This window comes from Excalfactoria chinensis, chromosome 1 (genome assembly GCF_039878825.1).
Source record: "Excalfactoria chinensis isolate bCotChi1 chromosome 1, bCotChi1.hap2, whole genome shotgun sequence".
Lineage (NCBI taxonomy): Eukaryota > Metazoa > Chordata > Aves > Galliformes > Phasianidae > Excalfactoria > Excalfactoria chinensis.
The window spans coordinates 94,608,840-94,753,018 of NC_092825.1; the positions used below are offsets into that span (position 1 = coordinate 94,608,840).

Consider the following 144,179-nt stretch of genomic DNA (forward strand, 5'->3'; position numbering starts at 1 on the left):
TCAACCTCTCTGCTCCTCAGTTAGCATTTTGCATATGATTTGAAAATTGAGCTAAATTAACTTTAATTCTACTGATTATTCTGATCTAAAACCAAGAAATATTAATAAATTGTGACAGCAGCCATGAAGATTTTGCTGAATATTTAGCTTTAATGGAATTTTAAGGAGAAAAAAAAAAAAAGTTACTTTAATAGATACAAGATATCACAGTTTAAGAATGCTTAAAAAATCTATGAATTAGCAAGTTTTGTGCTAGCACATAAAAAACATCCTATAGTGTCACAGATTATCTAGATTTACCTGTATCCGTGACAGGGCAGCTGCCCCGTAGGGCCTCCCCTCCCCTCCCGGGGCCCCGGAAAGGAAGGGAAAATAAAACAGTGGCAGCAATCTAAGGAGGAAAACTTATTTTACTAAATATGATATCGGAATACAATGATTGAGGCTAATTAATTGAACAAAACAAAGAGAGAGAGTCCCCGAAAACCGAGAGGCCTACTGTGAAGTCTGGGCGACACGGCAGGAATGCTTCTCACTCCCTGAGAGTCCGAGAGAGAGAGAGAGTTCCAGCCTGGGAGCGAGATTATAAATGTCCTCCTCCCGTGACTTATCTCTGGCCGCGGCGTCCTCTGGGATGTGTAGTTCTTCTCCGAGAGCTGAGCACCTGGGATGCTACCATTCTACGGAACTGGAGTATGGATGATCCATACTGCACATGATGTTATAATGTGGAATATTGACAGCAGCACCACAAAACTATGACATTCCACCCCTTATTCTACATTATTACATCATGGTTAATATATATATACATATATACACGTATATAAAACTATGATAGCTAAATAGTACATTTAAATGTAACATAATTAAATGTATAATTATAATAACTAAAACACACTACACATGCAAATATATACATAGATACATAGAATTATTGACTGCACTCCCCCAGCATCAAATTCCCTTGTGGTACACATTGAACATCCCCATCCTTCTGCATTACCCACCAAGTGCACCCAGGTCCCTGGGCAAAAACAGTTCCACGGACAGGTTTTCCTTTTCCGGAGGCTGGAAGGACCCAAACAGCTTTTCCCAACATGTTCCTTACATGTACAACAGGGACCTTATCTCCTTCTATTGTGTGTAGGGGGCTAGATTGGCTAGGACCATCACGATTAACAGATCCTCTTGTATTGACCAACCAAGTGGCTTCTGCCAGGTGCTTTTCCCAGTGCTTAAATGTTCCACCACCCATTGCTTTCAACATTGTTTTCAACAACCCATTATATCGTTCAATTTTACCAGAAGCTGGTGCATGGTAGGGAATATGATAAATCCATTCAATGCCATGATCTTTGGCCCAAGTATTTATAAGGGAATTTTTGAAATGTGTCCCATTATCAGATTCAATTCTTTCTGGGGTGCCATGCCGCCACAGGACTTGTTTCTCAAGACCCAGTATGGTGTTTCGGGCGGTAGCATGGGGTACTGCGTATGTTTCAAGCCACCCAGTAGTTGCCTCCACCATGGTAAGCACATAGCATTTACCACTGCGAGATCGTGGCAAGGTGATATAATCAACCTGCCACGCTTCCCCATATTTGTACTTTTGCCATCGCCCTTCCTCCCAGAGAGGTTTCATCCTCTTGGCTTGTTTAATTATGGCACATGTTTCACAGTCATGAATAACCTGTGCAATAGCGCCCATAGTTAAGTCCACCCCTCGGTCTCTGGCCCACTTATATGTTGCATCTCTTCCTTGATGGCCCGAGGTCTCATGGGCCCATCAAGCCAGAAATAGTTCACCTTTATTTTGCCAGTCCAAGTCGATTTGAGCCACCTCAATTCTGGCAGCTTTATCTACCTGAAGGTTGTTTTGTTGTTCTTCAGTAGCCCGACTCTTGGGCACGTGTGCATCCACGTGACGCACCTTTACAACCATACGTTTTGTTCGGGCAGCAATGTCTTTCCAAAGTTCAGCAGCCCAAACAGGTTTACCCCTCCGCTGCCAGTTCTTCTGTTCCCACTGCTGTAACCACCCCCATAAGGCATTTGCCACCATCCATGAGTCAGTATAAAGATAAAGCATTGGCCACTTCTCCCGTTCAGCAACATCTAAGGCCAGCTGGACAGCTTTTACCTCTGCAAACTGACTTGATTCTCCCTTACCTTCAGTGGCCTCCGCGACCTGTCGTGTGGGGCTCCACACAGCAGCCTTCCATTTGCGATGCTTTCCTACAATACGACATGATCCATCAGTGAACAGGGCATATTTCTTTTCATTTTCTGGTAGCTCGTTGTATGGTGGGGCTTCTTTAGCACGTGACACCTCTTCTGTTGGTGATGTTCCAAACTTTTTACCTTCAGGCCAGTCCATGATCACCTCTAAAATTCCTGGACGATTGAGGTTCCCCATCCGCGCTCGTTGTGTAATCAGCGTAATCCACTTGCTCCAGGTGACATCGGTAGCATGATGGGTGGAGGGAACCTGTCCTTTGAACATCCAGTTCAGCACTGGTAGCCGAGGTGCCAGGAGGAGTTGCGTTTCAGTACCAACTACTTCGGAAGCAGCCCGAACCCCCTCATATGCGGCTAAGATCTCCTTCTCAGTTGGAGTGTAGCACTCTTCAGACCCCTTATATGCTCGACTCCAAAATCCCAGGGGTCGGCCTCGGGTCTCTCCTGAGGCCCTTTGCCACAAACTCCAAGTGGGACCTTTTTCTCCAGCAGCAGTGTAGAGGATGTTCTTTACATCCTGTCCCGTTCGTACTGGCCCCAAGGCCACGGCACGGGCTATCTCTTGTTTTATCTGCTCAAAAGCCTGCTGCTGCTCAGGGCCCCATGCAAATTCATTCTTCTTCCGCGTTACATGATAAAGGGGGCTTACAATGAGGCTATAGTTTGGAATGTGCATCCTCCAAAAGCCCACTACACCCAGGAATGACTGTGTCTCTTTCTTGTTAGTTGGTGGAGACATGGCAGTGATTTTGTCAATCACATCTGTTGGGATGTGACGACGTCCATCCTGCCACTTTATACCTAGAAACTGAATTTCTTGGGCAGGCCCTTTTACTTTGCTTTGCTTAATAGCAAAACCAGCTTGTAGCAGAATTTGGATAATCTTCTCTCCTTTTGTGAAAACTTCCTCTGCTGTATCACCCCACACAACAATGTCATCAATGTACTGCAGGTGCTCAGGAGCACCACCCTGTTCCAATACAGTTTGGACCAACCCATGGCAAATGGTTGGGCTGTGTTTCCACCCCTGGGGCAAACGGTTCCAGGTATACTGAATGCCCCTCCAGGTGAAGGCAAACTGTGGCCTACATTCTGCGGCCAGAGGGATGGAGAAGAAAGCATTAGCAATGTCAATGGTGGCATACCATTTGGCTGCTTTTGACTCCAGCTCATACTGGAGTTCCAACATGTCCGGCACAGCAGCACTCAGTGGGGGTGTTACCTCATTCAGGCCACGGTAGTCTACTGTTAGCCTCCATTCTCCACTGGCTTTACGCACTGGCCATATAGGGCTATTAAAAGGTGAGTGAGTTTTACTGATCACTCCCTGATTTTCCAGCTGGCGAATCAAATCATGAATGGGGAGCAAGGAATCCCTGTTGGTGCGGTACTGCCGCCTGTGCACTGTCTTTGTAGCAATCGGTACTTGCTGCTCTTTTACTCGTAGCAGCCCCACAACAGACGGGTCCTTTGACAGGCCAGGCAGAACAGACAGCTGCTTAATGTTGTCTACAGCAGCTATTCCAAAGGCCCATCGATACCCCTTAGGATCCTTGAAATGTCCCCTTTTGAGATAATCAATACCCAGTATACATGGAGCCCCTGGGCCAGTCACAATAGGATGCTTTTGCCAGTCTTTACCAGTGAGGCTTATTTCGGCCTCTAATACAGTCAATTCTTGAGAGCCCCCAGTCACTCCAGAAATATGGATTGATTCTGTCCCTTCATGACTAGAGGGCATCAGAGTGCACTGTGCACCGGTATCCACCAGTGCCTTATATTCCTGTGGTTCTGATGTGCCAGGCCATCGAATCCACACAGTCCAATAAACTCTATTATCCCTCTCCCTCCCCTGACTGAGGGCAGGGCCCCTCTATTGGTTACCTGTGATGACTGGAGCAACGGTGCTGGTGGTTGGGATGTTTTGTAGTTCTCTCACCCGTGCTCGTAGTACAGAAGTAGGCTGGTCGTGCCACTTCCTCATGTCTTCTCCGCGGTCACGTAGGTAGCGCCACATGGAAACACGTGGTGGAATTGTACTGTTGTTCCTTGCTCGAACTGGAAAACGTGTGCGTCTAATAGCTGAGACTTTTGATGATACAGGGCAGGAGTAGGACTGGAATACTTTGATCAGATCCTTCACTAAACCTGGTGGCTCATACGGGAATTGACCTTCGTCAGTCGTTTCTGATACTACCACGGGATCATTATGATTCGTTGATGGAAACAGTTTCTTGCACATTTCATCTAGTCGGTCTTCTACCCGTGAGATGGCAGAAACTGCGGCACGCAGTGGGGGGAGCTGCTGTTCGATGTTTTGAAGTGTGATAATCAGTTCAACAACTTGAGGCCTTCTCTGTTGGTCCTCGTATCCTCCAAAAGTTGTTACCAGTGACTGTGCGTATCTCTCTGGTGCTGTACTTGTGAGTTTCTGCCACATGTCAGGACCGGTCCTCACTTTCTCAGGATCACGTTCGTTTGGACCAGGGTTGTACAACATTTCCATCATGGCCATTTCCCTCAGGTACTGGATACCTTTCTGGATGGTATCCCACCTAATAATTTTAGGCTTCAAAGCATCCTTGTAGGGGTACCTTTCTCTCACGGCTGCTAACAGTCGCTCCCAGAGAGTGGCATCTCCATCCGAACTTCTGCTAATTCCTCTGTCGACACCTGGGTCTTGGGCAATACTTCCTAGTTGGCGAGCTTCGTTTCCATCTAGGGACAAGCTGTTGGCCCCACTGTCCCAGCAGCGAAGCAACCAGGCAAGGACACCTTCATTTTGACGCCGTGTAAACTCCTTTCTTGAGCCTTGGATTTCAGTCAGCTTTAGAGGTCGACGATAAGTAATTTCCTCCTCATCATCAGTCTCTTCTTCATGCCTCTTGGTTTTTCTTTTTGCCTTTTTCGGTGCCGATCCAGACGAGGGGCCTGGTTCTTCTGCTGCCTCCTCTGCTTCCCCTTCTCTTCGTTCTAGACGCGTGGACACCTGTTTCCATTTCTTGCCTTCCACAGGGGCAACTGACATTGTTACTGGTGCCTCCTGTGACTGATCAGAGTTGACTTGGGATTTTCCTTTTTTGGCTTGAATCTCAGATCGGAAACTCTCTCTCTCCAGAATAGTATTATACAGAGCACGGTATGCATAAGCCAAACCCCAAATAATGTTTACCTCCTTAGATTTCTGACCCAAGTACTCACTTAATTTCTCAGGGTCCCTCAGGTGTTCAAGAGTGAAATCCCACGACACTACGGGTCCCCACGCTTCTAAGATTTTTCCTAAACCTTTCCATATTCCCTGCCAGTCAGCATTCTCTGGTTTTGGAGGAGACTTCCGTATAGAACGAATGCATAGGATTACATTCATTGATATTGATAACATGAACAGGAGTATGAGCACTAACTCGGCTATTGAAAAATGTGCGGCAATCTGAGAGTACAGCCTGTACACTGGATTGAGAATCTTGGTGTCCGTAAAATTGTCTATTCCATCTGGGAAGCAAGTGCTTGAAAAATTGACCATTCCATCTGGAATGTAAGTGCCAACATTCAAATTATACCATATCACATATAAATACCAGGCAGGTGTCTCCATCAGTGCCCTTATTAGGTTATATATATACATAATTCCACAACAAAAAATCATGGGATGGACAAATGGCCAATATGTTGAGAAGATCATAATTGCTTTGAATCCCTTAAACAGAGCAGCTGGAATGGAAAGTAGATTCATAGCTGGTAGTGGCTAGCAGACACTGTGAAAGTCAGAGCCAGCTAGCTGTGCTCTAAGAGAGCAAGAGAATCTCTTTGTTTTCTTTACAAAAGCAAGATAGCAATGCTCAGAGTGTACAGCTACTCCTGAATGTTGACAGTTCGCCTGGAATTTCAAGGTCAAGCTCCCAGGCGCAGAAACGTAAACTTTAGATAGCTCCTTAAAGGAAAAAAAAACTCGTAGCTCTGTAAAAAACTAAAAGGACAGCAGGAAAAACAGCAGCTTTTGCAGTTTTTGCCCACTTTTGCCCAAATTATGCCCACTTTTGCTGGCAATCTGCCCGCATTCTCCACCAATAATCTGTCACAGATTATCTAGATTTACCTGTATCCGTGACAGGGCAGCTGCCCCGTAGGGCCTCCCCTCCCCTCCCGGGGCCCCGGAAAGGAAGGGAAAATAAAACAGTGGCAGCAATCTAAGGAGGAAAACTTATTTTACTAAATATGATATCGGAATACAATGATTGAGGCTAATTAATTGAACAAAACAAAGAGAGAGAGTCCCCGAAAACCGAGAGGCCTACTGTGAAGTCTGGGCGACACGGCAGGAATGCTTCTCACTCCCTGAGAGTCCGAGAGAGAGAGAGAGTTCCAGCCTGGGAGCGAGATTATAAATGTCCTCCTCCCGTGACTTATCTCTGGCCGCGGCGTCCTCTGGGATGTGTAGTTCTTCTCCGAGAGCTGAGCACCTGGGATGCTACCATTCTACGGAACTGGAGTATGGATGATCCATACTGCACATGATGTTATAATGTGGAATATTGACAGCAGCACCACAAAACTATGACATATAGTTTTTAAGAGAGCCTGTTTATCTAAAAGGTTTTTTTTTCCTTTTCATTTTTTTTTTCTCTTTTCTGCTATATGTTATATCTAAATGGATTATAATTGAAGGAAATTAAATTACTTTGGTCCTCGTTGGCAGAGCTTGTGGTAACTGTCAGTCGTGCTGCATTGCATGTACAGTCACAATGGCATTTTACACAGTGCAGTGCAGCACTATGCAGAAATACCTGAGTTAGCACCAAATTATCTGGCTTCAGAACTGGGTAGATTAATGTGGGAACAGTGCCCCTCAAACTGAGCATGGGGTATCGCAGCTCAAGCTTCTCGCTGTCCCCAGCTGTACAAAATGCTGCTTACAGGCATTGAGGAATTTCCAAGTGGCACTGCACTGTGAAAGACAGATGAATGTTTTTAGACACCTGAATAGCAAATGAAGTACATATTCTTATTTCTCCTCTTTTCTGCTCCTGTTTTCCTTTTGACTCGCATCAACTGTAAGGCAGGATGGTACCTTACATGATACTGAAGGGGGGTGAATAAAAGGGGGGTGAAAAAATCCCTTCCCTCCTCTGGTACATCTGACAACTTCTCAAATGTTTTTAGGACCTGAAGTACTGAATATCTGTAGCTAAGGAATAATAAAATGAATAATAATAATAATAATAATAAAAGACCTGTAAAAATATAATGCTATTACAGTACCAAGTGAATTGGCAGGAGAAGCTAAGTAGCTTAAACTGTTTTTGGAAGCCAGTAGGATATGAAATTGATAGAGCTCTAGCAACGTTATTTAATAAATTATCTGTATGCAAGTGATTGAACAAAACTTTTTTCTCCTACTTTCAATTGCACAATGGGCATCTATAGAAACTACATCATCTGGGGTCATGGGCAAATGACAGAAAAATTTTAGGTAGTAGTGGGAAAATAAGAAAGAAAATGAAAATAATCACTGATGAGAAATGAACAGAGTACATAGCTTTAACTCATATTTTAAACAGTACCTGAAGGGATAACTATTCCAATATGCCTTCCTTTCCCCCCACCCTTTCTAGGATTGTTTTAAAACTGAACAGTGCTAGTATATAGTACACTTTTTTAAAGACTGGCTAAATCTGTTCTTTAAAGTGTTGAGAAAGAAGAAAAAGGACCACCACATAAAGATCATATTTATTCACAACTTCATAGAACAAATACCACCACTACCCAAGGATGTAAACAGCTTTTGGAATACAAGCATACAAGCTTACCCATCTTCTTTTGCGATAAGACATTTACTTATCTTTAGTCTAGTTTGTCTCAGACTTTTTATCTGTACTTTTAGTCTAAATTATCTTAGAGTAAAATTTACTTCAGAAAGATGCCTACCTCTGATTCAAAGATAGTAATATTTTGAAAGCTTTATCTTCAGCTAAGCTATCCTCTTATTCAGTTTTCCCTAGATTAGGAAATAAAACCTTGCAACGCAGCAAAATAGTGACTCTGGACAAAAAACAGTCTATCTTTCAAAGAGTTGTTTCATGGATGAAAAGATATTAGGATGTTGCAATCATCTTTATAAATCTTATCCTAACTTTTAATGAACTAGAGTCACGTATGACCTGGATATCAGGCACTTGAAATACACATTGTTGTTTTGTTTTATTTTTAATTAATATTTGTGTGTGTGTGTGTTGCAATACAATTATCACAATTTGTTAAGACTCCAGGCTGGTCAAGCCTTACAGTTGCGCACAGTTCTGAGATGGGACATATACTAAGCATAAAATCAGAGTATTAATAGAATGAGCGTTTAATAAAGCCTATAAACCTGGTCCCAGCAGCAAGCAACCAATTAGTTCCTCTTTTCCTCATTTAAAAGACCCAGGTGACCAAGTGCAAATTATATGGTTGCCAGGTCTGGGAATCGGATATTTTTAAGTGAAATTTGACTTATCCTCCCCTGAAAAGAGAAATATACTTCAACTAGGAAAGAGATAGGAAGACAGATCAGTAGGTACCTCCTCAGCTGGTGTGAATGGGTACTCCTCTGTGTCTTACAGCAGTGCTCAGTGCTCTCTTTCCACAGAAGGGAAAGGAGCAAGTGGCTGCAGGTAAGACAAAGAGCCTGGAAAGTTTCCACAGACAAAAACTACAAAAATGCAGTTTCACAACACAACCATCCATATGCTTATTTGTTATTTTTTTTTTTAATTTCATTTTTTTTCCCCAGGATGAAAAGTGCAGCAAAGATGAGAAGAATGCCAGGAACTGTCACTGCATCTTGGCTAGTAAACCCACATAAAGCAAGCTGGAAAAAAAAAAAAAAAAAAAAAAAAAAAAAAAAAGCAAAAAGCCTTGTAATTTACTAAAGGGAGAAATTGTTTTATGCTTGCTCTTAATTGTGCTGGAAAAGAGATGGTGGTGTGTGTGCCTGGAGAGTTTCTTTAGCTGTGGAAATATATTTCATTTCAGCCTTGCTTTAGAACTGATCATTAAACAAATTTTTGAAAAGTCTTAAGGAAAAGGAGGACGATATTTCTGGTGCCTATGGCAGGTATTCAGTATAAGATTTCCACCAATATGGGTGAGAAATTCATTTCTTACTATCTGAATGTCATTTCTGAGACAGTAAGGAGACGACACTTTGGAAAATGTTTAACATTTTTCTTATTTTCCCACTTCTTTTGGTTGGATATCACTTGGGATTCAAATGCAGTGAAACTTTGAACTCTCTCCTGTGTAAGACTGAAGTAGGTTACAAGCAGCTGAGGCTAAAAGGCTGTGACACAACACTTTCCCCCCCCAGCCCCAGCCCCCAGTACTCATTATATATGTTACAGTTTTTTTGGCCATGCTCTTCTCTTTCTATATACCATCAGCCTTACATGAGGAAATGCTTGAATCTCAGATACCAGGGAGACCATGAAATCATTAAGGTTAGAAAAGTCCTCCAAGGTTACCTAGTCCAACCACCAATGCATCCCCACTGTGCCCACTAACCATGTATGTCAGTGTCATATCTATACATTTCTTGAAATCTCCAGGGACAGTGACTCCATCACTTCCCTTCCTGGGCAGCCTATGCCAGTGCCTCACCACTCTTTCCGAGAGATCAAACCTGAACCTCCTCTAGTGCAAATTGAGGTCATTACCTGTTGTCCTATAACTGTTGCCTGTTGCCACCTCACCACAACCTCCTTTCAGGTGATCGTAGAGTGCTACGAAGTCTCCCCTGAGCTTCCTCTTCTCCAGACTAAACAATTCCAGCTCCCTCAGCCACTCCTCATAAGACTTGTGCTCCAGACCTCTCACAGCTTCATTGCCCTTCTCTGGACATGCTCCAGAGCCTCAGTATCTTTCTCATAATGAAGAGCCCAAAACTGAACATAGTAATGGAGGTAACAGCCTCACCAGAGCTGAGGACAGGGTTCCAGTCACCTCCCTGCTTCTGCAGGCTCCACTGTTTCTCATCTTATTTAACTTTATTCCAGAACATTTTGTTCAGTATGACCATCTTGAGATTATTGCTCAGTGTACTTATAGATTTAGAAAATAATTGTTATTGGCTTGGAACCCTAAAATTCACATGGAAGACCAAGTCTCATCAGTCAAACAAATAAATATCTCTGTTATTAAGAAAAAGTTTGTGGCAAAACATGGCAGAACTGGAAATAATTTTCCATTACAATTCATACACTTCATGTGGGTTTTTCAGTAGTAAACTGATCTCAGGTAGCAACTTGATGGAAATCCATCAAGTATTTTAAAATCCATAGTAATCTGAGATGTATTGACTTCACAACCTGGCTATAAACATCTAGAGGGAAAATAACTTACAAATATGACACACATATATATGGTCTCTAGCTGCGTTTTGAGAAAGATGAAGTTGACTGGCAAACCATCAAATCATTTGCATGCAAGATGTCCATTAAACTCGATGGTAATCTATCTAAGCCATTTGCTGAAACCCAAGTAAAAGATTGTTGCCTGGAAAGAGTATTTGTCTTTAGAAATCTACAGATATATATTTACAGAAGAAGCCCTTGACAACATGGCTCTGGAGGTCTTTGAAGCAGTCCTATGAACAGGTCCAGAAGACTTACTGTTGCATGTTTTAAGAGTGATGGTAATGTGAATTTGATGCCAGTATGTTCTAGCGCAGTGAGAAAAGGAGACTTTGAAGCTTATGCACTTAATATACATGTAGATGTACATATTTAAATTGGAAACAGCCTATTTCTATCCCTGTCAGGGAAAATACAGATCAGACGATCTACAAAGAGACAAAATGCTGCAGAACGTGCACGGGTCAGGCTCTCGCTCTCAGCACGGCCACCTGCCCCGAACGCCCCGACAGCGCAGCATCCACGCACGACTGGAGCCGCTGGCACCGTGCGACTCCCGGGACAGGGGGGCGGCGGGGGGCGGCGGGGGGCGGTGCTGGCCTCCCGCCCGGCCCGGCCCCCGCCTCTAAATGTATATAGCGGTGGGGAGGCGGCGGCCGGCAGCGTTGCGAAGCGAGGAGCTAGCGGGCCGCTTTTCCCCGGCATGTGTGCGGGGCTTGGTCTGCCCTGAGCGGGGCCTCTGGGCACGGAGCCTTCGCCATGGGGCTGGGACTGGGGCTGGCCGCGGTACTGGTGGCCGCCGCGCTGTGCGGGAGCGGAGCGCTCGGCGGGCGCGTCCTCAGCGGTGAGTAGCGGGAACGGGGGGAGCAGGGGGAAGTGGGAGCCAACAGAGGGGAGAGGTGGGGACAAAGCGATCGAGAAGTAACCCCGCCGGCCAGCGTCGCTGTGCCGGCATTTCGGAGCGACTTGGCGTACGTCTAAGCGCATCTGCGGGCGCTCTCACCGCAGCGTTGGAGTTAGCGAACATCCGCTGTCCGAGGGAGGTTGTGCGCAGCTCTGATTGCGGGTCTTGGGAGACGGAAAGTTCCGCTGCCAAACTTCTGCGGTAGCAGTAAGGCAGTTCCTGCCATCGCGGTGTTTTCCAGCGCAGGCAGATTTTTTGAGCTGACCGAGTGCCTGCGTAACTCAGCTCCGTTCTGTCCACGGGACAAGAGAGCACGGACACATTGCAGCATCTCTGAGAAACAGCAGTGCCTTGAGATGTTTGTGGCCACGCGGGAATGTTTCTTCTCTTTATAACACAGGTGGGAGGAAGAAGCAAACTGTTAAGTACACGACACAAGTAGTTTTGTGGGTGCATCCAGAGCTCTCATAAGAGAAGACACTACTTTGGAAACATGTATCCAAAGCGTGAGATTAGGTTTAGTTAAAAGCTGTGGGATCCCATTGTGTGTTTCCAGCACACAGGTTCATATGCAGAGAAGCTGCAAAGTGTAACGAAGAGGCTGTTTTTAACTGGGCTTCGGATCAGATCCTCCAAGCTAAAGCTAACAGGCTGCTAGAGGCATGCTGAGTGCACAAGCAGATCCTTGCATCTATCTGAAACAAAGATTTAGACACCTGAATACACTTGTTAATGAGTAGTTTGCAAATCTCTGTATGTTCAGGTAAAAAAACATCTTCATAAACCTATTGCAGAACAGTGCAAGTTATTTTTATGAGATCTCACAGAGACTGCGGTGGCATCTGGTCAAGGAAAGTTTGTTGCAGGGCTTTTGGTATCCAGCATTAGGTTTCTGATTCCAGATAGTTTTCTTTGTAGCTGCCTATGGAGTACAGTCACCAACCGTTCCAATGATGTCTTGTTTGAAGCAAGCTCATGTGCACAACAGATGTATTGTGTGTGTATGCGAAACTATCCTTCAGGAGAAAATAGTTAAGTAGAAACACTGCAAACATTTAGGAAAAGCTTTCCTGCCTATGGTGTACCCAGAAGTATTTCATCCACCTCTGTTATAATGTAAATTGTGTAGTCATTTACAATACAGAAAAGCTCTTAGTTTAACAATTTATGTTAATACTATACTGCACTTTGTTATTGTAAGGAACAGTGAATACTGCTCATATGTGAGACTTCATTTTGCATTAGCATTCTCACTGTAAGAGTCCATGTGTGTCTGAGGAAAGCCCATCCCATATCTTCTACCTGGATCTTCTACACTTCAGTGACATGCACAGCAAACTGAATAGAAGTCCAGCTTATAAAAGAGTGCATATGACACATATACTGTCTGTTCTAGATGTGTTTAAGACTTCAGGTTTTGGACAGAATACAGACTGCAGTATTCAAAGCATGCAATCAGTCTCATGCCACTCTATTATTCTAGCTAATGCTTGGTTAATCTAATACAGGAGAGGATTTAAAGCCACTTACAGAAGGAACCATTTGTGTCCTATTAGATATATTAGCTGAATTTGTATTCATTAGGTAAAGAGGATCCATACTAGGCAGTAACAGTTGAAGATACTCAGTGTGTTCTGCAACACTGGAGGAGGACTCATTGTTTCTCACATGAGCCCCACCCTCTCCTGCCACATGCACATGGATGTACAATGATTAATATGCACTTTTCAAGAAAGAAATTATACTGCTGAATTACTGGACAGTGTGTGCTGCCCACCTCTCTCTAATCTGGCTTGTTTTTTTTTGGCTTAAACAGGCTTACATTTAAAATTACAAACCTTCATTTTAAACAGACCTGTTTCTGAAAAAAAAACATGTTAACTTATGCTTCAATCTTCACAATATGTAGGAGATGGAAATATCTTGCTTTTCCAAACATGTTAAAAAAAACAAACCAACAATAATCCCTATCACATTAAAAAAGAAAAAAGGAAAAAAAAAAAAGGAAATGTTCCTGACCTAAACTTGTGTAAACATTCCCATTAACTGTGGTAAGTTTGCAGCAGTCTGAGCAGCAATTGCACAAATTGCAGCCATTTTGCCCTCAGCATCAAGAGGGCACAGAAGGAAGAGTCTACCTTTTGAAAATGACACTTCCTCAGCTAAAAGTTTCCTGTTTCTTTTTCAAAGTATGTGCATTTTTTTTTTCTTTTTTAATTCTTTTTTCCTAGGCCATCACCAAGTTGATTGTTTGCATCAAGACACTCACATTTAGGTGCTATTCTGCCATCTCTAGTTTGACAGTTGTTAAAGAGAAGTAATACAAGTGGTTTGAAATTGTTAATGCATCTAGAGAGATGCTTTGCAAGGAGTGCTCAATACTCTGTGTCAGAGTATTTGGTGTTGCCAGAGAATTGATGGTCGGAGAAAAGAATTAAAGCAGCTCTGGAGAAACTGCTGAGTGTGCCTTGCTGCCCCATGACATCATGAGGAACGTGAAGTGATGACAATGCAGTTTGCAAAATGCAATTACTTTAAGTATCTATTGGGCAGGAAAGATGCAAGCTAATCTTATTACTAATCATTTAACAGCCTATGTATTAATCATAGACATTACACTTTAATGGCTGGCATTTGCTTTATTTCTATGGCTTTTAACATTTTTTCTCTTCACTGTGGCAGTGTATCAGTAGCAGATTAAGTGATACAGTACTTTGGTATAAAAATAATTGGATATATGAAATCCTAAATAAAGTAAAACATTTCTTGGATCACAAAACAACTAGAGTTGCCACTAAATTATACGCTTGTTTGCTTCGCATGCCCTTAAGGATGTAGATGTTTTAATTCACACAGCTCATAATCACGTTTGAGAAAGTCATAAATATTTTGAAGCATTTTCCTGGGTATTGAATCACATATCCATGAACTGATAAGAAATCCTTTTTCAAAAGGCAAAATTCAATTCAGGTCACTTGGCTTTCATAGAATCATAGAATAGGCTCTGCCTACTTGTTACAACTGAATTTTGTCTGTGAAGTATTTTTGGTTGATGAAACTTTTTATGTGCTTAGTAACGTGGATTGTTATTGTTAAACTACATTGATAGCTCAGAACTTGAAGAAGTATTATTAGAAAGAACACTGCCTTTCTTACCTATAAAAGGTATACATGTGGTTGCTCTGTAATGAACATGGAGTTGAATGCTCAGCATTTGGTTCCATAATAGAAATAGTTTTAATGGAAATGCATATCTACGTGGTACAGGATCTTTTTGTCAGTCAGTATGTTTTAAACATATTCTTTTGGGTAATTGCTATTGCTGAGACTTTAAGGACTGCAAGGGAAGTTGGGTACTTTGTGCCCATAAACTCCTTTAGCAATTCTTTCTTTACACACCTATTTTGACCATTGTCTTCTTGGTAATTAGTCAGTGATCTGGGTTCTTAAATGGAAATGTAACTACGATTTTTGTTTATAGATACATGTACCTGTTAAACACTTTATGTTCCTAAGAAGGAAGTAACATAATATGAAATGACCACATCTAGGCCTTGGGCTTCTAGCACAGGAACAATCCAGAGCTGTTGGAGAGAGTTCAGAGGGCCACAAAGTTATTCAGAGGGTTGAATTCCTCTGCTACGAAGGAAGGCTGAGGGAGCTGGATCTGATCAACCTGTAGAAGAGGAGGATCTAGGAACATCTATCTCACTGGGGCCTAGATGAAAGATGGGGAGAGAGTCTTTATCATGCAGTGTTGTGATAGGACAAAGAGTAATAGTTTTAAGCTACAAGAGGGTGGATTTAAATTAGATATGAGCAATAAGTCTTTACTAAGAGAGCGATGAGCTGCTAGAACAACTTATCAAGAGAAGCTGTGGACGCCCCATGCCTGGATACCAAGCCCATACCAAGGCCAGGTTGGATAGGGCTATGGGCAGCCTGAGATAAACTGCCATGTGTGTGCATAGTTTTGATGACTTGAGATGCATGACAGTGGAAGAGATCTTCCACAGCAGAGTAGTTATACAAGTGTACTTAAAACAGTTCCAGGAATGGGACTTCTATGTCAGAGTCAGTCCCCCTGTATTTCAACCTGATATAAGGCTTACCTTGCCTTTGGGGAGAGTTATGCAGGCTGGATAGGCTGCAGCTCTTTTCATGGTATAAGAAAGAGTGATGTAAAATTCTAGCGTTTTATCTCAGATGAACATGTCACTTTTCCAGGAATAGAGATTCCCCACTTCAGTAAAGAAAGACAAGTGAAGGCACTGATGCTCATGATTGCCAAGCCCCAGCATCCCACTTGATGAACAGGCTTAAGAGAACGCACCACAGAGGGAGCTGTAGTATATAGACTGGGACAGGGTGGATGTTCTACCTGTCTTTCAAAGCTTCTCTTGCTCCTGGTGAAACAAGGCAAATGTGTTGTCTCAGTGCAGCAGCTTGGTACAAAATAATCTCTTGCCTTGTTGAAGTTATTTTCTGTACCTTGAGTTTATTTCTCTGTAGTTCAGACCTGATTATGTGAAGGTGAAACTTTGGATTTATAAACTGTTTGCAGGGAAACATGCTTTGTTTTTTAAGGTGTTCTGTAAATTTACAGCACTGAGTATTAAGACTAATTCTCATAATAACTTTCTCTTCTTCAATAACTCATGGATCTTAAAAGAATGTACTATACTATATATGAAATAAGAAACAACAGTGACTTGATAGTCACTTCTACATGGTATTCCCATGTTCATACTAGGCACTCAGTAGTCCAAAATGATTGGAGCCTCTTGATGAAGAAGTCCCCATCACTGACAAAAGGCAGGACTTTCAGCTCCAAGTGGTCTGAAGAAATAATGAATTCTATCTAAAAAGTTGGCATAACTTTGTAATTAGCATCTAAATGTAGCTGCAATACACAACTAATGATTCTAGGATTGCTTTACAAACAGTGAAGGAAAAAAAAAAAAAAGGTATTTTTAGAGTGTGATTATATCATTTTAATGTAGGTCTTGAAAATACTGCCAGTGCACCCTAGGAACACTTGTCATTTTCAGTTGTCTGCACAGTGAGGTTAGGGAGGCAGCTCAGATACTGACATCTACTTTGTGAATTAGTAAAGTTAGGTGAGACAAATTGCACTGGATGTATCAACAATTTGTTTCCATGTGGTGTTGCACACATATGATGTGAAATAGCCAGTTATGCTTTGCCTCCATTTCATTGTATAATAAATGATATTTCACCCTAAAAGTAAAAACATTTGTTTTTTTCCCTCCTTATGAAGCTCCTTTCTATGTTTATCCAAAGTGAACTGTAATCAGTTCTAAGTTCCCATATGGAAAGGTTTTTTCCTATGTTTTTGAACAGAAGATGAATAGCAAGAATTTGTCCATTGTTAACTCTTTTCATTGCTAGACTATGGTAAAAAGATCAGCACTCTATTGCACTCTTTTACAGAGATTATTGTGAGGTGATCCACCAAGGAAACCTTAAGTCCATGAAACAAGGAAATGAATATGATTTCACATTCATGTTTAAATCTTATGTACATAAATACAGGTCTCTTTGTAAAAAATACATGAAAATACACTAACATGATAAAAAAAATTCACTGAAAATGAATAGGAGGAGAGATGCTTGCCGTGGATACTGATTGATGAAGAGTAATTTTAATGATTTTAATGATTAAAGATTTATGAACAGTTCCCTTCTAGAGACCAAAATAAGAAATGAGCAATGGGCAGAAACTCACAGAAGTGCTTAAATTTCTGCTTATGAGATATCTGGTTGAAGCAATCTACTGATGTATATATGGAAATGTCTGCTGGACTGAGGTAGGGGAATCAGTATACTCTCTGCTCTCCTAAGCAGGCAGACATGAAGCTTGAGCTACTCAGACCATATATTTTCTGTCAGGTGTATTTCACAGAAGGCTAAGAACAACTTAGTAGCTGCCATGTTATGCCTGTCATAAGATGATCTAGAAAATTTTCTCTGTTTTTCAGCCACACTGAAAACTATTGATGGAGAGACTTACTCTGGCAAGAGAACTGGCGAATTGATTCTGTCAGTACTTTGGATTTTTTGTTAAATAGCTGAAATGTTTGAAATAGATGGAGTTTTCTTAGTGTCTTCAGGCTTTGATATATACATCTCATTGCTCTCTACAACTACCTGAAAGTAGATTGCAGGTAGGAGGGTGTTAAGCTCTTTTGCTCAAGTGATCTCTTTTAACAACTAGTTGAATGCCAGGAAATGTTCTCAAATTGTGACAAAGGAGGTTTAGATTGAACAGTGGAACGAATTGCTTTATGGAGAATGTTGAGCATTGGCACATGCTGCTCAAGGAAATCCCGTTCCCTGGATCTATCTTTATGGATATGGCACTATGGGACATGAATTAGTGACAGGACTTGATAGGTCAGGTTGATGGCTGGACTTGATTCCTGAAGTTCTTCTCCAACTTAGATGATTCTATATAAAAATACATGATTTATGCATTTATGGAAGACTTCAGAAAAATAAAAAAATCAAGCCAAACAAAGCACTGCTAACAGTTCAGCAGTTTTTTAAGTCTTGGCTAAATAATTTACATCCTGGAGCAGACTTCTAGATGTGTAGGTCTTTCTAACATGCTGTATTTCCTCTTACTCTGAACAGGCTCGAATAGACCTCATTGACATCTGAGTGTCGTCATTGGTCTCCCTGCGTGAATCTGTGGAAGTTAACATGGTTGATTAATACTTCTCGTGAATTATATTTTGACAAGCATTGCAGATATTTAACAAGCTCTTTCTTATTATCAGTTGAGATGATGCACATAGTGTCATGTTGAAATGAATGCCTATTATTGAGTTTACCTCTGTGGATGCTGATGTTCAGTTGGCATTGTCCTCAACATGCATAGTGGGGCCAAGAAGCCAGTTGCTTGCAGTGACAATATTGCTAGACCTATCTAAGATAGAAAGGGAGAAAATTAGATCTGATACCTGTCTCTTCCTTCTTAACATGGAAAAAAGAGAAGTCAAGTTGAAAATTTTAGGGGCTTGTCTTGGCAGCTACACTGGCACTTTGCACACATGATGAACCCCTGAATATTGTGATGTTGTATGCTGTCTCCTTATACAAGGAAGTGGCTGTCTGCTGTGATCAGTTCTGTGATAGATACTCATGAAGTTCACATGATCAGAAGAAAGAAAAAAGTTATTACAGGAAAAGCTAAATACATCTTGAGCTTTTAATTTATGATGTGAAAGTGAATTGATGCCAAGAAGTAGGTATTTTTCACTTAAACGAGAGGGAAACTTTCAGAGCTTCAGTGATTTGACTGGGGTGTAAAAAAGAAGTATTCAGGAAATAATACTCACCTTACAAACAGAGCTGTCCCCTTTCTGATTGCTCGGTTTTATGAAAGCGTAGGTGTTATGGATCTGAGAGCATTTGTTATTCAGAAATAATCAAGAAAAATCCCTGTCCCCCAAAGCACTTGGCAACTCAACAGCATAAATAGTAAAGGCTGGCATGTAGGTGAAAACTCCACTTCCCATGGCAAAATAAGAAAATGAAGAATCCCCAAACTCGACTAGGTGAAGTGTGTCTTATGTTGCTTTGTATTCTGTTTAGGTGCACTAAATGTAAGTATGAACAGTATGATACAGTACTTTTTACTTGTAACTTCCATTTTCCCCATTTTCTTTCTGTGCAGGAGTTGCATTAATTCTAGACATTGGTTTGGCAGGTGTCTGAGTGCCTCTGTCATCACCTTTTCTGATTCATGTGATATGGGATAGTTAATAGCTGAAGACAGATTACTTGGCCAATGTTTGAGAGAGAACAGAAAGCACGTTTAAAATGATAGATAGAGGCAAATTCTATTCTATGCCTTTATTGTTTTCATATGGTAATACCTAAGAATTTGTCACTTACTGTGAAAAGTGTAAAAATTCTGTCTCATAGACAAGTGTTGCTTAAGAGAGGCTGTTCCTCTCAAGAAACGTTGCCTATGCGTGATTGTCAGTTTGAGAGGCACATAGAATATCTGCCTGTACAAAAACCCAAAAGCACACCTACTTAATAGACTCATGTGAAGTGGTGTTGTTTTTTTTTTTTGTTTGTTTGTTTGTTTGTTTTTCATATAGATCACTTTAGAGAAACTGTTATTATGGCAGCTAGGTATAAACCTTAACCCATTAAAAAGTTATGAATCAATAAGAAGTTATTCTTCTCTCTGCAGACTTTGATATTAAGAGATTGGGAGAAAAAGTATCAACCAGGGTACAAAAGATAAAGCTGTGAAGATAATAATACAGAGATAGATGATCTTCATAGCAGTATGTATGGCAAATTTGGTAGCAAACTGTATTTCTTAAACTGCTTTGGAGCTTGAGCTGGGCAACATATGTGAGCTGAGTACTGAGTAAACTAGAGAACAGTGTGCCATGTGAGAGAAGATAGTAATTTGCTCTTACAATAAATACAGACAGCATAATTATGAAATCTTATCACAGTAACAGTTCTTTAAAAAAAAAAAAAAAAAGATGCCTCATCAAAAATACAAATTAAGTACAGTAGTCTAGATGAACACAAGCATGATGCAGTAAAACATCAAGAACAGTGACATGAAAGATTGAAACATGACCAGCACCTGAGCTCCATCAAAATCAGACTAAATGATACAAGGGTCAGTTGAGATGATACACAATCTTTGAATCAAAATGTGTTCAGGAAATTGTAGTACCTCTTAGCCCCTATTGACTACATTCTGAAGTGCATTTTTAGGGTTTGTTGTGGAACAGCCTGTGTCCTGTGTTCTGGCTACACAGCCTCTGAAGTCAGTATGCTCACATAAGCTCAGGACCAAACTCTGTCATAACACAAGCAGGAAAGAATTAAACAGTAGAATATTTTGATTAATTTACAGAGACTTATGTCATGCTATATTTCTTTAAGTCTTCGTGTCTTTATTTCTTTACTTTCAGAGGCCTCTGTTAGCCTCATTCTAGTCTTCAGGACTCTGGTTAGTGTTGAATATTCCACATTTGTTTGCTCCGGATGCTCCTCTGTGTTTTCTGCTGAATTTGTTATAAGTCACCATATGAAAAGATACTGGATTTCCTACAGCAGGCTCTGTGCATACGCTTGTTCTCTTTACATATGCTGTACACATTCAGCTACTGTTACCACAAATATAGATGAGTGCTAATTGTAGCTGAAGTGAGCCTTGGATTCTAGGTTAGTCAATAAGGTTCAAGAGGGAGCAGGGATTTACAAGTAGAGTGTTTGTCTTTTATCTGGGATTTCCAAGACTTCAAGCCAAGTCACGTTCATGACTCAGGATAAACCCTGTGACCCTCATGGCTCATAGCGGTGTAGTTGGCACTCAGGGAGATGGCTGTTTGAGAGGGGTACTGTTGGTAACCTTTGTTCTCAGTGACACTGCTATAAATTCTATCATGATAAACCTAATGGAATCAGTTGTTTCTTTTAAATGAGGAACTGTTATTAAAACATAACAGAGATATTCCCGATTGAAGTACCGAATATTTGTTTACTTCTCCTTTTCTTAAAGGAGATCTTTCTTACAAAATTATCTGCAGAAACGTTTCAACTAGGTATCAAGTATTTTGACTAAAAGCTAGATTTATTTCAATGCTGTCATCAATATATTTTATTAGGGAGCTGCTGTGTGACACCTAGAGATGAAAAAATAACATGATTGGGATAGTGCTTGATGTTTCTTAGAGTAGATATTGTGCCCTTGCTTTCTTCAGCTGCAGGAATGGTGAGAATAAAGGAAAGAAAGGGATTTTAAATCAAGTTCGCCACAGTAGGCAAATAGAACTGCTAAGGCCAAGAGGGCTGAGAAACCAGGGGCAGAGTTGTGGCTGATTGATGTGCACAGGACTGGGAGAAAAATAAAAACTTCTCCAGGTTTGTTCCCTGATAAGAAGACTGGGGAAACCTAACCTTGTAGTTCTGCAGTGCAATAGTGGAAGAACAGTTTTTCTTTCTGTCAGTTCAATGAAGCACTCTTCCCTCAGCAGACTTACTGATGCTCTGGTGATGATGAGAAGGTAATGTGAGTGTTAATGGCAACAATTCAAGTACCTGTCTCTAACCCTACTTTTGTACAAGGTCTGAGGGCAGCTGCTTGGGTGAGGCTCAAGGTGCTGACTGACTCCATGCAGAGAAGGATTTAAGCACTCCACCTTCACATCTACAGGGAGTTAGATAGGGTTGTGTGAAATACCAATTTGAGCATTTGAAAAAGATAACAGTGACAATGAATTATTAAATTTTATTAATTTCATTAGTTAGATCTTTGGTGTCATGCTCAAGGGAGGACTGAATGCATTCACATCCTTTTTTCTTTCTGGATGTGCTGTGGTGACACAATGTTTTCTTTCAAGGCTTTTTCAACTAAAGCAGCCTAGGGTAGACTTTATGGAAAGGTTGCAAAGGCCTAACTTACCTGTGCTTTTTCATGTTGAGCAGTATCCAAGCCTGATTAATTCCAACTCACAAAACTAGTTTCTATTTAGTTGCAATAGGAAAATTGGGATTAAATTTATAAAGTAGAAATATCAAATGGTGCTTTAGAATTATCAGTAGGGTGTTGACTGCTATAAAGATGTTTGATAAAGATGTTTGAAAAACCCTATAGTTAATGTTTCCTTACTTATCTGCTGTACAGTGTGGTCCGTTCTCTCATTTTCACTAGTGAATTATTTTTGCTTTGTAGTTCATAAATTAGTAGGGAGACAAAGCTGTAAAAAATGCTGCTTTAATGCTTGACATCTCAGCATGCTCTTAAAGAACACTAAAATGTCAGCTGATTTGCCAGCTATTAAAGTATAACTGCAGATTTCCATTAACACATTGAACTAGATCTGCAACAGCAGATAAAAGTCCCCTTTGAAAGAAGAAAGAAAAAATTCAGTGAGGGTCATTGCCTAAACAGAGGAACTAAATTAACTGGAACAAAAAAAATTTCCGAGTTTCTTCCAGAAAGCGTACTACTCTGCATCACGTGCTTCATTCTCAAAGGCTAAGTCTTAAACCCAGATATTTCTTAGTTGCTTGCTGTTTTCTCTATTTTTGTTTTGACATGTATTCTTGCACAAATAATCAGCCTGTAGGGGGCAACCATTTCTTTTGTTTAGAGAGTAACAAATGTGAAAGGACACTGGAGCAGAGCAGTGGTCACAGCACTGATCCTGCTGGAGTTCAAGAAGTGTTTAAACAATACTCTCAGATAGATATAGGGTTGATTTTCAGGTGGTCCTGTGTGGAGCCAGGAGTTGGACTTGAGTTAAACTTCAAGGTTTTAACTCACTAACCATTTCATATGATTGGTCCTTTGTTTCTGTATTCGGGACCGCCCATGAAGGCACCTTACTCAGAGTACTTAATGGAGCCAATCTGTTACCAGGCTGCACAAAACAGGTACATACCAAGTGCTACAGTAGCACTAATTGTACAGTTCTGCTACCACTGTGCATCACAAATACCTGGCCGTCTCCCCACTTCATGCAGTATTACATGTTTTCCTCAGTTTGGATGGAGATGTTGACGCTAGTCCGGTATTGAAGTTACATGAGTATGTAGTGCAGCTTACAGCTCATGGACACAAGCTTTGTAGCAGCTCAGAAACATCACATGTCATTTGGTAATTTGAGTCTCCTTTCAGCATCTGACTGATAACAACACACTAACTGGAAGATAAGCACACTGAAGAAACTTTGTCAGTTGGCCAGTGAAGACCTATTTCTCCTGTTGGAGAGGTCCTTCTGTTCAGATTGTAGGGCAGTAACAGAAGGACAGAGAATGTGCATGAGAATGGAACATTAGAGGGCATTTCAGGCACATGGGGAGGCTGAAAGTATGATGCTATGGAGGGAAAGATGGTTAGTTTACCAGAAAAGGGAGCTACAGTAAAGGCATTGACATCTGGCCAAACCAGTCAACCTGGTGGTTTGAACACTTCTACTTGAATGAAACCATGATAGAGATATTTTGTTACCTGAATTTGCTCATAAGTTACTACTTATTGTCAAAGAGAAATATATGCACAAAAGAAGAATTGTAAAAGATATTTTTTGAAAGCTGTCTGGGAAGTAAAAGAAACAAGACAATGGACCAAGGAATCTCCATAAATCTGCTTCTACTTCATGAATTAAAGTTCTGAATTCAATCTTTAGTAACAGAGAGAGTCCAATCTCCATATAAATGATTATTAGTGTCTTGCATAATTTAGTGCTAGCCTTTGGATGTTTGTACTCCTATGTGTACTCTGGCAATAAGCCGTAGTCACTCACTTACACAGGGATGAGTCAGAATTCTCCTTTGCTGTGCACTCCATCTTGTCAGCAAGATGAAGGTCCTGAGGAAAACAAGGTTTGTGATCACACCAGCAAAACCTGAATTACAGCACCACAGAATAAGGAGTTGAGCTGTTTATTCATATGCAGCTTTCAGTCTTGCATTCTTCTGTGCACTCAAAAATCACTTTTTTTTGTTTGTTTTGTTTTTTTCCCCAAAGAAGTGATATAAAGAAACCCCATATTTTATGTGCATCTGTAATAAAGGGTCTTCCCCTTGGTTCTTCAGCAGCCTTGCCCAGATAGACATTGTCTCTTTGTGGATTCACTGATATCAAGGCTCTTCACTTATCTGAATGAAGGAAAATGTCAGTGAAGGATTAAGGACAAACTGTAGAGTTGTCAGGACATTACTGGAGGCAGTCCAAGGAGGTAGACTCTTACTGGTCACTGAACCTTATTGATGGCTTGAGATTGTCCTTACCTTAGATTTTTCTTGTTCCTGCACTGTTTTGTCAGGATAACAACTGATAAACAGACAGCTTCAGAAGTCTGTCTGCTAAGCCTAAGTAAAAATGATACAAGGACACTTTGTACTGAGGGTATTTCCTCTAGATGATCTGTAATAGGCTGTCATAAAAGAAAAAAAAAGAAAAGGTTTCAGATTTTTTGAGGAAGGTTCACAAGAATCACAGTAAACACTATATATATATATATATGTATATACATACATACACACACATATATATGTGTGTATATATATATATATATGTATGTATATACATACATATATATATATTTGTGGTAATATTCCTACTGTACTTTGAGAATAAAAAAGATTCCAGAAATAGAAGTTACTTTCAGATTTAACTAAAAGTCACAAGGAGATCACGTCTTTATGTTCACTTTTTAGAACCTTTCCTCTGTCCACCAAGTTCAGTTGTAGTTCAGTAGCATCTGCTATGTACGTCTGCTCATTCCACATTTTGTGCATGTTGAATAAGCTCTAGAGAATCTCTCTAGTTGAAGATAATTGTTTTTCCTTTTCAGGAAAAAGATATCTTTCTCTGCCAAAGAACTGGAAGGGAAAAACATTATTTTGTCATTGTCTTCTGATATTTTTCCACAGTTCTAACTAAGAAGGGAAGGGAAAACCTCTGAGAATGCAGTAGATCCAGTGCTTTCTGAAAGCATCATAGGGATTCTTCAGTATCTTGATAGTATTGAGGTATCTGCTAATGTCTGGAGCTTCTATTGCTGTGTTAAGGGATCTCTGTCTGGACCTGGAGGACATGGCTGCCATTTCCCTATGTGCAGGTTCATTCAGTCTGAGAGACATGCAGACAAGGCTGACCACACAGACAGCTGTAGACAAGGTGCTGCCTTCAACAGCATCTGCTTGTGGGATCAACTCTCCAGGCTGACACGTGCATGCATGTCTGTGGGTCCTTTGAGTACTGGCAGAGCCCCACTGTCCACCCAGATCCCAGACTCCTTATCTACTTCATGAGTCACCTACTCTCAGGCTGAGCTTGAAGTTTGCTGCACACATGCAGCACTCCCACACTCACCTCTCTTGCATACTGCATTTACTAATGCCCTGAGGCTCCCTGCCTGCTTGATACCCTAGATGAGACCCGAGACCTCACCAGTCATTGGTGCTCCAACTTAAAGTTTGCTGGCAAATACGAAGATTACTCTGCTATTTTATCACATTGGCCTGTAACTTCAGAGGTGTACATTGGTGGTATGGCAGTAGAGGTTGAACAATCAATTCAGTTTTGTTGCTATGTGACACATAGCAACAGAGGGGCAGTCTGACATGGAATGGCATCTGACATGGAAACATGTGTGAAGCAAAGTTGTGAAACTGAATTCCTCCATGTGGAAAAAATTGCACCTATTGACATTCATCTATGAATGTTTCTGGAGTCTGAACTGTGAATGTGAGCACAGTGAGGGTGATACATTCCAGCAGTGACAACAGAGGTATACAGAGAAGAATATCAGCTTTAGTGCGTTGGAAACAATGGTGGCAACATTGAAATATCAGATTTTGTACCTGGTGAGTCGCACAGATGCTCACACAGGAAAAGAAAGAACACCATATGCAAGTTTGTTGAGACCTATTGAATCAATATGAGGTTGAAGGTCCTGAACTGTGTCATTACTGGAAACAAGATGTGAAGTCACTGCTGTGAGCAAGAGTCAAAATGGCAGTCCATGAAATGAGTAAATAATAATTTCCTGTTGAAGAAAATGTTCAAGACACAGCCCCCAGTGGGTACAGTGATATGCACTGCCTTTTGGGATAGGAAAGGGGTAATCTTGATGGATTTCCTGGAACTCAGACAAACCATCACCTGTGACTGCTATATTGCAATGCTGACTAAGTGAAAGGCTCAAACTTCTGGAGTCAGCCCAAAGGAGAAGACAACCTTTTTCTTACAGCACAATAACACGATGCCCCATCCCAGTTTGAAGACTGTGGAGTACATTTCCAGACTTGGCTGGACTGTCCTGCCACACCCACCATATAATCCTGATCTGGTGCCTTCTGACTTCCATCTCTGTGGGCCAATGAAAGAGGGGCTGCATAGGCAGCATTTTCCTAGCAATGACACCATCATAGCAGCTGTGAAACAGTGGATTACCTCTGCTGGTGCAAATTTTTATAAACACGGCAAGCAACCTCTTCTTCATTATTGGTGAAAATGCATAGCTGATGGTGGTGGCTATGTTGACAAATAGTGTTTTACAGCCAAGAATTTGCTGTATCAAATAGTATCATTGTGCTCTTTGTATCTATTTGTTTCTATGAAAACTACAACAGGAGGCATTTCTTTTAGAGCAATTTACACATATACCTCATGCACACTGAGTTAAGTTACAGACACTCAGCCCCTCAGTAGCTGGCACCTGGGCTGTGATCTACAGCCCAGCTCCAGCCACTGATGTGGAGCTTGCCCTTATTTCATGCTGGTGTCTTCCCAGAACTCATTTTTAGGACTGGCACCACTCCTGCTGCTGGTGTTAAGAGAGGCCTGGCTTCAGTGGAAACCCTGCCTGCTCCAGGAACTGGTGCTGAGAACATCCCTACACTTGCGTTGAAATGTGATAATACACAGAGAAATAGTTAAGAAAAAATTTGTCAGGCTGTGGTGACTATCTGAAGGGCTATGTCAGCCAAGTGTACAGGCTCCATTTTATGTGACTGTTTTTTATCTCTTTCTGACTTTCCCTTCCTGTTCCTCCCCAGTTATTAACCTTGCCCAGTTCATTACCAGTGTACACAGTTCTGCAAATCCCCAACATCTTGAGCCCCCAGGTTTGCATCCTTATCAGTTGCAAAACCTACTTTACATGTATTACATGGTTGCGGGGTGACCTCATTGCAGCCTTTCAATACCTGAAGGGAACTTACTCCCAGGAGGGGAGCAAACTCTTCGAAAGGGCTGATAATAGCAGGACTAGGGGAAATGGTTTTAAGTTAAAAGAGGGAAGATTTAGGTTGGATGTTAGGGGGAAGTTCTTTACTAGGAGAGTGGTTAGGTCCTGGAACAGGCTGCCCAGGGAGGTTGTGGATGCCCCGTCCTTGGAGGTGTTCAAGACCAGGTTGGACGGGGCTCTGGGCAACCTGATCTAGTAAAGGCGTATGTTTGGTGGCCCTGCTAGGCAGGGGGGTTGGAACTACATGATCCTTGAGGTCCCTTCCAACTCGGGTCATTCTGTGATTCTGTGATTCTGTGTATTTTCTTGATTGCCTTCCAGGTGGTGTCAGACAAATGTTTTACTCCTAGTTTACTCCATGACACTAGCCTGTCAGACTTATGCCTATATGTTTATGACTTCCTCTTGATTTTACTATCCCTTTTTGCACTGAAGGAGTCATTGACTGGATACTCTTAAAAGAGAGTTCTCCTTCTGCATGGACGTAGAGACTGCATTTGTAGATGCCATAGCAGGGAGTAGCCATGAGGTTTTTGTGAAAGCAGCCTCTCAAGGTTAGGTGGCAGAACTTAACAATGAGAAATGGAGTTGGCCCATTAATTACAAAAACACCCTCCAAATTCTATCTTTAACAGTAGGACTTGATGGTACAGTCATTAAAAGCAGAGAAACATTTCTAGAAGTCAGTGGGAGTCTTCAGTGTCTCAGGAAGTTTAATGAACGTGGGAAGAAAGCATAGATTCCAGTGACTGTACAATATGAGCCATGTTGAATTGAAGCTAAAGTTTTTAGCAGTGCCACTGTGTTACTTTCAGGAAGGGGCACAGTAAGTGCTGGCTCACCTACATCACTGTGTTCGTGATGTGCTGTATTTTTTATTTATTTTTTTCTTTTTCACATTTGTCATATATCTACTGTTTTGTTGTGTTGTTTTTTTTTTTGTTTGTTTTTTTTTGTTTTTTTGTTTTGTTTTGTTTTTTTGTTTTGTTTTGTTTGTTTTTTTTTCAGGTCAAAAGGTATGCTATGGTGGCTTCAAGCGTTCCTGCTACAAGATAGCTTATTTCCAGGACTTGTCCAGACGCGTGGGCTTTCAGGAGGCCCGCCAAGCTTGTGAAATGGATGGCGGGGCTTTACTGAGCTTGGAAAGTGAAGCTGAGCAGCAACTTATAGAAAACATGTTACAGAACCTCACTAGGTCAGGCTCTGGGATTTCTGACGGTGATTTCTGGATTGGGTTGTGGAGAAGTGGTGATGGACTGGCAACCTCCAGTGCTTGCCCTGACCTCTACCATTGGGCTGATGGAAGTATTTCACCCTTCAGGTAAGTCTCTAAAGCTGCTTATTGAGAAGGTGTAAGGGAAATAAATGGACAGTGAAATGCCTGGTTAAAAATAAATAAATAAATAAATAAATAAATAAATAAATAAATTAAAAATATATATATATATATCTTATCATAGAATCATAAAATCACAGAACGGTTTGGGTTGGAAGGGGGCCACTTGCTGCCCTATGAAGTTAATAGCATAACTCCTTAACTTCTTCAGCCAAATCTGGGATCTGGATCTGGGAGTGAGGGTTTTGAATTTTGATCTGTGAAGCAGTGGCATAGGAGATGGCAGCCTACAATTTTCTTTGCTCCCATTTCAAATAAATTCTGCAAGACTGGCCACCGCAAGTCAGGCAGCCAGCCAGCAAGTAAATTAATGCAGGTTGCTTAATGCAAACTGTTCTGTTTCTACTCTGTCTTTTGGGAAAGCTTTAATTTCTTGGTTAAGCATAAGGCTAGAAAAACAGCAGCTCACAGGCCTCAGGACAAATGAGTCTGATGAGAGTCAAATAAAAATGAAAATGGGTAAAACAGCAGTGTTGTTTCTAACAGAATATTGTTTCTACAATGATGGTTTTGATCAGAACTTTTAAGATCCAAAGATTTGGAGTCCAAGCTCTAAATGCCTTTTATAGAGGTCAACAGAAACGCTGTTAATCATTGAAGAAGATGAAGTCACATTTTTAAATTGATATTAAATGTTCTTGATATTCGGATTAATTTTATTGTCAAAATTTGAAAGTTTATTTATTTATTACTGCTAGAAATTGGTATACAGATGAGCCTTCCTGTGGAAGCGAAGCCTGTGTTGTCATGTATCATCAGCCAACTGCAAACCCTGGTCTGGGAGGGCCATATCTTTATCAATGGAATGATGATAGGTGCAACATGAAGCACAATTTTATCTGCAAGTATGGCCCAGGTAGGTAAAAAGTCATCTCACAGATGGGACACCTCCTTAGAAAAACAATTGCCTCTTGTTTTGTGAAGGAAGCTGACAATTACTGAATTAGACTTGCGAATGCTATGGATTCCTTTGGAGTGTGAGTGACAGAGCTGACATTAATTGGAGATGCAATTTATCAAAGTTATCCATCTGTGTTCAAGAAAAATGGTTTTTCAAAGTTAGCTTCCCTTTCTTTTCTTCTCAGGATTGCATTGGTTTAACATATGCTCTAGTTTATTCTTCAAAAAGTTATATTAAATGGCCATTTTCTCCTTCCCCTACTTGCTATCATATAGAATGGCCAAAGCATCTCTTGATTCTACCACAAAAATGTAAGCCATCCTTGTAGTTTCATCCCTCTGAAATTTTATATCAACTTACATATGATAACTATTTCTAACAGTATTGTCTTAAAGAAAGAAAACAGTAAGTCCAGAACAGAAAGAAAAAAAGTCTGCATTTGCAGATGGTGACAGAAAAAAAAAACAATCCTTATTCAATTTAGCTGTACTTCAAGCATGGTACAGGTTCAGCAGAGGAAATATGAACTAAGATTATAATACTGTGCAATCAGAACAAAGACATGAAAAGCAGGTTTTGAAGTTGAGCCTGTAACAGCTTTTGCTGGAACCTACAGAAAATCAAACTGTGTTTTTCAATAGGATCATGCACATATTTTCAAATAATGTATAGTGTGTCCACTTTTCAAAAACTAAGCTGCAAGTCAGAATTAATATGAAATCCTACTTTTAGCGGCTGTTTAACCTACCAAATGCTGTAGAATTTCCTACCTGCTTTTTCTGCATTCATGATTTAGTAATGATCACAATCATTGGAAATTATACATTTGTCTGTAGAGATCCAGACTATATTTTCTACCAACAGCTTTGGTGGATAGACAATTCTCTCACTGGCTATTGCCAAAACAACATTATTAATAGCAATTAATATTGTAAGCAAATATTAAATACTTGGAAGGCTTGATATATTCACACATTTAACAACTCTACCCTCCAAAATCTGTCTTGCGGCGATCAGTGATCATCTTAGTCATAGGATCCATTCAAGGAAGTGTGACATAACGCTTACCACTTTTACAGCTGATCACAACAGGTTTGAAATAAGAGAATAAAACATTTCTTGTCATTAAATCAACAATATTTTGTGTTAGAAAATGCAGATTGGATTAAAATAGTGCAGTTTTGAGAATATTTCACGACTTTAAAAACACAGAAATGTAAATGAAATCATCATTCCACAGTAGCAAACTACTTACCATTCTAGCCGTGGTGCGATAAAGATTTATTAACTTCAGTTCCTTTCTCCATTAAAAAAAATGCTGGGTATTTTGGGTTGGCAGAAAGCACAGTGGTAACAATGAAAATGAATTAATATTTCTTTCACCATATAGAAGTAGGTTACTCCAGTATAATAAAGAATGTTACATCAATAAGGCAAACAATGTATAGATTATTATTAAGATAGGCATTGTTATGTAGCTAAATACAGTACTGCAAAATTGTAGCTATTTACCTTCCAAGCTGCTGGAATTGTGCTTGCTAGCAAAACAGATTATTCTCCTGAAATGTATTTTTGTATCACATGGAAGAAAAGAATAGATGTATAAATTCATATAAATTGGTATATAACATTTCTCTCACTACCTAAAGGAAATACCATGGTGTAAGAAAACTACATGTGCTACCTAAAACCCACACATAAGAGTTATGAAAAAACTTACCTTCATTTCCAAATAACTGTAATAACTTCACCTTCAGCTATTTATAATACCAAGCACAGCCTATTTACTAGTAGTATTAAAGTGGCACACAAATACCAAGTTTCACTTTGTTATCTGAATGTATTGTTTTTCACAACATTCTCATCTGTTTTGAGTATATGGTGTAGATCAAAATGGAAAGGTTGTGGGTGGTCACAACAAAGTTTTTCCGAATTTAGCAGTAGTAAGTTCAGGGCAGTCCTTCATTCACACTCAAGCATACTCAAGTCATACATTCATTTTTTAAACATTTGCTGTTGCAGTGTTTGGTTTGCTTTTAAATCAAACTGATCATTCACCGATCTTAAATTTCATTATAGGTTGATAATAGCAACTGCATTTTTTTCCTGGCCATCTTCTGTAGGATTGATTATGCTATCAAATTAAAAACTCATCTCCTTGTCTGCTGTCTAGAGTGAGCAATTCAGTTTTTAGTAGTATTTTGATATCTTTCTTTATGTATGGCCAAACATAACCTTTTGCTCTAGTAGGTGTTTATGCCTCTTTGATTTCTCTCAGCATTTTATTATAATGAGGACACTTGGAACTGCAAGCTAGTAGCACTATTATATTGACATAATGTTAATTATTTTATTCTACCAATTTTGCAGATTCCACTCCTTTTCTCATCCTTTCAATATGAGACTATTATTTCTGTAATCTTCATAAAATTTTAGCTGTAATAATCACCATAAGTAAACCTGCAAACCTCTGCAGTGCAGCTCAAAGTCATGAATATTGCTCCTTTGGTTTCTTATGCATTACAAGAAATGTAATACTATCATTTGTCTCTTGGTAATTTCACTTCCCTATGTGAAACATTAGAATTCACTGCCCATTACTGTTTGTTGTTGTTGTTGTTGTTGTTTTCTTTTAAGTCTGACATTCTTTGATTATTATTATTAAAAAGTGAATAGATTTAAGTATTAATCAAGAACATTTCCTCTCTTATATTGTCTTAGTATAATCTATGTAAATGAAACTTTGGATATGTTAAGAATTTTATTCAGCACAAGAAATTAAAGGATTCAGTGATTTTGCAATAACTTAGATGCCATCAAGAATTGGAACTAGAATGAACAGTAGCCCTTTTCTTGGGTGAGGAAAATGTATAAAGTAGAAGTAAATTGACTCTAGTTTGCAAAAAATGTTTGGTAAGGCTGCTGAAAAATTAAGTGACTGTTGTTTTGGAGGATAAATCTATTTCTGTGATGCTGCATACAAAATAATGGAAGTATCTGTTTTATTACACACATTCTTTCTTCAGTGATTGATTTCAAATATTGATTTAACAGACAATGTCTTAGAAAAAGAATTAGGAGACAGAGCAGAGCCAGATTACGGTAAGAAATTTTGAAACATTTAATTGAATTGCAGTAATAAATGTGTAATGATAAGGATAACTTACAGGAACCTCCGAAATTATATGTTTATCAGGCATAGGCTAGTACTGGAATATATGAAAAATATATCTTAGAGACTAATAGCTAATATACCTCTGGTCATAAATCTTGTTCCAGATGAAATCCCAATTTTGCAACAAAATCTTATTTACATATTGATTTCAATCATTTAATCCTGAAAAAGTTCATTTTTCTTAATATAAATTAAATTTAATTATGGTTAAATTTTTAAACAGTGTAACAGCTCTATTTTATGTGTGTTGATATCCTAGAAGGTCTGATATTCTTTTTAGGTATTTTTCCAACCGTGCCAGCAGGAAATCCATATGACACAAACAAACCAGAAGATCAGTATCATGTTATAGCTACTGAAACAGGTAATGAGAATTTTATGGTATACTAAAAACATTAACAGTGGGCTCATTTAAATTATTAACAATTTCGGTTATTGTCAGTGGGAAGGAGCAATCTATTGCCTCATGAAGTGCTCTGAAGAATACTTTGAATAACATCTCGAGAGTTCTATTTTGTCCTGTTTGTAGCTCTGGAAATAAAATATTTCCACGTATCCCCAAATTTTGATCCAAATCTGCAGTTCAGCAGTCCTTAAAATCTGCAGTGATGCTGTGACCTCAGTGATCTCTATAAAGATACAAGATTTCACCAACATTTCAGGAGCATCTCCTTCTAGAGCTATGATTGCTTTGGTTCTTTATCTCCTATCCCCTTCTCCTACAAGTCAAACTAACATGTGGTAGATATCTTTTATATCTAATACCTGGGAATCATGAAGAAGGCACTAAGGAATTTTTCTTAACAGATAGGGTACAGATTTTTCACTTATCTGTAGAATAAGCACTGTGTCATGCATCCCCCAAGTACCTCGTGTTTTAAGGAATGCCTAAATGCTGAGTGGGAGCTTGCTCTAATGCTCTTGGATGTTCACTTATGTCCTGAACAGAGTCCTGCTGTTCTTGAAGGGTTGTAGCATGGCCTTAATTCAAGGAGTTGCACATCTCTGAGGAGCAACTCAGGTTATTACACAGCGTGGTATTACAGAAAGTTGGCATCCCCGTTCTGCACTTACTGTCTGGATTTGAGCCAGTTCCCTAACTGACTGTACATCTGGGTAAAAATGATATACTGATGAACTCTATTTTGAAAATGATACTAGTATTTTTTACAAGCCATACAAAAACTTATACAAATAAAGAAACCTAGCATGAGCATTCACATTTATTCTCGTACGTACAAATATTTTCAAAAGAGCACAATGGATAATAAAGTCTCCACAGTGTGTACCTTAGGTGTATACTGATATAAACCATTGGTATATGGTTACTGAAAAACATAGTCTTCCTGGAAGCTGTAAGCCCCATATTCTATTCTAGGCAGATAATAGAGTTAAAGCTTGTAGCAATTCCCACTCCTTTTGCTCAGGGATCTGCAGGGAAGCACTTTTAGCTTTTATTTGTCTTCATATTAGCTGAGGACATTTAATATTTGTCTTTGAGGGGGAATGGGGAGAAAGAGCAGGGGTTGTTTCTTTAGCAGTTTTGAGTAATCGGAATCCAGTATGTAAGAGTAAATAACTCAGAAGGTTGTATGCATCATAGAAATAATAAACTAGAAATGTACTCTTTTAAATACTTAAATTTTCAATCACAAGATTGGAAATCTTGCACTGACACACAATGAAAATGTAAAAATTTTAAACCTTAAGGCATGTTTTGCACTTCACTGGGTAAACTATTTTATTATTGATTTTATTGAGTCATCTTTTCATAGCTTTTCCTATAGAAGGAATGCATAAAAATTATTTTGTGTAAGATAATGTATTTCTGATAGTTTATTCCAGACTTTTACTCACATGGTCAAGCGTATTTCAACATGAGAGGCATTAATGAGAACTTCTTGTCTTGTAGGTATAATTCCAAATCTAATTTATGTCGTAATACCCACTATACCACTACTACTGTTAATACTGGTGGCTTTTGGGACTTGCTGTTTCCAGATGCTTCATAAAAGGTAAAATACACTAATTGAAACTGGTCTGACAATGCAGAATTCATGTTTCCATTGGCAAACTATTCATACTGAAGGACTGCTTACATCTATCTCCAAGTATGCAAATAAGCATATTATCATCTGTTAAAATCCAAGCAGTTTACAGCTGGTAGAGCTGAACATTCACCTTCAGGCTTTTCCACAATAAGCTGAAATAACTCCATATCTCTCAAAATTATTAATATTATTAAAATTGCCCCTAGTACTTCACTTGTTTTGAAGAAGGTATCTTTGCTGACTATTTGATCTGCTGAGCCCCTGTCAGCAGTTTCGCTTCTCATCTTCCATCATGATTTACCCCCTACATAGCTACTGGACTTTAGGGAATATAGTGGTATCCTCACTGATACAGGGCAGACCTGTATCAGGGGGGTTGGAACTAGATGATTGTAAGGGTCCCTTTCAACTCAAAACATTCTATGATTCTACTTTTTAATGGATAAAAAACTATTTTGGTAAAATAACAGGAAGAGCTATGAATAGATTCATAGGCTCTGTCATCCCTCTTGAAGTGCAGTGATATGGGTAAATTTGACATCACAGTTTTAGGAAATTATAAAAAAATAATAATTTTTCCTCCTTACTTTTTATTTCTTTCTTCCTACTTCTCATTTAGTACTTCCTACAAATAGTTGAAATACCTTATTTCAAGTGAGAAAATACTCCAAATGTAAAAGTCTGCTCATATCTGTATTAATGTACACTGATGATCACAGTGATCCTTAGTTATATGTCTTCTTGAGAGGACCGAGCATTTGGTAAAAGTATTACAAGGTCTGCCATATAAAACAGATTATTATTAAAAATAAAATAGATATCAACTCAAAGGAAAAAGAGTAAAAAAAGTGAAAAAAATGAACTTTATGCATAATACTAGCAATTACACAGACAACTTAAATCTGGAGTTTTACAGAGGACCTGAATTGCTTGGTAAGTGTAATGACAAGCATGTTCACATCTTTTTCAGCAGCAGTTTCTCCCTTTAGTACTGAAAAAAAAAAAAAGGGGGGTTGTGGAAGCTGAAGCTCTCAAATAGTTCTAGGAGGACAATGAATGATTCACAGCCCACTGAAATCAATAGATTGTAGTGTTTACTTCAGTGGGCTTTGATCAGGCCTTTGATGCTACAGAAGTTCATCCAGAAGTAATTAATCTGAACTTTCAAGAAGTAAAAATCACAAAGATATAGGAAATCCAGATTGAAAAATAAACAAATGTTTTTTTGTTGTTTTTTTTTTTTCCAGATGGGCTTGCACCAGAGTTTTTAATGACAATAAACTTTTTCTTTTTTCATTAAAACTCATTAAAACTCCTCTAAATCAGAAGCAAATATTTCAGTATAACCAAAAATGAAGCATTTTGATTCATTGAGATAAATCTTTTTTTAAAAAATGTTTCCTTGTTTATTTATTTTTAACTGCATATGACTTACCTTGCAAATTACTTTGATTCCTAAAAAATACACAGTTCTTGAGCAGAAGAAAATCAAAGAAAGTGCCAACCACTTAAACTAATCAACTGGTCAGTGTGGAGTTTTTGAAAAGGGATACTGTCCTGCTGAGGAAGGAGGGATCCCCAACTTTCCAAATGAACTTGACCTCTCATTCTTTTTTAGGCTTCCACAACATGGTGACCTTTCCTCTGAAAGCCACAATCCATGGCCAACCAGGACATGCCTAGCTTGAAAGGTCATGACTAATTTTGCCTGGTGTTGGGCTCTTAAAGGGTAGTAATAAGGCAAAGCAAAACATCTTCCCTGTAGCCAGCACAAATTATCAGCTTGTTCATGCTTAGATACTCTCCCTTTCATTTCTTCCAGGGAAGCAAGGAGAAACTGCTTCAAAGACCCATCTCCATTATCATCTGAATGCCTTGCAGAAAGTTTAAATTCCAACCTGGTATATTTCTCAGTTTCTACAATTGCATTTGATGATCAAAACAGCAATGTGCTATTTATTGCACCTTCTATACTAAAACCTGTTTCTTTAAATAGATCTGTAGCTTTTGAAAAACAATTTAGGTTAACAGAAGATTAGTTTGTATCTGGCCCAAGGTATTTAGAAATTCTTCCTGCTGTGTAGCAAAGGCACAATTCAAAGCATTTCATCAGAAATTTACAAAATATGCTTGATCTTGCTCTGTTAATCTGGAAATCAGTAGTGAATCAGTTTGTTAAAGAAAGAAGTACTTAAACTGCTTGATTCATTGCAATTGCTTTGTTTATAGCATTGTGGCCTGATCTAAAGTCCACTGAAATCATAGGAGTCTTTTCAATTATTCCAATGGGCTCAGGTAAATAATGCATTACTTGTAGGGCTTCAGAGGTAAGTCTGGAGGGACTGAAAACTACTATCCCATTCAGCTCCCTGAAAGTGCATTTTAAATCATTCCAGACTTGCTTACATTTACACACCAGTAATAACCGAGTAAAACTGAATGTATAGTACTGTTGGGATCTTGAGTCTCAGGCTTCCAACATACAGTATTATGTGGTGCCACAAAGGCTGCTTTTCCTTCTCTAATTTTCACTAAATCATACAGTATATCAGTATGATATATTCTGGCCTGAGACTAAAATATTTTTATCAAAATGCAGCAGCAGTGGCTCATGACATTCCTATTCTTTTCGTTAGTCTGCAGTTATTTGTCATCTAAACGAGGAATGATGGCACACTGTGGCAGTCATACGAGAAAAGATGCTAGCCACGTGGAAAAACTGCCTTCAGCCTACAGGGTACCTCAGAGTACCCTGTAAATATTAGCGTGACTGGTTTTGCAGTGTTCCAGAGCAAGTACTTTTAGATGAGTTTTATATTTTTTACTAAAAGAAACCCTACAGAACAAAACCAAACTCACAAAAACTACTGTCAATGGCACTGAATGAAAACTAGGCCTCAGGAAGCTTTCTACTGGACATTCATTGCTAGGAGTCTGATTCATACCCCATTGCTTCATTAGAAATTAGGTTAAGCCCTGGAGGGCAGAGGCTTTCTGGCTAAGTTGGCACCTGTTAACGTGTCGTGATCACGGGGGTGCAGCCTCCAGATGCACATGGGCAGGGTTGTGGAAGCCCGTTTGATTGGGTGGGCTGGACCTTAAGCACATGGATATAGGCTTGGGGACATGTATACTCCTGTCCCTTGTGTATCCTCTTATTCAAGGGAACTGCACTGGTGAAACAGTGTCCACACACTGTTCATGCTTATTCATAGAGCACAGTTGCCTTCTGAGTGGTCTTAATCTGTGGCCAAAGATGGAAAAGAGTATGCTGTATGAGTAAGTGTGGATGAATGTGAACTGAAAAATGAAAAATAAATACTGTCCAAGTCACATCACTGCATGGAAGGAGCTCTCCTAAACAGGGTGGTCCTGTAACATTGGTAGCAATTGCTTACCTTGACCCACCACTGTGGCACTAAGTTTGGTCCAGCATGGGCATGATTCTGGTGTGGAGGGGATATCTATGCCAACAAAGACAGCCTTCAAATAGGGCTGAAATATCTGGGTCTGCTCACAAATATGAATCGGGACTGTAAAGATATATGTGCACTGAGAATGGTTTATATTTTTATTTTTCAGTAAAGGAAGAACAAAAACAAGTCCAAACCAGTCCACACTGTGGATTTCAAAGACCCCTAGGAAGGACAGTAGCATGGAGGTGTAATGATTTACTGACTGAAAACAAAGCAAAAATAACATTTTGCAGTTGGGCTGTATTATAATGTCGTCTGAGAACATTAGCTTGGAATGGCTTGAAAATGCAAAGGATCTACAAGAATGAACTGTAAGCTCCCCCTTGAGGCAAATGTTCAGATCATTTTTATATAACGTTTGATTATTAATTCAGTAACAAAATATGCCATGCTAAATAAAGGATATGTGTTTATTTTGCTAAGAGATGTAAGTCAGCTAGTTGTGAGTAATGAAATGAAAGCGCATTTGAAATTTTTATGAGGACATATCTACAATGTATATCAATTTTAAGATAGATTGTTTGTAGTTAAAAAAAACCTTCTTGTTTTCTTTAATCTCCTATGCATTGTAACCTAGTTGATGTATTGTACATGGAACTGACAATTTTGCAGTGTAACAATTATTTATCTTTGCATAAATGTTTGATACAAAAAATTTGTTTAGTATTTATTTGCGCACTTAAAAACACTTTTTGATCCTCAGGCACAAATTACATTGGTATACATAAATTATGCTTGCTGGCAGAGTCTGCTGCCATTTTCAACATTCATCTGCTGTGACAAAATTCAAGGATTCAAAAGTGGTTTGATCTTATGTAATGAATCCACTTTATCAAGGAATGACCACCATTTCTTTTTTACTTATTGTTCCAAGGTCAACATAAATCATTTGGCAAATGTTAAAACATTAATGAGGTACCTTTGAATACAGTTCTTTGTAATTAAGCAAAATATTTTTTACTTTTTCTGAGAGAATAAGAATTTCAGTATCACAATGGGGAAGAGTATAAGAATAGCATTAGTTGTTTCAGTAAATCTAAGACTTTAGAGATTATTTAAATATAGTAGTTTTTCAGGAATATGGATAAAAAGGAAGACAAATGGCTTTTCTTGGAAACAGCACTAAGAGATTGATCCCAGCGTTAATGAGGTTTAGCTAGAAGAGTGTTAATTATGTTAATTGGTAGATCTAGAGGTAACCCTGATGCATTTAAAGTCCTTTATAAAAAAATATTACTAATATCATTAATGTTCATTCTCTTTGATTCCTTAAGAGCTTTCTGTGCTATTAGGATGGAGTCTCGGGGTGCTAGCAAAAGCACTTTAGCTGATTTGTTGGTGACAGTCTGGTGCTGTATAAGAAAGGCTAACTGGTTTTTCATCAGTTTGCAACAAGAGTTCAAAAGCACAAGTTCAAGTTTGTCAGGCTTTCCATTAATACAAATGCAGAATTGCTGCTGGATGGAAGCTGGGGGAAGCTGGATAGAAGTCACAGCATATTATGGTTTGTGAAGCTTGCACTGTGCTTTCTGATGTTGACTATAGCTTCTGAAATTCAGAGACAAATGTTTATCAGTTTTTTCTGGAAAAAAAAGAAGAAGTTCTGAGGCACTAGTACTAATTGTGCAGCGCTATCACTACAACTCTTTTGTTGTAGTGAAAAAGTTAAAGTTGAAGTTATGCCATGTTTTTACTTCCTCTTTGAAGAATCCACCTTCAGGTCAAGCATTACCATTCCTACTTTCACTATTCTGTAGATTTTCTGTTAACCACAACTTTCTTTGCTCAGCCCCTTACTTCAACTTCCCTTATAGTGATTAAAAATAAAACAAAAATACTATGACCTTGCATGGTCATCACAGCCAGGATTGTTTTTCTCTTCATGACCTAAATGATGCTTAACTCACCTGAGGGCAAGTGCTTCATCATCCATGGGAATGTTTGAGGCAATCAGAACTTGATCTTTATGGATTAACTCCTTCAAGAAAATAGGGGAGGAAAGAGTGATATTTAACCTAATACTACAGAGCCACCATTTCTTCATATTTTGTACTTCCAAATGGCATGTAGAAGTCAATATTGTGATTGGTGCAGCAGAAGTGACAGGAGTCATTTCCATGCTGCAGTTGGGAGAATGCAAACACTTTCAGATGTCTTTCCAGAAGGGCAAAGGTGAATACTGGGCATTTATCAGTGTGGGCCAATCTTAAATTGTGTGAAGGAGGAATGGAAAACGGCATGCTATGGTTAAATTATAATGAACTTAGATTTCACATATCAGTAATTCGGACAAAATATTTCTATATTATTTCACCAACCTAAGAGGAAGGAATATGTTTCCTTGCATATATTTCTTTTGCCTAGTACAGAGTTCCTAGATATCAGGTAAAATTAAAACAGTCTTAAAGAGTCCTCTGTAAAAAAGAGTGCACACAAAAAACTATGCAGCCTTACACCAGTTAGTCCCACCTTTAAGGTGGTGATTATTTTTCATGCACAACTTATAAATCCCATATGTACACAAATTCTCTGATCTATATTTCCTTAGTTTTGCATTCCAAAGGGAGAAAGGTGTATTAGTAAGAGAAAAGGAGAAAAAAAAAAAAAAAAAAAAAAGTAAAAAAAAAAAGTGCTTCACACTTCACACTTGCAGAAAGAATACGTAGAACTATATGGTGTTACTTCCTTTGGATTTCTGGTGGGCTTAGAGAATCCAGGAAAGCAGATTTTTATGTGACATAGTACATTAGTGAAAACAGAATTGCTGTTAAAAAAAACACACAAACAACACACACAAAAAATCTAAAAAAATTACCCTCTTTGTCCTTCATATTCACTTTGAATTCTACAAACTGGTGGAAGAAACAATTTCATTTGACAGATTTCATCAACTAGAGCCACTTCAATGCAGTTTGATATTTACATAGAGCTGTAGGTCAGCTCATGCTAACCACATTCTCACTACCTTCCTTGGTATCACAAATAGCTGCAGGAGGTGTGAGGCAGGAGGTGCAGGAGGTGCAAGGAACTGTTGAAGAAGAGTAAAGATATTACTAGGTCTCTAATGGACATCATTACTTCAATTTGGCATACTAAAAAACATTGTACTTCCTGCCTCCACTCCACATTTCCCTCAAGAAATGTAAATTTTCTTTTATCCATTGTGATTCTGGCCTTTTGCAAGCAAATAGTATTGCAGATAGAAAGCTCTTCTTGCCTCCTTCAGTCTTTTAATCTATTTAGGTGCGAGTGTAAATTAGCATCAAGTTTCCATACCCTATTTTAAAATATCTCGGACCTTTAACTCAAATAAAAATTTATCCATGCTGCCCACATGTACTAACATATTAACGACTGGTTTCACCACAAGCTAATATGGGATAGGCATGCTAAGGTAATGGATGCTGAATGAAGGCTACAGGGTGCTTGGAAAAGGTTATTCTGATATAAATTAGTTGCAACAAAATATTTATTTTTAATTATACTATCTGGTGTATATTACATATATGCTTCTGTATAGAAGTTTATAATGGGAAATTTTTGAGTCTTGTGTGGTAGTTTATTAATGTAAACGTCAAAATCTATGATTTGCATTTTGGGAAGCAAAAAATGCTCATAAATAAAAGGATATTACTGTATTTCTGGGAAGCAGATCCTCTAGTAACTGGATCTGCTTTGATATGGCTTTTGTCTTTCATTAGCAGAATGAACTGCCATTTACAACAGTGATGTAAATATTACTGAATTCATGTCACATTTTAATTAAGTATTTTAATGTAATTGCTTCATCCCTATCAATTTATACTTGATAGCAGAATGCACTTTATTTTCATTGGCTATTTTCCAATGAAGGAGATGAACAGGAGAAAAAAGATTACTACTGAAGATAAGGTTAGCAGCTCTGAAGTGTTATCTCAACCAAATAGTTTAGAAACAAAGTCACAATAAAATGAATATCTTTAGTTAATTCGCAAAGATGGCACTGTGTATTTTGTATGAAAGAGTCTAAAATACTTTTTGTCTGCTCTCTGGCTTAATTACATCTGTCTGACTTACAGTCACAGATATATTGATGGAACTGCACATTTTGTCTGGACCTAGTTCCCTAACATTTGTGATGACCAAAGGACATTTTTTCTCAATGATCATCAACCTGTGTTTATAAGCTTACCTTGTATTCCAGGAATTTCATATCTGCATTTAGCATTGTAAATAACAAGTATGTAAGCTCCTTACAAAAATCATACATCTATGAGTACACATGTAGATACATATGTGCACTAAATTAAAATGCATTTTGTGTTTTCATGTGATACCATAGAACGAAAAAGACATAAAATTACAATCTGTAAGCAGAAATAAAGGTCATATATTACACTAACATTAAAAAAACATTGAATTTAAGGTATTTCAATAAGAATGATTTTAATAGAACTGCTTTTCTTTTGTTTGTTTTTCCATACTTTATACTATTTGGACTGCTGTTAATGGGAATCAGGATAGAGCCTATACAAAACACAAAATCATTATTAAAAGCTCCCAGTAAAGAGAAAGCATAAAATATCAAATGAGCCCTATTACATTGTATTCACCATAAATGGATGATCCTCATTATTGTCAGTTGCTGTTAAAACATAAATATGAGGGGAAGTTGCAGTATTGCACGTTTCTGCAAAGCTTCATGCAAGCCTAAATCTATAATTACTTGAAGAACTGTCAGAAGACTTGCAAGAAAGAAAAACTGAAAAGCAAACAAATTACACCAGAGATAACTTTTATGTTACATTCAGTTTGCTTGTTATAAAGCAGCATGATACATGATCAACCATTCTTCATAATCTACAAACTTCATTTTAGAGCTTTTTGTAACAGGCAAAATAGGAGAGCTCTCATGAACTCAGTTTCAACAGATAACATATACCTTCATTTTGATATGTGACAGTTACTGAAAAGAATTGACTATGCATTGAAATGAGGATGTACATTGGGAAATGTACTGTAAAATCATAAAAATAGTTCATGTTTATCTTGAAATTAACAATTTTGTGACAATTTATCCCGAAATTAACAATTTAGACCATTTTTTCGATAAAGCATCTGTGGTTTGAAAAACCCTTCCTCCCTCCCTCTCTTTCTTTTTTTCTTCTTTTTGTCCTTCCTTCTTTCCTTCCTCCCTGCCATATTTTACAAAACCCCCACTAGACACTTAATACAGTGATGCTCAAATAGGCTGTTTTCCCACACCACGGACTGATGGCAGATTTACCTCATATATAAAGCAAACAGGAAACTGCTAAAACTCTTAACAAAGCATAAAATCCATCTCATTTGAAGTGTTACTCTCAATTAATAAAGAAGGGAACTTTTAGTTATCAGTGTTTCACTTTCCTAAATTTGAAACCAGACTGCACTTTGAATCACATTTTTTTTTAGATTCTCTGGTTGTGAGTTTTGAATGCCAGTCTGTACTGTTACTCTGCAGTAGCTTACTTGCAGTCTTTAGCTTCTGTTTCTGTTGTTAAGGAATATCAAGGTCATAGATGATTTTTTGGATCCAGTCCACAAACATAGTCACCCGGACGTACACTCCTGGTCGTTGGGCAAGTGCACACTTATAGCCAAATGATGTTACCCCTACCAAAACCCATTGGTTACCATCTTCAGACATCAGAGGGCCTCCTGAATCTCCCTGCAATATGCAATTCAAAAGTTAGAAGAGTAAACAATTGTAAAGCCTGGAGCAGAGTTTGTTTATGATATTTTTCGTAATTGATCATTAATAATAAAAATTGTGTCATATACTTTGGACATCAGAAACATAATCAATATGGATTCTTCTATATAGAAAAAAGTCTTGAAATAATCGATTTACTTTCTTTTCCTTTCAAGACTGCAATTTTCAGCTCTCATCAGTAATCTAGATACAGGACTAAGTTTCAAAGGATTATAATATGAGGAATGCTCTGAAAGTAATGCCTGCTATTTTATTATGCTGGCTCAGGTTGACATCAGAAACAGATGTTGGTGATATGGTAGTAAAGGCTGAACATTCCCACTAGTGTCCTGTTGCACGTGACAGATGGCAGCAGCGGAGCATTCTGACAGAATGGTGTCTAATGTGGAGGTGTGGATGAAGCAAAGGAGTGTCACTGAGTTTCTCATTGCAGAAAAAATGTCACCCACCAACATTCATCGATGGTTGCTGAACATTTATGGAGACCAAATAGGAGTGTTAGCACAGTGAAAGTTGGACTGTGTGGGCAATATTTTCCTATCAGTGACACATAGCTGCTGTGAAAAAATGGGCCACTTCTGCCGATGCAGATTTTTATGAGCATGGCATGCAGAATCTTATTCAACACTGGTGAAAATGCAGAGCTGATGCTGGTGACTGTGTTGAAAACAGTATTTTGTAGCTGAACATTTGCTCTATCAAATACTTTAATTGTGTCTATTGTAGTTTCTGTGGAAATATATAGGAGACATTGCTTTCAGAGTATTCTAAGTACATTTAACCCTTCACCTTTCACAACGCCTGGGTAAGTGTGTAGCATTATTTTTTAGCTGAATCTATTTAGCTAAGAGGCAGTTCCATTTTCTGTTCTTCCAGAATTTTGATAATTTCAAATTTAGTGGAAATTATTACAAGATTGCCAGAAGATGAAGTTTTTCTGCCACCTCTTTCTCAATAATTTAGACGTTAAAGAATTACAGAAGTCTGCAGGCATGTCCAGTGCTCAGCCCATGGGCTGCACGTGATCTGGGACAGCTTGTAATGGAGCAGGTCCTTCTGCCATACCATTGTGGCAGAGCTTCAGCGCTGCCAAGTGGCCTAACCGAGCCCTGGGACCCAGGGAGGGCACAGTGCAGTGCTGACAAATAATATGGCACTATACTTAGTTAGCAAGGAGATCATATCAGCTTTCAAAGATTAGAATTTGAAGACAGTATAGGCAGAAATGTGCTTCCAAATTCAATATATATCAAGGAATGCTTCATAAAGACTCAATAGTGAAACAGAAAAAAAGGTCTGTTATCTCAATAATGTATTTAAAAAAACCTGAAAGCTCAAATGAATTCTGTTATAAAAGCTAGTTCTGTGGTAGCAAATCTGATTGATTGTAAAAAAATCCATAGCTTTTATTAATGGTGAGTTTATTAAACAGTGTATGGAACGCATGGCAGATATAATGTGTCCTGTTAAAAAAAAAAATAAAAAAATTCTAAAATCAATTTATGTCATCAGACCGTAGTCAGGCAATCTGAAGAGAAGTATCTACTGAATGGAATTTGGAGAGTAAAGCTGCTAATTTCCTTTTCTTTTCTCTTTCTTTCTCTCTCTCTTTCTTTCTTTCTTTCTTTCTTTCTTTCTTTCTTTCTTTCTTTCTTTCTTTCTTTCTTTCTTTCTTTCTTTCTTTCTTTCTTTCTTTCTTTCTTTCTTTCTTTCTCTCTTTCTTTCTTTCTCTCTTTCTTTCTCTCTTTCTTTCTTTCTCTCTTTCTCTCTTTCTTTCTTTCTTTTCAACTCAAAGTGAAATGTGGTCATGTCTCTTTATCAGGTTTTTGTAAGACCTGTTTTATCCAATAGAAATATCTCTCACTTCACAGTCACAGTTTCTTCATGTTGTTGTTTGTTGGTAAGTACATTTGTGAACAACTGTTATCCAGGATGTAGCACAGGAAGCACAATATTTCATCAAAAGTCCCTGATGATCAGCTTGAGAACTCACTAGGAATGCCAATCACTGCCCTTGAATCAGACTGATGCATTAGTTTCACAAAAACAAGGGCAAACATCCTATAAGTTTTATGTTTTTGTAGTTGTTTTTTAATGTTTTAGTGAAAACAACAACAACAACAACAACAACAACACATTCAAAATATGTCTTGTTACTTATTTACATCAACATTATTATATATTTTATGCATGGCCCACGACAATTCCTTTTTGCTTAGTGTGGCCCAGGCAAGTCAGAAGGCTGGACTCCCATGAAATAGAGTGTGGGAGACCAAATTTGATTCATACTACAGACTGAGTAGCTTTGAATGTCTTGCTCTGATGAGAAGGAAAACGATAGTTTTTTATTGTCTGGTTTGAAGCCAGTTAATTCAACTAGTATTATTGGTGTCTTCTCATGGCCCTATGAAGGGAACTTTAAGGGAGACTTCTGTGGAGACTCAGTCATTAAAATACTTCAGCCTATAACTGTAGGGCATCTACAAAAGTTCAAAGGCTGTGACAGCAGCCTAGAGGACAAAGCAGTATCAGGACTCACTTGTTCCTCTATGTTTATGGTTGAATGGTCATTGATCACAATGCTGGTCACTTGTGCTCTGTATCAAATTACGGTGCTATAATTTTTCATTTATTTATTTTTTTAAGTTTGAAGGATGAAACACATGAAGAGAATAGGAAAGTCAGAGACACTGAGGAAAAGGCAAATTAAATAGGTTTGTATATACTCCTGCTTGACTAAAGTAGCCAAACTCACTGTGCATGATAAAGATTTAGGGTCGTGATAATAAAGCAAAAGCAATTATGTGAGGATGCTCCTTATCAGACTTGAGAAGAACCAGGCAGTCTCCATGCCATGGACTCCATATTGCTGGAAGAAAAATTAAGTGTTGGCCAACACTGTGCTCTCAAGGAGAAGCGGTACATAAAAAGCAGAGCTAGAATGGACAGGAAAGCCTCAGGAAGCAGTCTATAAGATAAATGCAGAAAGGCAGCTTCTCCAAAATACTGTGGTGTCCACTTATAAAATGTTTCTAGAGCCTACATATTCTGGGGAAAGATATCATTGCTCTTCTCCTTTCACTGTAAGAAGCATTTTTGAGATTTTTTACCTACTTATTATTCATTTCTCTGTATGCTACGTTTTTGCTGAAAGTCTTCCTCTTTCCTCCATGGGATTACTCAGCAGTAATTATTCAAAGCTCAGTATATAAATGTCCAGTCCACACATTTATCTCCACTTTTGTTTGTGTTGAGATTGTACAAAATAGTCTTTTATCTTTACAACGTGTATTCTGATAAAGAGCTAAATACTGTGCATAGAAATAATATTCCTATACATTGATCATCCTGGTTTTAATGACTGGAGTATCAAAGAGCACTTTACTACATAATTAGATATGTTGTTTGCTAGCAGTGAGAATTAGTCATTTATTCTTACCTGACAGGAATCTACTCCTCCCATGTCGTAGCCTGCACAGATCATATTCTCAGTAATACTATATTCTGGCAACCACTCCTGGCATTTTTCATTTAAAATGAGAGGGACCTCTGCTTCTTGCAATATATTTGAAGTGGGACCTGATGAAAATACAGAGTACATTTACTCGATGCATTAAATATGTATAACACATTCAGAACACTGATAGCTTTGTTCTTGTTCCAATATGTGGGCATGTTACTGAACAGCAGGAAGCCCTGTCAGACTACTGTATTATTCAGGTTTATGCCCCTGTAACACAATCACTGATTAAATGGTGCTCATTAACTGAATCCTGTCTTTCATTTGCGTAATGGGACTGAATTTGGTTGTAATTAAATGAAAGTTACTCAAATCAATGACTATGAACTTACTGTAGAGAGATCTAAGAGCTAATTAAAGACTTAGAAGCCTTTCCATTGTTTCCACACTATTCATTGTGTATCTTTGATTCCATATTTCTAGTTTTTACAAGCATTTCTATTACTAGTTCTTACTTGAAACTTAAATGCATTTCTACATGCAAACATGTACAAGCAACCATGGAAGTGAAATTGAATCTTTACTATTTTACAGAGACTCCAAATTTGGAGGATGTGATATACAAATAGAACGTACATATCACTACACTCAGTATGCTTGGCTTCTGGGGAAAATCACTGACACACTGTCAAAAGCATGAGTCTTCCTTCTTTCTGATCCCTTCACACCCCCACTTATCTGGAAATAAGATATTCACATTCTGTAAATGGAAAGTAGTCCTCATAACTCCTAAGCAGATGCAATAAGTTCTTTTCTTAATCTAATGATTGGAATGTATGTATTTTTTCTAATAAGTATGTTGTAACTTTAGAGAGGAAATGGTGGGGAATGGTATATTACAAAACCTTTTTGTAGAGGAGCATATCTCTAACCTGTGTGACCTTAGCAGCTCCTGTGGAATCAGTAGCAAATTTTTCCAGCATAATTTACCCACCTTCATATCTAATAGCACCCCAGCCAGCAATGGAACAGTTAATTCCTGGTAGAAACTGTTGATCTTTTTCTGGTAAGCAGATAGGTTGTATGTAATCTGTGAATGCAAAATAAGCAATCAATTTCAATCTCTTTCCTGTATTCTGTTTTTTTATGAAGTCATAAAAGAAAGTATTCATTAATTCAAATTCATTTTTGGAACACAATAACCAGGAAGTAGTGGATGGGCTCAAGAATAGACTGTACAAAATGTACAGCCACTCCATCACCCCCATATGGTTAGCATATCTAGAGTTTAGAGTAACATATTCTGTGGGAAGATACAAACTCACTTACCTGTATATTGAACTTTGTATTGGAGATGCATCAGAGCAATATCACTGTCTTTTGTAAGTTTGTTATAATGAGGATTTATAATTATTCTATCAATGTATTGAACTACTGTTGAAGTGTCTGTCATATTCGACTGGTCATACAAACCAAGAACTGCTTTCCACATATACGGTTGTAATTGTCTCCTGGAAGTTACGAGAAATATTCATAATTATGAATGAACATTCTGAAAAATATGTTAGATAAAATGCACATCTTTAACCTCATTATAATAAGTAGCATGCCCTCACTTTCCCCAAATTAATAGGAGGTTGTAGTAGATGTGCTTACAATTTTGTGAATTATGCTATCTTAAACATCCATACTGTAGAAGTATGTGATTGACTTTTGATGTTAAGCTTATAATGCATTATTTATAAGAAATAATCATACAGCAGTGCAGTAGAATAAAATGCATTAACTAAATTACTGTGTCTTGGAAAGAATACTGCTGACTGCCCACAATGCAATTAGCATTGGTCCTAGTTAGAAAATTGTTATGGAATTATCTAAAGAATAATAGATTACAATGTTGTAGAAAATACTTCAGCTCATTGACTCAGAAAATTGGTCCCTTAATTTTTTATCTAAGTTGAAAAGGATAAAAGGATATGTTTATACAACTGTGGTGTAAATCTACGTGCTTTTTTTTTTTTTTTTTTTTTTTTCTGAGCCATCTATGGTGGTTTGAAACTCTTTCTAAGCTAGTGAACGTATGTATTTGATAGTTTTCTAATCAACCAGTTCACTTTTTTTTTCTAAAACATTATTTCAGTCTGCCTGTTGTAATGAATTGGTTTCTGTTTATCTTTTTGACTGACATCTGGAGGTTGTCTTGTCCTAATTTAGCATTTCAGTTAAATATTCAGAATTAAGAGGTCACTTAGAGGACTAGAAGTTAAGCTGTCACTTAAAGGAAAACTCCAGCAAATTCAAGGCAATAAAATATATATCTAAGTGAAAACAGAAAAGTGAAATAGGTGAAAAGGAAGCACCAATATAAGTGTGGATTTATCATGTGCAAACTAACAGAGCTTGATCCCCCTCATCTTTGTGTGGAATATAGCTCCTGTAATGCAATGAGGAGGCATTCTTATATTGGCATAGTCTCTCTAGTATTATTATTTAGCTATTTATAATGAGAAGTCCAATATAATTTTGAATAGTAGTGTTTGTCTTTTGCTACTGCAGTTTCTGAGTGCCTTCTTTGGTACTAGTTTCTATTACAGACATAATGGAAGAAATCTTAGAAAATATTTAGATATGCATCATTTCTTTGTGGTACAAATAACATCATATTGGAGGACATTCCAATATTGCTTAATCAATATATATATAAATCAAGATTAATTCCAATTATACACAGTAGATCTGGATCAATCTGTGATACTTAACAGGTGGAATGGGAAACACTGAATTTATCTTTCTGAGATACCTCATCCTTTAACCACTACATACCATCCTCTAACCACTAACAGAGATTTCTGTGAGTAATGGAGGCCCACATTACTTATAGGTAAAGTAAGAATACTCAGTATTGATGCCATCTATTTTAAATGTTCATTGTTCAGAAAATGGCTCTTGGTTTCCATGACTGTCTGCTTTAAAATAAGGACTGAGGATTTACTAGTATGTAGCAGAGACTTTACCTCAGCTCCACTTGTGATTCAAAACATAGTAATTAAACAGTGAGGTAGTTATTATTTTTTTATAATAGAATCACAAATTATTCATTATCTGATACATCCTTAGTCAATCTGCACATAAAGCCAGTGTTTCGCCTTCTATCTTAAAATGAAAAAGATGTATTATGGATATCATTTGACCATCTCGACTAGTCAGCAGGATGCCCTGCAGTCAGTGGAGACAAAAATGCCCTTGTGACTCTGTTATAATTTCATTTCAAACATGTAAAAAGCCTCAAAAAATGCCTCCTACCAATGATTTCAATGTGATGCTTTGAAAGTATGATTTGCTCTGTAGAAGACCGACCAAAGGCTCAAGATTATACCTCAGCCCATCTTTTCTGATAGATGTCCACCATTTGCATACTTGCATGTTATGGGAGCATCAGAATGCATTAACTTATGAGTACAATGAACATTACCCATATACACAGTGTGCTGCTGTCACCAGCCATTCCTCATTGATAAGGGAGGCTCCACAAACGGGTCTGTATTGAAAATGAAGCGAGACAATCCAAGGCCAAGCCTCTCTTCTGGCATCACTTCCACCTACAATCCTTGTTCCTTTGTTTTCAATTTCCAGGCGCTTTCCACAAGCTAAAATAAATGCATACATGTATTTTAAATAACAAAATGCAGATCTGTAGAAGAATGATATGCTTTATTTGAGTAGTTAAATTCTTGGAAAAATAGTCTTTGTACTACCTGACCCGCTATTCAAAAATACTATTACTATGGAGAGAAGTTTGGCATTTTATAGCTGAAATCAAGATGCAACTTCATCACTTGGATTTAGATGTTTTATGTCCTCAGATATTATTTTTTTTTTTAATATATATTTGCTTTCAGTATAGATCCGTCTCCAGTGTATACTTAACTCTGAAAAGAAGTGAAGATTGTAAATTTTGCTGTGTTTATATCATTACACGTATAGCTTTTATAGTCCATTTCCTAACCTTTCAATTCAAACTATAAACATTAGGCTTTATGGACTGAACAATCTGATTTCTACGTGAAGCATTCCCAGGGTAAATGTACTTACGTTTAATGCTACACTGCAGATGAATCACCAGGTTGTTTAAACAGTGTTCTCTAGAAGGAAAGTGTAATTAAATCACGAGTATCTGCATACCAGGTAACTCATATATATAAAAGTACATAAGTTTCATTTGCTTATCTAATATTTAAATATAGCATTTTGGCTACATTCCTATGCTATGATAATAGTTTAATTGTAAATACACAGCATTATATTATATTTAAGATGAAATGTACATGTTGTACTTTGATGGACACAGTATATATTATGGATATAAAAATAGATTCCCCTTGTATTTTAAGGAATGAGCCATCTGTCTGTGACAGATTCTAAGTAAAACTGTAACTGTATGTCATTTTTTCTACCTTTTGATAAGTTTGCAGTAACTTACCACTAGAGATCAGTGTAACCAAAGAATTTTGAAACAGTTTGATATCACTGTATCTTTTTTACTAAGATTATAGTGCACAATAAAATATATAGCTGCATATAGAGGGGAAGGAATTATTTAGCAGAGATATAAAGCCAGAGCCTGAAGAGCATGAAACCACAGATCAAAACTACTCAAGCATTGCTGATACCTAGAGGTTTTAAGATTATCTTCATAGCTTGTAATGAATCTGAACACTTGGGACAGTGTGTGTGCTAGCAATTTAAATTGGATACACACAGAAATATATCAGGAAAAAAAAAAACTCAGCTAAGTGATAAGTCACAGTATGCATTTCTACTTCATTTTTTCAAAGAGATAAAAGGAAGCATTCTTTAAACATAATATAGCATTATACATCCCTAAATATGTTTGCACTAAAATTTGGCATTTTTTGTGAGAGAAATAATGAGTGACAACTGAGAAAGTGAGAACATGTTACCTTTCGCTTCATACCTGCCTAATTAAATCTGCATTATGGTGAGTGTAAAAGAGTGAAATACACCTCTTGCTCTATATCTTATACAAACTAGCCAATCTAATATCCTATATGTCAGATTTGTCCCTATCCATGGGGCTACCTCCCACCATCAGTACCTACTAATTGCTTAATAAAAGGTACTTTATGGGAGTTCACTTTTTTTTTTTTTTTTTCTCTTTGGAGTAAGTTTCCAGTATGAAAACCATTTTCTTGCCTGCATTTCAATTTACCAGTCCTCGGTCACCTCTTGCTTAGCTCAGGAGAGTCCAAAAGGCGGTAGAGTCACACTACATTTACTGACTACCCATCCTATATACCCCTCTGAGTGTCATCTGTGAAGGAGCATGCTGGGCAGAAATCCGAAATCTATGAACATGGTGTCAGTTAGGAATGGCAAAATAAGTAAATAAGTAAATAAATAAATAAAAATGCCTGTAGCATCTGCTCATGTTTATCTTCAAAGCAGAATTTTGGCCCATACAAAGAAATTCTGCCAAGAAATCTGTTACCTAATGGCATCAGAGAACAGATATGCTGTTTCTGTAGCATATCTTTCAGGTATCTTCAAACTAAGACCAAAGGCAATGTGAGAAATACTTTTTCTAATTTGACTTTTTAATTATCAAATCTATGTGATCGTCCTAACACATACTGCAAAAGCATGTGAGACTTTAATGTTGTCACCCTGTAAAATGATTTCTATCAGTTTTCTAGATGAAAAATATCTATCCAGATATCCATTTCATCAACAAAAATACAGCTAAGATAAAAAAGTTATTCCATTCACTCCTGCATTCATTATCTTTAAGTGTTTAAGAGATATGAACAGAAGATATCTTTAAATCACTGCTGTTGTTTAAGATCTCTTGTGGTTATTTTTATTTAGACGTATTCATGAAAAAATGAAAAATAACTTGCAATGATATCTCAATTGTAAAAGATCCTTTCGCCACCAGTAAAAATGCAGATTATAAATGGATTAGCAGATTATAAATGGAACAAAAAATGTATATTATATATATAATATTATATATGTATATATATATCAATAATACATCATATCAAATTAAGAATTCCCATCACGTGTCACTGCATGGTACCTGAAAGAACATGGACTATTGCCATCCTCAATATCATTTCAGAATTTCAGCAATTATGAAGTAATTTTCCGCATCTGTGCTTGTGGTAGGATTCTAGGATAATGTTTATTATAAACCTTCTTATAAGCAGAAACTTAGTAATTGAAATCATTATATAATGTTTTATTTGATTTTGGCAATCCTTTTTACTTTTTGGAGGTGTACAGTAAACCCCAGCATTTCCTGTGCAAAAATTACATTTTCATTTAATCTACAAGAAACACTGCTAGTTTGTATCACTTATCAGAATCACTTGAGGTGTTATTTGGACTGAGGAAGATAAAGATGCAGTGCATTCCAAGGATCATCTCATCTAATGATTCAATTCTAAATACATGACATGAGAGTGACATGTGGAATAATTTTTGAATGAGATTAATTTGTCTAAACATAGATGTGGCTGGTGTCCTAAGTGCCTTATTGATAAAGTCAATGGATTACAAAATGTGATTAATCTTATTCCAGAAAAGATAGCTTGATGAATCAGAACTTGGAAGCACTTATTTTTCTCATTTGATTTTAGACAGAACCAAGAGTGATATCTCTTATATAACTGTGTCGGAATGCCACTCAACTTTTATCTTTCTATTGGTGTTTAAGTTGTGATGTATTCATAGTTTAGAGATCTCTAGATAAAAAACATTTTATAAATAGCATTTACAAACAAAACGTGTATGTAAAAAGAATTTTAAAAGTAACAGTATTAATCATTCCCACAATAAATATATAAAAATGTCACATAAAATTATACTGAATGCTAAAAATGCATCAAGCATCTCTCTCCATTAAAATCTGCAATAGGCAAACAAGAATGGAATGTGGAAAAGTGAACTGCCCAACAATATATAAAATTCAGTAATAGATAAAAAATAAAACCTATTTTAATGGTCCAGACCTCATACAGAATCATGTTAGTCTTCAGATAAACATAAACTAGAAATTATTGTATAAATCATAGTCACTGTACTTGCAATTATCCTCAGCATGAAGAAGCAACCTCACTCTACTCACTTCTTTGTAAATATTAGGCTGTGATTAGCTACTTCAGTGATGCTGGCAAATGGACCATCTCCAGTGAATAATACAGTTGATGACATAATTGAATTCCTGGAAGGAAAAGACACACATAGATATTTTCAGAAATTTATGCTGTTTCATTGGTAGACGACTGTTTGGGAAATGATGATGTTTGTGGAATTCACTGCAGCATTTTTCAAAATGAAATAATGACTATTTATCTGGAGATCTGCGAGTATTGAAACTTTCACAGATTAAAATGTGACATGCCTAACTTCATTTACCTTATTCTAAAAACTGCAGTGCTACAATGATATTAAAATAGAGAGAAAACAATTCTTTTAACGAAAGTAAATTAACAGTTTATCCTCTTTTGTGCCTCAATGAATGGTTTGCAATACTGATTCTTTAATACATGGAGGCAGATGTTGGTGGTATGGTGGTAAAGGCTGAAGCTTCTCAACAGTATCCCATTACATGTTGTAGCTGTGCAACCGTTGGCTGCAGAGGTGAGGTCTGACAAAACGGTGTCTGACATGGAAGTGTGGATGATGTGAAGGTGTGTCATTAATTCCTTTATGTGGAAAAAATATCATTCATTGATACTCATTAACTTTTGTTGAACACTTATGGAAACCAAAGAGTAAGCATAGGGAGGTGCTAGGTGGTACATTTCAGTTGTAGTTTTCTGTGGAAATAAATAAAAGGCATTATTTTTGAAGTGACCTACATAAATGCTGAAATTTCTGGATTACAGGTTGGATCTTCTCTGAGATTTCCTTTATCTATAGTTACTTTATTTAGCTTCCTCATCTTTCTGAACTAAAATCTAAAGTCCTTTTTTGAGAAAATCTTTGGTAATTTCATATGATTCATTTGTTTTCTTTGAATTCCTGAGATGCACACAGCTGGAGATTCCTAAATGTTATCAGTGATTGCAAAACCAAGCTTCTCATCTTTCAATTAGCATATTGATAAATAATGAGTGTTTCTGTAAGTATATATAAGTATACATGTAAGTATATAATCATATACTTTTCCTGGTGCAATGCAGTTCAGTAACAGCAATGTAGTTCGTTCTGCAGCTCCAGCAATTCCAGGTCACAGTTCTTAAATATTCCTTGATTCAAGGCATTATCCAATACATGCTTTTGGTGTACTCAAGACAAAATGTTCTAATAAGACTGCTTTGCTAGAACTGATTAGCATTCAAAATACAGTTAGTTTTTAAATTGAGGGAATAAGAACAGCATATTATGATAGATTTTAGCTCTAGTAATCTAGTTTCAAAATCATTTCAAAAGAAAGGAAGATTAATGCCATGGGCCAGATCCTAAAGGTGATGTGTAATTTGAGTTTTCACTGGGGATGAAAATGATCAATTAGAAGTATTGAAGGCTGTGAAAAATGGCCTAAAGGAGGCTAAAATACAAGTTAAGTAGCCAGCATTTACAGAATAATCTTGGATAAGTTTCTTAAACATAGATTTACAGAGGTATTTATGGTTTCAGTCTCTATTTATGTCTCTGATATGATCAGTAACAATAAGCAGTACCAAATGTTAGAGAAGATTCAAATAAACTGGTACATTTCTGAATAATTATTCTAAGAATGTCATTTGATCAATAGCTACATGTTTTTTCTCTTATCTAAAAAATAAAAATAAAAATCCACATGCTTTTTTAAGAAAATATATCTACAGATTTTTCATTTTATTTTTTAATTTTCAGGCTGCAGGATATTTGTAATTTGTTTTATTTGTGTTTAAGTCACTGGGCAGTTTCTGCTTTGTCTGCTGATTTTATGACAAATGGGAAAACAACACTAAAGGATTGCAGCAAATTGTCAATAGTGAACACTTCCTTTAGTACAAAACAAAAGCTTTGTTTACGTGTGGATTCATATGAAAAAAACTTTTCTGAATCGTATGTGCACAAAATATTTTAATAAGAAATAATGCAAATAGAAAATAAAAATAATCTCTCCATGCTTTCTTGATTTGAAAAGAAGCCTCTTCTAAGGGGGTTTAAACAAAGGCTGCTCACAGTTAATGAACGCAAGTGAAGCTGTGGACCTAAAAATCCCCCCCAGAAATCTTTGAAACTCCTCCTATGGCTTCCAGGTTACAACTGACATGATATTAAGTAAGTCTATCACCACGTTATCAGGACTGTCCTCGTCATGGCTGAAAACAAGGCTCCAGTACACTGAGAAACAGGTTCTTTTCTACATCCAGCCAATGACTTATAGGATTTCAATGCACAGGAAAGCCTGGGTCTGATAGTCAAAAGTCATAAGCATTTCCTCTGGTATTTCTAGTAGCTGGGCACGTAGCTACTGATTGTTCACTCGTGGTGTAAATGGAAATGTAAGTGACCTGGGCATCTTAAACATGAAATTTTATTTCATTTAATTAATTCTCAAGAATTTTATGAGTTCATGAATAAAACAGGCTGCAGGTCTGCTAACACTGGTCCCAAAGAAACAAATGTGTTAGAAAACAGACAAGGAAAATGGTGGAAAGTTCAGTGTCCGATCTGATGGCTTGAAGAAAAGCAATGCTAACAACAACAGTAATCGGGCATGGCAGTGTCATGCATACAACCATGAAGTGCATGCATAAAGAATTCTTCTTCAGGTTTCTCAGTTCCCCCACTTTGTGCACCTTTTAGTCTGGACTCACTAGGAGTATTTGTGAATTATTTCCCTAGCCTATATTTTTGTAGATGGACATATGAGCATCACTCCAGATTTGTTTGTTTGGCACTTATCACAAATACAACAGCTGCATGTTTGAAGAATGGAGGCAAAAGGATTCTGATGTGTGATATACTAGAGTCTGTTTGAACATCACACTTTCTAGCTCAGCTACATAAGTAATCATCATATGGTGCAGGGCATCATTTTACTCCTTTCCATAAAATAAACAGTAAATAAGACTAGTGAATGTATAAGCAGTTACTAGCAAAGGTAAATAATTCCAGAAGAACTTTAGCCTCTTTCTCTGATAATGCGTGATTCTAGCTAATTATTCAGCAGAACAGCATAAGCTACAGCCTACCAAAGACCTGTTATTACAAACATTCATTTACTAATGAACATGGTGCTAGCTGTTAACAAATAAACTGCTACAAGAAGATATGAATAGTGTGATGCTTAAGGGATTTCTATGATTTCTATATATATGTGAAAGTTTCATTCTGTTATCAGAATTTTTAACAGAAGTAGCAACCAGGATGTCAGATGTGATGCAAGCTAGGTATAAAAACAGTTTTTTTAAATAAACAATGGGAATAGGTAATCAAAACAAAAGAATGATAAGAAACTAACCAAGAATCTTAAAAGAGTTTTTTTTTGTTTTTTTGTTTTGTTTTGTTTTGTTTTTTGTTTTGTTTTGTTTTGTTTTTTGACACGTGTACTTGACACTATAGTAGAGACAAACTCAGAAATATATTGCTACAGAATGTTATTGAGACAACAGCATAAGTAATTTTTAAATGTTAATGGAAAATATCATGGAAAACAAAGTTCAGTGAAGCCTATCAACTAGTGAAATATAAAATAAATCATTAGACCACAAAATGATTAGTATCCAAAAGTTACAGAAGAAAAAGAGGCAACAGCAGGCAGGGATAAAGAGGGAAAGGAAGAAAGCAAGTGGCTATTGTAAATGGATGAGGTATCTGACATGAACAATGTTTAGTCATACTTTCTATGTCCTTATATGCATGCATAAAAAAAATAACTACATACCTGTATCACAATGACAATTTGTATATCTGATATGTATATAAAAGCAGTACTTAACGAAAGGAAATAAGACTAAAACAGTATATATTCATTGAATGATTAAAAATGCTTTCAAATAACATTTTTTCTTTTTCCTAACCCTCCTTACTTTGTCGTTTCTACAGTTAATTTATGAGACAGGCATTTGCAGGCATCTTACTTTTGTTAGAGAGCAACATAATAAAATGCAAGCTAAGAAATTCATTTGATTATTACTTGAGTAAATTACATTCCCTAAAAACCTCAGCACTGTAGGATAGACATTTATTATTCATTGGATGGCAGTGAAATTTCATGCAGTGTAAGTGGGGCCAGAATTTGGGCCATAAATTTTTGTAAAAATACAACACTACTGCACTACACTCTCCTTACCTCTTCCCTGGAAATTCTGCTGAACAGTAGCAACTGAAGACAAATCTACTTTTTCAATCATATGCTTCCTTCCTCCAGCCTCAAACACACCTCAACAGAAATAGTTTCCTACCCCAACAACTCATGTTTGATGATAGGTGTGAAATGTATTGGTAGCCCAGTTACAGGGTACTCAAGTGGTTATCTTGAATTTACTTGAAATGAACATCGGCCTGACAGTAAAGTAGCCAAATCTCCTGTTTTGTCCATATTTAATTTTGTGCTGTTCTCACAAAAAATGAGGACATAAATGATGACACAGTGATAAAATGCTAATGCTTCCACACAGGTCGCACAGTGTTCTCCAGTAGTTACTCTGCTGTATTCAGAGTTAGCAGTACAGTGATGAATGATGTAAAAATAAGCATTGTGACATGTATGAATTTATTCACTGATTTGGAGCTTCATTTACTACAGAAAAGCATATTTGTTTTGGTTTTTATGGGTGGTAACAATACCACTAAAGTGATGAGAAAAACACAAATTCACAAACTCAGCAAAGCTTCAAACAAGTTACAAGAGCATTTAATATTTTCACTCACCCTAATCCCAGCTGCTGGCAAATGCTGTCTGAATGCTTTTCATTCCAATCATCTGCACATGTCAGGTGCCATGCCTTCCCCATCCTGACCTGTACCAGTCCTTCAGTGCTTGCAGAACCATTAAGCAATCTCACTGTAGACCAAAATGGACAGAAGCATTTTAGACAGGTGATCAAAATACAAAGCAAAACCACCCCCAACAAAGAATGATGCAGTATGCACAGATTTATTATTGCCAGCAAAGAACAAAAGAAGACATTAAGATGCCCTACAACAGTAATAAACCCAGCACGTCCAGGATGTTGCATTCCTATAGGGAGGAAACATTATCTTCTTCTATATTTCTGCCAAAGGACAGTTTCATAGCTTGTATTTTGCAAGCGTCTCATGAAAAGACAACAAATGATACATTTTCCATCTACTCTAAACAGTGTTTATTCTTAGCCAGGACTATGTAATTTCCAGCTGCTGTGTGAAGTTTTAGCCTTAACAGCAACCAATAACTAGAAATAAGGTTTAAAATCAGAGCTAACAAAAAAATAGGATTTTCCAGTTTCAGTTGCTATGAGAACTTTCACTTTAATTGCAGCTTAAGTTAAAATAATATAATAGCAATAAAGCTCTCTGAAAACCAATATTTTCATCAAACGTTTTTCCAAAAGAGAGTATTCAGAAGAAAAATTTGTAAATTCATCAATTATGTGGTGAAAAATTTTATGCTATTAGCATGGTGACTGAGGAAGTTGGAGTAGAAGGTCAACAGAATCTGGTCTATAGCACGAGATACAGCTGCATTTGAAACAAGTAATGATTATTGCCAGCATGAAGTAGAGAAAGAAAATATGAGGTATTTGTCATTTACTGGTTACTGATTTTTTAAAAATAATATTAGCTCTCCAGAAAACTATTTTCCACTGCTTTTTCCATAATAATTAAAGCCTACCAATAAACAAACAAAGAAACAAACAGATAAATATTTGGGAATGACTCTTTGAAACCCAGAGCACACAAATGAAGTGGAATATAGATTAATGATAAACCTTAATTACACTAAATTTTGGAGCACTATTAAAAATCTCAGAATTGCATACAGTGTGAGATTTTTCTAAATTATTTTTGACACCTTTCTTCTCCCCTAGTTGAAGTATGATTCCTCTTCCTTCCTCCTCATCACTTCCACATTCATCTCCAAACACACTTCTGTTAAGCCATGAGAGACTTACTGGGCACTCAAAAAGTATTTAATTTAAAAGTTCATATACTTTAGAACTTTCCAGATGAAGACATTTGCTATGTCTTTGCTGCTTATGGGGAGCTTCAGAAGTTGGGAATATTTGAAAATGACAGTTTGTCTAGTTTAAAATGGTAGGTGTGATAAGAAATTGGTTAAGGAAAAGGAGCAAGTATTTTGGACGCTGAAAAGACTGGATGTGATGGCATCTAATTAAATTTTCATTTTATTTTAAAGATTAGATCAATTCAGCCAACTTTTGGATTAAAAGGGTTTTTGGAAACAATTCTGCCAATCCTGTAATGCTAGGTAATTTGTTAAGAAGGAATAGACAACCTATGGCAAAATAAATCTTTGTGACAATGTACAAAATGTTATTGTAGGTGATGGTAACTTCTCCAGATCTTCTTCAGCAATGTCTGGAAAAAACTTCCTAGGTCTTCTTCACTTAAGAAGAAGCTGAAATAAATTTTATTTTGTTCATTTTAAAAGGCAGGATATTACTGCAACAAAATAGGTAAAGCATTAATATGAAGACTGAATTTAGGCTTTCATGCATATATGTATGCATATAAAAGATATTGAAATCAATAAGAACTGTCAGCATACATCTAAGGACATATCTGAAGCACTAAAGTACTTAAAACAAAGGCAGATGATGATGTATTAAGCTTAAAACCTGCTTTTAACTTTCCCATTAGTGTTCCGTAATACCTTGTCAGAAAAGCACTTTGTTAGAAACAGTAATTTGGTTTCTGCTCTAGGCCCAACATGATTTTAACATCAGTTTTACATTTAAGTTGTTGTTTAGGGAATATTATTTCCATGTTACATGAAATGAAGCCATATGTTGTAAACCTAAATTTTGGAAATGACCATTTTATTAGAAGATTAAGCAACAGTAGCTATTGCTTTCCCTGTTGTATGAATCTGCACATTCACAGTGAGCAATAAATACCACTTCTGTAGCTGTGCCATGCCTTCATCCTGTGGCAATGCCTGCATGAGGTGGAGTCCAAGCAGTCTGGAGGGTGCTGTGTGCTGCACTTTAACCTCCCAATCACAGAAGTATTTGATAGTTTCTGTCAAGAAGATTTAATCCTTTGCCCACAGTACAGCATTTATACTGTTATTAATATAAAATTAATTGCAGGAAAAAGTGATAAAATTTGGAAATATTAAATGGATACAGGCAACAACATGTAATGAGTTTTCACTTTATTTGAGGTCATTATCATTATAAGCAGTCACAAGTTTAAGCACAGAGTAACTTCCTGCCTTTACCAGAAATTTCCACCAGATTACACTGGCTCAAAAATATGATTTTGATTTTCTATCCCTGACAAAGCTGACAGATACTGATCTGTAAATTTGCATGTCCTTCATGTGGTTGCAGTAGTTTACACAGTCTGTGTTATTGTGCCTATTTGCCTAAGTAACACCTACTAAATAGACATGCATCATTTTTCTATGTACGAAGGGAAACTCACTGCACTTTGCTTCATCAGAGCCATCTTCACATTGAGGTAGCTTATCACAAAGGTTATCCAATGGTATGCACTCTCCACTACGACACTGATATTCTTCAGGTGCACAGGCTCCTAAAGGAGAACAGGAAAGGAAAAGGAAATTGTAGTTAGTAGGTTAGGTTGATGTTCAATGCAGATCATTCAGCTTACCAGAAAATAAAATTGGTTGAATTGTACACAGGACTTTTCCTTAATGCCTTTCTGCTTTAATTTTCTATTCTCCATTTCCTCGCTTCCCCTTTCCATTTATTGCTTTTTCAGAATAAAGACTATTCTTAGATAAATAGAAGGGAATACATATAGCATATAGAGTAAAAATAAAGCTATAATTATTTCTGCGTCCAAGTGAATTTTTTAATGGTGCTATTTATTATGTGGAAGTTTTATTTAAGGCAAGACAATTGATCAACTTCTGAATTTTTAATATCCATATACAATTATTCATTTGACAGTCAGAATAGACTATTGTGTAACAAGGATGGAAAAGAATATGGTTTCTAAACATATCAACTTGGAATAGCTGATGCCATATTTTTCACAGGAATCATTTTGCATGGCTAGATGAGAACAATAATTTCAAATCCGCCTTTTTAAAAAATCACATTTTATATTATAAAAAAACACATTTATAGTCAAATTATGCTATATCTCAATATTTCATTGAAAAACAAAATGAGAAGAAAAATCTGCTTTTCTTCTAAAATTCACTTAATGGCAATGCTTTTATCTTTGGACCTGTAGGCTAATGAAATTAGTATGTGTCCTTTGGCTGCAAAGATCATCAATAAGCATAATTCTTTTGGAAATGAAAACCTTTTAATATATTTAAACAGAACTGGCAATGGCCACTTTGAGAACTCTACCTTACTAAGCTTAATTCACATTTTACAGCAAAGGTTCAGTTTTTGCTGAACCAGCTGAAAGAAGTCAGCATTGTTGGGCTTAATAAATGCGATAGAGAAGAAAGAAAAGGCAGGAGCAGAATGGGTTTACCTTCAGCTCAGTCTCATACAAAGGGAACTGATTTTGCAACAATAAATCAATGGTTATGATTTGTTCAGATATTAACTAAATTGATATCTGTGTTACTGTTAATCTGTAAAAGAGTTGTAGCTTCTTAATCTGACAGAAGATGGTTGTCTTTATATTTAAAGGAAAAAAAAGTGTAGATTCTTGTTTTCTTTCTCGTGCAATTGAATGGTACTGCACCCATCTCCTAACACAGTGCTTTTCTATTCTTATTTTTGTTGTCAGACTTCCACAGAAGTAACACAAAACCTTTAGTTATTTTCAACAAGATTTGTTCTAGACATAGTATATGGATTTGTCCTAGTAAGCATGCTGCTGTTCCATATACTTTTGTAATTGGCACAATTTTGCGTGTTTTTGGAGAGACAATCTCTGAATTTTGCAAATGATAGGTCTAATTGCAATCAAGAAAAACAGAATTATTTCATCAGGGGTCTGACCAGGACCAGGAGCAATGCTGCCCAAATATATAGAAGTACCTTTTCCGAGACCCTTCAGTATTAAGTGTACCACTGGCAAGTTTGCACAGGACACCAAACAAAGTTGATACAACAGATGGAAAGGATCCAAAGGGACTTGGAGAAGTTTGTAGGCATGTGTAAACCTAACAGGATTCAGTACTGCTCTTGGGTTGGGGCAATTCCAGATGTGTGTGCAGACTGGGAGAAAAACTCACTGAGAACAGACCTGCAGAGCATGACATGGTGGTCCTCCACGAAAGGCTGGCCATGAGTTAGCAGTACGCACTTGTAGCTCAGAAGACATCAGTGAATGTGTGACAAAGTGATTGAATGACAGAGCTTTTATAAACAATCATTAATATTCACTTAATATTTGAAAGGTTTATCAACCAAATAATGAGTCACTTTTTTCCATACAATTGCAGAGAACGAGAGATGATAAGATACTGACCAATAGGTAATTTTATAAAGTAACAAAAGTGTTGCTTTTTTTACTAGAAAACATAAAGTGCAGATGGAAAACTGCAAGTCTTTTTAACTTTTTGGTATTTTTTTGTTGATTAAGAACAGAGAGACACCTCCTAAACTGCATTCAATTGTATTTCAACTTTGGTATAAGCTCTTAAAGACAGGAGATCATACACTTACCTAGATGGTAGCCAGTAGTAAAGTTTGCAAGAAATCCCTTTCTTGTTGAAAACTCGTCCGTAAAGAAAGTTACTGTCATTTGGTTTGTTGTAGAGAAGACATCAGGCAACGGGTCGTTTCCTGTATAGACAGCTATTTTCCAGGAAAACATGAACAAATGTATGTTATTTTGTTCTGATCTATTTTGAAATATTTTAGGATTCAATGCAAATGCTGCTACTAAATGAACGCAGTTATTTCTCAAAACTAAGTGCAATAAGATTGCAATGACCAAAGCTCAATGCCTAATTTGACATAACAATACAGAAAATAAGGTTTGACCAAGACATGTCCAAAAGCATGAATTATTTACTGAGAAGTTTCTTTCTTTTGGATGTATCACAGTATCACAGTATCGTGCAAGTTGGAAGGGACCTTAGAGATCATCGAGTCCAACTCCCGGGATTTGAGCCTTTCTGTGTAGCAGAGCAGCATTTCTACCACTTGCGCCACAGGGGGGATTTGAACTCCGGGCCTCCAGTGTTGCAAGCAGCACCTTATACCACTGCGCCACCGGGGCATGTATGACAAGCTGAGTGTTTACAAACATTCTGGAAATGCAATGTCACTTACAGTATGTTATCTCAAGTTCTTCTCCTAGTTTCTGAGACACATGAATATGAAGAAATTAAGAAGAAAGAGAGAATTTATTTCCTTTACATCAGACCCACAAGTTTGCTTGAGTGCCCTGACTGAATTCATTTTACTCCACATAAGTGTTACTTGCCCAAAAGTAAGGAATCTTGTCCTCTGCCATCTCTGACTTCAACTACATCATAAATATTTTCCAGATCAAAAACCTGAAAATGAAGTTGAATGTTTTTTCCTTTTTCGGCATTTAAGTACCATACACCTAGAAAATAGTAACACACACACACAAATCACCTCAGTGCTTTTTAGAGTTTACTGTGTAATTTTCATGTTAAAGAAAAAAAAAACAAAAACATCTCAGCAGCAATATTCAGAACCACCCAAGAGATGTAGAAGTTTAAATCTTATTTTTAAAAGCAGCTTTCATTGTCCAGACCTAAAATTTCATTGACTCTGGTTCTCTAAAATACCTTTGAAATTTGAATTTAAGCTTCTGACGTACATACATGCATCTATTACCATTCATGGCATATGCAGTTTTCTCTGATGTAAAAAGGGTAATTATTTTGGAAATGTGAAAACATGACAAATAGTTTTGTCATGTAATCCTCATGCTATCTGAAGCAAAATATTTTCTATTATTGTTCACAGAAAACTGCCTTTCAAGTTAGTCACAGAAGAAGTATTTGCCTCTGTTTAATCCACCCTTACCATATTTATTCTAAGTGAGGATACTATAGAAATCTTGCAAAGTTAAAATAAGCAATAGAAAACATTTTTCTCACTTCATAGAAAAAAAAATATTTTCTTGCTAGTTACAGTGTCATCTGGGAACTTGTGAAATTAACACCTGGAAATGAGATCCATATCTCAAAAGGGACAGAAGCACAGAATAACGTTTTTTGTGATTAGCATCACAACACAATTCTACAGTTAAAGGTGAAGTAATAAATAATTGAAATTTAATTAAGAAGAAACAGCAAAGTTCTCTTCCTTGCTTCATACATCAATGGCACATGGCATATCACCTTGAAACACCATAAGTCTAATTTTCTTTTTCACTTTTGCCAACTCTAGCTTAATCGGTATTAGGTAACGTTAGTAGGATAATGCTGTCTTTTCACCAATATGTTAAGAAACATTCAGTAGAGAAGTAATCCCTTGCAAAATGCAAACTTACATTCTTTCACCTTAAAAAGGTTAACTACTTAATAGAAGTGATGACTGGCAAATACAATGAGGTGAAATGTCAAAATGCAAACATTCAGCACTTTGTTGTATTGACATAAAAATATTTGACATGAAAGATGTGATGTGACCAGCCAGTCTGTAATGGTTATGCTCATTATAATCTTTTTTTAATCAACTGGCATGAGATTCCTTAGCTTCTTCTAAGTGCCATATACATAGAGTTCAGTTAAAAAGAGCCCATTGTAGTTAACTAAAATCTTTTTGGCTTGACAGTAGGAATGCACATTTAGAGCCTTTATACAACTAAACTTTTCCTGAAGACTTGGAGAAGAATAACTTACAAGAAGCTTGATTAGGATAATCGTTTGGAAAATTTTCAGAGCTGAATGTACTGTTTGATTCCCAGAGTTCAACTGGACCTCCACAGTCAGCTGAAAAAGAGAACATTTGAAAAAATATATAATTAATCTATTGCCTTACTGTTGCAATCAGTTGTCTTCAAAGACAATTTGGAAAAAGTAATTTTATGAAGAAGATATTTAATGTTATCACTACAAGGACCCAGCTATTCTGCTATTGTTATAAAGCTTGAATAATCAATTATGAGAAGTCACGATGCCAGTAAGGAACATTGGAGTAGCAAGATGTGTGAGAACTTCATTGTCCTTATCAGTTGCAGTTTTGAAGTCAGACTTGCTGACCCATTTAATTCATGCCATTTCACTACCTATAGCTATAGGTAAGAGAAGTGCTAGTGACAAGGTGTACACCTGGATTTCTAATGGTGTTATGAAAAGTTATTCCACATGTAGGCAGTGGAGTAACATAATTTCTTTCATGTGGTGAGTACTGGTATGCAAACTCTACATGACAGAAAATTGGCTGAAAAGTTTGTAATTTAACAGTCAATTAATTAAAAAGCTAGAAAACAAACATGTAAGAAAGGAAGCTCCCCTTTCCGTCTTAATGTATGAATACGCATGTATGCCTTGCTTATTTGATCAAATTTTTTTGAACATTAACAGAGATACTGAAGTATAAAGCCTATTTTGTCAATTATAGGAAATACTTTGCAGCAAGATCATTTGGAGCTGTCATTGCAAACATTAGAATTTATTGGATAATTTCTTGACAGCAATATTTTATCTGAAAAAATCTTCAAATAATTCTAAAAAAAAAAATCTGTTAAAGTCTTTACCTTTTCACTGCTTATCTTTGGTAAGAAAGCAATGCATTTTCTAATTCCATAATGTTTTAAATTGTGTTGATTATTTTAATTACTGCAAGTATTACTGTCTAATTCATCAATTAGTTATGAAACTTTAAAGTTAAAATTTATTTTAAAACAACCATTTCTATTAGTGTATCTAATATTTTCTCCATCTTCCTCATGTTTTCCAAAAAAGTGATAATAGTGATATGATATATAACCCTTCCAGAAAAAAATAAAAATAAAAATAGAAATCCTCTGTGCTTTTGCCAAAACATTAATTTATATTGACACACACATTAAAAGCGTGGAATCTACTCTGTAATTTCCATACTGGGGTTTGTATTAGAAGACAGGTTATAAATGAATATGAAGATTAAAGCAATCCTTGTTTTAGATGAAAGTGTAAGCTGACAGTCTTGTGTAAATGACAAAAGGAAATCCAGCTTTCATACCACTCAGCATGGCAAAAAAAAAAAAAAAAAAAAAAAAGACTTTTCAATGAGCTTTTGTGGCACTGTGAATTACACCACTGTTTCTCACTGAAGCTCTAAGTCTAGCAAAGGAAATTGGCTCAATGCAAATTCTTTCATCTCTTGTTTATAGATGTGACATTTGTAGTGAAATCATCAGTGTTAGTAAAGTTGCACCACATCCATCAAAATAATGTCATGCTTCTTTGAAGATGATTGATAATATTGACATTTTTCAGCAGGTTACAGGCAGCATATACATAGCATGCCTCAACAAGTCAAAATGCAATTGAGTTAGTTTTTCCTCAGGAACTGCTTAGATGGCGTTTTTACACCATGTTGAAGAACAGTATGGATCCTCTTATTCATTTTATATGGGAGTTAGTTATACACCACATGAATACTCCATTCTTAAATATTCAGGCCTCAACGCTATTCTTTGGGTTGAGATCTATAGTTTGAAAACTGTTTCTATGGCAGTTTGGTAGTAGCACTCAGCTATAGCTTACTACAGATACTTTCTATCATTAATCATTTGATCAAAGTTATCTTACAAGCTGCATTTACCCACACAACCTGGAAGAGTGCTGGTGGTGGCATATATCAGCACTTCCCAACAGTTTAATGAAAATTGCAATCAAATTCCAAAACTTACCTTGCTTACCTGACTGAAATTACTAGTGCTAATAACATTTTATTTTGCTAACAGGAATGTCTTGTAGGACTTTACGTCCCTTTTTCATGACAGTGCTCTAAAATTTAATTTTGCGCTTACATTCAGAAGAATTGGTTTCCTTAACTGTTCTGATGCAATAGATTTAGAGATGACAGATTTGATAGAATCTCAATTAGTTCATAGCGCATCAATATAAATATAGTGTGAATAGTCCTCTTCTTTCTTCTTATGTTTAGACTTCTATTAGCTGTATGCTTTAAATGGATTATCTAGATATGCCTTCTAAGGGACAGTAAATACAAGAGGAGGCAGTTCTGGAACATATTTGCTGATTTAATGATTTCAAGCCTTCTGAGAATAGATCTGGAAGTCCTTGTTTTCCCCCAGAAAGTTTGTGTCTCTTCCACACTATGTTACAAAGCCTCATCAAATATTTTTATTTTGCCACAACCTCTTTTCATATTTGTATCCACTTCTGGATGTATTTTGAATGTATTTACATCAGTTTTTGAATATATGTGAAGCTGTTTACATCGTATGAAATTATTCTTCATTATTTTATGTGCATTTTCCAGATTTAAAATAATGCCTAAAGGTATTTTTGCATATTTTGCTTCAGCGAGATTCTTCTAACTTACTCTGTGAAATGTACATCTGGATTAATATATATAGAAACATAATTCCTCCTATTTCATTAACTTTCAATTGAGGTGGAGAAGATGCACAAGGAAAATCAACGCTCTTCCAATTCCTGAGATTCAGAAGGGAAGCCAAGGAACCAGTTATGGGAGTTGAAATTAAACTACTCATAGCAGGGAAATAGCTCCATCCACTGTTACTAGAGCCAGCAGCTATTCATCACTGGGAGAAAACTGAGCAAAGCAAGACCGTGTTCAAGAGGTGTCTTTTTGATGTGCTACAAGATATAGTTTAGTTGCTTAGTGCTAGTAATAATGGTGATAGGAGAATGGTTGGACTAGATGATCTTGTAGGTCCTTTCCAACCTTGTGATTCTATGATTCTATCATTCTGTGAAGCCTGATAAAGCCAGTATTTGATTCTGGCACACTCATAATTTATGCAAATATTGAAACCACTGATTAGATCAGGCAGACAGTGTCCTTTGTTGTTTTATTTTTCCTGTAATCAGAACTCCTAACTGTCTTCTCTGTTTTTCTAGTAAGAATTTTTACAAGCCAAATACTACTCTCTTTTTCCTTCTTAATGTAGTGATATCTAAAATGAATAACAACATGGCCAAATGCATATTGGAAGATCTCTTTCACTGTGAGCCTTGTTCCAGATAAATATTTCAATTTTGGGTATTAAACAGTCATATGGATCATATGGATCATCATTGTGCATGTGTTCTCAGAGCTTGGCGAACTTATGAACTTATGCTCTTGAGACCTATGGAGATATTGTGATGTGACTTTGCTAACCCTTTTGTCATTATTAATCATTTATAATTTCAAATACAGAAGTTACTGTCCTCCTCTTTCTTTGTTCTCTCCACTTTACTGTTGTCCTGGAAGTTTTACTAGTTAAAGATCTGCAAAATAAATTCTAAATTCTTTACTGAGTCTGGCTGGGATGGATTTCTCCATACATCTCCAAAGCCAGTAAGCTGTCACTTGGCAAGAGGTAGGGAAGGGACATTTCATGAACAGCTGAGCAAAATTAACCAAAGATATATTCCATTCTTCTGTATGGTGTTACACTCAGTAAAAAAACTGGAAAAGGTGGGACTCTTGTTATAAACACATCTGTCCTTCTGAACAAACACTATGTGCACTGGGGCCCAGGTTGCCAAGATAGAGTTTACTTATGGCCAAGATGTGGCTTCCTCCTTCTGCTTTTTTGCTAACAGAAAGAAGGTTTGGTTTAGCAAGCAACTACCGCAACTTGTATTTCACTCTTCAAGTCTTGGAAGATAATGTACTGATAGCTTAAGCTGTGAATCTGCCAATTCTATTGCTATGAATGGAGTCATGAGCAGCAAGCCTAACAACTATCTTGAAGTTAATTTTATAATGTTGGAGAATTTTTTAAAGCTGTAGGGAGCTTACAGCAGATTTTGAGTCACAGAAACACAAATACAGGAGTAAGAAATAATTATCATCAGTAGTTTTGTATTTACTTACTGGGAACTGAAGCTGTTGTAGTGGTAACTGGAAATGCAGTTGGCTCTACATAATTGCTTTCATTACACTTTCCCTCTGTCAGGCTAATATCATCCAAGGCAATCTCACTTGGAGCAATTCTTGTAAAGGCATCAAATATAACCTGGAATTTTTGATACACAACATTCTGTATCACTTACCAATCAAAACCTTATGATCTTATGGCTTATCTACATTAAAAACTGCAATTTATCTGATGTTCATTACTGTGTTTTACTATATATGTACTTAAAGAAATCCTGCTGCCAAAGCATTTGTGAAAAAGACATTTTGTTGTCTTTAATGTGTATGGCATAGGTATAGAGTATGTCTAAGTAAAGTATTATAACTCTGTTCTTGAGGTCCCAGGACACACATTTGCTAGAAATGTGATGCAGCCAGGTCACAGATATATACATTTCCTTGGGCAGTGAATGCATCTTTCTGATAGTGTTTTTGCATTGATAAAATCTATTATAGCAAGATAAGACTTAAAAAATACTGATAAAATAAATTTCGAGACATGGATCATTAGGTTCATTTGGAACAAAATTGACATCAATTAAAGAAAACTACATCAATAAGTCTAAATGTTTAACAAACCTTAAAATCAGATGTTTCATTTAAAGTTATTTGTCCATAAATCCATTTTTCCCCATAGTTTCCTTCTTTCTGGAAAATTATCTTTTCCAGACCATATTCACTTCTTATGCTAACGCATAAACGGTAAATGTTAGGACTGTACATGTAATACCTAGAGGAGTAAAAGGAAAGTTTTCTATTTTTAGAGCAAAATGAAAGTTTGTGGAGTAATATCTAACTTTTTAATGTTTGGAGTTTCATTTGTCATGATTAAAACTGAAAGTTTTACTTGGTATTTCACCACATTTTCTGTGGGTACTTAGTTAAGCTTTCTGACAAAAATATTTCATGGATTCTTTTATACTTCTGTGTAGAAATAAATGCTGGGTATGGGGTGAAAAAGAATACATCAAAGCTAACTGCAAGACTCACGCCTATAATGGAGTAAGTTTCAGAAGTTAAGACTGGTCATGGAAGTTTAAAGAGATGTAGGTTAGTCCACTGACTTGAACTAATATATATGAAAATATTATTTGGTTTTATTTTTAAAAGAAATATATGTTTGGGATCTAAATGTAATATGTAGAGATTATGTAGCACTACCAAAAACTTAGACAAGATGGATCTGAAGAGATCAAAGGCAAACTTTGAATTCGAACTCTTCCTTCTTGAACTCCGAGTCCTGTGGGTGTTGAAATATAGAATCCTGCAATATAAGAGCACACTGTAGACAATACCAAACTTTCTTTTTTCAAACAAGAGCAAGGTGTTTTTTGTTTTGTTTTTCTATTAAAAAGTAATATTAATAGTATCAAGCACAAGAATTTCTAATGCACTGAAATATCCCTGACACAGTAGAAGTGAACAGTCAACAACATTAAAATGAACTTTTAAGCTTGTTGCGTGGTCCTGAGAACTAGGCATGAAATGAGAAACTAACCAACCCTTCTAAGCTTCCTGGGAGACCTGCATTTTCTTCAGTAAAATTAGGTATTAATTTGAGTGATTTCTGCTTAGTTTATAAAGATGTCATTCTGTTTGGCATTGTGACTTTGTGGAAGAATTTCCCGGTGTTGCAATACGGAAATATAATATAAGGCCAGGTTACAGAATCATTGTGTTTTATCACAGAAAAGTAAAATAAACAACAACTAAACAGAGACAAAGGCCTAAAATAAGACTTTTCCCTTATTGAAATCTTGGCTGCAATTTCAGATTTTATTCTACCTATCCTCATACCTAGCTAATACCTAGATACACAAACAATTACATAGAATTTTCAAATAGTTATAATTAATGTACATTATACCACATTGTTATTTATACCCTCAGATTAGCTAGAAGATTCAACACACATACACAAACACAAACACACAAAATGTTGCATTAGAAAATCATAGATCAAAAGACAAATGGTATCCAGATTTCAGGCAATAAGAGTGGCATTCTTATTTAGAAAATGTCTTTATATAGCCAAAATGACAGCCCTCTGTCTTTATTACATCAATTTTCTGAGCATTCTGATTCAATTTGGGAAAACTTGTCGAGTAATGAATGGCTTTTTCCATTAGCACTTCTGCTGTTAGAATGTTTTTTACATTGCATGTATCATATTTTAATGAAGTATAATGCTGTGTAACAAAATCGGACGTGAACAAAAAGCGAAATGAACTTTAAGCCTAATCTAACCAAAATAAATAATTTCTAATGGAGGTCATAAGTATTATGGTTTGGTTTTGAGGCTTGTTAAGGATATTTTAATACCTCTGTTTGCAGCAAAAAATATAGAGCAGCAAAACAAAAGTACATAGCCTATGAAATACCTAGAGATTAACACTGCAGTTTACGTTTTTATTTCAAATAGAACTACTAGAAATATTAATATTTAAAAGAAAATTAACAACATATATAGAAATGTTATATACATCAGCTTAGACCTATGAAAGTGAAAGAGTAAACATCTAGAATGTATTAGCATTGTCAAGACAGACGGAAGTCATTGTCAAATGTCTCGGTAAGTAAATATTACATTTAGAAAATGTTCATTTACGCAAAGAGGGGAATAATTTGTATACAATAACATGATGAATTATGTTTTTCTTTTCCTGTGAGTAACTTTTGCCAGAGTAACCTGCAATTTTTCCAGATACTTGTCACTGCATAATTTATTTGACTTACATAGCATACATATGGTGATCGTGAAGTCCAAATTGCATTAACTACTTTTAGTTGGGCTGACCAATCAGTTTAGTTAGATTGTTTGTTTGCCTGTTGAACTAGAAAAACTTCTGGATCCAATTTCTGAAAAAGCACTCATGGTATTCATTCAAACTCCTGTCAGTATTATGATATGATCTCTCTTTTGATAAAGTTATTTTGCCATTGATGTTCCTGGAGTTTGTTGTGCATATGTGTGTTGAAAATTAGTGTGTCTGGTGTATTATTGCAACTAGGAACAAAGAAGCCCTATATACCACACAGATCTACCTTTTTTAAATAAAACATATTCTATGATTGTCATGATGTAGACAAGGATGAAAACGTAGTTTCGGTAAAAGAATAATATATTTTTTCTTCCCTTTAAGGTAAAGAAGGAATCTTTTTACCTACAGCACTATTGTAAAATAGAAATATCTTCCTTGGACTTCAAACAGCATTAAAAGTCCTTAATACCTCATACTTTAATCACTTCATATGTTTAATTTATTTTTTAGTTTTGGTTTTGGTTACTTATACAAGATGAAAATGAGTAGCATAAACCTTTTTGTCTGATAACTCTGAATCATTTTTATGGCAGAATAAAATTGCATCCTCTCTAAAGAAAACAACTTAGACTTATAAGATAAAATTAGCTTTTCCTTTTAATCTGAAGGCAATTCGTATTTGACCTTACCTGACACATTTCCAAATGTATGATCAAAATCAGGACCACTCATAAAGGGAAAGGTAGGACCCTGATGTCTTTCCCAGTCTAAATCATCATCTAAATCTTGTATCCAGTAACAAAAGCCATCTTCAAAAGTGCAACTGACTCTCTCAAAATCTGTTAATAAGAAGCTCTAGTAAATGAAAATGACAATGTCATGGTTTTGCAATTTTGTAATTTTGCTCTCAGTATTCCACATCATAACATCATGATAAAGCATGGATAATTTTGACGAATGTGCTGCTCACAAAAGAAGACTGAATGTCCCAGAGAACATCACGGTCAGTCATATGACACGAACTCTATATAATCTCACTTCAGTGCTGGACTCGCTCTCTTGGACCTTGCCAGCCAGGGGGGAGCCGTGTGGGAGCGTTCCAGCCGTTTCGCCTAGAGTTACAGTAGGCCTCTCAGTTTCGGGACTCACTCTCACCTATTTTACTTGATTCATTAGCCTTAATTCCAATTATATTGTATTACACTGTGTTATTCTGTATTCTGATATAGTATTCAGTAAATAAGTGTGCCTCCTTAGATCGTTGCCGCTGTATTTATTTTCCTTTTCCCTTTTTCCCTTTTCCTTTTGGGATAGCAGCCCTGCAGGCCGTCTATTTCCCCTGTCACAGGTGCAGGTAGACTTTAGGTTAAACCGTGACAGACAAATATATTAAATATTTTCTCAGATTTACATAAGAGTAAGTGACAAATTTTCAAATGTGTTTGAAAATTGGATCCCATGGTGACGCTCTTCTAAGAAAAATCATTACTCACTGAAATGTTTATTTTTTACTGTCAACAGCTCATTGCCATTGAGGGTGGCCTGAAGGCTGCACTCCTTCATCAAACTTCTTTCCTAATCCTTTGCCAATAAGTGGCGGATGAACAAGACTCTTAGCCACAATTCAGGCTGCTCCAGCTAAAAGTGCTTCCTATCAGAGCCACCAGCTATGTGCTCAATATGTAAGTAATGTTCTTCATGCACCAGGAATGCTCCTTCTTTGATCATACAGAAAGACATTACTTCCCACAATTTGCTCTGTGTCTTTTCATGGCACCTTGATTTCCAAATCAGCCCACATGACAAGAATTTAGTAACACCTTGGAAGTGTCTTCTGCAGCATACCCCTCTCTAGTTACATTCCCTATTCATTTCTACCCAAAATTTAGCAGCTGAAGAAATCTTCACTTAAAAATCCACATCACACATCTAGTTTTTTAACAACTACTAAGGTACATCAGAGCATGAGTTGTATTGTTGCATTTTGTCACTGAAGACTTATTACATCTGGATTTTTTTTATTTATTTTTATTTTTATTTATTTATTTATTTTTCCCAATATCTATTCACTGAAGCGGTATTTTCCTTAATGATTTGTTTTACCACTTGGGACTGCTATTTGTGGCAACGAGATAGGACACAAGAAACCCCAGAGAACAGGTATTGCCTAGAGATAACAAAGTAATGATTAGCAGTAGTGATCACACTGTGTTTGCTAGTGAAAAAACTTGCCTAATGGAATCTTAAGGAAATATATCCATAGTTTTGTTCTTTTATTTTATCAGCACAAGCATTGTAAGTCAACTCCCTATTGCTAGATCCAGGCCCGTATGACTGTAGACAGTCATTCTGAGATCAATTATATGATCTGTAAAAAAAGATGAAATTTCCCAGTGTGGGCCAAGGTGAAGGACCAAGGCTAGAAAATACTGCTTATCTCTCCATTTCCATTTCATAAAACTGAAAATATAATCTCATCAGGCAATGCAGACTACCACAACAACAGTGACAACAAAAAAGAACACTTACTTTTTAGTTCACTTGCATTAAAAGCAGTGTATATTGCATTAAAGCCATTGTAGTTTCCAGAATAATCAGATGTAAACCTGACTGTAACCTCATGAGAAAAAATGTGAACTGTCTCAGGATTAGATCCTGAGAGAGAAGCTGAAAACAGAGAGAAAATCAGTCAGAAAGAAATCAATCCCATGTATAATGAAATCCACAGCACTGTTATGATAAAAGCTCTTCTGAATTTTAGAGTGCTCTCTCCTGTACTGTGATCCTGTCTATAAGATATTCAAAATCCTCATAGATCTCGTAAACATGTTTATTGTGCTGCAAATTTTCTCAAGATGTACAGATATGCACTCTAAAACTCTGTACTAACAATACTGTATATATTTGTTATCTATACTTTCACAGTTTAGTAATTAGTACATACGCTTACAGACATTTGAGGAGAAATTTTGAAATTAATATAAAATTATTTTATTTATTTAAATGTAGAGTCTACTGGAAATGTACCCTTTAACTGCAATATTTTACAAAACCAGCTGAAGGACAATCTTTAAGATTATCTTTACATCATCACACTATTACCAGTCACTCTCACAGCAGCCTTTCAAAATGTGGAAGTTAACATTCCTGCAAATAGTATTACTGAAGCAATCTCTCCCACAGAAATTTAAATCCTAAAGTGGATTTATATTCAGAGCAGTATTGAAGGAGTATTGTTTCTCTTTTCTGTACTCCGTGTCTTTCACTACTTCACATTCCCATTCTCTCCCTGCTTCCAAAATGGAATACATAATTAAGATATGTCTGACTTAGAGAAGGATTTTGGATCTAGATATTTATCTTCAAGTACACGTATTCCGTCTGTGATGGAATTCAGCTGGATAAACTGAGTCTAGTGAAAAATGGGCAGAAACCTAGTTTTCCAAAATAAAATACAGAGAGAAATTAATTATATACCTTCAGAATCTTCACTATCGATATCCAGAGCTGAGTTAGTAATACCACACATATAATAATTTGCAGAGAGTACCACAGTACTCATCCCATCAGCTTCAGTTTAAATGACTTATTTTAATGTCACTATGGATGACATTAAAGAATCATGGTAACGGTCAAGGTATTTACATTGCTCAGATAAGACCTTTAAAAAATGGTTGTTTCTTACATGTTAGGCAAGCATTTATCTGTCTATTGCATAAGAATGGTTAAGTATATTGAGATCAGCTTTAAAAGGAAAGCTCTACACAAATTCATTCTTTCTTTCACTTAAACATACATGTGCAATTTTTAATTTATTTATTTTTTTCAGTTTGAAACCTTTTACTACTTGAATTCAATTAATGGGAAAGTAACATTAGCTGAAAAATAACTTTACCTCTTAAAGTCTTGTTTTGTCCTATACCTTCAAAAATATTTAAGTTGTCCATAAACTGTTCTGTATCAAAAGAAGTGAAGTTCACCTTAATGGATAATCCTTGAGGCACACTAAGATGAAAACAGAAGCATAAACCAGAAAAAATAATACTTTCAAAAAAAAAAATAAATATATATATATATATAATGTAACAAATTCGCTGTATGCTTGAATAACATTCAGTTCAGAAAACAGTTCAAATAATGTCAATCAAGATTGGTAATTAACATTAGCTATTTGACTAACTCCTAGTTTGTAGAATTGCAGAGTTAATAGAGCATTGATCTTTTGTAAAAGTAGAGGTATTTCTAAACTCACTGGAGTCAAGTATATTTTAGAAACTGAATCTTTTAAAAATTGAGAATATTCAGTTGGACAGTCATTTTTTTACTCTATGTTTCATTAATTCTAAATCACTTTTGAATACATTACTGATAAATAATATCTAGATGCTCAGGCAGAATTCTCTAAGTCAGAGAAGTAGTGTGATGGTATCAATATGAATATCAATATCAATATCAGTATGAATAGTAAGACATCAAAATCTTTCAGAAGAGATGGATGTAAATCCTTCTCGTAAATCCTATTTTATCATTAGAGGCATTTTTTTAAATGTCTCTTTAAATTTACATGAAGATTTGAGGATCTCAAAAACATTGTTTGAGAATATGTTATCAAATCTAATAATCACCCAGTAAGTTTAAAAGCATTTATTTTAGCAAAAGTGTAAATATTGCTGTATTTTGTTTTTTACAGAAAATATATCCATTTAATAACCTATATTTAAATAGATATATTAATGGTAAAGCAGTGTTATCATGCTATTACAATCAGATTCTTATATCATCATTTGTTATTTTCTAGAATTGAGAGAGACAGTAAAGATTTTTTTTTTTTTTTTTTTTTTTTTAACAGCAATCTGCTGGTACTTATCAGTACTGCTTAATAGAGAACTAAGAAATATTTGATTTCTTTCTTTTTTTAATGTTTATCCACTGGAAAACAATTTTCTTTGTTTTTAAAAGGGTGAAACATTTTGCTGAAAGTTAAAGGGGAACTAATATTTTAGGGAAATATTAAACATACTGCTCTTACTTTTGAAAGGAAAAGAAATTTCTTCATTCATGGAAAAATTAGAGGGGTGAAACTGTAAAATCTACACAATCTTGTGCTTTTCCTATGACACACTATATACTAAAACCTCTGTGACGTAAGTATAGGTTAATAGAAGGAGCGATTACATCAAACAAGAAAAACGAGAACTTTTTTCAGAAGTGTAAAGGCGAAGATGTAAGCACTCAATGAACTCAAAGACTAGAGCTGTCAAAGGAGCCTTTGGAAGGAAGAATTTCAAATCTTATCCAATTTTTAAAGTATTTCCTTAATCTCTTTTGAAACTCTTTTACCAAACTAATACTTCTCAGAGTCAAAGAATGGTTCTTAGTATAAAGCCATCAGCATAATCACTGCCTCTCAGTTCAGTAACTTCTGAACTGGCAATCATTCTGAGGATTTTGGAATCTTCAGACTTCTAATCACCTGTCTTATTTTAGGTGTGTACTTTAGGATGAGATTTATCACATACTATAACTACCTTTCTCCCTGAGCTCTAAAGAGAACCTGGAGTGTCAAAGTAAAGTAGCTGCCCATCCCTGTAGGTGTATATGCTTGATTAAACAAATTCCACCTCCTTTGCTGAGAGCTTTTGTGTTATGGTGCTGTTTAATGATATATGTGAACTTTTAAAATATTCCTAGATGAATTAGGACCTCAAATACAAATAATTTTCAATTGAACTTTGCACCCCTAAATGATGGGAATTCTTGAAAACCACTTTTTAAAAATAGTGATGTCTTCTGAAGTTAGTAACTAAAGGCTCCTATATACTATAATATATGCATTGCAATTATATTGAGTTGTATGATTTTTTGTTAGCTTACAAATACATTCCTGTACATAGATGCAGCACAGCAGATTTATCAATATCATACATAATAACTGTCATTATTAGTGTTGGTTTTGGGTCTGTAAGTTTTTAAAGAAAAACTGTGTGAATACAAAGGAGAAAGTGCTATTTCATATTTTCAATGCCATGGTATTTGAGAATACAAACAAATGACAGAGGGTTGATATATAGAGAGGGGAAACAATATCACCTCATAATTGAACAAATGTTAGGTAGAAAATCGTCAGAATATGGCTTACAGTATAATCCACTGGCAAACAATATTTGCATTATATGGTTTTGGATAATTCATAGAGTGAAAAGACCCAGAGGAATCAGTCAGCATGAATTTTCCATCACAAATCGTAGCTGTAAAAATATAATGAAGAACATTTGTCAAAATTCCATCTGAAAAAATGGAAGCAGCGTCAAAGGGATAGTGACCTTAAATATCAGTTTACAACTATAGAAAAATAGAAAAATATATAGAGAAAATACCTTGCAAGCAAGAATGAAAAGATAAACTAAAACACATTCCCACCCCAATCCCATTTCAAATTCCTGTGATTATTTAATCTCAAAGTACTACAATATTATAGACATTTTAATTACATTAGAGACAACACAACTAATCCAAACTAGTCTAAATCAATCAGTCTAATTAATAACCTGCAGCAGCATCTGATTAATTCAAATGTCTTTCATTTTACTTTCTACATTTTTAAAGAAAGTGTATCTTGTCTTAGTAGTTCCTATCTACTGCTGTTTAAAATGAGGATAACATGTCTGGATTATCAGAAACAATCTGATATCATGTTAGTAATATCAAGAAGGGATATGGTTGACATTGCCTTCTCTGCCTTTATGAGCTCCCTGATTCCTTACCTTACATATTACTAATTACTCAAATTGCTAAGTGGATATTCTCTATCCTGTCAGCAACCAAGTTCATTAATCTAAGCCAAACCTCATTACGATGTATTTTTTTCAAAATATTTCTATCGGTTTTATAGTTTTGCTGTTGCTATTACATTTAATGTATGCTCAGTTTAAAAATCAGTTAGTTAAAAAGATCATATTTTTAAGCTTCCACAGGACTGGAAACTTTAACCCATGCAGAGTTATTTCATTTCTAAACACAATGAAACACTGTTGAAACCTCGGCTGCACCTCATTGAACATGATGCAAAGATTCCATCTGAGGACGGTTTTCCTTCAGTTTTTACAAAAGCATCAAAGAGCTTTCAAATAATGCTATAATCAGTAGAATACATTATTAGCTGAAGAGGTAAAGGACAAGTTCATCAATTTGAGGCTGATAACCAGAAATTAGATATAGTTTTTCATTAACATCAGAAATGAAATCACACCTATGGCTATTCAAATTATGAATAATCAATCATATTGAAAATTAAATGGAAATTTTATTGACTGTAGTTCTCCTCTGGGAAATGATAACATAAAATGATAAATCAGTACTCCTTGCCTGTTCATTCGATAAGTGTAAAATTCTTTCTGACTATCACTGCAGCAAACACAACATAAAAATCAGGCTTTGTTTCTGTCAAGTTCAGTCATACTATGTTAATAAATGCCATGTAGAATGAATTTCACTAATAATGACAGGACTCAAGAATAAGCTACGATAGAAACTCGTTAGCATGTTCCATTTTGCAATCCTTGTGGTCTTTGGGAGAAAACCAGAGCAAGTGTGGTCTTAAATACATGGAGAAAGTAGGTCTATGAAAGAAATTTACTATTCTGTATAATCTTCTAATCAGGCATGACTAAAGTTTTGGAGCAGGCATAGAATTACTTTTTCTGTCCATTTGAATATGTATATTCCCTGTCTTCACTAATGTGCTAAAATGTACAACATTTTTTTTTTTTTTTTTTTTTTTTTAACTTGAAGGACGGAGAAAATAGTATGGATATCACTCCAGAGTCAGTATTTATAAAATATAAATACTAAAGGGAAAGAAGAAATTATTAAGCAAGATATTTAACGTAGACATTTAAAAAACTTAACATCTACTAGCTTAGCTTTCAGTTATAGCTGAATAAAACTTTGACTATACTCCTCCGATGAATTTCAGGTGTTAACATACATAATTCCACATGCAGTCACCAAGTGGAAACCAACAGGTGTGAGGAACACAGGAAAGAATTGAAAGAAATAATAGAATACCGTGAACAAAGAAAGGGAAAGGCAGTGCAAGATAATAAATGAAGTAGTAACAAACAATGTGAAGTAGAATTCCCTACTTGATGTGATAATGACTACACATTGTTCTTCTCAACAATTACTTTCTGTTCTTTGTTTTCTTTTCCTGTTTCTTCATACCTCCTAAGACATACTGAATAACCTGAAACAGGACAGAGAGATAAAGTCAAAAGCTCTTAAGTTGCTCTCCACTGTCAAGGAATACTAAATGCTTGGCATCTCTGGAATGACCAGGAAGGTAGCTGGAAGCCCTCAGGAAGAACCTGATGATGGTCCTAGTGCTTCCACATTGCAGGGAGGTTGCAGCTGGGGGAAGAAACTGGCAGAGTAGCGAATAATTACACCTTTCCCTTTTCCTGGAGACCTCAGACAAGCCTTGGCTGTTCTGCTAATGAGACAGAAGACGTATTTTATAGGCATTACTTTCACTGCTTCCTGACATATCTCTGTCCATTTTTGTTTATTCATGTGGTATACAGGGTGTATTAGGAGGGCTTAATCCCGTTATCCTTGTATTCCAGGGAGAAGCTCCCTGAACTGGTGAAATCAAGTCCTCAGATTTCATTTGACAGGCCCTTTCTCTGCAAAGGTTAGTATATTACTTCCTGTCTTGCATATGATTGATCACTTTCAATACTCTAGTAATGTTGTGAGGTAGGTAATCACAAAATGTTAGCCTAGACATATAGTAATTGAGATGAGAGTCTGCACAGTGAAACAGCTCCTGGGCTCAGACTCCAGTCTCTTTTTCCTTATACTCATACTATATGGCTGCTTTTCATCATTGCAGGCTATTATTAATAGATGCTGTTCAGACTTCTGCATTTCTCTAGAGACCCTTTCATTGAAATTGCTAACTGTACTTTTCCAATGGCCTTTTGTTGCTGCACTCCATTGCAGAGCCAGAAAGAAACCTTTCAAGATAATTTTCATCAATAAATGCAAAGAATGAAGGTGTTCATTTTCTGATAATCTTGAACATTCCTGAATTCTGTTTAATACACAGAAAAGAATATTAAATATCCTCCTCAAATCCTATATTTTAAAACTACGAATTTATTATAAACTCAGAAGTACGTGACAAAAATCATCAGCATGGAAATACAAAAGTTTTTTTAAAGAGTTGTGACTCCATTGTGTGAAAGAGTACTTGTTAGTACTCTTTATACTCTTTATAAGAGTATTTTCTAAGAGTCATGTAACAGCTATAAATCTCTTTGTAAGACACTGAAGTACTTCTGAAAATCTAGATAATTTTATCTTTTATATGACTGTACTAATCTACTTTAGGGATGTAACATAAATGAAATATCAAAGAGTTACAAATGTTGGCAGGTATCCCAAATATGCATATGGCTTATTGCCATTTGATCCACTAGTTTTGCAAAGTCTGCTAAGAAATCTAAATATATAATTTAGAAAACTCAGGTTTTAAGGTGGATAAGTTTTAGACTGAGAATGTAAAATAAGCATTATGGAACAACCATTTGCCCTTCAGCCAGAACTGTATTTCTGTAAGGCTGTGAACTGAAACTACCAATCTAATGGCAACTGAATGAATTGCTTGGAAATGACAGGCACCAGTAAAAACGAATAGGACCAGCCCATCCAGATCACTGAAGTGAGCCATAAGTACAACTTATTTCTTTCATGATTTCTGCCTATTTGAAATTGCATTCATATTCTGAAATGTTTAGATCAGTTGTGCATGTTTGTTAGCAGCTGGTGAAATGTGGCTATGATCAAGAAATAATATGTTCAGTCAAAAGGAACGGGGTACTCACAATTTCTGTGTGGCAGAGAGTTAGGGACAGATGCAAATCATATACAAAAGCTCTGTGCATAAGAGGCTGTGCCTCAGGTGAAAAACTCTGCTCAAGCACTTTTCATACCTTAAACTACATTGCAGCCTTCAGGGCACTACTGAGTCATGTGTGCATAACTTTGACTTCAATTGAATGAATATCAATAAATATCAATTAAATTCACATCTATAACAGGTAATAATGACAGGTTGTAATGACTTTCATAAAATATGAGCAAAACTTATAAATTTGAATCTAATCATTCACAGTAGCCAAAAAGATTAATTTTTATGATACTAATATTACTGATTATTAACAATTATAAAGACCTTCACTTTTTAATTTAGCAATGTTCACAATAAAAAAACCAGACAACAAACCTCACCAAAATATCAAAACCAAACCCCCTTCTCAGTAGAAACTCAGTAGAAATGAATGACTGAATAACTCTTTGGTGTTGTGCTGTTCCAACCCCTGAAGTAGCTACTTTAGGACCTTCAGATTCCCCCAGTGTAGAGTGACCTCCTCATAACTGATCAAGCAGCTGGATGCAGCTGTTAAGAAAAATAGAGATTTTGATGTTTTTCAATGGATATTCAAAGTATTTGGAAGGACAGTTTCCCCAGAGTTTTTACTGTCTCCCTTCTCAGCTGGCTGCAGTCAGAAAAGTGTAGGTAACAAACTGGTCTGCAATTAACATTTTGGTCTGAGGGAGATTCTGCTACTGACAGGAGTCAGCATGCCAGCATCCTTCAAAAACAGGCTTGTAATGAGTGTACAAAAATTCTTAAAAATATTGATCCTTTGTTTGCTTCTTTGTTTTTAAATCAGAGTTCAGCATTTCACATATTTCTGAGAGTTTAGGCCAGACTGACTCCACCACTTAACCCAGGAGAGATCAGAAATATTTTTTCACAGCAGAACTGAAATAAGTTTTCCAGAATCCTCTAGTACCAAACTGTATTTTCTAAATAACACCTCAGGGAGCTATTTGTTCCAGCATCTACCAGGACATTAAAAAGTTTTCTTTGCAAGAAAATGCTAGAGCTGAGACTGTGAAGAGCAACATAGCCATTAGCAAATGTGCCTCCTCATCAAAAAGCTGCATTTTTGTACACAGTAATAGACTCCTTGGTAAAATTTGACAGTTTTCAGAAAAAAAATATAAAAATAATAAAACCAAACCAAACCAAAACAGAAACAAACAAACAAACAAACAAACACAAAAAAAGCACCTCGGGAAAATTAGGTAAGGGTGAAGGATGTAATTTTTTGGTTGTAAGATTTTCACAGAATCATAGAATAGTTGAGATTGGATGGATGAATCTTGTCCAACGCCCTCCTCACACAGGGTCACCTAGAACTATCTGTAAAAATGTTCACATCATAGAACCATAGAATCTAAGATTATGTAGTGCAGCTGTCTGCCCATCACCACTATTGCCCACTAAACCATGTCCCTCAGTACTATATCTACATGGTTCTTGAGCACTTCCAGGGGTGGAGATCCCACCACCTCCCTGAGCATCCTGTTCCAATGCACCACCATTTTTTTGGAGAAGAAGTTTTTCTCCAAGGCACAACTTGAGGCCACTCCCTGTTGTCTTATTGCTATCATCTGGGAGAAGAGGCCAATCCCCACCTCAATACAACCTTCCTTAAGGGAGTTTTAGCGACTGATAAGGTCTCCCCTGAGTTTCCTCTTCTCCAGACTAAACAATCCCAGATCCCTCAGCTGCTCCCCAAAAGAAATGTGCTCCAAACCCTTTACCAGCTTTGTTGCCCTTCTCTGGACGTGCTACAAATTATCATCTTGCATTTCTCACTGTGGTGCCAGCAACTTAAATTTTTTGTGACAGTCCCATTTCTTAGCACCCAGTGTAACAAGATAGAAATAGATGGCCAACAAAAGGTGCCATAACAGGAGTCACACTCAACTGTTCTGCCTGCAAAATGCTGCTACAGGACACCTCTGCCATACCATCTAAGCCTGAGGACGTGGAGGCAGGAGAGAGTTGATGGCCCTTCATGTGAGATACAGACCCACAGAATACAACTTTTCTGATAGAGCAGTACCCAGACTTTCAAGAAGGTTGCCAATTGACATGTTTGTAACCACTAAAATGAAAAAAATCCTCTCTGTTCAGTATGAACAGTTACAACCTCTCTGAATCCTTAGCTGTGTCTACTCATTTCACAAAGAGCAAATTTCAACTGTCTTTTAATTTACTTTATAATTTTACTAAAAATGCATTACAATAATAATAATAATAAAATCTAAATAAAAACTAAATTCAGGATATCCTTAGTTTAGAGAGTACATTTTTAGTTGAAGCATAGGAGATTTTACCAAGAGAAGCCAAACAGATGCTTTACAGCTAATGTTACTCCCGAAACTTTACAATGGGATCTGGCATATCAGCTTAGTTCTTGCCTAATTTTTCTATGCACAAAGCAAAAGCCAATTATCTAGTGACAGAGAGGAGATGATTAGCAAGGAGAATACATTGTCTTTATAAGGTATTGTAAGATAGAATATCACCAAACCAAAGTATATCTAGTGTATAGTGAAAATCTGTTAGTAGTATTTTTATGTTGATATTTTTAATGATGGAATTAAAAGATAAACCTCTCTTCTGACTCTGAATATGACAGTAAGTAACTTCTGGTAATGGATAATGTGATTCAATGCTTGCTTTTGGAAAGAACATATTTGATATTACTAGCACACAACTTCACATGAGATTTTGATGTTGTTTTATATTTTCTATTATATATATTTGTAATTATTAATATTATATAGCAATTAACATATATTAAACATCATCTTCTAGATCATTTTATATTAATGTAGATGCCTTGTGTTATTTCCTTTTCATATATTTAGCATATTGTTCATAAATTAAAATTTTAAATGAAATTATTTGCATTTACAAGATAAATGTTATAACACTTAGACATTGTTATTATTTTTAGTAGAGTTAATTTGGTCTTCATTATGCAGCTTATTGCTTATTAAGTACTTAAAAATACTGACAGGCTTAAGTATGCTCAGAAATACCGCTTTAAGTAGATTTCCATTCTTACCACATCTTTTTTCAGATTCATCTGAACCATCTGGGCAGTCCAAGATTCCATCACAAAATAAATCCTTTTGAATGCTGGTTACTCCATCATCACAAACTTCAGCAGGCGGCCAGCTCTCAACTGAAATAGAAAGAAAAACAGCAATAACAATAAAGCAGCAATGCATTTTTACTACAATGGAAAATTGACTTACTTTTGTCTACCCTAGCACAAATAAAACCAACCACTCTATTGTGTTTCACAAAACTGCATTTTTAGGGGCCAGGAGTGAAATATCGCATACTAAAAAGGAACATTTAACACAGAGTAGAAAATGGTCTGAGAAGTGGCATGTTTTTTAAAATTAAATTTGAAGCAGGGCTAGAGGAAAACCTCCATGAATTCCTATCATTTCCTTCCTCTACTTAAATAAACAGTTTTGTGGGATTTTTTTTTTATTTTTATTTTTTGCAATATATTAAATGCATTTTCAAATTCATTATTTCTTTGTAATTTGATTAAGCAAATGCACTTTTGATATAAGTGTATGCAAAACTGACAAAGACTGAAATTTGTTTGGATGCATGGTAACATTTCAAACTGGTTTACAAATAAAAACTTTTGGTGTTAGCAGCAAAAAGCAAAAGAGCTGCCATTTTGAATCCAGTTGGTAAATGAATCAAACTAAAAGTACATCAGTCAAGTGATGAAGGTGATAGCGTCAATAAATTAATTGCTGTGGATGGGTAAAGATGAGTCTGCATTCTAGACAGAGAAACAAAACACTACTAGTAATCTAGGAATATGCATTGCCCAATACAGAAGAAAACACTGTTTACATAGGACATAATCTACTATAGCTTAATTTTTCAACTCATAAAACTAAACAGTATTGCCATCTACTGGATATAAATAAATTAACATCTTCTAGTGAAACATTTTGATTTTTTGGAAACAGTAAATTACCCTTAATCTTTCTAGTCAAATCAAAGGTAAACCTGCATATTGTGTATCTGCAGGAATGGAATGCAAGAATAAATATGAAAACAAGATGTACAGAAACAGTATAAGTTACCTACCTGAAGTTGTTGCAGCCTTCGTTGTTGTGAGTTGTTCTGCACCTGCATAAACACAACCCTGGGTTAGAACTTTATTTTTTGCTCTCTGAAAGTAAAGTACCCTTACAGTTGTTTGGGCATTAACATGAAGCTACTAATCTGCTCCTATGAGATCTGCATTATTCACTGTATCTCAAAACCCCAGCTCAGGTAATGGTATTGTTACTCTAGTTTAAGTGATTTGAACCTGATTGTCAAATATCAAAATAAATTTCAGAGAAATAATATGGAAACCAAAATTATTGTAAATTACAGTCCTTTATACTTAGTCTCGTGCATTTTCAATAACTTCAAAATGTTTTTAAAAAAATTATTAAAATAACAATAATGTTTTCTTGTTTTCTCTTTCCCTTCCCTGTTCTGAACTGGAGTTGATGCCAGAGAAACTAGTGTGATCAGACTCACATGATCTATTGAAAAAAAGAGGAGTCATAATTACTACTAAATATATAAGTACTTCTTCATATAAATAACATTGCTCAACAAATTAGTGGTTACAGTACAGGGAGACACAAATCTGTGTAGTATTTGCATATTTACATACTGGCATATTTTCATGTATGTGTTTTTACATTTTTACACTTAATCAGCTGCCTAGGTACTTGAGTAGACATGCATTAGTGGTAGTAAGATGGAAAACATTTTGCCTCATACTTTCTTATCATTGTTCCACATACCTTCCCACAAGAGATATTTTAAATACAGTCTTTCTCTTATTGAGGATGTCTCTGGACATTCTCAGTTCCTACATTCTCCTTTTTTCCTCTTCAAATTTGCATGCTTCCGTACTTTTTTTACTTATATCAACATTAAAATATGCGTCATTACAGTCAGTGAACCTTTTCAGTTCATGAAATGACAGATTAGAAGGAATAAAGTGGGAAATGTAGTAAAGTCTTTATAGTTTATCATCTACCACTTTTGCTGTTAGTAGTTGCTGATCACTGACAACAGAGACAGTTAACTTTTATTAGATGTTCCTACTCAAACCTACTGGTGCACAAACATACAAGAAGAATTGCTAATAATTTTCTATCAAATCATGCTGATTTGGCAAACACTATTAAGCTAAGCTAAGCCATTTTGTAGTAAATAGATTAGGGACCATTCAAGACCATTTTATTGCAGCAAACCTGAGGGCAGAGTTCAAAGACAGAGGAGAGACCAGAGGAGGTGCAGGGAAGGTGCAGCTGGATGACTGTTTTCTTACAACTGCATTCAGCAGAGGACATCACTCATAGCCTCACAGTATTTTGTGAAGTATTATATTACATGTGTACATATTTACCTAATTTACATCTTGATGTCTCATTTAATGGATCATTATTTTGGGAGGAAATAACTGTTTAATAATTGCATGCATGACTATGCTCTTCTAATAAAACAAATCTTGAAGATTGTTAAAATAACACTGTTACATGTGCTACTCCCAAATGTGCACATATAAGCTACAAAAGCAAAGGCATGGGACAGTGACAGAGGCACTGGTAATATAAATACAAAGCATATGTGCTCAATTACTGAGCAGTTTCACTAATGGGACATGTGAGGTGGATAAGGTAGGTTTTAGGATCAACAGAGAGAGTAAACCCAAATTCAAACAGATATACTACATACAGTAAAATGTGGGCTTGGGACTAAGAAAGAACAAGGAAGCTGTTGGTATTAGCAAGCACATAAATATAACTGGATTTAGGAATTGCCCAGGGAGGTGGTGGAGTCACCAACCCTGGAGGTGTTCAAGGAATGTTTGGACATTGTGTTAAGAGACATGGTTTAGTGAGAACTATTGTTGATGGGTGGATGGTTGGAATGGATGATCTTGTAGGTCTTTTCCAACTTTGGGGATTCTGTGATTCTGTGAATCAGTGATCCTTGCGGGTCTCTTCCAATTCAAGATATTCTATGATTCTGTGATTTTAGGAAGGCCCAAAAAAAGGAGTAGGGAATCTATGCTAGAAATACTATTTCAGTTCCAGTGTAGAATAACAGCAACGCCTTCCTCCCCCTCACTCTCATTTTCCTCTTGCTATGGACTAGGAACACTGACCTTAGGACTCAAAGTGACATTAAGATAGCATGCCAGAGGAAGTGACAGAAGGAGAAAATCTGTGTATTATCTGTTTTTAATGGTATCATTGGGAATAAAGAGTAGCAATGTATACTTTGGACTATTTGCGTTAATAGGCTTAACTGTACCAGGCTTCTGATAGTTGGCTCCTCTATTTATAGACCTATATGTAGCAAGTGTATCTTCATACTAATTGCACAATGTGCCTGACTCAGTGTCATGCCCTGGATAATTTGTATGTGGCAACTTGTAAGTAATAAGTGCATCTGTATCTTGTGCTAAAAAGGACATATCATACTACTAATCTCTCTGGCTTACTTTTGGTTGTTTTTTACTGTGCCAGCTTGTGAGACAAAGAGATGTGCCTGCCTTGTTCCCTATAATTACAAGTCTTCCAGTGATAACCGAATCAAAGTCTACTAGCATTGCTCAGTATACCAATAACCATAGTATGTGAGTCTATCTGCCTGAATCTATGAAAATGTCAGCTTGTGACTCAGATGGCTGACAGATTTATCTTTTGTTATGATCCTCAGATTAAGCTTACAGCTTTTGTACAGACTTCAGATCACTGGTTTCTCAAATGCTCAGAAAGGATGAAGAGCAGCTATCACTGAATGAATCCTGCCAACCCCCAAGTACAATCAAGGCAGCTTTCTTAAACTATACCAGCTGAACAGCAAGTCCTATGATTCTTCTGCTATACAGATGTAAAAAGAAAATAGTTTCTGTTTTATGAAGGATACTGACCTGATGAAGTTAAAGGCAGCACTGTAGTAGTAGGATTTTCAGCAGCCACTGAAAGAAAGCAAGTTCATTATGAACTCCTTTTATAGTATTTTTTTAATTATTTTTATACAAAATAGAGAGAAAACACAGTAAAAAATCCTCAAGAGCTGGGACTGTTTTTTCTTTGTATCACTAACAGTATCCCGCTTGTCTCCTTTTGATAATTTCACATTATTTTCTCAGACTCTGGCTTTCCAAAGGATGAAAAGTCTCTTTATTCCTTCAAATCCTCAATCTCTATTCATTATCTCACATATAAAATGTCTTTATCTTGGAAATCTCTGTCTTGACTCTTTTATACCATGGAGCTTTTCAGAGCATCTGCATCATAAAGTAGTATTTAGATCAGATAAATTAGTTAAAATTAATCTGGAATTATTTGCAAGACAGAAAGTTATGTTTTAGTCACTACAGAAATTTATTTGGAGCAAATCACAGGTGATACAGCTTGTTCCCTCTATGATATGAAACAGAAACAAAGTTTGTATTGAAGAATATACTGAGACATTGGAAGCAAAAGTGCTATATATACTTAGGATCATTAGTTACAGTTACTTTATTGCAGCATTCCTGATAGAATGGGCAGATGATACCTCACGAGAAGAGAGACATTTTAATGATGCATATCAAGAAAAGTTTTATTGCTTCAAAATTCATCAACAGATATGTAACCTTTTAAAAAGCTCTTCATAATTTCCTTTGGAAGCATTTTTGAAGTATAATGAGCAATTGCTTCCCACAGTGATGTGCAGCTATTTAGAACAACTTTGTAAATGTGGTGCAGATAGTAAAAAGAAATAAAGATGTCAAGACTCTGAATTTAGCCTTTGAATATTTGAAGTACTTACCAGGAAATGCACCTTTTAGAACAGAGCAAGAAATGTTGCATAACAAATGTTCTACTCCTCTTAAGGCAATCAGTAGCTACTTAATAGTAGCTCCATCAGGTCTTCAAATGTCAGCCAATCAACTTCCACTTCAAAGGATTCAAATTGCTTGTTATCATTACACTAGGCTTACTGAAGTCAAAAGAAAGATTCTCATTGATTTTACTGGGCTTCTTCTTAGGTTTTGCAAAGTTTTCAAGCACTTGAATAAAATTACTGTATTTGAGTATTTCCAGAATTTGAAAACATCTAGTCTTTAAAGGTACATCATTTGTTTCCCATTTTCACTTTACCTAGGTATCAGAGAAATTTGATATTTGGGCATCCTCCAGAATTCACACACTGTATTAGTTTTCTATTCTTATGGACATCTTTTCAATAAACAAGTCCTCACTCATTGTGAAGCTGAACCACTTTCCTTATTCTTGACCAAAACAAATGGTTAGCTGCATTTACTTTTGAAATACAGTCAAGACTTAATTTCATTAATCTGAGGGACAACGGAATTACAAGTGTTATGCTGCATAAAACAGATACAGTTGGGTGGTTATGGCTGGGAAATCCCTGCTTTTCCCTTTATCCTCTCCACAGTGGACATATGCTAAACTAAACTAAAAAATGATTCATATTTTCTATTTAACACAGTTCTTTCACCTGCTAATGGAGGTTGAGCAATGGAGGAGAACACCCATAAGCATAACAGTTCTTCTGATGGTTAGGATCCAAAGTTGTTGCTCATATTAACTGCAGTTTTCAAGGATTTACATTAGCATTACCTGTGATTTGTATGCTGTTCACATCAATTTTCAAGATCTGATCAGTTGCATTTGTGTTGATACCTGAAACTAACTCATTTTTTATTTTCTCAGCTGTTACTCTCTGGGTAAGATAAAGGCCGAAGATCACAACAACGCTGGTAATATAAAACAGAAAGTGATTAGTTAAGCAAGATAATGGAGTGAATCTGTGATTTGACTTACTGATATTTTGACATTTCCACTCAAACTATCATAAAGTGATGGAACATTAAAAAAACATGCAAAGAAAAAGCTCTATATTATTAGGTAGCTTAGAACATTGGAGAAACTGTTCTTATTTCCCTTGCAACTCTTACATCCATTGTAGGAGAAAAAAACAAAAGCACTGATACTATTGCAATGAAAATGAATTGAAGTAAAGTAAAGAAGTAGGTTTATTCATTACTGAACAGACTTCTAGTTTAATCTCTGAAATATTGATGTTGAACCTTGAAATGTTCACAGTATAAAAATATAAAACAAACTGGTTGCTACTTCATAGCAAACATTCCCTATGGATTCTGTTTCACAAGGATCTGCTGGGTGATTACCTGTATTTCCATACGTAAACAATAAAGACTGTAACCACAGATACTGTGAAATCAGTGGTTGTATTTTATTTAACTTCTATGGGGGACGAATTATTCCAAAGTTTTATTTCCTTTGCAGTCTCTTACTTTATCTAGACACTATTATTATATTCAATATTTGTAGCTAGATGGAAGTATCTGATTGAAGTCAAAGTTTGATGCATGCTAAAGATATATACTTTTTCCATTTACTTAGATTTAAGTGTGTGTGTGTGTGTGTTTATTTTTTTTTATTTTTTTTTATTTTTTATTTTTTTTATTCCTAAGTGTTTCTACTGTCAAACTGAAACAGACTCAGCAGTGTTTTTGATATGGCCTGCAGCTGTACTGAAGGATTGAGCACAGTTTGCAGTGTAAGGGAAAACTCTCCTCTTTAATTTCTTGTTTCTGATAACCTCTAGGCCATGCTGAGTAAACAAAAGCTTTTATTGCTTTCATTATGACTCAAAAGAGTTCTAAAGGTCAAATAATAATAAGGTTGCCCAAAGGGATAAACACCTTTTTAACGGAAAGAGTCAACTTGAAAATCAGTTTTGAAATAAACAAATGTTATTTCAAAGCAGAAATGAAGACAAATGTCTAGATTTCCATTTCAGTTGATGGAAGGAAACAAGTTGTTCTTGGGCATAATTGATCTTTTCCTGACAAGGTATCCAAATATAATGAATGAAAAAACCCTAAATGTAACTTCCTCCCCCAGCCCCCCCCCCCCCCTCCCCCCTTTGTTTATAATAGGAGTTTTGAGCAACTAGCTCAGACATGCTTCTATCTTTAGTGAAAAAATTTGATAAGTCTAATTCTACTTGCAGAAATGAAAGTTTGCTACTTGGATCCATCTTCACAGAGACAAAAGATTGTATGTGCTGCCTACTTCTTTCCCCTTAGTATTATAAAATAGCATTATAAAATCCTTCATAAGGTTATCATAATCCATCTTTCTAAGTAATTTGTTTTATGACCTCACTCTTACATTCAATCTATTGATTCAAATCCACTTCTCATTTTCAACATATATGTAATCATAGTTGTTAAACATCCTTATCCTATTAGTAAAATACTGGTCTCTTTCTCACATCTAAGCAAAAATTGTTCTATGTAATTACCCTGTTTGAGATGTCTTGAAGTTTGCATTATCTTCTTCAGGATTCCTGTAGGAAAAAAAAAAAGCACATTGTTATCCTTGAGCTTATAACATTTAATGCTGTTGATAGAATGGAAGTGTATTCTGGAGCTGTATGAAAATGGGTTATATTCTTAAATTTGCTGTGTAGACTCAGGACCATATGAAGAACACTGCAGGCTGAATTAGTATCACAGATTTCACTGCATTTATTGAACTGCTTTGCCTGGTAGCCTTCTGTAGGACAAAAAATATAGCAGGATATTGAGAAGTGAAATTAAGCCAGTCTTACTCTACCTATGTTCCTTAGGACACACAGGATTCAGCTTTAAGTGGTGCCAAGTGACAGTTCCACTTGCTAATACTAATACCTTAAGTGATATGATTTAACTGGACCTGAGTCCATAGGGACCTATTGCTATATTTCCATTAATCTCTACTTATGCCAACAGAAAACCTCTGTCCTAAACTTTCTTCTAGGTGGGAAGAACAACAAACTTGTAAATTTAACTTTACTTACTTGAACTGGAAAATTTCACATCTCTCAAATTTATTTCTCAGATCACTTGCTTGAAAGATTTCTTGTATCTGTATAGGAAAGATAATTTTTTAACTAATAAAATGAAGAAAAATATAACTATTTGCAGACTGCATTCATGGTTTTAATATATTTTCCCTCCTCATACCTCATATCAAATCCTTGATATCATATCCTTGATGCTTCACCGATTTTCACAAAGAAAGAATATAACGAATCTGGGGATGTTGATTCACACTTGTCTAAACATGAGACAGCAGTGTGCCCAGGTTGCCAAGAAGGCCAATGGCACTCTGGCTTGTATCTGAAATAGTTTTATCAGCTGGGGCAGAGAGGTGATTGTCCCTCTGTATTCAGCTCTGGTGAGGCCACAATTTTTGAGTACTGTTTGAAGTTTGGGCCCCTCATTATAAGAAGACATTGAGGTCTTGCAATGTATTCAGAGAAGGGCAACAAAATTGGAGGGATCTGGAGCACAAATCTTGAAAGGAGCAGCTGAGGGAGATGGGATTGTCTAGCCTGGAGAAGAGGACACTCGTAGAAGACCTTATCACTCACTATAGTCTCTTTGGAGATTTTGGTGAGCTGGCAGTCAACCTCTTTTCCAAGTAACTAGAGACAGAACAAGAGGGAATTGCCTCAGTTTTCGTCAGGGGAGGTTCACATTGGGTATTAGGAAAAAATTCTCAGAAGGAGTGGTCAGGAGCTAGAACAGGCTGTTCAGGGAGGTCGTGCAGTCACTGTCCCTGGAAGTGATCAAGAAATATTTAGATGTGGTACTAAGGGACATGGTTTAGTTGCGGAATATTTGTGGTAGGTGGATGGTTGGACTGGATAATCTTAGGGGTCTTTTCCAATTCCAGTGATTCTATGATTCTATGATGATTTCTGATCAAGCATAACATAATAAAAGCGACAGTTTGGGGAAAGTAAAAAAGCATCATCAACAGGTTATGTTAGGAAATTAACATAGCTACCACATACTCTTGGTTTAACCAGATACAAATAGCTTCTTACCAAGTGTTCAACATCAAAGGCAAGGACTTTGAAGTCGCCTGATGATTTATCTTGCAAAGCAGGAATGAATGATGTCCCAGAAATTATTTTAAATGTTCCCATGTAGCCTTCACTATTTCCATCATTTTGAGCTAGATTATTTAAAAATATAATTAAATATTTATAAATAATACAATATATTTATAATAATATAAAGAAATATATTATCAAAACTATTTTTTTACCTGTTTTGCTTCATATAAAGAGATATTTTGCCAAGTATTCTTTTGAAATAACTGTCAGATCATTTTTTGACAGAAGTATAACAACTATAAACACTGAATTCAATTTGTCCTTGGTTCTCATTACTTTCAATTTCACACTAAATGCTAAACTTTCCAGCAGCACTGTGAATAGTTAAAGAAAACAATAGTATTACTGTGAGGCTGCCTGAGCACTAGAACAGATTGCCTGGAGAGGTTGTGGAATCTCTACCCTTGAAGATATTGAAAAGCCATCTGCACATGGTTCTGGGTAGACAGCTCTAGGACTAGACTATCACCAGAGATCCCTTTGAAGCTAAATCATTCCCTGATTCTGTGACTGTCTGTAACATGTGAAGATATGTCTAATACAAGGAATAAAGAGACACACCGGAAATTCTCCAATATGAGCTGAATTGAAGTGACTGATAGAAAATACCTTTTGTTTACCAGATATATTACCAGGGTTATTTTTAGAATGTGATTAAAAATGTTAACATCCAAGAATTAATTTAAATAAAAGAGAAGATAACTAACAACTTGTGATGGAGCGGCACAACCTAGTGACACTAATTTCCTAATATCAACCAGAAATTACGTTACCTTAGGATTTTTTGAAGGTCATTTGTTCTTACAGCTGCATATCTACTTAAACAGATGTTTCTAAATAGTAGTTTGTTGATTTGTGTTTTTTATTTTGTTTGTTTTGTTTTTTCATTTCTAAATAAATTATGTCCTATATAATTTTTAAAATGTCTTAGAAATATTATTCATACATGATGAAACTAATGCTAGTGTGTCTTCTAAAGGAAAGACACCTGGGAAGCTCAACATCTCCCTTGTACTGGGGAGAACCCAGAATCAGACACAGCATTCCTGATGAAGTGCACAGTTAATATAAATCTAAAAAAATCTTTAAACTAAAATTCCAATTCCATCTAAACGTCATCCTATGTAAATTTTAAAAATATAGTTTACTTTCAACATCAATTGTGTGATTTTATCACATTATGTGCATAGAGTAGATTCTAAGAATTACCTTGTATTTACTTTATGTTATGCTAGGAGATGACTGCCTACTACAGGATCTCTCTCCTCTTATTCTAATTCTAAGATTAGAAGAATTCTAGGACACTTTAAAATTCTCCAGAGACTCCAGTGGATTATGAATGTCCTGAAGAGTCAACATAGAGAAAAAGCAAAAATTCACAGTTTACAATATTATGTTCACTATTTGATGAATATGACTGAATAACCAAAGTTTGGATTAAATTCCAAGGACGTCTCTTAACTCATATGATCTGAAGATTCTCTCATTTCATCAGGCTTTAAGGCTTGTTTCAGTGCTTTTATCTTGGCTTATTTTATTTAGATCAATACCCAGGGAGGAACGTGTAAAATAAACAAACAAAAAGCCAAGCCAAAAGCACTAGAAGTATAGTAAGAAACAATAAATATAATTACAGTGACAATTTTACTGTCTTCAAAGTCCAAAATTCTACTGAAGATATCCTGAAAAAAGTTGAAGGTTGGTACTTACCATGTTCTAACTCCTTGATTGTTAACCATGAAAGTACAGTCAGCCCCACAGAGACACACACAAAAAGTGCAAGCAGAGAAACAAACAAAATTTCATAGTTACTAAAAGGAACAGATTTCTCATGAGATGATTTTCTCAGCTTCATTTCTGTCCTGAAAGCTTGTACTGACTAAGGACTGACATAAGATAGAAATAACCTGAAAATAAGGGTAATAATTCACCTGAGTCACATAATGATAGAATTGCAAGGGTTGGAAGGAACATTTGTTTATTTAAGGAGACGCCTATCAATTAATTACACCATAAAACTTAATAGACAGGTTTTTTTACAACATTTCTGAGTATTCATATTCATGAACAATATATGGAAAAAATGGAGAAGTCTCTTCAGAAAGGAAATGTTAAAGTTTCTGTCCAGGATAAAAAAATAAATAAAAGAAAAAAAATTGGTCATTATGAGACATCCATTACAGGCAATTCCAGCAGGCTCCAATGGCCCCAGCACAACAGGACAGGGCAGGGGCAGGCAGCCACCCTGGGATGCCCAGAGACAGCCTGTGTAAGGAAGGGCACACAGCATATGCCTAGGATGGGTGAGGGAAGCAGGTTGAGGAGTGGCCCTGCAGCACCCAGGGGAGAGCAGCCCATGGAGAGCCCACAGTGGAGCACATTTCCACACTACAGCCATGGAGGAATTCACGATGGAGTACATGGATGTCACCTGAAGGAAGTCACAGATGGAAGAGAGCCCATGCTGGAGCAGGATCCAGGACTGAACAGCAGCCACAAAGGATCCCACACAGAAGCAGGTTTCTAGCAGGAACTGCAAAATGTGGTGGACCCACAATGGAGCAGGGAAAAAGTGTGAGAAGGAAGGAGAGGCAGAGAGTAGCTGTAAGGGTTTGAAAGCAGGCCCCATTCTCCATTCTCCTGTGCCATTTGAGGGAGACAGAAGTTAGGAATGAAGATGAGCCTGGGATGAAGTAGGTTGGGAAAAAGGTGTTTTAGTTTTGTCTTTGTTTCTCACCATCCTAGTCTATTTTTAGCTGGCAACAAATAAATTTTCCCTATTTTCCTGTTTTACACATGCTGGCAATCCTGGGTAAAATCCAAAATGGCAAGTGATCTCCTTGACTTTATCTCAGCTGACAAGATCTACAGTTGGACTAGATGATCATGTAGGTCCTTTTCAACCTCGTGATTCTATGATTCTATGATCTTCCATCTAATTTTCACACAGTGTCCTGTTGAAGAGAGGGCTTGGGATAGGAACTGATTGAAGTCTGGTGACTGTAAAAGGTCAACCCACCCATATCCCATGCTGTATGAAACAATACTAGAACCTGTCTTGCTCTTCACCAAAATCTGAGGAGCTGAGTACAAACTGACTTTGAATTCCTCTGTTGCATTTTGCATGCTTTGACTTTGTACCATTGACACTGTGCACCTTAGTAAAAGCTAAACACTACATGTAAATGTTATTACAATTTAAATTTGGAATTGCTACCCAAAGAAGATGAATCAAAGGAGAAGTAAATGAAGTTGTGGTCACTTAGAATTCAGTGTTTCACTAGCAGCTTGTATGTGATGATGGTCAAGTTGCACATGTACTCATATTCGTTCCAAAGGCAAAACTTATCGTGGGTAGTCTCCAATTGCAGTTGTGACTGTTGTAAAAGAAATAATTTTCTAAACAATTCTGGCTGGGAAAAATATCCTGGTAGCAATAATTAACAGGCAAGCCCTGGAAGCTGAGCTGGTAGTAATTCAGTGAGTTTTCATTCATCAACTGTAATGTCTTACAGTCTGTACTGCTATAAACTGATTAAAAAAGAGTATAACACTCCACGATTTCTCATACTCATTTGTGAGTACTTCAAAATTAGGTGGGAGGACTTCAGCGCAGTGTTAACACTAGCTTACCATAAGTCATGAATCATATCACCAGAGTTTATGCTGAAAGGGACCTCTGAAAGACAGCTGGTCTAACCTCCTGCTCAAGCAAATGCTGACTGGAATTTGATTAGTTTGTTCAGGGGTATGTCCAGACAAGTTCTGAATATCTCTAAGATGGAAGACCCCAGAACCTCTTTGGAAAACAGTCTGTGTTAGTGCTTGATTGACTGCAGAGTAGTTTTCTTTCCTTATGTCTTACTAGAACTTCCCTTACTTCAATTTATGCCTACTGCTTCTCAGCCTTTCACTACACCTTTCTGAAAAGAGATGAAAACTAATGAAATTAGTTGCATGTCATTTTCTAAGCTCTTGTTTTGTCATGCCCATGGTGAACTCTAAAACTAGTTAAAAAGTTATAAAGGAAAATATTCTATGAACAGTGTTCAAAATTAAAGATAGTTATTTAATTATTGATAATCAGTCATTTTTCAGAAGTACTAGTGTTGACATGCTAGTGACATTTTAGATTAGGCCGTTTTCAAAGAAATAGACCTTCAGTGGGGAAGAAGCCTAACAGATTCACAATTTAGTTGGTTTATATTGCATCTACATCTGCCGCCCATGGGATTTATGACCTTACTGGGCTTCGTTTATTTTCTTGTTTAATCATTCTTCAGTGCAGAGTGAAAAGTCTGCTGACACAGAAAGGAGGGAATGTTGTGTTCTGATAATACCTCTAATATCCGCTAACGTACCTAATGCCTGACATTCTATTAATGGCTAGCAATCTGTGCAAAAATATTTTGGTTACCTACACAGACTTGCCCTCCACTATCTAAATGAAATGGAAATTGGCTTTCTTACGGCAGCTGTTTTCAGATGTCAAGATGATTTGTCCCTTTTGCTGTGCAGACTTCCACGCAGGAAGGCAGGACTGAATCAACAGACCTGCAGTGAAAGTGCAGAAGCAGACTACGAGCTTGTTTTTACATCATAAACAAAATTATAAAAGGGGGTTCATAGGAAAGCACAACTTCCAACAATGTTGTATTTCAAAATAAAACCCTTACATATTGCTTACCTTTAACTCTTCCAACTGCTTGTACTGAGGAGCAGAAATATATATGGTAGTGGTCTGTCAGGTGCAAAACTTTGTATAAAATGAAAAATATGGATTTCATTTACTAGTTAACAGTATTTTTAGCAGTTGAAAATGTATGATTCTTTTTGCAGTCAATTATTTAAAACTGCATGACTAAAAGTGGCATAAACATCTAGAACTTATTTGGCTCAGCAAGACTTAGTATTGCAGAGGAGCTGTTACTTATCAGAAGACTACACAGTGTTTGTTTACACACTATTTTCATCCACTTCCAGGAAAACTGAGACTGGAGAACTTGTTCAATATTCAATTGTCTGGGATGCTATTTCTTATCTAGAGGTCCTTAGGCAAGTTCACAAGATTTTGAAAGCTTATACAGTATTAAAGATATTTTTAAAACATTGGACTATGGATGGTGAAATTACCATGCTGCAGGACATAAAAATGTTCAACAAATGACTGACTTGATTCTGTGATCAGAAACAGCAGCAGCTAGGAAAAGCATGTTTTAGTCAAGTGAAAGATACAAAAGAAAAATGTCTCTATTTTCACAATGAAGCCATTAGTTTGAACTACTAATAAATAAATAAATAAGCATTCTGATTTCAGAATCATGTAACATGTACAACTGTTCAAAAGTCTAGGTAATGTAGATCTTCTTTAGGCTAAGGTACATCCAAGACATGAAGATAGTGAAGGTAGCTGGACACTGCTCTCCCTTCAATCCTTAATCACTGTCCAAAATGGTGCTCTGCATATACAGTGGAATAATAGCTGTTGAAAAGTTGAGTTTTTGTAGTTTTCTTTTGTAGTTTTCACTGGAAGATTTATTGGCAGTATGAAGATCTCCTCACGGAGTTATCTCAGAGTAGTATTTGCTCTGAGACACTACCTGAGAACTAACATATACACAGCTGACAAGAAATAGAGTTTTGCAAGGATTGCCAATGAACAGGTGGAATGTACATGGGCTGCTCCAAAAGTGATGCCTCCAGTTTTTTGTTTGTTTTTTTTTTCATTGAATACCACAGAAGATGCAATGAGTGCAGTAACACTAGAGGGTAGAACAAATTCTCAGCTAGAAAACACATTTTTCAATGTAGACATCTCCATTTGTCATGCACTTTTGTGAGCAAGGGACAACAGCTCCACACGCTGAACTTGTAAAAATCTGCACCGATGAAGGTGACCGCCTGCTTCACAGCTGCTATGCTGCTGCTGCTGCTAGGAAAATGTTGCCCACACAGTCCATCTATCATCATCCTGAGCAGATGGAAGTGCAAAGACACCAAATCGTGACTATGCGATGGATGTGGTGATTGTTCAGCCAAGGCTAGCAATGTATTCCACAGTCTTTAAATTTTTGCGGGACCTGGTGTTATCATGTTGAAAAAGAAAGGTTGTATTCTTCTCTGGGTTGACTCTGAAGGTTCAAGCCTTTAGCCTAGATGGTGTTGTGACATAGCAATTGATGTAGTGTTGATGATTTTTCTGGGTTCTACGAAATCCGGAAGGATCACCCTTTTCCTAACTCAGAAGACAGTGCACATCACTACTCATTGAGGACTACATCTTCAACTTTTTATTTGATGGGGAAATTCATGTCATCAGTCCATGATCTGATGTTTGACAGCAGCTCATGGTGGTGACACCATGTCTTTTCACCAGTAATGATGTGATCCAGGAAACTGTCACCTTCAGCCTCGCATTGGTTAAATAGGCCCTGAAAAATGTGCATACAATGTTCTTTCTTTTCCTGTGTGAGCATTTGTGGGACCTATCTGGTACAAAATTTGTTATATTTCAGTGTTGCCACCATTGTTTCCAACACACTGAAGACACAATTCATGTGAATGTGCTATACAGACACTCTTCATTTCAAGGTGTGGTAGCTGTGCATAGCTGTCAGGAATGTGGTCATTCATTTCACTACTGCAACTACTGAAGCACACACCCACCACCTCACTGTGCTACCATTAGCTGTTTGATCTCAGTATGATCTTCAAATAAGGCAAATGTATAACTGCATTCAGTTATTTTTTACCTAACTATTTTGTGCACCAAAAAAAGACTGCTCTGAAAGGAATGCCTCCTATGTTATTATGTTGGCCCACAAAATCTGAAGTGGTTGTTGGTGATATGGCAGTAGAGGCTGAACCTTCTCACCAATATTCCATTACATATTGTGACAGAAGGCAGCAGAGGGCAGTCTGACAAAATGACATCTGACATGGAAGTGTGGATGAAACAAAGGTGCAAAACTGAATTTCTTTATGTGGAAAACTGAGGCCATTAAGCTGCAAAAGAGCACTGATAAACATTTACCTAATGGTCAATATTTCAAGTGTAAGCACGTCTAGTCATTCTAAATTATGAAGTGAAATGAAATGATTTTAAAATACTTGTGATGCTAACAATACCAAACACAGCCTCGCAAAAACAGCTGGCCTTCAATTTGCTCCTTTTCTTTTGAAATCTGTGGTAAACTTTTTATTAGAAGCTGAACTGGATTGATAGAAGAATTACTTCAGTGCAGAATACTTTGAGATAATCACACATTACACCTAATGTATCAGAAAGGCAACAATTATTGGGTTGTTTTAGTGTTTATCAAATTGCTTGTTTTGGAGGAAAGGGATGATAGGAAAACAACTGTAGTGCATCTTTCAAGATAACCCCCAATCAAGATGAAACAGATCAGAAGTTCAATCACTGCATGATTCGATAACTCTTATTTTCTTATCCTATGTATTTGACCCATGAAATGACTACTGAGCAGAGATAATTTACATGCTTTTAAATACATGTGAAAGGGCATCTGGGTTAGACCTCTCTGGTAATCCATTTAGCTTACATCAAATTAACTTTTCACATTGGATATTTGACAAGATGATGGAGAAATAAGATAAAGAATGTATAGTATCCTTTTTCTTTCTTTTTTTTTTTTTTTTTTTTTTTTCCCTTTTTCTTTTTTTCTTTGTGATAATTATTTTAACAGGAATAGCAGAAGGATGAAGAAAATGCTCTTGAATTTCAAAAATGGGGTCAACTAAGCATGTAATTACTTTCTCAAAGGTTCATAAAACTGTGCTGAACTATCTGACCAGGAGTTCAAATTTTGGTCACTGTGTTGATATTGTTAATCACCATCCACTGTAAGTGCTGCAAAAATAAGACTATCATCTGTTTTGAAATAATTTAAGTGCTCCCAAGATACTGAAAAGGCAAAAAGCTTTAAAACTTGTTACAACTTAAAAGTATGGATGAGTTCTTTATATTAATATCTACTCAAAGTGGGGAAAACTACCAAATATCAGATATAACAGCACATAAAATACTAACAATTATATTTTAAATTGCATAGCTTTTATCAATGACAGGCTTTCAGCCTCATCTTTAGAAATCAGTACAGAAAAAATGATGAAAACCTGTCAACTGAGACACAGAACTGTTCCATATAGAAGGATTTACATACAGATATAAATTGACTATGACAGACTTGATATGCATTGTAGTAAAACAGAAATTTGAAATGAGAAAAAACAATTGCTTTTTTAGGTCATTCTGAAACATAATAGAAAGTAAAAAAACTGGTTAAAAACAAATCAAATTCAGCCAATAAATGCACATTAAAAATTCCACACATTGTTTCAGGTTGCACAAGATTTTTACATAGAAGTAACAGGGAATGAGTACTGGATGAATGAGAAATGAATGTGATTCCCATTCTCATACCTCTCTCAATTCTTTAAATTATTAATGGAAAAATAAATATTTTTAGTCACAAATCAATCAGCTATAAGTTTAAATTCAGAAATTAAGTTGATACATACATACATTCTGAGGAATTATTGTCAGAATGCAACTATTTTTTTGATATCATCAACCAAAGGAAAAAAGGCCATCAATATCAAGAGGTATATGCATCTGTAGTGAAAAGGTCATAAAGGTTGCATGCTATACATTTTTCTCTTTTAAGATGTTTCCAAGTAAATGAAATGTTTAATGTAAATGCTTATTGTAAAGAAGAAAAACATATAAACAAAGCTTCAGCATGTCAAGCTCTTGCAAGGTTAGTCTCAACCTAGCCAATCACCAAGCACTGATGCATTTTAGTATACAACTATTGATCAAATTTAATAAAAAACACAAGATATCTTCCATGTCTCTTGAAAAATGAGTGTAATTCTCTATTATATGTTTTTAACAGATTTTATGCATTAGCAACAGTACACATAGATGAGTCAGTTTGATCCTCTGTTGGAACTGCAGTGATTTATTTTTAAGTGCATGTTAGAAAAAAGGCATTTCTGTTTATCCCTCTAAGAGCTTGTTAATGGTAATTTTTGGTTTTATTTTGGATTAGTGATACAAGAAAAGAATGTATCTTATTACTCAAACATTTACTACCAAACTTATCAGCTAACAGTCATATGCCAGAGGACATAATTCAGCTCTGAATGTTCACTTGGGGAGTCAGGTAGAATCTCATAAGAAGAACTTACAGTTGGTTCTTTTACATGTTCAGGGTAAGCAAGATGTCCTACTAAGAACAGGATGATGCAAATACATGATTGGACTCGATGATCTTGGAGGTGTTTCCCAATCCTGGTGATTCTATGATTCTTTCCACCTGCTTTTTTAAAGGATTTTTAATCAAGATATTCCTTTAGCCTTTGAAAACAAGGAGGAAAATGAACTTCTTCCATAGGCAGATAAATTTCGCCTAAGTTTCTTAATTCATAGAAATTGACTGAATTTTAGAATTTGGGTTAAATTAAGAGCCTTCTTAAAGCACAACCAACCTGTCTAAAACCCAATCTATTAGTGGCTTTATAGGTAAAAATAACAACAACAACAACCACCAAAAAGCACTAAAAATAAATAGCGAACCAAACTTAACACAGGCAAAATCTCTTCTACTTTTGGCTTTTACAGCCCATGTTACTGATCTAAGGCAGTAGATGACAGCACATTTCTTAGCTCCAAACTGTCACAAAAAGTATGGATTTGGGTTCCAACAAACAGCCAAAAAGAATAGAGGTGTGTTGTGTAGGGTGCAAATGAGGAAAGATTACTTGGCTGGCAGTCAGTTGTGCTCCAGTCATCCTTTGACAGACTGAAATCTCTTCATGACTCAAACAGCAGATTATGGTTATATTAATCTAATGACATAAACTGCTTTCAAACTTCATAGAGGGGGCATAGCAGGTTATATGTGCATTTAAAGTACTGAGCTCTTTTGAAAATTGAGTCCTGTGCTTTGATGTGAGTTCCTCTGAAAATGCCAGCTGAGAATTTAGGACAACAAACCTTGTGTCAGAGAAAAGCTGAAGGTACTATAAAACACATAATTTTACCAGAAGCTTTGAATACTTTTATTCAGCAAATTTGAAATAAAAAAAGGCAGAGTGTGGATATTCCTATAAGTTCAAGGAAGTCATCTCCTAGATCCGTACTTGCTAGATATTCCTGACCATTTTCAGACAAGCCACTTTTGACTGCGGGTTGTTCAGTAGTATTACTGTACACATTACTTCTAACAGATGGTTGAACTTAAGGGCAGTGATTTTTCAGTCAGTGTGCTTGTGCATGCATATTCCAAATTCTGCAGTGCAAACTGCCACTGAGGAAATTGGAACTGATTGAGTGTTGACTGTTGTGTGAACTTTACCTTCTAAGATGGACAAGTTTGGACTTTGTTCAGATTTTATTTCCTCTAATATTCACTTATAACCCTTATCTGTTTCATTACATGTAAGATGTAATTGTATTGACATGTGACCAGAGATGTTTCATAAATTATTGAAATGATTGTGATGAAAAGTAACGTATCAGTAAAAGTTGTATTATTTATTCAGAGGAACTGGTACCGGTAAAGTACTGGTGCTTCTTAATTTCAGATATACAACTCTAACTTACAAGAAAATTCATTGCGATATTTTTTTTTTTTTTTCCTCAATCATATTTCTTTGTAACTAATTATTAAAAGCCACATTTTTTTTTTTAAAAATTTTTATTTTATTTTATTTTTTTAACTATGTGAGACACATAAGCATGCTCCAAATCAAAAATTTCTAATCAGGCAATCTTTATGAAGGATCAGGAATCTTTATGAATAGCAGTTTATACATCATTGGAATAATGGGTACACATCCCATACAGACAAGGGAGAAATTGCACATCTCATCAGTGAGATCCACTCTGTTAAATACGCTGGTTCCAACATAGGTAATACTTCTCCTGGCACTCACTGGTTGAGCGTCTCAGGTTCACAATCTTCCTGATGCTGTTGCTACAATACAAGGTCTGTTACCAACCTACTGCTTTTAGGTATGTTCTTTACTTTTATATGGAGGGCAATGTTTCCAAAAGTTAGCACATTCATTCTGTTCTGTGATAGGCTCTCCCCACCCTGCATATTTACCTTACCTTTTATCTGTGCCAATTCTACCCAGGTCAGAATGCCCTAGTCTCAACTTTTGTTTGTTTGTTTGTTTTTGTGTGTTTTTTTGTTTGTTTGTTTTGTTTTTGTTTTGTTTGTTAATGAACATGCCTCAAAATGTGAAGCAATCTCTTCGGGGGGGACAGCAGAGTGGGGGAAAGGAATGTAATATCAACAACTCAACAATTTGCTTCTTACACCCCAGAAGGGTTCCAGAAGACCAATGTCTGCATTACAGTTTTTAGACCCACTATCCCTTCTGAAGGTATGGGATATTGTCACTGTTTCACAGCTTCATGTTCTCTTTGGATGGTTGCTTTTAAGGAAGTGAGTCCACCTGTTTTATTCCTCTGCCTACACCTTTGGATTTATTTCTTTTTATCAGCACGTTCATTGACACTTTTATTCCACAAGTTTTCAACAGTAATTTAACTATTAAATCTTTTCCTAACAAATTGGTTCCAGCTTCTGCCACATTTAACAATTGCCCTGTGACTATCTTATCTTCCCATTTTAATTCAGCATTCTCAAAAATTGAAACTATCATTCCCTGTACCCCTGTTACTCTTAAAGCATTCCCATTTAAACTAAGTCCCGGTATTCTATGAGTTTAAGATGACCAAGGATTAATCAATCCGTTTTGTTAACCCAATAGGGTCTTCCATTAAGGATTTCATTTTGCTTTTAAAGTTTCTTAACCCACTGGTAAGTGGGAGGTTTACATACCCTAAATCTCCTTGTAACATTGGACCCTCCCTAGGAGGATACATGGAAGTGTTAGTGGGGTTAATGGAGTTAGACTTAGGAAAAGGGAAACTTATTCCTTTTGCACTGTTCCAGTTCTTTCTTAAGTTGTCAGAGCTTTTTTGATGAACTCTTATGGGGGTGATCAGAGTCAAGACCCTCCACTCTGCCAGTTGTCTCCAGCCTCCCTCCTGTAGTTACAGGACTTGACTCAAGACAGGATAGTAAGGGGGGGACGCTGTTCCATAGAGGAACCTGAATGAGTTCTAATCCTAGGGAAAGGTACAGGGGAGGTAAACAGCTTAGAGGATCCCATCTGGGGTTTCTCTTTAGATTTTCTTCTGGATATTTATGCAACTCAAAAAGAGAACTTCGTCACTTTTCTGGCAGAATAAGACATTTCTATGTTTCAGTTTGAGTCTTTCCTCTTTTAAGAATCACTCTCCTTGCTTGATTTGTCATAACTTAGGAAAAATATATTATGTATCTGGAGGCAACCAATTTAATCATTTGTCACTATTCTTCTCATATGACTCCTATCTAAGCCCAAATAAAGCAGTTTTCTTCTCCCATTAGAAAGCAAGATTTTTGATTTTCAGTAATGAGGTTTTACACTATTTTGTGAATCACTAGGACTTCTGCTGTTCAGCGACACTAGTTCTGCTGACTTTCTCTTCTGTTTAACTTTTGAAAAGATACTTACCTACATAGTGAAGTTAACTACAGTCACTTAACCAGCACACTCTATTTTCAGCCATCCTATTTATTTATTTATTTATTTATTTATTTATTAATATATGTAAAAAGCTGTTAATTGGCAGTGATTTTAGGCTTTTTCAAGAAATTCTGAATCTTTCTGCACTTTCTGAATTTTACCTTTAGGATCATCCCAGAAAGCTACACAGCAGGAAACTTCAAGTTCACAAATTTTCTGTATGCAGGTTCCCTTACTCACATCTCACTTCGGTCAGTTCACTTAACAACTATGTAGTTACTTTGGTGATTTTATGCTTTTGTCTTTAATAGCAAATCAGAGATAAAAATGCAATAAAATATTAGTTACATTCATTCACTGTATTTAGTTTTGTTTTGCTTTATGTTGCAGTGATTATAATTTAACTAGACAAGAACGAGAAAAAATATTTAATAGAAAATAATATTAACAGATAATGAGGAAATCTCCCTTATTCATTTTATAAATTTATTCTCTAATAAAATATTGCTTGGTTTAATCTGTTTGTTGTTGTTGTTGTTTGTTTTTTTTTTGTTTTGTTTTGTTTTGGTTTTATCTCTTTTAAACGCTTCTTGGCTTAATTTTTCATTCTATAATATAATCAGTGTCCAAGGATAATATTTAATAGAATATTAGGTTGTCTTTCAACATGATTGGGAAATAGTGTATTTTTACTTGTACTGAGACTACAGATTTTACTCACAGGGCTAAAGTGCAGATTTAGGTCTAGTTGGTATGAACTGCAACCCTTATTACAAAGTACCACACATATTTCTCTGAGTCATAAAACCTTTTATGGTTTCTACGTGCCTTCTGGGTTCTTCATAAGATATATATATATGTATATATATATATATCGTTAGGCTGTATCAGATAATAATTGTACTTCTTGCACTGGCTCAACTGTGCTGAGACATCACTGAAAGAGGTCAGAGTGTATTAATTATCCTCTCCACAATTCCAAACTGCTTTTAGAACACAGTGTATGGACCCTTAATACTTTCTACCAATGCCAATATGTATAGAGGCGGATGATCCTGGTGCTGATGAACAGACACATAGGTCAAGCATCATCAGTAGAAGAGTTTTGTAGTCTTCTATTAACTGTGGATCATGAGAGATTCAAACTGTCTTATCAAAGTGTTTCACCAGCCATTCAGGGTAAATTCACACAATTGAAGTATTTTCCCTAATTGGCAACAATATGACTGCTAGCATTAAGCTTTGCTTGTGTTTGAACAGCAATCATCTGAGCAAAGATTCCAGTAGGATGAAATAACAGTTCATTTCCACAGCTATTTTGATCCTTGAATTCTACTGTAAGCTCAGCAGTGACTGTGGTCAGCTGGGTTAGCTAGTGTTAGTTGTGATGATCATTATTTTGTGTCCCCTGAGAGTCCACAACTGCCACCAAATTTCTCACAGACAATTGATGATCCAAACCCAGCAATGGTGCCTACTTGCTTGCTTGGGTTGAACTTGCATGTGAGAAAAGGAGAAACTATTTTGTTGTTTCTGCTAATGAACATCTAAATATAAATAGTTAGCTACTGAGGAGAAATTAGAAACTTTGCATCATTAAGACTGATGTAAACTGTCTTGGTAAGGTCTGTTGTAAGCTTCTCACTGACCTCCAACTGTTTAGATGCCCATCTATGAAATACCATGGAAGCTGACACCTACTCACTGGAATAATACCTACCTTGTCAGCAAAAGCTCTGCCATGCTTTGTTGGGGGAGGTAAGCCATGTTTTGTGAGTATTAATGAATAAATAATTGTTAAACCATCAAACTGTCTGCATCGTGCTTTGTTCCAGATTAAAGGTCCCCTACAAACAAGACCCAAAGAGAGGCCTAAATACCAACAGATGTATTAATCTGACTAGCAAAGACAACTAACCTTGTCATAGGGACTAAATTAGTTTCTGGTTTCCAAGCAGGCCAACAAACTGTCGGGCAGAGTCTCTTTATTCAGTCAGAAGAAAAAATATTAGTGGGGCTGAGCAGATTACCTAACATAAGTGCTTTACTTTGTACAGCTACTTCTCTTTAGTGAACTGTAGAGGGAACCAGAAGCTGGAAATCCTGCAAGCTCTCTAAATAATTCATTGCTCCCTTGAATGTAGATGTTATATTATTTGAAGTGACCAAAGTAATTGCAAAGCATTGTCACCATCAACAGCAGTGCTACTTTGGTAGATCAGAAATTCCCATAAAATGTTATTGGAGTGATTCCATCTTTCCTAGTTGGCAAAGAAAACATGAAATTCAAGCTAAACATAAAGTTGAGGAAAAAAAATGACACTGTTGAATTTTTGTCTCCTGATCTCCTTCAGGCCTGGCATTTTACCTTTTTATTTCTTGGTGCCCAATGGGAAACATGAAGGAGGCAGATACATCAGTTTTCACCATCTGCAAACTAGGAAGGAAAAAAGACCAATTTCATTGCGCAAAAAAATCTAAAGTGATAGTGAAGGCAAAAAGTTCAAAATGCCATTACCTTCTGTCAGAAATGGATCTTCAAGAGCAGATAAAAGCTGATCATGTCCCTAATGTAAAATAAACTTGGAGATGACAGGAAAAGATATTTATAGGGAATAGACGGAAAGTGCTTTGCTTTGGAATCCAGCCATAAGGGAAAATGCAGCTAAGGATAATTCATTTCAAAATCTTCCCCAGGCTGTGTTAGTCCTTCTGCAATTTTGCAGAATAATAGAACCAAAATGTTCTTTCCTGGAGTTGTAGGTTCAATTTCATTGCTTTCTTTCTTTCTTTTTTTTTTTTTTTTTTTTTTTTTTTTTTTTTTTTAACATTGCCATTTAGATAGCAAGGACATGTGCCCCCATTTATCACCCCAAGATGGACAGATGTTCTAATATCTGGAAGGATTAGCTAAGCTTAGGTTTATTATATACATATATATTATATTCTTTTATAAGAATGTCCTATTCCCTTTTTTAGGAATTATGTCAACAAAATCTTATGAAACAACTGGTCAACAAGAGAAGTTGTTGCCAGTATGCCTGATTCAAAGCCCAAAGGAAGAGCATCTTACTTACATCATTGTTACTGATACCACTGATGTTAGCTGGTTGTGAAGCAGATACTACTGATGTTAGCTGGTTGTGAAGCAGGCACCAGGGGATAGTGTTTACATATATATTTAAACAAAACAAAACAAAACAAAAAGCATATTTGCATTTGAACCTTGCTACTGTATTTATGCAGGATATTTCAAGTCTTATTTCACTGTCTTTATTCCAGCTTTTTGAGATATATTAAGTATAAATACAATCAAAGTCTCCTAAATACATTTTATTTAATGTTTAACGTGTTAAGAAAACATGTTTAAAAGTGATTTCCTAACAATCTAATGCATATTGTTTAGTTTCTGCACTTACAAAAAATACTAGATTATTTTAAAAATCTTGTCAGTGTTTAAAAAGAAGCTAAGACACATGTGCTATTTCAACAGATCAGTGTTCCTAAAATCAGTGGTTTAGTGCCATGCTTTAAAAAGTTTTTGGATGGGACAGACAACCCATCAATTGAGAATAGCTTTAAAATATTATGCATGCTTATGAAGTCTAAACAAGGTAGATTTTGAGGGAACCATATTACTACAGCATTTTGAAAATCACTGAGAAAACTAAACTTGATGCGTAATTTGAGTGCTGATTCAGTAAAGCATGGAAACATAAGCTTAAAGCTAAGTATTTTCCGTCAAACTATTATTTTGTCCTGTCTGTAACATACAGACAGCATGTGTGACTAAACAGAGAACATTCTAAGAAAAAAGATTCTGCAGTGTAAATGTTTCAAGTATGGCTACTTATTGTTTGAGAAGATGAACCAGGGAAATGGAAGTCTGTCAAGAGAACTATGATACTTAGCAGACAGTTATATGATAATGGAAGATTTGAAGACCCATCAAAAAATTAAGATCAAATGCACTGTTTATTTTTTCTTAACGTAAAACAGATGGCATCTGGACAGACAAGAAATGTGAGTTTATGTCACAATCAGGAAAGCCATCCACGTTATCGCTGTCATGAACATAGTAATATCAAGTCAATCTCTAAGTGAAGAATAAGAAGAATAAAAGATCCTCCCTCTGAGGAATTTTTGTCAAGCCAGGGAGATTATGCATGGGCAAAAATGGTCTAACAGCTTGAAAAATACACTTGTAAAGAAAAAGTGTCAATGAAAAAGCAATAATATAATATATATATATATATTCCCCATTTATTTTATTTTATTTATTTTTTTTTTCCCTACGATAGCCGAGATCATATGGTCAGTCAGATACTTTGACTTAGATAGATTTTTGACCCTGTTTTATATGAAAATTTTTCAGAATATAAATGTTGCTATGCAGAAGCAAAGTATTTTAAAATGTTAGTCTGAAGGCTGACACGAAAGGTCTGGTAACTGAAAAAATGCCTGTGGAAGTTTATTATAAAAATTATATTTCAGTAGAAACAATATAACTACAGAACAAAGGATAAGTGGCAGTCCATAGAATTGTAGAATAATCTAAGTTGGAAAAGACCTCTAAGGTCACCAAGTCACCACTAACCTTGTATAGAACCACAGAATCACAGAATTGTAGGGGTTGGAAGGGACCTCCAGAGATGATTGAGTCCAACCCCCCTGCCAAAGCAGGTTCCCTACACCAGTTCGCACAGGTAGGCATCCAGGCAGGTCTTGAATATCTCCAGAGAAGGAGACTCCACAACCCCCCTGGGCAGCCTGTTCCAGTGCTCCAAGTACTGCACTTTCAAGTCTACTACTAAACCTTAAACCTTACTACTAAACCTTAACCTCCTTAAGCACCACAACTCCACATCTTTTAAATAGCAGCAGGGATGTTGACTCAGCAGCTTCACTGGTCAGCCTGTTCCAATGATTCACAGCTATTTGTCTCACTCTAATTTATAGGAGGGAGGGAAGGATGCTTCACACAAGACTTATGATCCAGACCCTTTACCAGTCTCACTGTTTTTTTGGACACGCTCCAACACCATGGTGTCTTTCATTCAGTGAGGTGTGGCCTCACCAGAACCAAGCACAACAGTAACTTCCCCAGTCCTCTAGGCTGCCCTTTGGTGCAGTGGGGTAGCAGGAAGAAGCTGCAGGGTAAGTCTGGGAGTAGGCAGCAAGACTCAGGTAGTAGGCCCAAGAAAGTCCATCAGCAAGCAGGACTTCCATAGAGAGGGATCTGATGGCAAACATCTTCTTGTTCTTCTTCAGCATGCAGGCTTTAGGTTGTGAGGAATCTAATGTCAAAAACCTTCTTGTCATGGTTGTTGATCCCTCTTTTATCCTCCTTTTTTCCTGCCCATGTGACATCTCTGGGTGCTTGGGTAAGAATCATGTGAAGCACTCCCTGAGATGGTCACCTTCCTCGAGGTAAGACCACACAAAAGACTGCTTCTTGGCCATTCATCTGCAGCTTATCTCTCTCTGGTTGCTCCTAGCCTTGTCCATCTGTGTCCCTCAGACAAAGGATTTCTCAACCCTTGACCAGGACTTGCTTGGACTTGTTCATCTGTGTCCTTCAGCAAGCTTTGAGTCAATGGTATAAAAGAATAATCTCTCACACTGCTGTAAATCTAAAATGCTACTGCAAGGATAAAGCAAATAATATGTTCATCATATGGTTGGGGCAGGAAACAATACTCTTAGATTGTAGCAAGAAAGAATCAGGACAGGTGCTTATTTTCTTTTAAGGATCCTAGGGCACTAGCCCAGAGATTTTAATGTAAGTTCAGAAAGACTTAAAGACTGAAATGTATATAGATTTTGTGCTAGGTGCAGATATACTACATAACCTTATCCTTCCCTCATTTCCCATGATCTGAGTAGTTGGTAAGGTGACATTTAACACTAGTATAAAGGAACAGGTTAAACAACTTTCTTGGAATATAAATGGAATTTGAGTATCTTCTTCCTGTAATGGTCTTTAAAAATGTCAGCATTAACATATCGCATTGTATAATGGTAGATGTAAGAGGTAGTATAAGTAAGTATGAAAAGAGGTTTTTTATTTTTGAGAGAAGAAAGAGTTCAAATGTCTCCTTGGAACAAATGGAACATTAAGCCTGTTCTGTAGCTGACATCTTTCAGGACAGGAACAAGAGATAAATCTGATCTGTAACAATTGCATTGACAGCCTATGTAGCCTACGTAGTTCTAATAATTGAGTGGAATTCGGCATAATAGTAACTCAGTATCTCAAAGCAATGTAGTATAAAAATTACTGCTGCATGTGTGAGAGAAATACATGCTTGTGGCATATCACTGTCTGAAGAACTGGCTTTCAGTAAAGCAGTGCTTCATTTTTTAGTTTAATTCCATCATGATTATTTTTAGAGTGCATAGAAAAAAATCAGCACTCTCTGTGTATGTTTCACTAAAAAGAATCTGATGTGCTTGAGAACACATCCTTGCAAAATGGCCACAGAAATACTTCATGAATGTTGTTACAGAGCATGCCATCTTCTTTACTGACACTATATAGTTGATATGTTACTGTTTTCTCCGTTTTTGTTCTTCAGTGATTTTTAATCTTGCATAGAACTGCTTTATATATTTCTGTAATATAAGCTTTTAATCATTAATATTATAATCCTAACTTGAAGTTCTCAGTCGCATGCATGCAGTTTTAGTAACAATACAATTCTAGGCGCTGAATAGATAGGCCTATCCAGTATTTCCAGAGTTGAAGTTTACTTCTACGAAAAAGCAATCCGACCACCGGAGGGCAGTGTTGCTCTTCACCAATCTTATTATATCCTCCGTGCTTTGGAACGAAAAAGCAAAACTGCCAAACTCAAGTTTAAGGGCGCAGTGCTGAAAACTGCATCCTTATCGCTGCTCCTAGCATTGCATCTAGTGCCCAAGCCTAAGAGCTTAGAATTAGGGAAAATGTACAGTCAAATTCCCACAGACAGCCGTGTTTCTGATGTACATAATTTACCAGTGTTTAAGCAGCTATACAATCTTCAGGATGTTCCAGTTATTTGCTCCTTCTTTTTACTATTTTGAACCTATGCATTTTTAATAGAAAGAATAGGTTTCAGTCTGAGCACAATTTGGAAGCAGTGAATAATAAAGTATATTTCTGACAATGACATCCTTGATTTCCTTCTCTAGGGCTCTGGTGTTGCTGTTTTATTAGTGTTACAGGTGCTAAGAAATTTTAGAATACCACTGCAAAATGAACTTTGTTTTGTAATAAAAGCTTCAATTACCAGAAATTGTTCTGCTTATTCTTTAAATACTACATTTTGTTGTCTGAGTAATTACACATCTTTTTTTAATATCTTTATCCATTTGAAAACTGATGATCATTCACACTAAATGAGAACATTTCTGCTTTGTGATAAAATGATTTCCTCACTATATACAGATTGAGAAAAAAAAAAAAATGCATTTCAGACAGCTTCATGAAATACTTGATTACGAAGTCATGCATATGCAGAGGTATTGGCAAGACTATTCAGATCCTTGGAAATAAAGGATACATACTGAAATAAATTCAATAAAATTATTTCTGTGGAAATCTCCTTGATAAAGAAAGATGGTCAAAGCAGCAAAACTAGCATTATTATTATTATTATTACTAATTACTATTATCATTATTCAAAGAAATAGAGATATTTTTTGAACACTAACTCTCACCTACAGTACTGCATGTTAAGATGAGACAAGTATCTTGGTTCTTCTTCTGTACTGCCTCTGTAAATATTTCTATTCTATCAGCTCCAAGCATGTGAAGAAGTAATACAACAGATTATAATGATTCACATTTTCTAACAATGAATAATACAGCTACAAAAAATATTTATGCAAACTTTGTTTATACAGTTCAAAAAAGATCTCAGAAGAGTTTTCATCTCCTACGTGGTGGTGATTTCATGCACAATTAAACATAGTCTTCTGTACACGATTTTTTATCGAAGCTCAACAGAGGTGGATGGGAAACAAAGCTGAATATGTGAGAGGAGACTTCTAGCTAGAGTGTTGCTCCTGGGCAAAATAAAATAAAAGCTGGAAAAAGAGCTATGGCCCTGAGACTGATCCAGCCACGTAGGTTTTACAAAACTATTTTAATCACAAGAGCAAACATAATTGGTTTGTGGTGGTAGTCTTCCTTCCTTCCTTCCTTCCTTCCTTCCTTCCTTCCTTCCTTCCTTCCTTCCTTCCTTCCTTCCTTCCTTCCTTCCTTCCTTCCTTCCTTCCTTCCTTCCTTCCTTCCTTCCTTCCTTCCTTCCTTCCTTCCTTCCTTCCTTCCTTCCTTCCTTCCTTCCTTCCTTCCTTCCTTCCTTCCTTCCTTCCCTCCTTCCCTCCTTCCCTCCTTCCCTCCTTCCCTCCTTCCCTCCTTCCCTCCTTCCTCCCTCACTCCCTCCCTCTCTTCTTCTTTCCTCCTTCCCTACTTCCCTCCCTTTCTTTCAATTCAAGAATTAAATTTCTGCTTGAAAAATCTTTTCCATCTTAAGTAAATATAAGTGAAGCCATCTGAACTCTGAATACATCTGTCTGGTCCTGGTTTTCCACTCACTTTGCTTTAGTTTTTGGGACAGTCTTTGAAAAGTAGGAAGAGATGGCAAAAAAAGTACTTGTCCTAAAAAGGTAAGTATATGTCAATAGAAAAACAATCAAACAAAAAAAAAAAACAAAAACAAAAAACCCAAACCCACAAGTATATACAGGCATTGCCCATGGTGGCTCATATCTGCTGCATTTCTCGCAAAAGTTCCAAGCAGTCATGAACAATTTCTTGCATCATATTTCTTACAGGAAGTTATGGACAGAATTTCCAGGGTCAGCTGTGATATTTGAGTTATGGAATACTAGTGGAATACCACTGCAAAAATGGCTTTGTTTTTGAAAAGGCTGAAAAGAGTATCTGGTGTTCTTATAGTACTTTTCATCCAAACATTTGGTATTAACAGATTATATATAGTTTCCTCCTAGGTGAGCAATAGAAGATATGAATAGAACATCATTCTTATATCTCATTTGAATAGAGAATGCATTAGAATATCCGACAATCTATGGCTGCTTTTGGAAGTTTTTATCTCATTTGGTTTCATGTAAATCCATAGGCACTGAAAATGATTTTTCTTTTTCCACTTGGGGTGAAGAGTGAGCAAAGCCCCAAAATCTAGGAAAGGTAACACTTTACTATAGAGAGAGAAAGGGGAACTTCACAAAAACCAAGACAAAGGGTAACTGTAGATAGTTTACATTTAAAGGATAGGGAAAAGGGGAATTACAGACACTTAGTCAAAAGAAAACCAGAGAAGAGGGCAACAAAGATAAGAAGGAACTGTCAGGAGACCTCTAAGGATTAGATACCCTCAGGCAAGACGACGCTGACACGAGAGAACTATAACAATGGATAACTCCAAGAAGAAAACAGAAGAAGAATGTCACCCCAAAACAACAAGGGGAATGGGGTCAGGGGGAATGGGGGAATGGGGTTGCAAGGGAATGGGACCATAGGGAACGTAATGAATATGTAATCAAACTGGAGAGGGGACTATTGATTATGTATTAGCTTGACCTATATCTGTAACACACTTTTCTCCTTACGGTGTGCAAGTTTGGAGGAGCTATCCCCCTTGCACCCGGCGCTGCGCAACGCTGGAATAAACATCCCTGCTTTATAACCAGTCTCTGGATTATAGAGTTTGATTCCGCAAGTCAGGGGTTGGCAAGTGTGGTTCTTTAACTGATGAACAAACTGTTCATTTATCACTGCAGTGAAAACAGGAATGTTATTTCAGGTACTCGACAGGAATATGGTGATGATTGAGCTACCCTTTGATAAAGTGCATGCCCTTATAATCTCCGCTCTGAAGATCATGAACAGCATAGAGTTCACATGAGGTGATAAAATTTACAAACTACTACTTATACGTTTCATACAAAATGGAATATATGATACACCTGCTGAGATAAACAGTTGCTGACTAGCTGAAAAGCTAAAGGTTGCCAGATGGGCATTTGCACATTCATTACCAATTTAACACAGCCTACAGCATTTCATACTTTTTCCCCCAAGCTGCCCTATGAATTCTTTCTGGAAATGTGATGACAGTGGAAACAGACGAGCACTAATACTAGAGAGTCTGCTGATTCTCCTTGGCTAGTGATTCTTTAGGGGAACCTTGGTAAACAAAGCACTCAAGCTAATGCACAAGTATTTAAATAACCCGATGATCTTCAGTGTCAGTCACACCTATGTTCATGGAAACTAGGTCTCATAGAACTGACACTATATTTACTATGATGTCCAGACAGATAAGTAACACTAATAATACTGATATAATGCACCAAAGAAAATTATAGGATTAGTGTTACTGAACAGAATGAACAAAAATTTATGTTTACACAGAATTAATAAGTCATATGCTAGATGTGCACACATCTAAATAATGGATTTCAAAGACAATTTAATCTAAAATTATTGGCAGTATTTCATTCTTTCAGGATCTTATCATCCTTCCCCGCTTCTCTGTTAATGACAGAATGGATTATGAAAAACACTCTCTACTGTCTATAAAGGTTCACCAAAGACATACTTACTTCAGGGATACAAAAGAAAGCTTGTTTCCCCCTTTTCCAGAACTCTGGGTGTTTTAAGGAAATTAGATCATGATATGGGAAAACAAAGCTAGACAGTTATAAATCTTACTTGATATATATCTCAAACTTCAGTTAATAGCATATCTATGATGCTACAGATAAACAACAGGGTATTACATCAGATGTTAAGAAATAATAACCATAACAAAAATGTATGACTGTGAACAAAGCAATATAAGTGAACAAATAAGCAAGAACATTCACTTCAGTACTGAAGAAAAGTAGGTACGGTGGGAATGAGCTATGGTTTGACATGACTGCTGAAAACGATTGATTTTATCTTCGCATTTCAGTCATATTTTCAATGTGACAAGACCCTAAATTTTGTATGCAGTTTCATTCCATGTGTTTCCATGAAGAATAAAGGGCCATTTTTTTTCTGCTTTTTTTTTTTTTTTTTTTTTTTTTTTTTAGTGTCTTTCTGGCTTAGTATAGTATTCTTGCTTTCTGAGTTGCTTAGCCATTACATTACATTAAGTCCTTTTCAACACAACTTGTCAATTCTGTGAGCATTATCTTTCCAGAATTCAAGTTACTGTTACACTTTATGACTGTCCTCTCACCTGCTCAAATTTTGACCTAAAACACATTCTGTGCTAAGGTCTGTAATGGACACTAGGGGATGAACTGTTCCAATGATGATCAAAGTCAGAGGAATGGGTTGGCAAGACTCAGTGCACAGGAAGGAATATATTACTGTGTAGTCACTGCCACTAGCACCTTGCTGTCACCTAGCAGCTATCATCTCCTGCATTCTTGCACTGTAGTACTGTGGAAGTTTCTTCAGAATTCATTGATCAAATTTCCAGATATAAATGCATCATCTTATCCATAAAATCTTTTGAAGTACATCAGCTTGTGAGGTTTTCATGCTTCCTGGTGCAATACAGGAAGGGAGGGAAGAATGAGCACACTTAAGTTTTGCCTAGGCAACTGTTTTGTACACAGGCATGCAAATTACAAGTTAAGAATTTGAGAATTTGTGAGAGACTTCATGAATTAAAGAAGTGATTAATTTGTGAATTCATGTTGATGAGACATTGTTTGATGTGTTTGGTTTTATTTTTGCTAAGGAGTTCATAATATAAGTTTAATTTACAGACTACATTGTCCTGTAAATTGGAGGGATTCAAATGGACAGTATGTAAAACAGGACCTCATATGTCTCTGGTATTTAGATGGTATTTACTTTGTTTAAAACAAATAATGATGCTCTGAACATTCACATTAACTACATTATTGGTTAGAATTAGAAGCAAGAGCCATGTGGTCTGTGAAGCTGTTAATGATTCTCGCATTCACAGACCGGGTGGAAAAGCAAGATAAGGCACCCTTGGAACTGCTGCAGTAAAGCTTGCATTGCACAAAGTTGTGCAGAAGTTGGCATGTCATGTTATAAAAATTTGAGATGGCTCTCAAGTAACGTACTAAACATGTTTATAATTCACCGTGCTGCTTACTTCCTCATGTTGCTTACTTCCTGTGAATTAATCTGCCCTTGGACATTTTTATTTATTTATTTTCCCCTGTTCCTTAAACTCAGCAAATAGAGAGGACATGCACTCTTAGGTCTTCCTCCAGCAGTGTCCCTGTCCTTGCATTGAAAACTGGTTAGTATTCAAAAGGCTCATATTCCCTGCCAGATTTGGGAAGGTCAGTGCTGAAGATTAACACTCAAATGAGACCTTCTGGAAGGCATCAGCATTTTTGTTACATAATGCCATGTGCTGTCATTGCTGCCCTGAAAATATGTCTGTGCAAATCACACCTCCTCCATCACTCCCAAACTGGTTTTAGTCAAGACAAGTAGCTCAGTGTGAATTTGATGTTTTAGACTAGCCTGAGATGTGTCATTTGCGGATGTTCATGCCAAAAATATCTTAAATGGCCATGTTAAAAATAATACCCGTGTTCCTGCCCTCAGCATGCAGTAGTACACAGGTTACTAATGACATTTCAGAACAGGACATGACCTTTCATCACATCGGTATCTGAACCAGCAATAAATACAGCTTGTTCAGAAACTCAGGCTGACAGAATTCTCAGTGGTTGTGTTCTATTTATTAAAGTGATAGCAAACCATTTTATTGCATACTGGTGATACAGAAGAAGCTATGCTGTTTACCCCCATGTACATCCTTTGTATAGAGCTTAACACTAGGCAAATCACCTTTAATTTAAATCCTGACCCCTACAAAGTCATATTTCTCTATTTCAAAGCCTTTCCCTATGATAATGGAAGCAGCATCTCTTTCTAGGACTGAATGTTATTAGAGTTAACCACCACCTTTATTGCTTTCAAGAATCTTTAACTATGGGCCAACCTTTTATTACAGTGAATTCAAATATATAAAAGAACTCCCAAGCTCCAAACAGCTCCAAGCTAAATGTGAGAGTATCAGTAATGACTGGTATATGAAAATGAGAAAGTGAGACATTTTAGTCAGTCTAGTACACGTTGATGTCAACTCACTGAGTGCTCAGTAGTTCCCAACAAACTGAGTTGCTCACACAGTCATTTACCATAGAATTAAAGCTGCAGAGTGAAATAAAACCAACAACAAATAATCAGGCACAAGGAGTTGCTAGTCTAATAAGTTAACTTCATAAAGATTGTTCAAGAAAAAAAGTCTGAAAAATATCTAAAGAACAGAAAAATACTTAAAACTGTTGAACCATTTTTATTTATTTATTTATTTTTTTTCACCACCATCTAGCATTATCCTCCATTTTCAGCAGTGAACTTAATAGAGATTAATGGCATAAACAAAGAACTCCTATGATACCAGAACTTACTGTCTGTGAGAAATGAAGCAGGGAGAATAACCTACAAAGTGATGCATTATTTAAGCATTGACCTGTGAGACGGTAACCAGCAGTTTGACAATAAAAAAATAGCATAGATTTCTGGGTCACACTTTCAGGGAGGATATTTTACTGCTATGTAAAATAAAATTATGGAACCAACAGTGATTGTTCCTGCACTCTTCCCCAGATCACCTTTGCTTAATAATCCATCAAATCTTAAATTACTGTTCCTGCAGTTTCAGCTAGAAATCAGACCATCAGAAAACACTGTTCTTCGGTCAGTCTTAACAACTGCATTACTACTACGTGTGTGTTCAGTTGCACTTAAGCAGTTTCATCCCATCCACCTTACTTTCATCAGAGAGTGCAGAATATAATCAAGGAAGGTTAATTCTGCAAGGTATGCTGGGTAGCTGAAATTCTTATTGGTCTTAAGCTCCCTTGGCATAGCTTTTGCAAAACTAAGCTTTTCTGAGAGTATTCTAATAAAATCAACCCCACTCTTACCTCAGAATGCATTAAGTACATTGGTCAGTTTTACTTTGCAACATTTTGGAACATATTTTGTAGACTAGACAAAATATGCTTGGCCTATATATACAAAAACTATACGGCATGGGGAAAATTTGGACAGTAGAGAGATAACTACACACTGTGGTAGTGATTGTACTAGGATACAATATAGCTAGGATCAAAAGAATGAACAAATATTCAGAAGTTACTGATTTAGGTTCATTCAGCATTTTTACCTGTCAACTTTTCAGAACAGCACAGCAAGCAGAAATAGAAAAGCAGACAACTATGCACAAAGAGGAGGCAAAAACTGTGTTTTGAATGAGCTAACAAAACACAGTAGGCACAGCAATGGAGTACAGAGAATGGGGAAATTAGAAGTCAGAGCTAACTTCTGATAATGAGGAAACACTGTCCAGCTGTCTGTCTCTTGTTTCATTGCAAGCAATAGCAGAAGGCTCTCCAGATTTTTAGGCCAGTGACTGAAAAGCTATGGTACAAATGTTATTAATGATACGGGATCTTTCAAAATAGTTTATAACTCTCCAGAAGACCCCAATTTTTGCTTTCTCATGCTGGAAAAAAAAAAACAAAAAAAAAAAAAAAAAAAAAAAAAAAACTAATAAAAAAAAGTGTTTTTATAGTAATTTCTCTCTGTGGACTCACAGCATGAAAATGTTCAAGGAAATATTGCCTCGCAGGTATTTTTGAAGATGATGACAGATTTTACAATAGTTCATGCAGTTACCTTTTAATAAGCAAGTTCCCTTCAGCTTGCAGATTTTAGATGTGGTTTAACCCTAGGGGGCAGCTAATCCCCTCACTGCTGTTTGCTCACTCCCCTCTCATTGGGGTGAAGGAGAAAATTAGAAGGATAACAGCGAGAAAACATGTGGCTGAAATAAAGACAGTTCAATAGATAAAGCAAAATCAGTGGGCAGAAACAAAGGAAAATAAGGAATTCATTTGCTATTTCCCATTGGTAGGAAAAGTTTAAGGAATCTGCAGGATAGTTGGGCTTCTACATACACACCACTTACTTGGAGAGTCAAACATCATAATGCCAAGTGTGCTCCCTCCTTCATTCCTTCTCCCAGCTTTTATTTCTGGGTCTCTTCCAACCTCTGACATTCAGTGAGTCTGTGATATGGTGTGGGACATCCCTTGGACCAGTCTGGGTCAGCTGTGCTGGCTGTTTATCCTCCCAGCTCCTTGTGAACCCCCATCTCCTTGCTGGCAGCAAGAAAGCAGAAAAATCTTGGGCTCTGTGTAAGAGATTCATATTCAGTTTGCAACAATTAAAACATTGGTGCTCTATCACCACTGTTCTGGTCACAAATCCAAAACATTGTACTATATGAGCTGGTATGAAGAGAGCTAACTTTGTTCTAGACAAAATCAGTACATTTCACTTTCTTACATAAGCAGGCACCTTAAAGAATATTACCTTAGTTTGGGAAATTGGCTTTTATTGGCTGTCATCTTAGCTAAATAACTCAGACATGCAGAAGTTCATGGTTTTAACCTCCTGTGAATTCTCCTTAAGCAAACAAATATTTCTTCAGTTGCTTTCAACAAAGTAGTATGATTTGTATAAATACATTAGAATTGTCTTTGAAATAAAATATTTCACAGCTACATCATTTTCATGGGAGGAAAGAGTTCTAGTATATTTTGTATCATTAACTTTCCATAAGATGTTAAAAATCCCATGTCAGCTGTTTAGAGATCTAAATCATGTTTTCACTGATGATCCAGTTTCAGCAAAAAGGGTAAGGCTAGATGAGAGACAGAATTTTCTATTTGGTTGTAATTTAAGCAATATCAAAAGTAAATTTGGTTATGTAATTTCCTTTTATGTTTTTGTCTTGAAATAAGTATTGTTTTTGGACCAGTGTCAAAGAAATTGAGGGCACAAAAATGTGCATTTCATCCTGTGGATGGCACTCATGGACTGTGAGAAAACTAGTGACTTCTAAAACCTATGTCTTTGATAAAATTTTAAAGGGAAATTCAGATTTGTTTGTTCCATATCTACAATATATTCAGAAGGCAAGACTTGAATAGCCAAGGTAATCTTAATATGGTTGCAAATACTCTTTATTAAGCTCAGGTAGCAGTTTACATAACCTTAGTACCTACTTACATAGCCACAGGTAAGTTCAACAAATATAATATCTTACCTGATGAATGACAAACTGAATCTGCCAGGGAAGAAGAGGGGTATTGTTACAATTCCAGAATGGTATCTGCTACATACAGTTAAAGCTACTGTTTCAGACAACAGAGTCAGTACACTGTCCTATTGGAGGCTTTTGACCATATCTCTTGCTTCTCTCTCTCTCAGCATACTGTGACAATTCCCTCAGTCTCTAGCAGGGAGGGCAGGAGGATGATGATGAAACAAAACTCAAAAACAGAGCTACTAACTCTGAAAACTGCCTCAGGGTTATTGTGCAGTGATTCATCTTTTATGATAGGGAAGGTAGAGAGAAAATGCAGGAAAGAATACATGTGGATAGCTCAATATTTGCCCTTTTGCCTAATGTAGCATAAAATACTCAGATCTTTAGGGATAGCCAAGGTGCTTATCTTCTCCTTGGATGCTGAAGAAGGACCATTCAAGGCCAAACAAAGAGAAAAGAAAAAGACAATTCCACAAAATGGAATAAACAATGAATCTGCGGAAGAGTAAATATAGAGGTAAAAGAGAAAAAATCACTTGAAGAGAATTGCTTGATATTGACCCAGAAGCAAGAAATAGTGACTTCATCCCTGACTATATTGCCAAGGTAAATTCACAGAGAGTAAGGAGTGTGGAAGATATTGCCCACCAGGGAAAAATCAACATACGTTTCACATGAACATAAATTTCAAGTCTTCTGTGCCTGTAAAGTCCTGGAAAAAGTACAGCTAGAATTGGAAGAAACCAAATCTGAGGCTGGACTTCCTTTATATCTTCACATTTACTCACAAAAGCTCCTTTTCCATTTCTCTAATGCAAGTAACACCTTATTTAACAGCTACTGTGTTGTCACATTCATTTAGTACAAGCAGAAGTTGGTAGTTATGTTCTGCTACCATGTTTTGCAATGGAGAGCATCCAGCATTCAGAGGTTACATCCTCACAGCTCAGTCTAGTCACTGTGACAAATACGATCATTTACAGGACAGTAAAAGATCACACATTTGTAGCTATTTGCTACACCTCAGTGATAAATTTAAATGTCCTGAACAAAGACAGTCTTTGAGCTATATAAGCAACCTGTAAATCAAGATAGTAAGTTGCCATAATAAAATTTCTATTCCTTTAGTGAGATGTAACTTGAGAATAAGGAATGCAGAGAAATTTGTGAGCAAATGTCATCTTTATAAGGAATGGTATAAAGCAATTTCAAAATTAAGACTTCAAGGTCAGGCTAGCAGTAATTGATCAAGTGCTACATTTTTGTGAATGAGTATGCTAAATGTCCTTGCTTCATGAGTCTAATGGAGCTACTGCTGAAAGAGTTAAAAGCTCAAAATCCTAGTATGTTCAGATTCTCGGCAGGAACTTGATAAATGTGCTTACCAGTACACTTCTGAGTGACTTCATATACATTAGACAACAATCAGTTCATAAGAACTACCAGGTTTGTGATAGGAGTGACTGACAGTATTTCCTCCAAGCAGAGAGATGAAGCCAACTTAAAATACCTGTGTCATACTGCATATTCCTACTCCAGATATAATTTAGCTTTAAATAGTTATTAAATCTCATGTCCAGTAAAATGTATATTTTGCTCTTAGAAACTCAGTGAAGTCAAATGTTATGAAGTTATCAACAGGCAAGAACTTGTGATGAAAATTAATGTTTTTTCAAGATGGATTATTTTCCTTACAGCCAGCGTAGCAGCCAATTTAAATATATATATACATATATATACACACACATATATATATGTATGTGCATATATGTATTTAAACACCAAACTCTATCTTACAGGCCAATAATGACATCCAGGTACTCATTGATTTTTACATGAAGCAGTTTCTATTGATACCTGACAGGAATTCTCAATGCACTTCTATATTACTGCCTTTTTAAAATAGGTATTTCTTAAGCTGTTCAAGGTATCTTCATGAGCAAACAAAAAATAAGACTTTCTTGCAAACAACTCTTCCTAAAGGCCTATTTGCTTCAGTTTTTCAGTCCATTGACAGATAATAGGATATACAGCTCTCCACTGCTAAGAATTATCACAGTCAAGGGTAGGTCAAGCTCTCTTTTCACTATTCCTTATGGGTCATGAAAACAACACATAGGAAACCAATTTTTTTCCTCTCCTCTCTGAGCTCCTGATATGAGGTGTTCCTCCTGCCAGAGCTCAAAGTTTTCATGCTTTCTTGAATCTGGACAGAATCAGTTGCCTGTGTCAGGTTTACTGTCCATAGCCAGTGGTTGTCACAGCCAACTCATACCAAGAAAAGTGGTGGATCCAGTCAATGTTTTTAGCACCTGCATTATAATGAGATCTCTCTGAAAAGTATAACTGTTTGATGCAGAGAACACTGCTATTACTATACATACAGAGCTCATGTTTGCTAGCCTTTGCTTAGAAAGACCTTGCTCTCACTTTGAAAGGGAATTAACAGATACTTTCTACACAGCATGTGCAGTCCAGAGCCAGAACAAATAAACAACATATCCACAGAAACTGGAGATAATCTCTTACTGAAAAAGTACGGAAAAACCAAAGTTACATTTAGCTAGCAGAGCTGGGGATACAGCACATGTAAATCAGCCAGATGTATGTTACTCAGTAGATAATTCTAATTTTCAGGGAATATATTTCTTTGTGATGAACTGTATATATCTTAATCCATTACAGATTTGTGGTACTTTGAAAGGGAGTACCACATAGGGCTGTGTGACAAGTCTGTGATACATCATAGCACTAATGAGACTTGCACAAATTTTTATTGAATGGCATGAAAAGCAAGTGCTTACTGTTCTTCCAGGAAGGCAAATACAATCTTCCCATAATGGCCCAGGCAACAGAAATTTGGAGCTGAAAGCTAATAACCTTCAAAAAATGAGTACATTTCCTCAGCAAACAACGTTACTACTTTTATTCAGACCAAGATATGCTGACTGTCAGAGGGATGACAGACTGATATTTTGTGATAACCATATGGCTAGAGCATTTTTACTGATGCTATTTGAGAGCACAGAGTTGTTAAAACAGAGTGGTGGTGCTGTGCTACTGAACTCCGTTATTCTTAAACTGACTAATATTATCATCTGCCCTCAATATGTTATGTTGTGGCCAGTCAGATGCACCACTGAATCACCATACTTAATCTTCCTACAATAAAGATTTTTATTCCTTTATTGTTTCAACCGTTTGAAGTGAACTCCTTTCCATGATCACCTTTTTACATTTTGACTATGTCTACTTATACTATTAATACAAGATTTCTTTTTATTGATTATGTTGAGATTAATGAGAAATTCAGAGAGTGAATTAAATCTGGTGGCTTTGTAATTTATTCTGAAGTTGCTTTCCTTTTTTTAACTCTTACTAGGTGGAACCCTATTTTTGTAACAGATGCCTTCAGAATTTTGCACAGAATATATAACAGAAGGAGAGAGGCAGATTAAGAGATTCCACACTCTGATGACCCAAAATGTGTTTAGGGATTAGGAATTTTGTTCATTCTCTCTTATGCATTATTGTAACTCTACTGATGCAGAGTGGTGACACATTTTTCTCATCTGAACCTGGTGGCTGAATCCCAAAGAAAATTTCAGGAGATTCTCAGAGAACATGAGAAACTGAGAACTCTGCTAAACGATTACCTGATTTGCAGAAAAGGAGATAGAAGAAAATGTGACCTTTTAAAACACACACTCTTTCATTGTATTTGGTATTTGTTGAAGAAATAGTCTTCCAGTCTGAATCTGGAAGAGAACAGGAAAATTGTGGCTAACTCACAACTCTGTTAATCAGATAAATATTTGCCTTATGCAATGACTTTGCAGATGCAAAGGTATGGGCTAGGAAAAAAGAAAAGTGAGATATTGTGTTTGAGTTTCCAGCAAGTCATAGTGGGATAGTGTATACAGTAAGGCTGTGTCAATGCTCAGCAATGTTTGTATTCTAAGAGCTGAAATAATAGAAATTAGTAAAACCACAATAATCAGAACAGCTTGATGAGCAATCAGTGATTAGGGAATGAGTAGCAAGGAACTGCTGATGGAAATGGGAATGGCTAACCAAACATGATAAAAGTAGAAGTAAGGAACAGGTAACCAAATAGAAACAGCTTACAGCATAGGATGAGATGCAATTTCAAGGCCATTCTACAAAGGCAAAACCACGAGATGTGTAAAATGAAGGAACTGAATGATGAAGAAAGAAACAATCTTTCATTTCTGAATGAACAGAAAGAAAGAAACCAGCTGATTTTTCATTTGCCTTGCAATCTCATTAGAGAAGTGGACTTTAAATATTTATAGGTACCGTGTATAACATAGCTACATTATCTTACTGTTCTACTTTGGGATGTCTTCTTCCTTTTCTTGATTTGATAACATTAAAGAAAGTTAGGTCAACTAACTCATATTACTAAGAAGAAAAAAACAAGATAATTGAACCCAGAAAGTTTAATTACATTTCCCCGTATTTTCAAGATGAGGTTTGAACTGGCATTTTAAAAATGGCTTTGAAAAGCACTCTTGCCTCTTTTCCAGTATATCAGTTCTGACAGTCTGTGCTTGTTTACTGTTGACAAGAGAGTGAGTGATTGGGATTGAGAGTTAGAAACTCAGTGGTTTTTTTTTAGGGAGTTTAAGCAACAGTGAACATTCTCTATCATTATAGAAATAGAAACACTGGATGCCGAACAAATTAGAGCATGTGCACTCAGTCTTTCTGTCTAGGTAAAGTACACAGACTTTGGAATCTAAAGTGTATGTTTAATGGTCCTGATTAAACAAATAAAAATACATTATACATGCACAACCAGACCATGTTCTCCCAGCAACCATACATTACAGAATTCATCTAGAAAAAGAACAGGGAGGTCTACGCTATGGTTAACAAAACAATTACTCCCATCCACTCTTCATCACTTTTATTTTTCCCCCCTTAGTCATGTCAAGAAATAACTCCTCTCAGAATCAAAGATGGATAAACTGTGTCACTGATTACAATTGGTGCTTAGCTGTCATCCTACCTATGGGGCCTAGTAGTCTCTCAGTTAAATGACCAGTTTTTTGCTCTCAGCATGACAGAGGAGGAGCTGCCAAGCATCTAGAAAGGGTAGCAGCTGTGAATAACTATCATCATTAGAGAAAAAAAATTGCTGTTATCAGAGGATAAGGTATCTTAGACTAGGTAGAAAACCAGATCAATTGTCCTGATACATTTCAGTCAGCTGGCAGAGACCACAGGCTAGCACACAAAAACCAAGTTTGTTTTTTTTTTCCACAGTGCTCAAATAATTATACGGCTGTTCACAACAGTTGTACGAAATACATTACTAGAAAAAGGGGGTGACAGTTCTTTCTTGAAAAGTCTTCATTTTTGGAAGTGAAGTGTACTTTCAAGATACAATCTCTAAGTGTATCTTGAAGGTCATATCCCTACTATTTGCGTGCTTATAAGAAGCACAGTCTAGATTTCAGGACTCTGTTTGAACATTTCTGGTATTCCGATACATAGAGCCCACAGATATGAAACTCTTCCCCCACCCACCATATGGTATTCTACTTTTCAGTGCTCTGCAGACTTCCACATGAAGAAACACTTGACACTGCATCCCTAACTATATTTTTCTTATTTTGCCTGAAGTAGGATGGGATTAGATTACTTGCGTTGGCAGTCTGATTATCTCTGATCTCGTCTAGAGAGAACACTGTTTAGCACTGCATTTCCAATTTTTATAAAGAAAGGCTGCAATCTGAGAATGTATCTGTGCCTGAAATATGTGAAATTTGAAGTTCATCCATGAAAAAATCTAAAGCAATTCCACTCATTTTTTGTTCCTATAATTCTAGTGATTTATGACTTCAGTTCGTATTAAGTCAAACGTGGCAAAGCGCTTTGGTTTTATTAAGATCTACAAGACTAAATACCACATTTTATAGGTAAATCTTTAGACCATTAAAATCAAAGAGAAACTCTACCAACAGGTAGAGCAATATGCTATTGCTTCTGTGATCTGTGCTGCGATCTGCTATTGTTTCCACAGTGGATCTGTGACACATTCTGAAATGGCTGATCTAGAGAGGCTGCAAAAAATGAATTCTTTTTTCATGGTTTTCTTAATCCCTTGTAGTTCTGTGTATCAACTTCTTTTAATGTTAGAGATCAGTCACACAGATTCAGCCTAAGATAACATTTGTTTAAGATGGTAGAAGGATACCATGAGAAATCAGGGGTGTGATATCTCAGAGCAAAAACTTTATGCATCTCTTCTGTGTGTCTGCTGTATCACAACAGCTGCTATTTCATGTATCTTTGTCACACATAAACAGGAGGGACACATACTCCTGCAGCTGGATAAGTGGTTATTCGTGGATAGGAAATTTAAATGAAAGGTCTGCCTTTAAAACATGGAAGAACTATCTACAGCTCTCACATTTTCTTAATTGCTATAGCCCTGGAGGTCCTCAATGGCAGCAAACATCATGCAGTTACGTATGCAATAAAAGAAACAAACCAACAAGCAAGAAGAAAAGAACATAAGCTGAAAGCATTCAAAATTATTTCATTACCACTGCCACATGATCAAGCTGATCTAATCTGAATTTACCAGACTCTATTAAATACTGTATTTTTGTCTTTTTTGATTATTTTTTAACCAAACAGAAGCAATTCTGAAAATGTATATTGTTTGCTCTCCCCGCCAAAAAATCCCTGAATAACCTGCCAATACACTCTAAAAACTAACAGAAGAAACCATGCAGTACTGCTAACTATCAAATTCATAATGTAATAGGCATACCATATGAACTTTTCTGAAAATTACCATTCTACTTTTCGATATGTAATTGCTAGTAATTCCTGCTAAATAAGTAAACAAAAAAACAATTAGAGATCATTACTTTTCTTAGATTAGAATCTCCTAGACTTTGTAGACATACATATGCACACATTTTAGCTTGTCCTTTTCAATAGTATGAAAACTTATAATTTCCCAGACCTTGACTGGTATGTGTCATTCATTTCTATCATGCAGTGTCTCTACCACAGTGCTTTGGAACCACAGTGCTTTGGAACCACAGTGGAAAGTAGCTGTTCGTGCTTCTGTCTCCTGAATCTCTAGGAAGATATGTGGTCAACTGTTAGGGCAAGTAGGATAACACTCTCATGATGAAACCACTGAGCCACCAAAATTACTTTTACATTTAGCTAGCCTCAGATGCCCACAAGCAAATGAAAATAACTGAGTATGGATGGCTGAAGTAATGCCAGATCAGCCATGACAGTGCATGCCCATACTACATTTAATATATTCTGAAACAGAAAAGGAGTCCAGAGTCTGATCTGAAGCATATAAACATAGGACAGTGCTGCTAATGATGATTCCTAGTAGATGAGACAAAGGGAAAACTCCTTCTGGAAAAAAAAAAATAAAAAAAATAATCATCATCATCATCATCATAGTATGATAGTATCGTGCGAGCTGGAAGGGACCTTAGAGATCATCGAGTCCAACTCCCAGGATTCGAGCCCTTCTGTGTAACAGAGCAGCATTTCTGCCACTTGCGCCACAGGGGGGATTCGAACCCTGGGCCTCTGGTGTTGCAAGCAGCAATTCTACCACTGCGCCACCGGAGGCACACAATAATAATATAATAATAATAATAATTTATAATAATAAAAAAAATGTAAACACTCTTACTTGTTTTATCACCATGTTTTTAACTTCTTTGTTATTTAACTTAAAACTCAGTAGGGTTGTGAGGCAGGAGAAAAATCTCTTGCAAATGCTCTGGAATTAATATAGCCTAAAAAAAAGAACAAAAAATCATTTCCCAAAACAGAAATTTTGAAGCTGCACTTGATGTATATTTGTTATGAGAAATGAAAAGAGGGCAGGGCAACAATCCTATCAAAATGGTGTCAACAAGTTCTGGAACCTTTACGTTTGTTTGGAAGCCAGAAAAATAAACCAGCTGCTCATTATTACTTCTTTTGTTAATTTGAGGAAGAGAATGGATTTTCTCTCAGGAATACTCTATATGCAATTAGAGACACTAATGCCGACACAAAGTAGGAATAAAAATTGAGTTTGAATGTAAGCTATCATTTAGCCCTGTTTGCTTTCTTTTAGAAGAAAATGGAAAGCTGTCTTATTTTCTGATCAAACCCAGTCTTCTCCAATTGAAACAGGAATCAAATTTTAATTATTACAATGGTCAAATTATGGACAGTAGAAAACAATAGAACAATAAGAGGAAAAGTAGCTTTTTTTTTTTTTTTTTTTTTTTTTTTCTTAGAGAGTAATCCTGACAGAGTTTTAATGAAGTTGTTCTTTCACTCAGATCATTCTGAATGTGCTTAGTCCTTTACCTCTCAAAGAAAAGCCCCATGGCTCTAAAAATTTTATTTATTTCAGTTACCACACAGAGACTTTATTTTATGTATTTCATATAGACATTCAGGGTGCTACAGTCTTACAAAACTGAGTCTCAGTTTAAAGTGTTTCATACTGTTGGTCAAAATAATATAATCTTTCTGATGCTCAAGCCTACAGTCTATTCAAAGTGACTGGAAGATCACTGGGGTAATCAATACAGCTTTCCTCATTCAGGATGATGCCCATGAGAATGAAATGAGAGGCATCTGAGACATAAATCTGTTGAGCTCTCTTTATAGCAAGTTGTTCATTTTTAGGATGGGAGACAGACAGAGGTTCACTTCACTCACATGGGAAATTACAGTGTTTTGTCTTTAATGCTTTACAAAATATTATTAAGAAGTAATTTGGAAGTTTCTTTAGAAAACCTTTAAGGCTTATACAGCTTGTTTAGGAAAGCAAGAAAAATGCATTCTCTTTTGTCAGGAGTTTTCTTACTGATGGGTTGGGAGGAATCAAAATCAAACTGAAATAGTACAACATAAACTTATCATTTAGCTGACAAAAACAGCAACAAAAAGGTGTCTAGCAGAGCAGCATACCTCATTCATTATTATTATTAGACTTGAAACGCCTTAGACTTTTTCTTTTTTATGTGTTATAGAAATAGTTCCACTGGCGCCTCACAAACCACCACCTGCTAATGTGCTTCTACCCACTTTAACCTTTATATAAAATATGCAAAGATACAATGAACATTTGTATCAGCAATAGATTCAAAAGGTACAAAAGCTCCCAACTCTGCATCATTTGACTCAGAATAAGAAGCTAAAAGTGAAGGAATTCACTAGACCTTGTGGACAAAGACATATTTCTTTGTCAGGCTTGCTACTTGCCTGTGGCACTCCTCCAGATTCTTTTCCAGAATAAGGGTTTTCCTGCTGAAATTATTTTCTAGTTTCACTTCTGGTCCCTAAGAGATCCTGTGATTATCTTACTACTTTCATTTACAGTGCTAGTTATTGTAGTGCCATGTGACCCTCAGTACATTTGATCATAGTGGGCATTAAAGCTTATGTTTTTACATCACATCACCTTAGTCTCCCTTCTTTCAAGATGGTTTGCTCTGGAACATTCATGGAATCTCAATACCATTAAAATAAAATTTCTGTAAATAACTGAATGAAAAATACAAACTACACTAGGCAGCATAACATCTCATAGAATCCCTATGTCATATAATCCTCATCCATTGAAATGGAGATGAGTTTCTTGATCATAGAATCATAGAATCTTGATCTACCAGTTTCAGAAGCCCTGTGAATGCTGTAACTCAGACACAGTAGCTACTACAACATGATAGGAAAAAATCTATTCTAGTGCTAGATGCTGTGATTTTTTTCTCAGATTACTTTTACAGAAAGATGCACACACACGTTCTGGAGCTCATCTATAATAAAGCCAGTGTTTCTGGATGTGCTCCATATGTGCATTACAGTAGGTCTGCTTATAAGATAAACAGGGAGGGGAAGAGACACTACTCTTTGGGAAGAGGAGTGGTAGGCAAAAGTATGAAAACAATAGAGGAGAACAAAGATAAACTCACTTAGCTTTCAGCTTCAGTCTTTCACAAGTGTTCAAGTGTAATAACCTTGGCATCAGGCAATTAGAGCCACCACGAACCAACCAACAGTAGTAGCTTTATCTCTAGCTCCACTGTATTTTGTACATCGATACAATCAGATCCATTTTATGGTCTGCCCATAGCTAATTTAGAATAGTACTATTAAAGATCAACATAAGTAGCAATGTCTACAGCATAAGAAATTCAGTGTCTCTGCTATGAAAGCAGAACAAGAAAACAAAATTTCTCATACATGTTAATCTAAGCAACATGTAAAATACTGAATGGAATGGATAGTAATTATTAAAGGTTCATGTTATTAACTCTCTGAATAGGTTGAATTATCATTGTTCATTAGATATAAATTAAAGAGAGTTCATCTCTATCCAGTGAACATAAATACATTCTTTGTCAAATATTTTATATTTAAAATATGATATTTGTCACAACATTTTCAAATTACTTTTGAGATAAATACACAAATTTGGATAATTATGTTCAGTGCAGCTTACAACTGGTAGATTTATAGATTTATATCTATATAAATTTGTGAGATAAGTGTTCCTCAGCCACATGGAATCGCTCCTGACGATGAAGATGCAGAGCCATGGTATGCCTATTATTAATAGCCAGACAAGCAAACTGTTCATATGTAACCTGCATATTAAAACCATAAAACATTTTTCATTTACGTATCTTATTTTTTAATTGTCATATTTTATTTTTATCTACAGGAAAGTGAAAAATGGCCTTAATTATCACAAAAATGTACTCAATGTCAAGATTTTAACTTCTACTGCAGTATGTTTGCATATTCAGCTTGAGCTAACTGTTCTGCTCAATGATAACAGTGCACTTTAAAATTTCTCATTACTTTGATTAATTACAATTTCCAAGAATTTCTTATCATTTTAACTGGGCTTTGTAATCCATTTTGGTATGTCATGTAATACCAGCCTGTACTATTCAAAATTGATCTACATTTATACATTAGGAACAGCTGTATGTTATAATAGAAAATGCAGAAATTCTCTGAGTGGCTGATAATATCCTAAAGAAAATAAGATGTTCCATTTGAAGAAATCTTCATCATTACTATTTGTTGCAGTCACCACATTGGTGAAGAGGTTGTTCCAGTTGCTTTTGAATGCCACAGATGCAATTCTATTTTGTGACAGACTACAGTAAAACATTTTGCTTAGTAATATGGCTTTATTTTAACATAAATTCAGTGTTCGTTATACCAGAGTAGACACAGAGTCTGCCTGTAGGGAAAATCCAAAATTGGTCTCTAAATTCACTGAACAGAAAATCAAGGAAATATAAGCCAGGAATGTGCCAAAAGATTCTGTCCTTTGAAGGTAGTGAATGATTTATGCACACCAATTTACTCTTTGTGTTTCAGGCATTAAGCAAAGCCAAGGCTCACTAATGAGCTATCAGGAGAATGGGACAACAAGTTAAATGGGGAATCCTTCTAGCACTGTCAGTACTAAATTAGGTCTGTCAGGCTCACAATAAGAATACACAGAATAGTCAGTATTAGGTTAATTACCTTTGCTGATGCGCAATGTTGGAATTTAGCAGGAAACAAAACAAGGAAAGCTTCTGGGTCTCAATCATTTCTATGATTCCAGACAGCTATAACATTTTTAAAGTGCTGGATGTCTTTTCATTTCACTGAAAAAGAGGGAGCAAAAGGAAGAGTAGCATCATTGCTTATTTTATAAGGCCATCCTACAGTTATTCTCATGCTGAACATAACTCTCCCATGGTAGAGGAGAGTTACAACTGCAGTCTGTCTTAGTTTAGGTTATGTTCAAGTAAATTCTGAGTAATACTTGAAAATGTTTTCATTATCCTGCTCCTCTAATTGAAGACTTACATGTACGGTGATTCAAAAGTCACCTTGTGTTGTGCTGGCTGATTGCAGAAATTTTGGAAAGCAAAATTATTAGTAATCTTCTGGCACAGATGAGACAAACAACAAAAAAGCATCAAGGACCAATTTTACCCCCATTAACCTTCTCATTAAACCCACCACTGCATATGACAAAGACTCAATCAATCAAGAAGAGATTTAGTAATATTCATTATGCAATCAATTCATTTTTCTGACTGAGAAGCTTCATCAGTGGTAGTGTCTTTAGTTCATTCCAATTTATAATGCATCTCTTACAGCACTAACAACCACACAAACCTATGGTAGGAGTTTAGTAAAGCAATTTTCAGCTTTGGAATTTTATAATACATTTTTTGCTAACTCCTGAGACCTTTAATTACACTGCACAGCTGAGTCAGAGCTGGAAGCCATCTTTTTGTTGAGCAGCCAATGTTTCAGTCTGCTATGCCAAAGCCAGATGGCTACTTTTTGCAAGTGCTTTTCAGCTAGAAAAAGTAAAAGTCAGGACTCTATGCTAATGATTCAGCATCTCAAAACAGTGGCTTAGGGTCAGAGATGTGCAAATGCACTAATAGGGGCCTGGAGAATGGGATATGTTTCCCACTGCTCATTTGTTGCCTGCAATTTAGAATACTCAGAGGATACTAGTTGGGATATTATTAGCATTAAAACAACAACAACAAAAAAAGTTAATAACCAAACAGGCAACAGATGACTGGCTGAAAACATATGAGAGCATATTTGTATACTGTGAGGGAAAAAAATCTTGTTTACAACCACACTACCGCATATTTAGTACATACCCATGCAATGCCAAATGTAATAAGTCTTTAAAATTTTACTTTACTTTCAGTGATTTCTACCACATCAATTGCTAATATTTATGTGCATGCCTCAAGGTATTTTTTTTTTTCTTAAAATATCTGTGTATGTGTGATATCAGCTGTGATTTTGTGGCTAGTTTAGTCACTTCTGTACAAATTTTTACAAAATATCTTCTTCACCACCACAGAACCGAGTGAATTTTGCTGAAGTATTTAGTTGTCAGGAATGAATAGAAAATACATCTGGCAAGCCACAGGAAAGACTCAAACCTCTGTGGAGCTTTCTGCAAATTTATCTTCAGCAGTGCTCAAAACAGAATTCAATAAAAGCAGTTCAATCCCTCATTTCATCTATGTATGTTTGCAGATCTATTGCAGTAACTAAGTGAAAATGATAAGATGAAATACTGACAGTGATCACTATCGACATCTGGAGGTCAGTAAAGAAGAAGCTTTTGGAAATTCTATCAAGAAATAAAAACCAGGAATGTATAAATATTGCCAGGAAATATCTTATTGAGCTGCTACACAATGTAGAAATCTCTGCAATGCAATTTCAGTTCAGGTCACTTCCTATTCTACATACTTTTCTATTGTTTACTTTTCTGAAACATAATATATCAGATGTGATTTCAAGTGTAACTTTTCAGACACAGTGAAGAAAATATTGCACTGAACTGTGTTACCTACTGCACCACATCCTACACACTGGAAAGAAAAAAAAAAGGTTAACAACTATTGAGTGCATCTGCCATGCAGGGTAGCATTATCATGCTCTTGGCATAACCCAGGAGGCTAGAGGAATGTAAGCTTTAAATTAAAAGCAGCAGTTTCTATGGCAAACTCAGCTGAGAATGATGAAAGATTTAGAAACCAGAAGATATCAAAACAAATATTGCCTGTTTCTTTACAAATAGCTCATATATAAGGGCTGTTCCAAAAGCACTGTATCCAATTTTATTTTTGTTGACATCAGAGGTAGAATTTGGTGCTATAGCAGTGGGATGGAATCTTCCCACCAATATTCCACTATATTTTGTTGCCATGTGACAGACTGCAGTAGAGGAACAGTCTGATAGAATGGTATCTGACAAGCAGAGGTGTGAATTGAATTCCTTCATACAGAAAAAAATTGCATCTACTCATATTCATTGACACTTGCTGAATGTTTCTGGAGACCAAATAGCAGATGTGAGTACAGTGAGACAATAGGCGATCCATTTCAGCAATGATGACAGCAACAAGAAAGACAAGCCACATTCTATACATCTATGCAGATTTATACAAGTGCAGCACCCTGGCTCTAACAGGTGTATGTGTGTTTCAGAAGTGAGTGCCACTTTTATGCAGACTTTTATGAGTGTGGCATGTAGGCTTTTGTTCATCACTGGTGAAAATGCATAGTTAGGAGGGATGATTGCATTCAGAAAGAGTATATTATAGCTGAGAATTTGCTCCATCAACTAGTGTTCTTGTGCTCTTTGTATTTGATGTAGTTTCCACTGAAATAAATAGGAGGCATAACTTTCAGAGAGACCTACATAAAATTTAATATTAAACTTTTTTGTTGTTGTTTTGATTGTGAGATCATTATTTTTTTGATCTGTCAAGCCATATCACAAGCTGTACCACACTAGGTTCAATCCTGTAAACAGTGCTTGTAGAGACACCTAGTTAAAGGACGTCTCCTTGAGTTGTTCTAGGAAGAGAGATATCTTTCAAGCAGCTTAAGGAATACCAAAGAGCATACAGTGCAGTTGAATGAATCAACTAATAAAATATTTTTTCTTAGCTGTATGAAAAATGCTATAAAGTCACTGTGTCTTCAATCATGCCACATTTGCCCTCATTTACTGTTATAATACTGACCAAAATCCAAAGCAAAGAAAAATTTTAATGAGATTGGAGCTGAAAAGCTAGTAATTAAGTCCTACAAGAGTGAACTGAATCCACAAAGTATAAATTACAGTTTCTCAAATGAGAGCCTTATCTGAAATATTCTTTTCTGTTAAGAATAACAGACATTTGTGATCTCAGTCAAATTAGTAGTTCTTCTCATCAATGAACTCAAAAGTTGTTTTGGTTTTCATGCATATTGAAATATGGTGCTGTGTGGTACAAGGAGGAAGAGAAAAGCTTAAGGTACTGGCCTGGAGGCAAAGATTATCCATTAAAATTTACGAAATGATGTCAACCAATGGAAAAAGACAAGCAAGCCTCCAGAAATTTTGCCACACAATGTATATCCTCCAGTGTATGCTGAGAAAAATAAGTAAATAAATAAAAGAAAAAAAATACAATAATCAATTTATCAGACATAATGTCCTCAAATTTCACCTTTTTCCTATGCATATAGAAGATAAAAAAAAGCTGAAATTCTGTAGCCCCTCTGAATTTAAACATCCTTTACACGGTTGCTTATAATTGTGACACTTTCCAAACACAACTGTACAAATCTATTCCTGCGCACTTTCATTCAATCATAAAACTATAGAAATACAACAATATTAAGTATACATGTAAGATATAACAATCTTAAATATGAAAGTCAGCAAAAGTTGAAAGGGAACTAAATGCAATTTTTTTTCAGGATTTGAATTTTTCAGAAATTAGAAGCCACAGACCCCAGTATTTCTCCAGTTGTAGATCGCCAGCATACCTTACATTAACTACAGTCTGATGAAAAGAGGCATAGAGAATTTATCTGCAGTTAAATCATCAAGTGCAGTGATCCTATCAAAATAAAGAAAATATTCAAATACTGCTAAGCAATTACATAAATTTTGTTTTGAATAGAACCATTCAATTTTTTTATATAATGTAATTTAGCCAACGCAGTCCAGCATGCATGGTATCAGAGGAATAGCTTGGTGGCCTGAATTATCCTCCAAGTCTTAACTGTAATCTACTAGGTGAATTAAGACATCACCTTGTTTTGCAACTTCTTCAGATGGAATAAATCACACACTGTTGCCAAGAATCTGCTGTTTCCCTGATTTGAAGATATATGGTCACATGATGATTCAAATCTCAGCTTCATTATATTCATGATTCTTATCCAGGTTGCAAAAGCTAGGAAGTGTGAATTCTAAAAGTATTAAGAGCAAATAAGAAAAGTGCTTAAATATATTTAAAATATCTCATCATTTCTCACCAATCCTTTTATACTGCTAGTGTGTTTTAAATATTCAAATACAAAATACTGAAATTTTAAATTTTTCAAACCATGCCATCTATCTGGTTCTGTTTGATTAGTTCTTTTTCAGTGGTGTTCTAACTTTAGTCAAGGCTTCTACTCATTTTGTACAGTAATTTTAAAAAGCGCTGCCTAAATTCAAGGTTACTCTTTCTTAAAAAAACAATGCAAAATGCCTCTTTTGAACTAGCATCTTTATCTGTTGCTGACTCAAAGCTAGATGTATCAAAAAATGTATGAAACCACAATAGCACACATTTTGTGGTTGATGATTCACTTCAGTGGTAACAGATGTTTTTTTCATTATCCTTACAATGTTGGCTTAAGCAAACACTCAGTTCACGTTCTCCAGGTTTTCTACAGTTTCCTTGTTTTGATTTTAATGAAATCATTCTCTAAAACTATTCATTAATATTAGAGATAAGAAATAACGATAATTACACCATGGATGTAACTAGCTTCTGTTCAAAGGCACTTGATTGATAGAAACAAGCTCTTGGTCTCAAAAATGTTTGAAAAAAAGAACTTCACATTAACAGAGAAGATAAAGAGATTGTAACTACATCTGTCTGCAAGCATGACTCAAATTTATGTTGTTTTCTAGTTAATAGTTCAGGTGATTTTACTCTTACACCAAAGTAGAAAGGAAATAATATTTCAGATTTGTAACAATCATAACAAAACCACAGTAACAAAATAATCAAGCTTTTTGTTTAGAAGTGCTACTTCACTCACAGATAATGATTTCTGTTGATCTTGTTGATCTTATAATGAATATTACTTGAAAAATATTAACTGAAGGACCTTAAAGCTTTCATTCTTATCAACACAACAGTATGTCAGATATGTGCTCCCAGTTTTCCAGCTTCCACTTGCCTAACTTTCCACTTTGGTCTTCCAGGAAAGTTACTGAGAGCCTCAGTTACCCAAATCCTACCGCTGTCAGCTTTGAGATTTAGAGTTGCTAAAATGCATCCAAAGCCAGTATGCTAAAAGTAGCTGTGTATTCTTATTTAAAGCTATTACTATTTATTTATTTATTTATTTATTTTCTAGCTGTAAAAAGGCAAAAAAATTCAAGGAATCCTCATGAATTGACATGAGCCATAATGTTAATTTATAAAGGTTTTCATCTAATCCTCTTTGTTAGCACCAATATTAGGAAATTAAAACACTGATTTAAATAAATTTGCCAGAGATTGTTTGAAGTCTGCCTTCTCACGAAGAGCTAAGAAAATAAAATCTTAAGCCATTTTGAAGCCAGCAAGTTATACCTACTTTGTATTTCATAGCATCATTAGAATCCTTAGAGTTGGACGGGACCTTTTGAGGTCATCTAGACCAACTCCCCTACAGTGAACAAGGATATGCACAGTTTGATCATGGTGACCAGTGCCCAGCCTACAGGAATGTGGTATCAACCAAATCTCTGGGCAACCAGAGATTTCCAGTGCCTCACCATCCTCACTGTAAAATACTTTTTCCTTATCCAAATCTACCCTCTTTAAGCATGAAGCAATTTACTCTTGTTCTATTACTACAGTCTGTCCCCTTCTTTCCTGTAGCTTCCTTTCACATATTGAAGGGCTGCTATCAGATCACCTTAGAGCCTTCTCTTTTCCAGGGGTTGAGCCCTCTCTCATCCTGTCCTCATAAGAGAGGTGTTCCATCCCTTGGATCATTTTTGTAGCTCTCATCTGAACATGCTCCTGTACTGAGGACTCAGCATCTGGATGCAGTACTCCAGGTGAGGCCTCATTAGCACAGGCCATGTTTCTTTTGATACAGCCCAAGATACAGTTGGATTTCTGTGCTGTGAGGGCACATTGTTGGCTCATGTCTAGCTTTCCATCCACCAGTACCCTCAGGTCTTTTTTGACAAAGCTGCACCCATTCCTTTAACCTCCCAGCTTGTTTTGGTATTGAGGGTTGCCTTGATTCAGGGGGAAGATCTTGCAATTGGATTTACTGAACTTCATGATGTTCACCTGGACCCACTGCTCAAGCCTGTCTAAGTCCTCCCATCTACAAGAAGGGCTGTAAGGAGGATCAGGGAACTACAAGCCTGTCTGCCTGACCTTGGTGCCAGGGAAAGTTATGGAGCAAATCATCTCTGGTGACATCACAAAACATGTGCATGGCTTCCAGGGGATCAGACCCAGCCAGCACGGGTTCATGAATGGGGGAGGTTGTGCTTGACCAACCTCATCTCCTTCTACGACTGGGTGACCAGACTGGTAGATGAGGGAAAGGTTGTTGATGTAGTCTACCTAGAATTCAGCAAAGCCTTTTACATGGTCTCTCACTGTATTTTCCTGGGGAAACTGGCTTCCTGTGGCCTAGACAGGTATACCCTTCTTGGGGTAAGGAACCAGCCAGAGGGACATGTCCAATGGGCAGTGGTTAATGGAATTAAGTACTGCAGGCAACCTGTTACAAGTGGTGTCCCCCAGGGGTCATTACTGGAGCCCATCTTGTTTAATATCTTTACTGATAACCTATCTATTTATTGATAACCTAGATGAGGGGATTAAATGCACCCTCAATAAGTTTGCAGATGACACAAAGTTGGGTGGTGGTGTCGATCTGAGAAAGCCCTTCAGAGGGATCTAGATAAACTGGATCACTGGGCTGAGGTGAATGGGATGAGGTTCAACAAGTCCAACTGCCAGGTTCTGCACTTTTGCTACAATAACCCAATGCAGTGCTATGGGCTTGGGGTTGAGTGGCTGGAGGACTGTGAAAAGGAAAGGGACCTGGGAGTGCTGGTTGATGTTCAGCTGAACATGAGCTGATAGTGTGCCCAGGTGGCCAAGAAGGCCAATGGCATTCTGGCCTGCATTAGAAATAGCATGTCCATCAGGAGCAGGGAGGTAATCATCCCCATGTACTCAGCTCTGGTGAGGCTGCACCTCAAGTATTGTCTTCGGTTTTGAGCCTCTCACTACAAGAAAAATATTGTGTCCCTGGAACACGTCCAGAGAAGGGCAGTGAAACTGATGAAAGGTCTGGAGCACAAGTCTTATGAGGAGAGGCTGAAGGAGCTGGGATTGTTTAGTCTGGAGAAGAGGAGGCTCAGGAGAGACCTCATTGCACTCTACAACTTCCTGAAGGGAGTCTGTGATGAGGAGGGGTTTGGCCTCTTCTCCCTGGCAACAAGCAGGACCTGAGGAAATGGCCACAAGTTGTACCAGAGGATGTTTAGATTAGACATAAGAAGTAACTTTTTCTCTCAGAGAGTGGTCAGGCACTGGAATGGCCTGCCAAGGGAGGTGGTGGAGTCGCTGTCCCTGACAGTGTTCAAGAGGCATCTGGATGAGGAGCTATGAGATATGGTTTAATGGCTTGTAGTAGCAATGGTAATGGGAGGATGGCTGGACGAGATGATCTTGCAGGTCCTTTCCAACCTTGTGATCCTATAATTCTATGATTCGGTGATCACTATATAATCAAAGTATAGGAATTGTCAACAAAACTGTCATTCTAAGCAGTACTAAAAAGACAAAACTGATACCAGTGAAGGTTACCCTTGTACTGATTATTGTAACTTGAGCTGGTATTTAACATCCAGTGAGCTTTGCAACCTTAGAAATCTGATGAAATACAGGACATAATGATAGAGTAGTGCTTATGTCAAAGCATCTGGTGATGGAAAGATATTTTATATGGTTACTGTTTAAATGACTCACTTATATACCATCAGTGCTAAACTTCTGGCAGTTAGGTAGTATTAGGGGAGCTTACTCTGGAGAGGCAAAACAAGATTTTCCTATCTCTTTTTATTCCAAGCAAGAGATTGCTAACCCATCTTTAAACTGCTTCATCTTCTTCCTTATTCCTTTTGAGGAGAATCGGATATACTGCTTTCTATCAACATTGAAAGTAGGCAAGGAGAAGGACAGTAAAAGTCCATTTTACTTTCATCAAAAAGGAACACTTCAGCTGCAAGTTATTTAAAACTTTATAAAGTCCCTTTACAGTCTCAGAGAAGCCTGATATTGAAATAATGTCACAAGGGAAGGAAGGATCAAACGCAGCAGTAGTTTAATATCTGCTATGTC

The 144,179-nt window shown here is 36.4% G+C and overlaps 2 protein-coding genes across 5 annotated transcripts; one reads left to right on the forward strand and one right to left on the reverse strand.

The window, feature by feature from the left end:
• The first annotated feature begins 11,284 nt into the window (after positions 1-11,284).
• On the forward strand, positions 11,285-38,948 carry CHODL (chondrolectin). 4 transcript variants are annotated; one of them, XM_072347907.1, is made up of 8 exons: positions 11,285-11,472; positions 28,308-28,620; positions 29,394-29,551; positions 32,651-32,698; positions 33,052-33,135; positions 34,684-34,786; positions 36,645-36,723; positions 38,405-38,948. In XM_072347907.1, exons 1-8 carry the CDS (start codon positions 11,388-11,390, stop codon positions 38,405-38,407), a joined length of 873 nt encoding a protein of 290 aa, XP_072204008.1. In that variant the 5' UTR covers positions 11,285-11,387; the 3' UTR covers positions 38,408-38,948. The 4 variants fall into 4 exon arrangements, with proteins under 4 accessions (XP_072204008.1, XP_072203999.1, XP_072204024.1 ...); XM_072347898.1 differs by lacking the exon at positions 36,645-36,723 and having other exon boundaries at positions 38,405-38,947; XM_072347923.1 differs by lacking the exon at positions 32,651-32,698 and having other exon boundaries at positions 38,405-38,947.
• A 4,868-nt stretch (positions 38,949-43,816) lies between these two features.
• On the reverse strand, positions 43,817-97,244 carry TMPRSS15 (transmembrane serine protease 15). Its single transcript, XM_072356038.1, has 27 exons — positions 97,100-97,244; positions 95,318-95,448; positions 94,283-94,350; positions 93,746-93,790; positions 92,032-92,168; positions 90,324-90,377; positions 87,470-87,565; positions 86,412-86,531; positions 79,556-79,664; positions 77,312-77,421; positions 75,946-76,083; positions 74,106-74,255; positions 71,816-71,918; positions 71,234-71,384; positions 70,613-70,754; positions 66,451-66,540; positions 65,055-65,180; positions 64,289-64,420; positions 62,112-62,222; positions 59,391-59,523; positions 54,643-54,738; positions 51,585-51,634; positions 50,965-51,139; positions 48,822-49,003; positions 48,487-48,582; positions 47,472-47,611; positions 43,817-43,987 (listed from the first exon to the last, which is right to left on the reverse strand). The coding sequence occupies exons 1-27, from the start codon at positions 97,242-97,244 to the stop codon at positions 43,817-43,819; spliced, it is 3,201 nt and encodes a 1,066-aa protein (XP_072212139.1).
• Positions 97,245-144,179: the final 46,935 nt, after the last annotated feature.

Bases quoted from the DNA above. Each gene is read 5' to 3' on its own strand.
- CHODL (XM_072347898.1), top strand. From the start codon at position 11,388: ATGGGGCTGGGACTGGGGCTGGCCGCGGTACTGGTGGCCGCCGCGCTG. The intron at 11,473-28,307 runs GTGAGTAGCGGG...TTTTTTTTTCAG, and splicing joins CGGCGGGCGCGTCCTCAGCG to GTCAAAAGGTATGCTATGGT. The intron at 34,787-38,404 runs GTAAAATACACT...TTTATTTTTCAG, and splicing joins TTCCAGATGCTTCATAAAAG to TAAAGGAAGAACAAAAACAA.
- TMPRSS15 (XM_072356038.1), bottom strand. From the start codon at position 97,244: ATGAAGCTGAGAAAATCATCTCATGAGAAATCTGTTCCTTTTAGTAAC. The intron at 79,665-86,411 runs GTAAGAATGGAA...ATATTTTTACAG, and splicing joins TGAATCTGAAAAAAGATGTG to CTACGATTTGTGATGGAAAA. The intron at 71,919-74,105 runs GTAAGGTCAAAT...CTTATATTGCAG, and splicing joins TACATTTGGAAATGTGTCAG to GATTCTATATTTCAACACCC.